Genomic DNA, 118970 nt, shown 5'->3' on the forward strand with positions numbered 1-118970 from the left:
CACCCAACTGACGCGGCTTGGTCACAAGACAATGAAAACACGACCGACGTTGTACATCTGGAATACATTCATATGATTTACCACTGTTAAAAAAAAATAAATGTTTTATATTAAGGGTCTGCAACCTGGGCCTGGAGAACTACCTTCCTGCAGACTTCAGTTCGAACCCTGCTCAAACAAACCTGCCTGCAATGATCAAAACCCTGAACACCTTGCTTAGCTGGTTCAGGTGTGTTTGACTGGGGTTGAAGCTGAACTCTGGAGCACAGGAGCAGTGATGGAGACCCATGACATAAAAAATACCTTTTAAGTAATAAAATAATTACTTATTCAAAAGACATATTTACTCAGACAGAATGTGATTATGAAAACAGCCAGCATGTTATTTTGTCAATGGTTGAACTAAAATAACAAAAAGCAGACATGGAAAAAAATACTTTATTCCTGTATTAGTAGGTCTGAAGAACTTCTAACAAAAGTCATCTGGATGCAATACAGAACCTTATAACCATTATTAAAAGCACACAACCACAATTTATTGAAAAAAGTCAATCCCTCTCCGTAATGGGCCTCATGGCAACAGAGGTAAAAATGGAAATTAAGAAGAAGAAAAAAAATCACCACTTTACATAAAAGCTTCAGGTAGGGGGAAAAACATAATCTACAAAGCTCCACAGATGATGCTTCTGAACAGTCCAACAAAAAGCTATGCTCAGATGTAAACATTATTGCTTCTGTTGCATAGCTTCTTTGCGTGCAGCATCCTGTAATAGCTGTGTGTCCACCTCATCCGCAGGAAGCTGAACGTATCGCACTACTGATCCACGGATAAAGCAGTTTTTCACCGACAACTAAAACAAAACAATTAAAAGTCATAAAGACACAGTTCTCCTAAAGGTGTTCGTCTGTTGAGCACCTACTCAATATGACCGTTCACACATGACAGACTCAAGTGGCTGAGGTTCTAGGCACAGGCAGACAACAAGTGTCCTTTACTGCTATTGAAGTATTACTTTTCTTTTTCAATCTATTGAGTGATCGAGGTTTAAACAGTCACTAATCTTTAACAAGGAACACTCTTGACTTGTTCTCACCATGTGCGGATATTTCTCTGGATCGGTCACACTGATATCAGTCATTTTGATGTTCAGATACTGTGAAGGGAGAAGTTATTTAATTTTTAAATGAAATTCACTCAATATTTGCTCACATTTGAATAAAGTGGAATGTGCAGCCCTACCTGATCGACTGAGTGTAATGTTCCACAAATACTGCAAAGTTGACATTCAATATGTAATGAGATATCACATAAATTATACTGTGCACACATTAACGTTACTGTTTTAAAAGTACATGACAGATTAAAAGCAAAGCGCTTACCTCAAGTCATTCTTGAGCTCCACCACAACATCTTTGCCGACCAAGGACTTGAAGAACGAGTAGAAGAGCTGAGGAATTTAATGTCTGCATGTTACATTCAAATTAAGGCCTGATGTAAGTACAAAAGTTCTTACGAATGAAGATGTGATTTAAGGTGTGAAATACACTACAACGTCATTCACAATGAGAGAAGCCATCTAACTGTATACACCAAAAGCAGTTTACACTGGCTATAAATTACTCTATTCGATAAGAAAAATACCAAAGCAATAAAAAATATCCGGTGCAAAAGGATTTGTTTCTATTTGGAATTAGATTAAAAGAATAACAATACAAATTAGTCTGAGATTGGACAGGTTAGCTAGCCGTTAGCCGGACGCGGCTATTATTAATGCCTCACCAAAAGTAGTGAGCAGTAATCAATAATACATTGTTAATATTGCAAACAGATTCATTAGGTCTCTGCAAAGTTATTAAAAAAACGCAAAGCACTGTTAGTTATTGCTAAATAACAACGCTTACCATTTTCACGCGGTTTTGTGCTTTAGATCACACACGTCATCAAAGAGCTGCCGGTTTCCTCACTTCGTGCTTCTATTGGCTAGACGAATGAAGACGCAACGCTCCCATTGGCGGAGGAATGTTTGCGTCATCTTTATGCATCTCGGAAAATGCGTCATAAATATTTACGAAACAAAATCGTATACATGTTATACATGTTAAAAATCATATATATATATATAAATGAAATTAATGCCAGAGAATGAACTTTCACTGTGTCCACACGGTAGCAAACTTACATCCCGTTGTCCCATAGGCCATCCTTGAATAGGAGAATCTCTGGTAATACACCTCTTTCACCAGCAGATGGGGGCAAATAATAAAAAAGCACGTGTAGTATCCAGTCTCATATGTGAAAGTGACGCGTAGCCAAGTATGGTGACGCAGACGCAGAAATTGCTCTTCGTTTAGTTTTTAGGGTTTTTTTGGGTAATGTGCAGTATTACAATCCCAGCTGCTCTAGGAGGCCTTTCTGTGAGAAGTTTGTATTGTACTCTGTGTTGACATTGGTTTCCTTGGGGTTTCTTCCACAATCCAAACACATTCAGGACAGGTGAACTGGAGACTGTAAGTGAGTGTGAATATGAATATGTGTGTGTGTGTCATTCCTGTGATGGACTTGCCAAATCTGTCCAGGGTTTTTTCCTGCCTATGATCCAGGAAAGGTCCCAGTCTCCCCATGACCCTACATAGGACAAGTGCTTGGAAAATGTGGTCTATGGAATAGATTGATGGATTTACATTACTGTGAGTGTTCATATGCTATAAAATTGATATATTTTTTTTAATGATGAAAAAGAGCTTGTTTTATCAAAAGCAACACTTAATAAATAACTTGTTTTTTTTAAACAACAAGGTTGTTTTTCAGTGACACATTCGTGTTTCATAAGGTTTCAAAGTTGTGTCCCCACTTTTTGTCAACATCGTCAGACATTTATTAAGATGTAATAAGATCAGGGAATACCAGGGGCAGCTGTCACTCTAAAGGACCACCTTTCCACAGTTCACCTCAGTCAGACAGGCTCTGGTCAGTTTTATAGTTTTAGAACATTTTAAATCCTAATGTTAATATTTCCAGTGTCACAACCATGATATATCAACAGCATGTTCTAATTTCTGAGGAAATAATTAGAAATATTTAGATAATTTTATTCTCCTGAATCAGGTTCTGTTAGCATCTAGCATCAACAGAAAAAAACTAAATGGTGACTACATGAACTCCATTTGTTTTATGAAGGAAATGCCATAGTTGTCAACACAGTCAGATGTCAAAACCATAAAATTTTGTGTTCCAATGATATATCGAAATACTTTGATGTGACTCTTGAATAAAAGCTTTATAAACAATATAACACACAGTTTGTTGTGTTTGTTTTAATGCAGTAATTGACTGATTCAATCAATTGAACTGAATTGAATAGTTAAAATGACTACCAATTCAGGTTTTCTTCAACACCGTCAGTTCTATCACCTCCGTCAGTTGAATATTTTAATAATATTTAATAATGATATTTTATATTTGTATTAAATTGTTAGTCACATGTGAAAGTGTAATCTGTCTGCTAACATGATAATGTGTTTTGAAATGTTAAAAACATCTTGATTGCTGTTAAAGATAAAGCTGAAGTTATATTGCACAGTCCAAGGTAAAAAAGCACATTTTGTGAGAAAAGGGAGGTTGAATAAGGCATAGCTATGTAGCTTAGCACATAAAAGATGCATAAATGTAAAAATGTAAAAAAAAAAAAAAAAAAAAAAAAAAAAATTATATATATATATATATATATATATTTTTTTTTTTTTTTTTTTTTTTTTTGACCATAGGTGTGTGTGTGTATATATATATATATATATATATATATATATATATATGTGTATGTATACCATAGGCCAAACACACACACACACACACACACACACACACACACACACACACACACACACACACACACATATATACCTATGGTCAAACTGACTGATAAAAAGCATTTTAAGAAGAAGAAGAGGAAGAAGAAGAAGAACAACAATTTAATGACTGTACAACACTTGGTTTTATTATAAGATTACAACTTTTTACTCTTCTACCTTTAATAAAAACATTTCAAGCAAAATAAATTGTTTAAACAGAGGCTAATAGAAATGATTGCTCTATGTGTGACTATATGCAGTGACATTCAAACTGTGAAACATTCATCATTTAAAAATCAATATCCATGTTCTTTTTACTGCTATTGTTTATACACTTATTCTTATGCCCAGTACTACAGAGTCTCAAGTATCAGATATGAAGCTCACACCAACGTTGATAGCTGATAGGAAATCATTTTAAAGGCCGACCCATCTTCAGTTGTGGCGTCTCATTTTGCCCTGAGGACAGACATTGCGATATTTCAATAAATGTTAAATATTAAGACAACTTTACATAGCGCTATTCATATTACACATTGAAAATCATGATCTTAAGTTAGAAGTATAATATCTTCATTCCTGATCTAGTGTTTTCCGCAAAGAAGGAATGTGGAGAATATACAATAGTTATCATACCATCTTTTGGTTGGCCTGGTCTGGTTTGTAACCGAAACTTGGCTGGGAGCTCAGAACTGTCCCTGTAGTCTCTGGGCTTTGGCTGAAGCTCTTGTGGCTGACCGGGACGGGACTTCATAGGCACTGGAGGTCTATTAGGCCCAGTCATGCCCCCTTCAGAGCGAGAAGGCACCACTGGCTTCTTGGTGATGTTCTGGGGTTGTAGACCACTGCTTATGGTGTTTGTGGCTGATGATGACTGGGGTTTGGTTTCTGAACAGGTGAAAGAGCGGATGCGAGGGGTCGGAACAGGGGGGTGACAGCCAGCATCAAGGTCTGTTTTGGAAAAGGCGAAGAGAGCATCTGGAGGAGGGAGATGGTCTTTACTTCCTCGTGATGCACTCATTGAGCCATAAAGTGGATTGTCAAACATCTCTGGAGTCTGCCCATCCTCACATCTAAAGCAAAAATAACCACGCAAAATTGAATCTAGTAGATTAGTATAGAATCGCTTTAAGAGATGCAAACTGTCAGTTGTTCTTATAACAAACAGTGTTGATTTGTAGGCCTACGCTTTTTTTGTCATAAGAAATAATATTTTAATTGTTATCAGTAACAAAGCAAAGTTCAAACCAACAGAAAATTGTATAAACATTCATTTAAATGCATCAAAAATATTAGGGATGCATTATTATTATTGTGGCTTATACCATTTGTTTTTTTCTGACAACTATTCAAAGGTAGATCTTAAAGTTCTATACTATTTTGTATAAAGAAATTACAAATTTAAACACTTAAAACTAAAATAAATTGTTTTAAATGTTCCAAGCGAATTTAGGCATCACAACATTATAATATACAATATGAAAAATAATTAATTTTGAGTTATGCCAAAGATTCAATTTTATAGTGTTATTATTGACCAAGTTTGTTACACAGAGGCAAAGATAATCTAAATGCAAAAAACAAAACAAAAACAAAAAAAGCAAATGAACATGAAATATCTAATATCAACTGATACTGATACATTTAAAAATCTCTAATATGGGCAGATAACCTTCGTTATATTTGACTTAATTAAAAAACGTTTATCAGATGACAAACGATATATTGATGAGGTAAAGGAGATAAAAATATGTCTATATATCCACCTTATTTTGTAAATTAAGCAATTTTCCATTAGCTGCAGTAGGTTAATAACAACGAGTATAACAGTGCAATAAACTCTAAAATTATTTCTGCTACAAACTAGTGTTTACAATTACGATGATACAGTCAAATAATATAATATGAAATACTAGTTCGCACTATTAAGCAGCATAACAAGCTGTTTTGTATCACTAAAAATAACTGGAAGTGAAGAACACCGGAGGCCCCTCGCACATTCAAGTTACAAAGGTCTGTACCTGCTCTTACATTAAACATAATGTGGATACTTACACAGGGTTTGATGTCTTTGTAGTTGGGCTGGATGTAGCATGGTCATAACTAGTCTTTTTTGGGGAGATATTGCCATGCGTCATGTCCTTTGTTGAATGCCCAGATGATGGCCCTGTTCTTGGGGATATAATGTTGCTGGGGACCCTGTCTGCCTGGTTATTGCTCTTGTAGCCTACTCCCATATAACTGGGGTTACTAATGTCAGTGGCGAGGACTGAAGATCTATTAAAGAATGTCCAAAAAGTTTTTTTTTTTTTTTTTACAAACATAAGAAAATCACATTTTTGTGAAGAATGTCAAAGTAAATAAGTAAATATAACATGTAACTGATTTAAAAAGTAATAAAATAACAACAGAACATTTTGGATAGAAGCATCTGATAAATGAAGAATGAAATATGAAAGATGAAATATTTTACATTTTGGTAATATCTCCTGATTTGCCTTTACCAGCTCCTGGGTCATCTCCAACTTTAATGAAATCTGGAATAAAGAAACAACTTTGAGAAAAGAACACAGCCTCGACACTGAAAGCTTTACAGCACATTTCTGAACTGGCACTGCTGTCCAGAAACAAACTGTGAACTCACCATACAGCTTCTCTGTCTGTTTTCCATCTGATTTGGGAAGCTGTATGCCACCTGTTAGCAGACCTGTGCGCTCACCATGATGTGTGAGTTTGATACAGAACTCAGTGTAAGAGCTTTCAGCAGAACGCAGAGCCACACAACCCTCACCTACAGGCAGAGCACAGCGTAGTTGTGTACATGCATAGGAATATTCCAGTACTAATCAGAACATTGTCTTATTGCAAATTATGTAAGCATCATGAACACACATGCTATAACCAGATTAAGTCAATATTCCAGTTACTTGAAATCCGAATATGATAAATGGCGTAATTAATGGCATTAATCTGAATTTTTAGTCAAGTTAACAGATTATTCTGAATACTCACCGTAACGGATCAATCTTTGCCTTGACTGAACATTCAACATTAATTCATTTTATTTGGAATATTAGGATACCATGTTTACTGGAATATTCCTGTAGTTGTGGTGCATATAAATATGGTTTTCCTAAAACATTTTTAAACTAAGGGTGTTCAATTCCAGGTTTTCAGAGTCGACTCCAATTCCTTATTCCCAACATAGGAGTCGATTCAATCGGCTTCTCAACTCCATTTATTTTGCATCAAAACAGGGTCAGAAATATAATACAAAATGGCAATCACTATTTTACACTAAATGCTACCTACCTGCAACTTCGCTAAATAGATGTTGCTAATACCTAATCATTTTACAGAGGTAAAAGTCACATGAAATAACCTAGGTTGAATAGTATTCATATTTCATTATTTCTCTTGCAAAAAACTATATATATATATAAATATAAATATAAATATATATATATATATATATATATATATATATATATATATATATATATATATATATAAAAAAAATATATATAGGTAGTTTAAATGATTATGAACACAAATTAGGTTAGGAAAACCATGGAGGTATGTGTAATTACAATGTTAAGTTACATATGACTTATGCTTTTTTTCTAAAGGAAGCTAATGTAGACTGAATCTATGGCAGAATGATGTTGTGACAGCTCTGGTGTAATACGTCAGTGTAAAATGCCATGCTTCATTTTGTTCATTCCTAGTGATACAGCCTAGTGCACCATTGGAGAATGAGTAACCAAGTAAGTGATTTTAGATGCAGTCAAAAACAATGGTTCTTTTCTGTGTTAACCTTGACTACCCATCACTATTTAACAGAATATGAACCATATTCAGAAAATGATGCACTTGCAAAGTGGTCAATGAGCAATAATGAGAGCTACCACGCCAACTCAAATGTGAGTTCACACGTTTTAGGTAAACATACCATATGACTCATCACAATCTGTAGATTTAATGCAGATGAGAATGTGCTGTTCAAGGAGGTATTCTGGGTCTGCAATGATGGGCGTGAGCTGCAAAGCGATTTCACAAAACACAATGTAAACATGGCGGCTGGGCTTTAACATGTATAATGTTTTAATAAATAAAATATTACCTCAACTTGTCCCCTAAATCGTACTTTTATCGTGCCCACCGTGTTCTCTTGGTTTTCTCCTTCGGGACTCTTCACAAATTCTAGAAAATGAATTGGAAGTATTTAACTTCACTGTTCTCTTTTTACAGTAGCTCATGTGATTTTACAAAGAACAAGGTGGAGGGTTTAAATGATTTGTGATCATTTATGATATAATGATTGAAAGAATAACGAATACAGCTCCTCACTCTCCAAGCAGCTTGAGTGATACTCAATGAAGAACTTGGTCTTTGATTTAGTCATAAGAACAGCCACGCAATTCATGATTTTTATAGCACCCTGTGCATCCTTTGAAAGATCTGTAAAAAGCAAAAAATGCATAAGCTGGGAGGATGTATCCGTTCTATGTATTAAGGGAGGATTCCTTTCATGTTTACAATATCATACCATTTTTGGAGACAAACTGAGAAGTCACACCAACGTCAAATGTGGCAAATACAGGGGAATGGTCACTGGTCATGATGTCATTGGTGCATCCTGAAATGTGAAAGAGTAATGTTGGTTAATGTAATGACGTTTTAACTGCATTGATCATTTACTGGAACTTGGATTTTATATTAAATGAACTAACCATATGAGTTGCAAACCACATGCGCTATAGGGTAGGACTTGCGAAGCACACGATCACACCATGAAGGCAAGTTGTACTTTGTCTGTTTGTGAGATCAAATATTTATGTAAAGAGAATTTTCATCATTAAATGAGACAAATACAAATTTCTATTTTATAATATATCTGCTCCATGAGGAAGGTTGTTGAAATGTATCATGGCTTTCACACTGTACCCCTGTGGCTTTGGCTTTAGTGTAGGCATATTTCTCCCGTGTGTCTCTCTCGAAACGATAAGTGGGGGCAAATGTTATCTCCTCCTCCACTGTAAAATAAAAAATGAAACAAGGATTAAAAATGATGGTAAGTGATCTCGAGTATAAAAACATGAGGAATAGAAAAATGGATGGAAGTCAGAAATGAAAACAAAGATGCTGAAAGATACTTAAAGAGGAGAAGGTGCTACAATTAAACAGAAAACCATTTAAAAAGCGGTGCAGTGGAACACAAAATGTGTTCTGTATGAAGTGGCACAAGATGATTGCTTTAGATTTAGGGCATTCAAGCAATCTTAAGCAAGCCTCTATATCAAATATGGCATAATATACCTTGGTGGCATATATATACACCCTTGTTTATACTCAATAGTTTACAATTTTAGGGTCAGTAGGATTTTTATTTATTTATTTTTTTGGCAAAGAAATTAATACTTTTATTCTGACATTTTTAATGTTACAAAAGATCTTTTGTACTTTTTTATTCAAAAAAATAATCCTGAAAAAATATATGGTTTCCACAAAAAATATAAAGCTGCACAACTGTTTTCTAAATTGATAAAAATAACAATGAATATTTCTTGCACCAAATCAGCATATTAGAATAATTCCTGAAGGATCATTTGAAACTGAAGATTGGAGTAATGGCTGCTGAAAATTCAGTTTTGCGATCATAGAAATAAATATAATTTTATAATACAAAAAATATATATTTTATATGGTAATAGTATTCCTCAATATTACTGTTTTTACTGTATTTTTGATTAAATAAATGCAGTCTTTATGTGCATAAGGGACTTCTTTCAAAAACATTACAGGGGGGGGGTACAATGGTGTTTCATGTATTCAGAGTTGTTCCCAGTGTTAGAGGTGCTTCCAGAAGTCATAGATCCTCTTCTGACTATTATCCTCATTGTCATTAGGATATGTCCCCAAAACCTTCAAACTGGCTGTTATTAAGGCTCTCATCAAAAAACCACAACTTGACCCCAAAGAACTAGTTAATTATAGGCCGATTTCAAATCTCCCTTTTCTGTCCAAGATACTAGAAAAGGTAGTATCCTCACAATTATATTCCTTCTTAGAGAAAAATGGTATCTGTGAGGATTTCCAGTCAGGATTTAGACCGTATCATAGTACTGAGACTGCTCTCCTTAGTTACAAATGACCTGCTCTTATCATCTGATCGTGGTTGTATCTCTCTATTAGTGTTACTGGATCTTAGTGCTGTGTTTGACACTATTGATCACAACATTCTTTTGCATAGACTTGAACACTTTGTTGGCATTAATGGAAATGCATTAGCATGGTTTAAATCATACTTATATGACCGCCATCAATTCGTAGCAGTGAATGAAGAAGTATCATATCGATCACAAGTGCAGTATGGAGTACCTCAAGGCTCAGTACTAGGGCTGCTACTCTTCACGCTTTATATGTTACCCTTGGGAGATATCATCAGGAAACAAGGTGTTAGCTTTCACTGTTATGCTGATGATACTCAGCTCAGTCTTCGCAGCCCGGCGAAACATACCAATTTGAAAAACTAATGGAATGCATAGTCGATATAAAAACTGGATGACAAGTAATTTCTTACTGCTAAATTCTGAAAAAACAGAGGTGTTAATTATAGGACCTAAAAACTCTGCATGTAATAACCTAGAACACTGTCTAAGACTTGATGGCTGCTCTGTCAATTCTTCGTCATCAGTTAGGAACCTAGGTGTGCTATTTGATAGCAATCTTTCCTTAGAAAGCCACGTTTCTAGCATTTCTAAAACTGCATTTTTCCATCTCAAAAATATATCTAAATTACGGCCTATGCTCTCAATGTCAAATGCAGAAATGTTAATCCATGCATTTATGACCTCAAGGTTAGATTATTGAAATGTTTTATTGGGTGGTTGTTCTGCACGCTTAGTAAACAAACTACAGCTAGTCCAAATGCAGCAGCAAGAGTTCTTACTAGAACCAGGAAGTATGACCATATTAGCCCGGTCCTGTCAACACTGCACTGGCTCCCTATCAAACATTGTATAGATTATAAAATATTGCTTATTACTTATAAAGCCCTGAATGGTTTAGCACCTCAGTATTTGAATGAGCTCCTTTTACATTATAATCCTCTACGTCCGCTACGTTCTCAAAACTCAGGCAATTTGATAATACCTAGAATATCAAAATCAACTGCAGGCGGCAGATCCTTTTCCTATTTGGCGCCTAAACTCTGGAATAACCTACCTTACATTGTTCGGGAGGCAGACACACTCTTGCAGTTTAAATCTAGATTAAAGACCCATCTCTTTAACCTGGCTTACACATAATGTACTAATATGCTTTTAATATCCAAATCCGTTAAAGGATTTTTAGGCTGCATTAATTAGGTATACCGGAACCTGGAACACTTCCCATAACCCCCGATGTATTTGCTACATTATTAGAAGAACGGCATCTACGCTAATATAAGTCTGTTTTTCTCTTATTCCGAGGTCACCGTAGCCACCAGATCCATTCTGTATACAGATCCGAGGGTCACTGCAGTCAACGCTGTCACCTCTGACTTGCTTAGTTGGGGTCACTTCATCTACAGCGATATCGTTGACTTGATTGCAAATGAATGCACAGACACTATTTAAAATGAACAGACATGACATCACTGAATTCAATGATGAACTGCCTTTAACTGTCATTTTGCATTATTGACACACTGTTTCCCTAATGAATGTTGTTCAGTTGCTTTGATGCAAAGTATTTTGTTTAATGCGCTATATAAATAAAGGTGACTTGACTTGATTTGTTAAAGAGATGGATTCTCATGCTAAACATGGCCAAAGTTTTGAAAAATAATTTAGAAGAACTACAGAGAATTTTTGTGCTGAAAATCTTACTTCCGGGTTGGTAAAAGTTTCAGCTGTTTTTTTTTTTCGATCGTGGATCTAATGACGTAGACGAGAGCGGAACTCCTTATATGAGCATTTCTCCCAGAAAAGCGCAACCGCACACACGTTCACCAGAGGATAGTGAGACCGCGTACATCAAGGCTCTTCCTCGGGAGATCATCGGCAGCGCTGCATAGGATTTGTTCAAGAATGTCTCAAAATAACTGCATTTTTCGAATGTGAGGGAACGTTTTCCGTGTTCAGCTTCCCCAAGAACCCAGCTTTACATGAACAATGGATGCAGTTTGTTTTTCCGGGGCAGCAACGGAGTGTATCAAGTGCCTTTGTGTGTTCTGGTCATTTCAGTGACGGATGTTTTATAAACAAGGCCCAGGTCGACGCTGGATTTGCACATCGTTTGCTATTAAAACATGGAGCGGTCCCTGTGATAAAATACCCCATTCATGTATGTACAACTGTATCATATTTCTGTCTTTTGTTGGAAATCAGCACATAAGTTAATATGTTAATGGAAACAACTAGTATTATAGCTCCGCCCACCGCACCCCTCCAGGAGCTCTGCTTTTTCCGGAGAGAATCTGAAAACTGTATTTTTCTTTTATAAATATGATAAAACTAAAGACTTTTTGGATATATGAAGGATGCAGTACTAATCTATAGGTACTCAAGATTAACATGAGATTAGGTGAAACTGTGTATGTTATGTACCCTTTAAAAAAAATAAAAATACCAACCTCAAACTAATGTATGTTCCTTCTGAATTTTGTTGATAATAACCTATATAGTAGTTTGATCTTAGGTAGTGTGGTTAATGATAATACAAACTAACATAAGAAATCCTCAAAGCCTGGTTTGGATTAAAGTTATTAAACTTCCAGCTAACAGCATAAGGTCCTAAAATTCAAAATATGGTTCTGAGTTAATGTTTGTGATATTTTTTGGGTACTGAAATACTTAAAATACACTCCTATTCCATCCCATCTTTGTAGAGAAACTATAAGTGAGCCATTTATAGGTGGAAGTGTAAACACTGTGGATCTCTGGCAATGAAAATGAACAGGTCCATTATGCACATGTGCTCTCACCGTAGTCTAAGAAGACCTTTTCCTCCTCCTTCTCTATGTTCAGCTGATCTCTGGCCAGGAGGTCCTGATACTGCTGCAGTTTGATCTTCATTACAATGTTCTCAGCTTCCTGCAAGAAGCAAACAACTATGCAAAAGTTCTGTCTCTTCCTGTCAGTTGACGTCAGGAGCTGCTGTGGGTGCCAGCTCTGGTCTTAATAGAGGAACTGCCTGCTCTGAATAGAACTATGCTCTCCAAACCACAAAGGCAGTTTAAGCCTCAAAGTATCAATGTGGGTAACTGATGCATAACGTTTAGAAACATTGTATTAAAATATGATTTGCAAGCTTATGGCAGAGATTCGTCTATTTTTGTTGGACTACTTTCTCTTCTTTATTCTAAAGAACTATGCTAAGGCACTTGTTCAGATGGTTTAGAATGAATTGCAGTGGAATTTTATTTATAAGTTGTAATATATAAAAGTATTTCCACTAGACCATTATAAATGGTCCTGCAGTGTGACAAAAGAATTAGTAAAAGCACAAGTATTCCACATAGTCTGTCAATTCATACATAAGGAAACATGATAACCATAAAAGAACTGGTAAACACTGCAGGACATGTCAGCTTTATATGTAGTCAGTTTATAATTTTTATGACCAGATTATTTGTCTTGTGTTTGCATTTGACATGCATTAAATAATTAGTTAAAAAGAGTTCTTTGCTATCTATTTGATTTATACAAAAATAAAAAAACATGCAACATTTTTAAAACATGCAATGTTTGAGTATATTTGGGGTGGAGGGGGGGGGGGGCATGTTTGAGTATATGCTTATGCACATTCATTTGAACCTACCTGTGATGGTAAGTCAACCCTATAATTCAGATCCCCCAGCCAGAAGAGGTGTGTGAAGCGATGTGTGATGTCAAAAGGATTAAGTTTCTTATCTCCCAAATTCAGAAAACGCAGAATACTAACATAGTTCTGGTTTCGTCTAGAAAGGGTACAGTAATAAGTTCTTATTTATTTATCATTCTTGTGTATTAACCTATATTGCCAATGTCTCATTTGTCAAAATAACAGGATTTTTGGTTTTGGCTTACCTCAGTTTCTTTTCGCTTCCTGAGGTCAGGTGACTGTTGACAAACCCAAAGGAGGTTCTATTAAACATAAAAGACACCCCCACTGCTCCTTTATTCCCTTTAAACACACACATACACACACAATCAGCTTTCAATGTACAAGGAAGAGCGGTAAATGTCTAGTTTTACAATTGCTAATGATTTTGCAATGGAAAAAGAGCTTTAAACAAACCCAAAGCATTAGCTATGCCAGTCTTAACACTGTCACAAAAGACATGAGAGAAGCGGTTCTCATGTTCCGGCTTGGCTAGAACCACAATCCTTATACTCCACAGTGTCTGAGTGGCTATCTGTCAAAAACCACACACAGCTTATATGCTAGGTCATTCGACACATTCAAACATTTTGTCAAGTGTCATAACATACATGTCATTTCTCCACAGAGGACAAAGAATGGTCTACGGTACAGTAGTACGCAAACAACATAAGGCCCCTGAAGCTTTCCTGTGGGGTTTTGTGCCACTTACTTGTTTGAAGCTAATGTTGGTTATATCTCTAAGGGCTCCCCTAACTGTTTCTATCCACTCCTTCTCTCCCAACGGGTCCTCCTGTGTCCCAATCACATAGATATCGTGTGGGATTTGACTGGCTGTGTCATCGTGGGTTTTTCCCTGACCCTTTGACTGGAACCAGGAAGTGATGTTTGGTGGTGGATTCGCATTTCCTGATTGGACAGTTAACTTCACTTCAGTTCACATTTCACTTCATCTCTAGTTACTGTAAACTTCAAAATTTTATACCATACAAATGTCGGTACTTGAAAATAAGAGGAAGAAGCAAGGCCTGTACTTTATTAGTAGTGTGTTTCAAATCTTAAAAGTATATATATATATATATATATATATATATATATATATATATATATATATAACTGTATTTGCAGATAATACAATATTAATGAAATAAAAGGCGAACTTAGTGTACTTAAGAGAGTTAGTTATGTAACACCCTTATTTACATTTTTAAAAAGTCTATTTTGTCATAGCATCAAATTAAAAGTCATAATCATCATCATAATGATGAAATTCTTTTGTCATGCTTTAAAGAAGTAGACTTATTTGAAGTGTTGACACACACTTAAGCATATGTAAAGTATTCTATTATAAATGTATTATTTATAGTTTTTTGATATTACCTTATAGGTAATAGATTGTAAATGTTCTAACTTGAAGCTGTATAACAAAAAATATTTAAATACATGATATAACATAGAAATGAACACAATTAAAGTGTATTTTCATTTACCATAAATGCTTTTTAGTACATTCAGTAGTAATTCTATATGCTTAAGTGGGTCAAAAATGTATTAAGCTCATTGCATTTAATACATTTCAACTTTAATACATTTTGTTTATTTGTAATTAAAATGCAATTAAGTGTCTAAAAATATAAAATTTAGTTGGCATTTAAATATATTATTTTAATGTATTATTTAAGTAACACTTTTTAAAAACATGCTGAAGTGTTCTTCTTTTTCACAAGGATAGGCTAGTGAGATAAAAAAAAAAAAGTGTAACAGCACTTTTGTCAAAAATAAATAAATAAATAAATTGTGCTTCAGCTCCAAAAACACTCTGAATTCAGGAGAATTTGAGAAGCTTTTTTGGAATGACTAAATTTAGAGGTAGGCTAAATGCATCTTACCCATGTTCCAGGTGCCAACAAAGATGGTGATCATATCCGGCTCAGGTTTTCCTGAGTGCTTGTTCTTCATCTGCTGTAGAAGCTGGCAGAAGCCTTCTCTTTTCTAAAAATGTATTTGGAGATACACAGTTACACACAAGGACACATTAAAAACATATGCAAAACATGGAACTGATATATCATGGCTCTCCAAAAAACTTCCATGTGAAAACTTTTCATCCCTATTGTAACAATTGTCATATTAGCAGTGGGATTTTTACCTTTGTGTCATCAAAGACAAAGTCTTTGCGCTGAGTTTTTTCCTTCTCTGTCTCTACCACCAATGCTAGTCTGTTATGCATCTTCTGTGACTTCACCAACTGCAAGACTGAAAATTAAGAATTCGGCATGTTCCCATTATTTATTGCTTAATGTGTGCTTTCACAAATTTTGGCTACACCGCTCCAAGGAACTACTGATTGATTGGTCCATCAAAGAATTCTGTGTTTAAAGGGGTCATATGATGTTATTTCAAGATTTCCTTTCTCTTTGGAGTGTTACAAGCTCTTGGTGCATAAAGAAGATCTGTAAAGTTGCAAAGACTAGAGTCTTAAATCCAAAGAGATATTCTTTATGAAAGTTAAGATTCAACCATGCCCTCCAAAAACAGCTCGTTCTTACACACCCCCACATGTCTACATCATGATGTGGGAAGATTTGCATAACACCGCCCAAATGTTCACGCATAGAAAGAAGGCATAACCTTTATTCTCACGGTTGCCGCTGATGCCATGTTGTGGAGACTCTGTGTGTTTCGTTGTGAAAGCAAAGCTTTGTTTGGGCTTCCGAAAGAGGACACAACTAGAAATCAGTGGGTAAGCTGTATTTACAGCACTGTTCCAGAAGTAAGTTTTCATATGTAAAGTATTTGCCACTGATGATTCAAACGCAAGTTTTGAGCAGTGTAGAGTAGCGCTTGTTGTTTGTTGTTTCTCTGATCACAAATGCAGAAATGGTTTTATGTTTACGCAGCGCGATATGCAATGCAATGCCTAAAAACAAAGTATAAGTCATTATGATCAGTAATAATATCCCCACTGGATGCAACAAATGCCTAGTTTGTAATGGGTTTTATTGGTTTTGTCTCGTCGTGCTGGGAAATGGCATTACAGTGTTAAGGGGCGTAACATTTCCATCACACACCTGAGGCTTTGGGCCAATCACAAGGCTGGCCAATTAGAGCACACCTCGCTTTTCAGAACGATGAGCTTTGTAAAAATGTACACATTTCAGAAAGGCGGGTGTACACATGTACAGTAATGTACAGTACGTGGAAAATAATGTGTTTTTTAACCTTAAACCTCCTAAACACATTGCATTACAACAAATACAAAAAAGTATGTTCTTTTTAGCAACGTCATATGACCCCTTTAAATAATATGTATAACGACCATTACTAAACTTTATATTTGACTTGAAGCCATAGTTTCCCTTCATTTTTCATTAAAGGCCTGCTGACTTATTAATATTAAAACACTGTCACTAATTTCATTTGTGTGTGGTTATATTAATGATGAAATGGTTCAGCATACTTTTATTGTGCACATAATATTTATCCTCAGGTCCATCTCTGGACTTCTTGAAGTAAACCTTCCCTCCTTCCACATCTACTTTGAGGTACATTTTGTTTGAAATACCAAGGGAGTCGCATTTTACCTGTTAGCACAGAAAAGGACAACAAAAACACATCAGTAAAACGGAGTGCAGCATTTTTGTTGTGCTGTACCCAAAAAAGTGTTACAAAGGTTCTCTAAGATGACTGTGTGCAGAGGCAACCAACCCAAACGTCATCGTTTATCTAGTACATAGGCAAACTAGACTCTTTCTAATTTGCATGTGGTTTTGGAGAGCAAAGCAGTAGCAGTGAAAACGTCAATGCTTTCGTTATGATGACATCATTACGAGGAGCAGGAAGGAGTAACAGTTTATGACTTTCACTTTGAATATGTACAGTGATCAAAGTGCTCTCTCTCTCTCTATATATATATATATATACATACTTGCATATGCTTATATTAATCTACTAAGCCAATAAATCCTTTATATATTTTATGTATTGTTGAATTGATTTTCCTACTTCGAATGTCACAGGAGGAATAAGTGACTTTCTGTGTCCTCCATCATATCCCACAGAATCAAAAACAGCATTCTTGGTCTGTAAATAAGGTGATGTTAGTCTACAATAAAGTTTCCAATAGGAATTTCATTTCTATATATTAGATTGTAATGTTGTGATCCATAAACAAAGAACAACGACACCTTGTCTTCTATTGAATATATAAGCTTAGTCAGTTGTTCCAGTTTGAAAGCCACAGACTGAGTTGCATCTCCAGAAAGCTGAAAAAGAAGTAAAACCAACATATATTTTAGGAGAGGAAATAATAATAATACTCAATATAACAAAATATATATTGTTTTTTTCTCATTGTATTATTTCTTTACTTATTGTTTACAGGAGAAATGGCAGTGTGTTAGGGGTTTATTACTCAAAACTAGATGTAATATTCAAATATTTATCAGCTACACACAGAACATATTTAGAAATTACCATTTACCCCTAAATTGTATAAATCTGTAAAAGGTCAATTACAAATTGTTGTTACAAGCTATTCCACTACCAAGGAGAGTTTTCTCTCTCTCTCTCTCACACACACACACACACACACACACACACACACACACGCACACGCACACGCACGCACACACAAAGTTGTTCATTAAATCACAGATGTACTTGTTTTATATCAAATAAATTGTATTTTCTTACATCCAGTTATTTTTTTTTTGTTCCGTAAAATTCTTTATATTTTTACACAGAGACTTTCAAGCATATACTGTCACCTCAGGAGGTTGGACATTTGAAATCCGGAATAAAATGTCCTGGTTTGATTCATTCTTACTGACCTGACTCCTTAACCTCCCCACTACAGGAGACAACGGTTGATCCAAAACTTTCTGCAGTATCTCAAGACTAGGAAGTGTGCGGGCAATTTCACTACAGAAAAGTAGGAAAATCAATTAATTGCACATTGGATAAAATTCCTGAAAGTATCCAAGACAGTCATTTTTCTGACTGTTTGTACCTGTTTAGGTTTTTGCAGATACTTTGTGTGAGCTTTTTAAAGTTGGGAAGAGTCGGGTTGCCATTCTGCACCTGCTCTGCATCTAGACAAAGAGATGAGCGGAAATATTCCTGGATGGACTTCTGATGGTCCTCTGGTAAACTGGATATCAGACATCAAAATCATTAGCACGCCACAACAAAACTACTGTACTCACTACAGTGACTCTAAATTGACAGTCATTCAATCATATTGTATTTAACAAGGGATTGTAATGAATAAAGATTAATCTCATTTTACTTTGATATGTCAATTTGCTGCAAACGCTGAACATAGGTGTCTGAGATGGAGGGGCGGGCAAGCTCTGTTCCCCTATCGGTTCCTCTGGATGAGTCACTATGGCCGTCTTTACATTCATTACATGTGATATTCCTGGGTGGCAACTGAGGCGGCAAACTAAATGGCTCTGTGGAAATGGAGATTTGACCAAATAGCATCCTTGAATGACCATTTCAATTCAAACCATTTCAATTATATATTTTAATCCAAATGTACAATGGGGTCAAAAACTAATTCTGATAAAAAAAAATAAAAAAAAATAAAAAATAAAACATGATTTAATTCTTTCATCAAACTTTTCACTCAAATTATCATGCTAATAATATTTTATCTGTAATAATAATTTTTAAGAAAAATAAAATGAAAGAATTTATAATTTAAAAAAAATGTAAAAATTCAAAACACGGACATGAACCTATGGTGAAAGCTTATTGTGATTCACTTACCTGGTTCCTCCTCTGGCTCCTCCTCTTTCTGCACAGCATACTGAAGGTGTGTGACCAGACCCATGTTCTCCTTATAATATGCCTCCACTAGGTCTGGCAGCAGAGAGAAGAACCGAATAGGCACTCCCTCTGATGCCTGCAACAAGATGAACAAGAAAGATCTGCTATTCTGAAGACTGTACAAGATGTACTAGATTCATGGCATTTTCTAGATTCATCTCTTAAACATGCACAACACCCCCAGTAATACTTCCAGTGACTTTCTTCCTCTCCTCCATTGTCAAATAGCAGTACATTGCATTTCTGCATTTTGCATGGTTTCTCTTACAAAAAGTGCTCGGTTGGAGCCGAGTAGGTTTAATAAGCCACTGTTTTCAAAGGACTTTGGAATATAAGCTCTTAATCACCTGATTTGACTTACAGTATGTCTTAATGCTCAGTGTAGCAGGGTAAGGTATTAGCCCAGATATGATTGGTTGACATCATGCCAGCCTGGGAACCTATCAGTGTTCCTACTCCTTTGTCATTGGTTAAAATGGTTTAAATCCAATGAACCTATCAGTGTTGGGATTGATCCTATTAAAAAGGGAATGGTTTGATTACTCAAGACGCATCATTCTGGGTACTAGATCATCGTGGAAAGTCATGGACAAATGATAGGGTTTGTTGCATCTCCCTGCTGGTATCGCAAGTAGGCCTTTTTCAGCATGCCAGTAGCCGTGGTCTCGTGTGGTAAGCAACCATGCGTTTTGCTACTTTGGAATTCTCTCTCGCAGGTGTAACTACATCTCCAGGAGTTTCCAGTAACTTGGTTGAAGACGAATGTACATCAGTATGACTGCACTGCTGCTGTTTTTAGTGTTTGTGTAACCGTTTAACTGTTTTGATATGAATGTCTTAGTTTATACCAGTTAATTATGTGATTTGAGTAGGAACTTTTAAAGCGGGGGTTTTATTTTCAGTGTGTCCACTTGGGGTAGTGTGGTATGGGAGGCCGTTTGAGGCGAAACCCATTGAAAACTTGTCATACACACTGGAACACTTGTCGTACAAGTGAATCACTTGCGATACACACTGAAACACTTGCGTGTACAAGTTAATAACTTGGGATACACACTGAAACACTTGTGCGTACAAGTGAATTACTTGCGCATACATGTGAAACACTATATATCTTTGCAAATATATGAAAGACATGCGGTTACATAGAAACTCTTTTCATATGCCCTGTAATCATCCACGTACTGTTGTGCCTGCACAAAGACTGCACTTTCAAACATTCTCGCGTGTGAGAGCGCTTAAACCTTTTCAGTGTGTCTCCGGAAGTCGTTTCATTGCAACAGGAAGTTATAGCTCAAATATTCTCCACGTATATGGCTCCTTCCAAACTTTTTTTAAAAAATGAGGTTTGTTCTTTACACTAGGCTTTTTTGTATGTGATCACTCATGTGTTATTGCCAATTCTGATTTTTTTTTATTTTTTTTTTTTTACATTTTTCTTTCCCGTGTCCTTCGGTTCATTTAGTCCGAATATACGAGGAGAATATTGGAGCTATAACTTCCGGTTAGTGGGTTTAATTTTATTTATGTATAAAAAAAAAATTATTTTTTTTTATTTTATATTACTTTTTTTTTCACGTTTTGAAAGGGTAAACTCTGGTTCACACTCCAATACAGTAGGTGGCAATAATGCACCTAACTTTGGTGCTACCCGCCATAAAACCGAAGTAGTAGTATAACTTCCGGTTGCAATGAAAATGTTAATGCTCTCTCACACGTGAGAATATTTCAAAGTTTTTACATATTTGCACAGATATATAGTGTTTCACTTATACACAAGTGTTTCAGTGTGTATCACAAGTTTTCAAAGGGTTTTGCCTCAAACGGCCTCCCATAGTGTGGTGTTTTGCCAATTGTATTGCTTTCACAATTTGAGTGGTTTGTGGTATGGTGTGAGGTGATAATCCAAAAGGCCCCTGCTGGTCATTTTTCTCCTCCTGGTCATTTTGTAACTGGTAGACTTGTGTATTAGGCATGTTTTATTGTATCCAAAAAACCCAATGTTTGAACCATTTAGTTGTGTATATAAATAAATTGCAAATGTTTTTTACTATCTGTCTCCATGCTCACCCTGGCTGTTGGCCACGAACCTGTGTGCCCTTTCGTAGGGCTAATATGTCCCGGTATATTCCGGGTGGCGTAGTGGATGTATATCCACTTTTGGTGGGTCCCCTCCCCTACCTGACCACTTCTTGCCACATCAGCAAACGTTTTGACCCAATTACAGTATATACAAACTAATGCAAAGTAACAACTACCAAAACCGTGATCTAATAATTGGTATTTGATGTGGAAAATCACACAGTATCAAAATTCAGGACATATTTATGACCCTGGACCTCACAACCAGACTTAAGTCTCTTATTTATATTTGTAGCAATATCCAACAATAAATTGTATGGGTCAAAATTATAGATTTTTATTTCATGACAAAAAAACATTAGGATATTAAGTAAAGATCATGCTCCTTGAAGATATTGTTTATTTTAAATATATACCTTCAATGTTTTTTATTTTTGCACCCTCAGATTCCCGATTTTCAAATATTAGCATCTTGGCCAAATATTTTAATATCCTAACAAACCATACATCAATGGAAACGTTATTAACAAACCAAAATGCCCCTGACATAATATAAAACTTCTAGTCCCTAATTGTAATATGAAAGTCTCTTCATACATTTGGCTGGGAAGAAATGTTAGGGAAAATGGCAGCGTTTTTAGCATTGCACACAAAATAATTTAAACATGTCATCCATTTTAGCATGGCCAATCACAAGATGTCTGACTGACAACAGGCGACAAGCACAAACTTAGCATAAAAACCTCCCACGTTCTCGTACTATGGTTTAAAGGTCAGCACAAATGGTGTTTTTTAAATTGAATTGATCAAATTTAATTCTATAATGACACCATACAAAGCTTTCCATTTCAAGGCAGTGTGCAAGAGGAACCCTGTGGCTTAACACCCACGCTGATGGATAATTTAAAACTGAGGCTTGCTGCAACGCAGGCTTGAAAGAGGAAGAACTGTGGTAGAAAGACATTGAAGGGCATTGTACAACTCTACAGATTTGGTTTAGCCCTGTCCCTTGAGTGCAGGTTACTTCGAAATGTAACGCTGAGAGAGAACAATGCAAATTATAGGCAAAGGTCACCCATTTTGCTTTCACTATTTCATTTGTCACATGTTTAACAGTTTGAATAAAACCACCATTGGTTTTGCAGCTGCACTGTCACCAATGCTTGCTTTAATGCAGTGGACATAATAGATACTAGCCTGACAGACAAGACGCCTACACAACGGTCTCAGGGAGTCTTCAACAGCTGAAGAGCTAACTGTCACAAGGTCACACATTCATTACCAAGCACAAGATGGTAAATGGCTTGTAGGATGCCAGATGTTCTATGCAACTAGGCACAAATATGGACAGTGTTTTGTCAGGTGACCAGCAGACTATGACAACAGCACATAATTAGCAGAGGGTTGATTATATTTGTCTCGTGGTTTTATTTTAATATTTTTTTCACTATTTTAGTGCAACCAGGAAATGAATGGTGTTGTAGATAAATTCAAATAATTAAAATACACTAATAATAAATAGGTTGACCAAAGAAAGAAAGAAATACTGAGTAATTGTAAATAAAGATAAATAGCGATTTCAAAAACAAAAAAAGCGGCATAACATTTCACAAAAGAAGCTTCCAAATAACTAATTAATATCCTTATAATTTAATAATATATTCACAGTCGTTAATTTTTGAGTTGTCAGAATTCAGTAGAATATAGACGTAATGAATCACACCTGTGGTTTACTTGTAAAATTGAGTGGAACAATGGATTAAAAGTGAAGTTAGATTTGATAAAATCTCTAGATGCTTGTGATATATTTTGTACCTAATAAATGAAATTACATAATTCAAACGGTTTATTATGCTTCCAAAAGTGTCCAAATACGTTTCAGGCAGACTATAAGAGCTTTATATTCACTAAAACAACTAAACACACCATTCGGGCAACTTTCGAATACTTGACGTCACAAGCAGAAGTGCCTCCGTGCATAACTCAGAATAATCCTCCAGCGCACACGAAACACCTGTCTGTGTGAGTATGAAAGCAGAGCAACTGAAGGAAATTCCAGAGGTCAATTATTCTACCAGGTACTAAATGGAGAATTTCTTACCTGGACTGATAGTTTTTTGTCCTCATTTGGTAATATTCTGTATGTATACACACAGTTTTGGTATCTGCAAAAGAATGATTAATGAACATTAATTTGTGTGTGTGTATATATATATATATATATATATATATATATATATATATATATATATATATATATACACATAAACACTTATACACATATCACAAATTGAACATAAACATTGAAAAGAGCCATCTTGCAAAGAAGCAACAATTATGGAAACCCCTTGACAGCTTCCTTCAGTCTCAGTCAACACTGTTCGTTAATTTGTTAACGTTTTGTTCACTATACAAGGAATCACATTGGACTTAAACGCAAACTTTTTTCACTGCATGATTTAAAGAAACATTTGCAAATCACACTCCACCCGAACCTGAACTACAAGGCTTGCACGTTTAAAGTTTTCTGGAAAGAGTTTATATGAAAGAACATTTTATATGGTAATTAACTTGACGATATGCACACAAAGTAGGAAGAAGGAAGCCTTTTGGTAAAATATGTAATTTCAAAAGCTGTTTATATATATATATATATATATATATATATATATATATATATATATATGATCCAAATAATGTTGCATGGCCAATGGTGCAAAACCGAGCATGTTTTATACGATGCATTTATAACTGACTCAATTGTCATCTCATGCAAATCGTCCAAAACACACTGCAAATTTAAACGGCATACCTATTGGAACACATGTAAAGATCTAAAACTTTAATCTATAATATAAGCGACAGCATATGTGCCCCTCCACCTGAGATGAACAGCAACAATACTCACAGAACACAGAGGGCATAAGCTCCCTGTATGGATTCGCTGTCCCGCAGGAGGAAGCTCCCATCCTTGCCTGCTTTGGAGAGGAGGTCCTCTGCTGTAGACCGAGTGATATTGCCATGGTACCATGGCTGGTGAGAAAACATCCTTTCCAAAGACTTCTCCCTTCCTCAGTCTGAAGACACCCAGGTTATTTTGGCCCCGGCAAATTTTCAAGAGCAGATCCACATGAGGCCACCTTTAGAGTCTCATGTTTTGTTTCATGGCGTTGTTAGAACTGATAGCCGCTCCTGCTCTGTCTGGCTCTAGGCTCGCTGCTTCTCGCTCTTCCTGTTAGAAGGGCGAAAGCTGCAAAAAGGAAGCTGCCACAAACACAAGAGAGTGAACTTCCTCATTCTGTGCACATTAAAAACTCAGAGAGAGTGAGCAAGAGAGGAGGCCGAACAGCAGGCTTTTTCACACGGCCCCAAAACCTCTTATTTTTTTTACCACAAAAGAGATGAAAAAGGTGTGTGTGGTATTGTAGGAGTGTTCAGTGCATTCTTTCATACAACATCGATGATTAACCCAGCTAACCAAAACTATGAAGAGGACAACCAATGCAAGTGTCAACTATATGAAGAGAAATGTAGATAAACTTTTACAGTGTGAAAGGCTCTGTTGAGAGGTAGATTATGAATTTATCTTTTTGTGCAAACCGCTGATCCTGAAAGGAAAGTGACTTGTGTAGCACACTTCTTCAGCTATGCATCAGCATTTGGGTGTATATTAGATGTACACTGATGGTACAAGAATATGAAAGTTCTTTAAACATGACGTGATGGAGCAAGTTCCCTTTTATTGCAGCTGTACACTGAAAACAGTAATACTCTCTCAGAAAACAGCTTGTTATTTAGTATACCCTGAATGGTAAAAGGCTCGTTTCACACCAAGAATGATAACTATAAAGATAACTATAACAGCGTCCAGACCAGCGGATGATATTATCTGTTTATTCCAAGCATACACTTGCCAACAACTTAAAATTCTCCAGGTCATGATAGCAGGATTGATTCTGATTGGGTGTCAATGTTCTTATCATTCATCAGCTGGAAAAATTTAAAATCGTTCTGAAAGTGATTCCAACAATATTGTTTCTCTGTGCCTTTATAGCTGTGGTGTGGGCTCTGCTATTCTTTAATATTAAGAATGCTTTTTAGAACTATATCATTATCTTTATAATTATCATGCTTGGTGTGAACAGGACTTAATAGTCGTTCATTAATGGTACATATTACTACTCAAAAGTACCAATTTGCACCTTTTAAAGGTAGATAAGGTATAAAGCTATCTTTTGTACCTTAGCTGTCCCCAGAATCAAGCTAACACACCCCCCCCCCCTTTCTGACCTTGTACAGATATTTAAAGGAACATTTGCCTCCAAAATGGAAATTCTATCATCATTTATAGTCAAACATTAAAAAAAAAAAAAAAAATTAAGCAAGATATTCACACAGCTCTTTTTCACAAAAATGTGAGACGCATAAAGAAAATATCCATGGCATAGTAGACTTAAACCTTTGATCGATGTGCCATGTTTGAATATACAGTAAACATGAATGAGGTTTGAGAACTGCATAAGGGAAAATATTATCAGTGAAAAGAATCTTAAATTTTGGGTTTTTCCTCTTGCAAAGCTATTGCATATCATAGATTATACTGCAAGGTATTAAACTTTGTTCCACTTGTTTTGAAAGAAAAAAAGAAGTTCAAATGAAATGTTTTGTAACCATACCGAACTCAAATCAGATGTTTCATCTGTTAATGTTTTGTTTACTTTTGTGATTGTAATGCCAAGTACTCTTGAGTAATCCAGAGTAATATGCACTATGCACACATATTACAGTCTCGCCCCCTCCCCCCGGTGAAGATGCCCCGTTACATTAATGGACAGGAAGCCTTGCACAAATATGAGGAAAGAGAAGCAAATACAGAGAGAGTCAGACAGAGAGAGAGAGAGAAAGAGAGAGAATAATCTGCTGACACCTCACAGTTTGAGTCACATGATGTGATAGAGAACCTGAATAGTGCCACAGTCGCTTCAGCCTGGTGGTTTCCATCTTACGTCTTTCTCTCATGCACACAGCCATAAGCCATACTGTCTATAAGAGCTCAGCGTTGATGGCCACAGTGTGGTGGGACAGAACGTGTGTGATGCATTACGAAGATAACATACTTTTTCACAAGATTTTCTTCACAGATGTCACACGAGATGATACTCAAAAGTCAAGTGTTATATGAAGATTAATGGAAGCTGTATGAGATGTGATAAAGTTCTTTGTCACTTTGTATGTAGTGAGAATAGGGGGTATATTGTAATTGCAACCACCAAAATGCATCTGATGATTAGCATTTCCAAACTTTATTTAAAAATAAATAAATAAAAACCTTTTAGGGTTAAAAACATTTATTCTCAGCTGAATCACTGATGGATTTTACTTGAGAAATACAGAAAAAATGTATATATATAGATATATAAAAAAACACCTAAGAAAATACATTTATACCAGTTGGTTACAGTAATTAAAATAATATTAATAATGATAGAGCTTGATTACAAGAAGCAAAAACTAAACCAGTATTATGTCACCAAAAAATCTGCACTTGTATAATAAAAGGAATAATTATTCATATTAAGTGACTATATAGTGTTAAGTGCACATGCATCTAAATAGTCTTAATAACAAATATTATCAAAAAGCAATCAAGGAATTAAAAAAATTTAAGTAGTATTCATATCAACTCCTTACTGGTTTGTTAACCTTCACACATTCTTACCACAGCTTGACCATTAAACATGATTATATACATAGTTTTTACACAGAGTATGAAAATCTTTAGTTTTAAACTGATTTCATTAGGAAAGGAAGTGCTTACAAAATGTACAGTCAAAGCACGTCATTAGCAAACAGGTAATATGCTAATAAAAACACAACATACATCTTAAAAGGCAGGACACAGTCTTAGGCACAATTTATGTCTTCTTGAGCCTTGATGGAGTCTTTAGTCCCTGTCTAATGTGTTCTGGCAACTGACTGATATTTAACAGTCACTTATAGCCTACAGTCTTTAGCTTTAAAGCAACTGTATGTAGTTTTGTGTATTTTGCTACTTTGGAGCCCTTTGCAATTAAATAAGCTATATGTACAATTCAGAAACCTTTGTTTTTATTAGTGATTAGAGAGAATCAGTGGCCATTAAGTGAACTGCAGCCAGCAACTTATTTGCTAATGCTCGCACTCGTGCACACGTAACGAACAAGAGCTGGTTGAAGTGACCCCAATAACAAGATATTATTGATAGTCTGATAACTATGGAATGATAGCCACTAAATATGGAATGTGAATTTTATTAGGGGAACCCCACCAAAAAACTTGGGTTTATTTCCCCCCCGGAGCGCGACTGGGCTAGTTTTGGGTAGCAATTGGTTGGATTTTGATATGAAAACCTGGCAACCCTTCCTTACATACTCACGGCCATAGACTGTTAAAGAAGATGGACGACGTGTTTCTACTTCCTTCCACTATAGAAAAGTGGAGCCAAAGCATCTCAGTACGGCCGCTGCCATCTTGAGAAAATGATGTCATTTGGAGCCAGAGTCTGCGCAGTAGTGTCGTGTAGCCTCAGTATCAAACTCCCGTCCAAACTCCTGCAGACCCAATCAACCATAACAACGCCCCATATTTATAGCATCAAATTACTAGCTAAAATCAAACTTATCACAAAAATAAAAATTTTTACATCAGCGTGATAACTACCTTAAATTACCAAAAACATCTTTTTGTATTGGAAGTGTAAATTTTCTTTTTTACTTTGATCCAAGTTCCATTCGTCTACATGGAGAGGGCGGGGTTTATAACCTGTACTGCAGCCAGCCACCAGGGGGCCATCAAAGAGCGATAATGAAAAGCGATTAATACATGAAAATTCTTATCATTTTTAAGTGTGTGAAAATCACTCATCACAAACATATCGCTGTAGTAATTACAGCAGATAGCTGTGTACATGCATTTGTTGTTGCCTTAAATCAACCCGACTTTATACCCACTCACCAACTTAAATACTCCTAGAACAGATGTTTGGGTGAAAGCAGAAGCCATTCACCTTATTAGAAGTCCGTGTAACAGAGTGATGTTGTAACTGATCTTTAAATTTACATACAATTGCTTTAACATCCCCAAATCATAGGCTTGGTTTTTTGACATAAGGCTGTTTAAAGTTCCCTATCTTTAATTGACCGTACACTGAGGAAGTGTATAGGCCAAATCACTAAATCCAATGAAAAATGTCCATGCCATTTTTAAGATTTTCATAAGAACTCAGACTTTGCGGTCAGAGAGCTCTCATGTGTACCTTTCAGGTCCCCGCTTGTAGCGCCGGACCCCCCTGACTGGTCTCTGCAAAAAATCCTGCGAACGCTTTCCCTGAACTTCTCAGCAGCAAACAGGTAGACCAGGGGATCCAAAGCCCCATTCAGGCAGGTTAGAGAGGAAGTAAGCCGGTTAGCCAGGGCTAGTCCTCTTTTAATTTGACAGGATAAGTCGGGGTGTCCGTAACCTAGGATGAAGGTTGCACGGCTTAAATGATAGGGTAGAAAGCACACTATGTAGATGAGCATGACCAGACCAATGGTGCGGAGAGCACGGAGTTTAAGTGCTGGCTCCAGCCTTGAACCTTTCCGCAGACTGTTCACTATCAACAGGTAGCAAGAAAGCGTGGCAATGAAAGGTGGCATGAAGGCTACAGCGAGAGAGACGAGAGCATGCCGTGAGGCCTTTTCTCTGTACAGTTGCAAGCATATTGTAGAGCCGTTGAAATCTGTAGTCTGCTTGGTGACCAGTAGGGGCGCCATAGACACTATCACCAAAGCCCATACTGCAAAACTGGCAATGTGAGCATAACGAGGGCGCCTGACCTTGAGGGAACGTACAGCATGTACCACAGCAAGGTATCTATCACCTGCAACACAGGCTAGGAAGTACAAACTGGCATACATGTTGACATAAAAGAAGAAGCCTGCAAGACGGCAGGGAATTTCACCAAACGGCCAATGTTCCCCAGTTAAATGATAAGTGGCTCTGAGGGGTAAAACGAAGATGTAAAACACGTCAGCCACAGCAAGATGAAGCAGGAAGACATTGGCTGGAGAAGAGTTGCCTCTCTGGCGGGCGAAGATCCACAGGGCAAGGCTATTGCCGTTTAGTGCCAGAAGGAAAATTATAATGTAGTACAATCCAAAAATCGTGTTCTCCACTGTACTATCCACAGGTGGGCAGCTCTCCGTGGATCGATTGGGCAGCAATGTGGGAAATTCTGTCAGGGGGGACTCCATTTTTATAACTGCAAACAAAGGAAAAGAAAAACATGTTTATTAATAGTTGAAATCGATTAAAATATAAATGGCAATATAATTTTATATATATATATATACACACACACACACACACATACATACAGTTCAGACCAAAAGTTTGGACACACCTCATTCAAAGAGTTTTCTTTATTTTCATGACTATGAAAATTGTAGATTCACACTGAAGGCATCAAAACTATGAATTAACACATGTGGAATTATATACATAACAAAAAAGTGTGAAAAAACTGAAAATATGTCATATTCTAGGTTCTTCAAAGTAGCCACCTTTTGCTTTGATTTCTTCTTTGCACACTCTTGGCATTCTCTTGATGAGCTTCAAGAGGTAGTCACCTGAAATGGCCTTCCAACAGTCTTGAAGGAGTTCCCCGAGAGATGCTTAGCATTTGTTGGCCCTTTTGTCTTCTGTCTGCGGTCCAGCTCACCCCTAAACCATCTCCATTGGGTTCAGGTCCGGTGACTGTGGAGGCCAGGTCATCTGGCGCAGCACCCCATCACTCTCCTTCTTGGTCAAATAGCCCTTGATGCCTTCAGTGTGACTCTACAATTTTCATAGTCATGAAGGTGTGTCCAAACTTTCGGTCTGTACTGTGTGTATATATATATATATATATATATATACATATATATACATATATATACATATATATACATATATATATATATATATATATATATATATATATATAAACATATGGGGTTCTCTTAAAATGAATATTGAAAAAATACTGGAAAAAAAAAAACAGTTTGACTGGCTCCACAGAAATATTAAGAATGTATGTAGTTATGAGATGGTGCCCCCTAGAGAGCTGATCCCCTAGACAGATAGCATCATTTCCATGTAAAAGGCAAGAACAAGCTATCGATAAATTAGCATTAAAATTTATAGATCAACAATAAAGCCCACATTTGGCACACAATCCCATCAAATATCTAAAGCAACCTATGCCTCATTCAAGTTAATTTCATGGATCGCTAAAAGTTGTGATGATAAATCAAAATGAAAACTGAAAGCAGAACAGAAGAGAACAAGATTACATCTGCTTTTGGGAATGCGTTTCCAAAGTTGCCTGATGTCAAAACATGTCAATAAATATGAAGCAAAGAACACAGCAGTAATATCTTTATTCCAGCAGCAGTAAAAATGAATCCTCCCTGCGCACTTTGAATAGTGAGGGAGGGAGTGTTACAGCTATCTGGGTGTTTGGCAGAAATTTAGAAGCTTAGATTTTTTGTGTTTTAGGAGTCTCGGCAGATGTCCCTGTGGAGTAGATGACTTCACCCTCATTGCATCTCCACACACGCTACGATGCATGAAAGTGCTGTTGCAACCTCTGACCGAACCAGAGCCACTCTCGGCTATCTGCTTACAGTCTGACACAGCTGTCCTCATGGCATTCTGTTTGTCAAACCTTTGGCGTGTGCAAAGGGCAGCCTGCCTTAGATTCAATGAGCAAACTCTGTTTGGAAGAGGCATTCATTCTAGCCCGCCATCCAGTAACAGTTGCTCTATTAATAATCATGCTTTAATGAAGCATCTGCAGGGTTGAGCTGAAGACCTTTTTTTTTAAAAAAAGGTTCAAAGTAGGGGAAAAGTTCACATGCTACTTCTGGAACTAGAGCTGACCGTTTGGATTTTTTATTTTTAATCTTTGTCTTTTTTTATACAGTATATTATGAATATTGCATCATATTAGGTTGTCTTTTTAAAATACATTTCTAATTGATTTCAGTGATTTCTTGCAAGTTGCAAGGGTCAGTGACGATGTTTGGACAGGATCTATTTTATATACATTAAAATGTAAATAAATAGCAACCTATGATGAGCATGCTTTTTTATTTCATAATTAAAATTCATTGGGGTCCTTCAATTCATATCTATGAATAATATATGAACATATGAAATATTGAAATTGAAATATGAAATAAAATAATTTAAAAAATAACACCCATGTCTGCCAAATAATTTTCATGAGATGCAGATAGCATGCAGTAATATTAAGAAACATGAAATTAATAAACAATATAAAAATTAAAAGAGAGAGAGAGAGAGAGAGCAGGCTAGTTCAGGTGCTTATGTCATGTGGTGCATGACACTATTTTTAAATTAATAATTCTAACCTAGGAATAAGTATGAGGAAGTATTGGCATTCTTATTGGTCAGATAGTCCAAATGCAAAATAAGTGGTTTGAATTTGACAGGGTTCACAGAAAGCAAAACAAACTGAATACTAAATTTCATTTCCACATGCTTTGGAATACTTCTCTAAAAGTATCCATTTCTTCATGACTAAAATATGCTACCAAAACATTTCACTGGAACTGGGATAATGGGGGGCACTTTATCAATATTTTCAGAACACTATAGAAAAACACAAAGTGTGTGTGTACAAAGGAGTGTCTCAAGATCCTGCCATTGGATAGGAAACTGCTGCGGAATTTGTAAACGCAGGGGGTGGGAATCCTCAACTCCCAGAACATGGCAAACCCTTCAGTTATATAAACAGATAAAAGTAGAGAATTACAAAACAATAAGCTTTCATTAACTGTGCTTAGAGGAGTGATCTGTGATTGAGAAATCCAGATGTTAACAAATGGCTCCAGTGGTTCTCTGGCGTGTGGCATGAAACTATGGAAAAACACATTACTCGGACCAAAAAAAAAAAACAGATTTTCAAAGTACAATCCAGCAGCAGCACAAGTGAAAACACACTCCAAACCGGAAAATCTTGAAGGACGAGGCATCTCCATAGGCTGGCAACAGTACAAAATCACTTTTGTGTTAAAGAAATAAGTGGGGGTCAAGCTGGGGTTGCAATTTGACACTAATGCTCCTATACCACATCAAACAAAAGCAGCAGAAGTAATCACAGGCATAAGGCTCACTGCAGATTAACAGAAGCTATACTGCAGCTCAGTGTGGACCGACACACTTCCAGAACTCAAGCTAAAACTTTTTTTTTTTTTTAGGTAATACACATATACATAAAATAGGACAAGAAAGCAAATGTAGCACAACTTTCTATATTGCATTTTTTAGAACCAATTTCCTTGATGTGATTGACTTACCTTAGATGCAACCAAAAGTACATACAAAATGAGATGCACATGAACTAGGAAAACACCATATGCTCAGCCAAAAAATGTTTTAATACAAATTTAAATAATAATAAAAAGTGTGTAGATTTAATTTGAAAGAATATATACAAACAAGTGTCAACTGAGTCAGACAGCAGACACTGAAAGAGTAAATTAAGTCCATGAAAGACTCACCAGAGTGTTGATCTTTCAACAGCCTGCGCAGCAGTGACGGTCTTGAGCTGAGCAGAGGAGAGAGAGAGAGAGAGAGAGAGAGAGAGAGAGAGAGAGAGAGAGAGAGCTGTGCCTGAAAAGCGAGAGCAAACCAGCAGCTTCTGTTGAGCAGCAGAGTTTAATGGAGCTGAGACTCTACTCTCTCAGGCTGAGCTGTGTTTAAGATACGATACTGTGGCTCTTTTTGTGTCGCCAACAAATTTGATCACAAAAACACGGTTTGCAATGGGAAGGCTCTAATGTGACCCTTGACCTCAGCCTTTCTTTGCAATGCTATTTTCTTCTGAGGGCCACTTGTGTGCTCCACAATTACTCGAGTCAGAAGAAGCGGCACAATTCGACAGGGGGAGAATAATGGCATGCCTTGCTAGCAATGTGGAGCCAGTGGGGTACCATGGCAACAGGGACTAGCGTGCCTTTAAGTTACAACCACCCCCCACTCTAAAACCCCCCTCCTTCAACCATATCAATAAACAGAAGATGAACTGAGCATTTAATGGGGGAGTTTATGAATAAAGACCAAAGATTATCCATTGTAGACTGTGGAGAGCCAGACAGACGAGGCCCCTTGGAACGCAGAGTATGAGTGAGAAGAAATCGGAGTCGAAATCACAAGGGCAAGTAGGAGAATAACAGACTGGGGTCCTTGTTTCTCGGCTCCCTGCTGTGGACTGTTGGGGCATCATATAAAATAATAAGGGCATGTGATCCTCAGACAGATGTGGAGCCCCAAGCGAACAGCAAGAGCAATAATCTGTCTTTCATTCTGGAAGATCACAGCTGTGTAGGACACACATCATCTCTTTTTCTTCTGTCTAGGCCCGTTTTCAATGATATGCTAATATAATTCACTTTACTGAATGAGTACACTATCTAGTTGACTCTTTTCTACCAGAATAGGCTAAATAATACAGTGCCAAGTCTTAATTGGGACATCTCCAAGCCTCAATATATGCTGCCCCCTCGAGACTTTGTTGCCCTGGGGCAAAACACAGTTTAACAGAGAAGAACTCATCTTCTATCAGATTCATGAGCTGAAACAGTTTGCTTTAAAACATGACAAAACAACATAAGGCTTATAAAAACACGCAGAAAACATTTGGATCTATGGCAAATAATCAAAATGTACAATTGCTCTGAGTTACACCTCATAGTCATTTATTTGACAATTTAATTAATAAAATAAATGCATCAATAACATAACATGATCCACTGACTGCAATGATTAATTTATATCATTGAATATTAGTCAACCAGTAATCTGATTGAAATTACAGTCTTCACATTCTGGCAGCATATTAAGAAAAACAACTGATCATAAACACAACAGTTGGCATTAAACATTTTGCAATATATAGCATATCACAACTGACAAAATAAACCCAGACAATTAATTAGCTTGACAAATCATGGTTTTTAAAAACATTTCATTGGTTGTTTTCATCATATATGTGAATGTATGTCTTTAAAAGAAAAGAACAGTAAACTGATTGCTCGTCTGTTATTATTCATCAAAGTGTTGATTTCGTCTTTGTCCTTTCTTTTCATTAAGATACATGTTGACATAGGAAGTCAGCAGGTCATCCATTTTATAGCCCTTATGAACACAGGATAAAATTCTATTATTTTAAGATCTGAAAAATTATACTTTAAAATTACAAAAACTATCTTTTTATATATAACACACACATAGAGAGAGAGAGAGAGAGACACACACACACACACACACACACACACACACACACACACACACAAGAACAGACTACTGGTATTTTATTATAATTAACAGAACTCTTTTCTATTTAATATTTTTTTTTAATATGAATGTAATTTATTCCTGTGATGGCAAAACTGAATTTTCAGTGTGACATGATCCTTCAGAAATCATTCTAACAGGCTGCTTCAATATTGGAAAGGTTTTGTCACTTAGTATTTTTGTGTTTTTCTTTTTTTGCAGGATTGTTTGATGAAAAGCAAGTTCAAAAGAACAGCATTTAGTTGAAATAGAAACATCATAAATGTATATTTCACTTTAATGTTTTTACATCAGTTTAATGCACCCTTTTTTTTCTCTCTCTCTCTCTTTCTCCATTGATAATAATATAAAATGTTTCTTGAGCACCAAATTTTCATATATTAGAATAATGGCTGCTAAATAGCAAATTCTGTGTCACCTACCAGGGAAGTTTCACACAGGATTTTGTTTCCTCTGACAAGGTTTCCTACAGTCATGTGGAAGTATGTGCTTCCACTGCACCAGTTTGCAATCTTATTATATGGATGCATTGCCAGTATATCCTTAAACAGAAGGTGAATTCATTTAGTTCAACAAAATTAGGAGTAGAGACAGAGTTATGATACAGGATTCCTATTTTAAGTAGATTCAAGCTTATACTCGCCTGTGGTGTTATACAAATGCTGTTTAGGGAAATGACATGCTAAGCAGTTAAAATGAAGCAGAAACTTTTATTGAATTAGGATACCTTTGTTTTGGGGTGAATGATAGTGATGCCCTGTCTGCTGATGGCAATCCTTACAATGTCAGGGAAATTGGGCTCTGATGTTTGCTGTAACATCAAGATTAATCTTATACACCATTTTTTAAGTGATGTTTGCAAAATTCTTATTGTGCTACAGACTCAAGTTGCTTACTTTCACATCAAAAAAGGCACAGCCAAATGTGGGCCATTTATAGATGATCTTTAAAAAGCCAATCACTGCCTGGTCCACAGTCGTGCCGGTTTGCTTGTTGTACTCAGCAATAATGTGCTGTTGAAAAATGGTTATGTACAAGAAACACTTTAGAAGCACAATATTTCTTATACACTGCACAATGCACAGAATTGCAGTGTACTGAAACTGACCTTTTTCCATTCATCAGCAGACATGGCTTTAAGCTGGTCATTAGGCACCAGGTCTTTCAGCATCCTAGGAATCATGGGAAACTGACTTTTATCATTGTCCACTTTCACTCTGAATAATAGAGCGCCGAGCATCACCATTTCTTCTTTGGTACAACGATGATAACCTCTCAAGTACTTGGGCAACTCCTAGATAAAGTGAGAAATATGGGAAAATACCTTATAATATGAAGTTCTTCAATGGTGACAGGGAAGCTATTTTTTAAGAACATGTAACAGAATGCCAGTACCTGTGGGTAATGGAAGATGAGATCCGCCTCCACATCTCTACCAGGGACAATGCTGAACCATAGTTTTCTCATAAAGTAAACGGTGTACGATACATTCACTGGATTGCCTGCTGTTTAAAACAGTATAAGCATTAGCAGTTGTTTTGAATTTGACTTTATGTAACGATGGTGACTGACTCTTAACTTGTTCATTTTAGGCTATGATTACATGACAATGATGTACTAAAAACAGAAAAGTTTTTCCTTTGCATTATTGAAAAATTTCCAGTACAGATGACAATGTTGTCTAAACGATCCTGTTCACAAAGAGCCGTGAAAATGAGTAAAAACGCATGCCAGACCAGTAGTAAAAGAAAGTAAACAATACGAACCTTTGCACATACTTAAAGACTGAACATGTAATATGCATGCACATGATGCCACCATTTTCACAAATTTACATTTTGGTAGTTTACGCGGTGATGATTATGGTGTAGTTTTCAAAAACAAAAGTTTTCACAAGTTTGAGTTTCAGGCCCTCAAAAAGCCATTTTTGTGTGAATGAAAGGTCAAAATGACGTTTTTAGCTGAAAACGGTGTCATGTAAACACCCCCTTAAACCTAATAAAGTTTTCACCAAACTTGAAACAGACTTACCCTGATTCACTCTCTTTGCTCTCCTGGACCAGTCAGTAATCTGTCTCAGGCTGTCAAAGATGTAGTCAGTTTCATTCAGACTCAGAACCTGACAGAAAGAAAATCCTAGATTAACATACAAACAAAGGCTTTGTAAAAAAAAAAATGCAGCTGTAAATTAGTGAAAGGACATGACAAGGGATCACTGGCAGAGCTGTAACAACTGTAGACACTGTGGAGGCAATAAAGATATTTAACAATATATGATTTTTAAACAGTCACTTCTTCAACTATTGGTTTAAGATTCTCAATACAGCATGGTAGCCTGGGTACAAACCTTATCAGGAGTTTTCACGAAGATGCTGAAACCATCAGCTGAGGCCAACATGAGTTTATTAGCAATGGTCTGGACCAGATCTTTTATCTTGGTGTTGGTTGTCACCTCAAAAATCTGTCCAGAAGTGTGTGAAAAAAAGAACACTGGATTGATATTCCACGACTAAAATGCATGATTTCCATTGGCAGCAAACTGACTGTTGATTTAATGTTCATTTAGTTGCATTTTGAACATAAAAAAAAAAAAAATATCATCCTCTTTAATACAGGTGCATCTCAATAAATTAGAATGTCCTGGAAAAGTTCATTTCAGTAATTCAACTCAAATTGTGAAACTTGTGTATTAAATAAATTCAATGCACACAGACTGAAGTAGTTTAAGTCTTTTTCTTTTAATTGTGATGATTTTGGCTCACATTTAATAAAAACCCAACCATCTAAACGAATTAGAATATGGTGACATGACAATCAGCTAATCAACTCAAAACACCTGCAAAGGTTACCTGTGGTAGGAAAAAGTGTGGAAGAAAAAGATGCACAACCAACCGAGAGAACCGCAGCCTTATGAGGATTGTCAAGTAAAATCTGTTCAAGAATTTAAGTGAACTTTTTTTTTTTTAAGGGAAATATTTAACAAGCTATTTTTCTTGTTCCGTAACTTGCGTTCATATCCTGTCTGTATATAGTTTGCATTATCAGTAAGATCTGAGTTTGGTCTTTTAATCGTTGTCATTGCGAGCCACGTCATGTGTTTTCTTTTCTTTAACAGATTTCTGAGGGAAACCGCGTGAAACCTTGAGCGTTCGTTCATATTTTACATCTGCTTAACTGTCTATGTAGTTCGCAAATCATCAATAAAGTGTTTTCTGAGATCTGAGGTCTTATATCACAGTATTAATTGATTGAGGAGCGTTACTCGTCATAGGGGAATACTGGAGTGTGACGTGAGGGGATCCCCAGTATTACAGCACAGCGTCACAAAAGCCATGACACAAAGTTACGGGAACTAAACAACCGAAGCAATATATGTCTTCCTTAGATGTAATGTTAGCTCTGTACTTCAGCGTTGGGTAAAACACCATTATAAATCTCCTTTGTGGTAACAGCGAAGATGTTGAATTAAACATACATACAATCAGCTTTTTCACATGCCCCGATAATCAAAACTTCTACTTAGCGCTTGATCCATTTCTGCAGATCAGTTGCTTTGGTCTTAATCATCAGCCGCTTGCACCACCTGCTGGTGAGCGACTGACAGCAGATGGAGATCATGCATCGGTGCTCTACTGCTATTCCTGCAGATCCCGGATGTGAAACGGCGAATTATCTGCCGAATTTGTGGAAGCGAATTTGGAAATTAAAATAAAATGGACCGTAATTTGCCTGTCGAATATTATACATCGTATTTTTAGTGAATTCTGGAATGTGAATATGAATTATTGATTTTTTTTAATAATGAAAAGCTGTGTGACATCTTTTGAACTGAAATATTCACAGCTTAAACAAACAACTATGTTAAATTTCAGGATCTAAAAATGCAAGCCCTGTAAATACAAGGCATTAAAAAGCAAGTACTGTTAATGCAATGCATAATTTTTTCAGCTTGTGCTATTCAGCAAGCATTTTTGTTTCAAAGACATATGTAATTATTTTGCTTCCATACCTATGCCACCGTTTTAAAAGTGTCATAATTTCAGGCTTGAAATATAATAATATAAAAATGCATTGCTGTTGGGGCCAAATTTCTGGTTTAAAAAAAAAAATAGTGACTGACTGGGTAGCAGGTGTGTTGCATTACCTCATGAGTGTCATTGGGGAAGAAAATTTTGTGGAAGATCTGGGTGCTGTTCTGCTGAATTGCATCAACCTCTACTTGGTGAGGTGGAAGCTTTCTGGGCTCCATTCTAACACAGAAACAATGAAATGTCATCTTATTATACAAAGTAAACATATGGCTGTAATACTATCACACCAAATCCCCAATGTAATTCTCATGATCTGTTACCCAGCATGTTGACTCAACTCAACTATTGGGCTACAGAAGTGTTTCCCAAATGTGGAAGCCTTTGAACAGTTTCAGTAGCAGATGAAGCCGCAATAAATTCTGTACTCTCCTATCACTCAGTGCTGACACTTTCCTGGCATTTGCTCCAGTCTGGCAAAGGTTAGTGTGCTAAAAGGAGAGGTGTTGCTTATAGTGTGCAACAGTGTGTAATTTCAAAAACCTGAATTACTAAATTATTTTTTTTAACTGATATTAAATAAGAAAGCACCTGTGTTAAGTGGCCACCATGTGCCAAGTTGTTTTAAAACATGTAAATAAGCCAAACTTGATTTCAACATGCTAAACTGTTAGCATCTGCTAATAGGGTGCTTATCTGGTCATGCTTTACAGCATATCAGTCCAGTAATGTGACATGCTGTTTGAGATAAGCTCCAATAGGTTATGGCTCTCAGGTTAGCCTGCCAAAGTTCAAAGAGTAAGAAACAATACAAGCTTTTTAATCAGAGTTTAACAGTGACTTAAACATTAGCTTTTAGTGCTTCTATATCTGAACTCACATGATAGGAAAGCTTAGGAATGTATGATCGATTCATTTAAACTTTAAAGTCTGTTCATTCATTGCATTTCTTCCTGTTCTTACATCCATAAAGCAATGGGATCTCGCTTGTAATGATACAAAATTTGGGTTGAACTAAAATGTAAATGTATACTAAAAACATATGTCTAGAAATGCTGGTCATACCTCCGAGCCGCTTGCAGTCTCTGGAGGCAGTCTGTGGCCAATGTCTCTCGTTTGCGCGTCTCAAAGAAACGCTGAGCATGTTTCACCAAAGAGTTACTAGGAGGGAAGAGTCCACAACACAGCCACAACAGCTGCCAGCCCTGTTCCACACTGTACCTGATTGAGAAAGAACATTTATAAATGTTAACTTAACAGTTATTTATTTATCATACATTAATGCAATTATAAACGTAGCATCTAAAATGGCATATGCACCATATCTAGTGTCTAAAAGTGGTTTAATTGTATTTAAACAAGAATGAGGAAAACAATGAATCAGTTCAATGAACCTGCTACTAGTTGATTCTCATGCACAGCAGGAATAGCTGAATTGAATCAATTATTTGCCTTATTATTTATATGCAGGACCAATCAGCAGTCTCCTAGTTTTTACACGGTATGATGGTGTCTAACATAAGAGTTCACAATGTAATTTTTTTTCTTTTTCTAAAATGCCCATTGCTTATTTAATTTCATAGTGATAAAACATATTGGCACCTGAAAATGTAAATTATGAATGTTTGGTCTTGTGCTGGAAAGAAAATTTAGAGACTTTAGAGACTAGATCTCTAGAAATTTTAACTATATACCAGTGTTCCAAAGCTTCTAGATCTGAAGCTATCGAAGCTGAAAATACTGGCAACAGTAAAGCATTACTAGGAAAGTAGTGGTGAGGTATGAAAAACAAAAGTAAAACGCATATTAGGTGATCAAACACCACTCTAATATATACTTCAAATTGAATACCTAAACACTAAATGATTGAGCTTAAAAAGAAGCCCGTTATAAAGGGCAGTTTGACTTTGGTGCAACTACAATCCCAAAAGGAAAACTGTACAGAACTCTTGTAAAACTAAGTCTCTGTCACATCTTTGTACCAAGTTCACAAGTGATTATGATTTCAACAGACCTCTTTTTCATTTATTGATTGCATGTATATTACTATTCGAAAGTTTGGGGTCAGTAAGATTTTTTTTATTAATACTTCTATTCAACAAGAATGCAATAAATTTACCAAATGTGACAGTAAAGACATTTATATTAATTAAAATCTTGTTTCTTGCGATTTCTGATGAATCATGTGACAGTTATGAGTGCAGATAATTCAGTTTTGCCTTCACAGGAATAGATTAGATTTTTACAACTATTAAATTACAAAACTATTATTTTAAATAGTAATATTGTACAATATTACTGTTTTTACTGGATTTTTTTTTTTTTTTTAATAAATGCAGTCTTGGTGAGCATGACTTTTTCAAAAACATTCAAACTTTTGTGGTAGTGTGCAGGCATTCAAAAGCTTTGAATTTGAGCAAGTAGTTCTGTTTACCGGTTGTTATTGCTGGTCATTTGTTTCATGATCTGGCAGTAGATCTCATCTCTGAGCTCTTCATTTTTAGCAGGTGGGCCAAAGATCTGGTCTGTGAGTTCCAGGGGGCTCTGGACCTGTCTAGTGGGGTAGTCACCCATATACTTCAGAATAGGTGCACAACATTTAGTCAAGGAATCAGTACTTTTTTTTGGTCGTATCCTACCTGGATAACCAGGTTAGCTGGTAAGTTTCACTTGTGGATCGGTGCTTATGCAACCCTAAATCAAACTACATCATCAGCCATTTGCTACAGCTTTATGCATTACTACTTTCAGATATGTATTAGGTAAATATAAAAGGGCAGCTGTGGCAAAAAACAATGCTCAAAGATATGATTGCAATAAATGATAATGACTTAAACGTGTGGGGATAAAGGATATCAGTGAAGGCCTGGCAAGCTAGTGGGCTTAAATCTGGATTGCCCACCAGTCTCTTCAACAGGGGCTGTCTGATTGGTTCTCTGGAGTTGGCCCACAGCTTCTCAGGCGCTGCATTTTTAGAGATCACCTGTCTGTTCACATCTTTGATGGGCTGCCTGTTACGATGACAAAAACAACAGGTTGTTTATGCTTGCTTCTGAAACACTTCAGAATGTAGTATGCTTTAAATAATAGGAATGATAATGTGGTCAAACAGTTGCTGCAAGTACCTGAAATATTCAACGGAGAAATCTTTTAGAGTTGAAGGAGCTATTCTTTCAGTGATGGTTCCTTTTACAGTGTTGTCTATGATGGTCTTTCTTTGATCTGGGGACAAGCTGATCAGGCTCTAAAAAAACAGAGCCAGAATGCATTAGCTTATCATCTTTTTCAAAGCCAACACAATTATGACAAATAATCCATAACAAGTATCCAGACCTTCACAGACGTAAAGAACGTTTAAACTCCACAGGAAAAAAACACATTCAAGTTCTCACCAGGACTTCATTTGTTGGCTTTGTAAGAGTTGGAAGAATCAAGACAGCATCTGCAGGGACTGCGCCGATTTCTCCCGTCCGCTCATTCTTACCCTTCAACCAGCCGTGGGAAACCGAAAACTCATCATCTTTAATGAGGAAGATGAGCTCTGCCCTCTTAAAGCTGAGAAATGTCCGATCATCTTGAAAAACATCCACAGCATTTTTCATTAGACAAAAACAAGTCAAATCATAGATCAACAAAAACATTATGAATGCAGCTTATTTCCTCGTCTGACCTTGTCTGTTAACCTCCTGCAGGGCCACAGCATACTGCGAACGTTGTATCAGGCCTGCCAGGAACATGGCTACCAGATCTGAGATTTCAGTGGCCATGACTGCGTTCAGTGTGAAGTCTCCTTTCAGGGACAGCAAACACACACACTTCCTATCTCTGGAGACGACGACATGGGGAGAATTCAGGGAATTTACTTATTTTTGGGAAGGTATCAATCATATTTAATTCAAAAATATAATATTTTAAGATTGTGAATGATAAGACAACATGATACAAGGCCGTCAAACACCCACCTGATAGTGTTGACCCCGGTGAGCTCTGGGTAAGACAGCACCAGGAGATTCTTTTCTCGTTCATCTAGGAATGTTATTCCTGTCGAATTTATGGCACAGATAAACTTGCTCTTTGGTAGAGGAGGACCTGAATATTGAAATGACATTTAATTTAATTTTTCAAATTATACAAATGTTTTTGCTCATTTTCTTGTGCAAAATTTGTGGAAATTATAGAATTTGCGATGTCCAGTACCATTCAAAAAATGGGGTTGTTAAGAAGTTTCTTATTCAAGGATGCATTTGATATTTAATCAAAAATACAGTAAAAACTGTGGTAGTGTGAAATATTATTACAATTTGCAATATCTGCTTTATATTTCTCCAGTCTTCAGCGTCACAGAATACTTCAGAAATCTAATATGCTGATTTGCTGCTCAAGAAACTTTATTATTAAAATGCTTAAAATGGCTTTTTTTCAGGATTCTTTGATAAATAGAAAGTAAAAAAAAAAAAAAAAAAAAAAAAAACACCAACGGAAGCATTTATTTGAAATGGGAAAAGTTTGTAACATTATAAATATATTTTCTGTCACTTTTGATAGTTAAAAGTATAAAAACGGTAGTGAACATAATACTTAGTACACAATGCATACCAGATATCTTGGCAACTTCAAAAAACTTAGAGAATAACATGGACCACTTTTGACGAGCATAGTCAACCACCTCAGCTTTCACTTTATCAGACTTGGTCCGAGAATTTATTAATGGGCCCTAACAAAAAGAGACAAATGCTTGTAAAATGTTGTGACTTTCAACCAGGTGGAAATTTATTACGTTTATTTTAAAATAAGCAATAACAGAAACATCTGTACCTGTGCATGTGCTGTGTTGACCATCTGGATCCACTTTTCTTCTGACTTAGCCTCCAGTAGTTTGGAGTTAATGCACTCCTTAATTACAGTCCTAGTATTCTCCATACTCATATCTGATCCAAACTGCACATAGAAGTGCTTTGCTACAAGTGCAACATAGTCTTCCTCCTGATACAAACACAAAGGTGAATGACATGATGTGGTCCCATACTGTGATGAGATCACATGATTAGCAAAAAATTACTTCTTTTATTTTAACCCATTTTATCGGAAACCCTCGTCCACTGGATAAAGCCATCATGGCTGATTATGAATAAAACAATTCTACAATGGCACTGGTAACAGGAAACTATTGAATTAGCTTGATTCTGAATCAACACTTCTAGAAAGTCCAAGTCTATGATAACTACCATTTTATTCAGCACAAAAAAATAAATAATTGTGAAATTATTTAAAGAATGCACCTTTAAAAAAGAAAAGAAAGGAATACTGCCAAAAAAGTAAAAATAAACAAATAAAAGCAAAACAAAAATGAAAATCATCAAAAATGATGTCATCATTTACTATCCCTCATGTCATTCCAAACACAAAAGATGATATTTTGAAGAATGTTGGTAACCAAATGGTTTCAGGTCTTCTTGACTTCCATAGTATTTTTCTCTTGTGTCAATCAATCTATAGAAGTCAATGGGATCTGAAACCAAGTTTGGTAACCAACATTGCTCAAAATATCTTCTTTTGTGTTCCGCAGAAGAAAGTAAGTTGACATAAGGGGGAGTAAATGATGACAGAATTTCCATTTTTGATCAACTTTTAGTTAAAAATAAGTCACTGCAACACCGATTTGTTAAAGAATTAAAATGCTCATTTATGAAACTAAATAACTGACAGACACAACTGATAGTAAAATGGTCTCAAGCGCACCTTCTCACACTGGTACTCCCCAGATTTCAGGCCTCTGATGACCTGTCTGTAGACGAGGTCTGTGCTGACATTATCCTGGCCGCTGTCATGCCAAGGTGCGAAGATCTCTTTACGGAAGTAGAGACGCCAAGGGGCATGTTGCTCCTGCCCACCCTTCTTCTTCACTTCCTGCTCACACTGAGAGATGGAATCCATCACATGTTCACGGCCACTACCTAGGGACCACACCTAAAAAGAGGGAGTACAACACCATGGCTTAAATTAGTAATAATACTAGAAATCTGACTTGGACTCTTCATCCAGTGCGAGGGCTTCATACCTTTTCATATAAAGCTATGTAAAGTGAGAAGCCGAATGTGTCCTGAAGTTTGACTTTCTGTGAGAGCATTTGGCAGACCTCTTTAGATGTGGAGGCAGAATCTACAGGCACACTTATATTCCTGCCATCCATCATAGTCACTGAAATGACCATGGGTTTTTTGGACTTGGTGGCCTGTAATTAAACAATGAGAGCATGAATTATAGTTGCAAATCTGTGGTAGACTTTTGTTACATTTTGTATATCTGTACTGGACCATATGAGAACAAAGACCTATGGGGTTTCATACATACAGCGATTTACAGCAACAATGCAACTTGAAATTACATTCATTGAATTCATTGAAATTACTTTCAATGAGTCATCCATCATCATGAGAATATTCGTAAGTGTTTAATTTTATCTAAATTAGCAGCAGCAATTCTGTCTCTGATTGTAATCATTCATCTTGTTCTTAACATAATCATATGACCATATACTGCTGCAATTTATTTACTAATGATTTCCCCTTTCATTTTAAACATTCCTTGTTCAAACTGACATCTCATTTTTACCAGCAATGCGTTTCATTTGCGAGCAAATTTTGAAAAGCTATGGAAGTTTGCTCAGTCAAAAACACTATATTTGTGAATGTGGGATAATTGTCTTCACCTGGAGCTCCAGCCAGCTGGGAGGCTCTCCACGCACTCCATTGGCAACAGTGCGTCTCAGTCGGTCGGCGCAGTAAGGCGCGTATCCCACAGGACCAAAACGAAGAAAACTTTGCAGGTACTGTGAGAAGAAGAACGGATGAGACAACACGTTCAGGACTACACAATACAAAGACCATTTCAAATGTATTACTCCATAAAAAAAGCGAAATCATGCATCAAAGAGTTTAATAAGGGAGACCATTATTTACCTTGATGAAGCGCTCAGTTGGAGGAAAGATGCCCAAACAGATGGACAGGAGGATCCAGCCACGGAAGAAGCTACCACGGTTTGAGTTCTCCTGGAGCTGCTTACAGATCTGGCAGTAGATTTCATCCCTAACAATAAAAGATATTAAGAACTTCTCAGCAGAAACATCTGACCAGTAAGTAATAGATTACTTAAGGGTTTAAATAACAACCTGAGGTCACGTCTGACAATGGCATATCCAACAATGATATGCAACTTTTCAAGAGATGTCATTGGCCGGTCTAGGGTGAGTCCGTCTGTGTTCATTTCATCTTCTTCACTAATGGTTTGCACAGTGGGTTGTTTGAGAACTTCAGACCTATCCTCTGCCTTTACATGAAGAGTTAATGAGTGAAGATTCAAAATCATTCATCTGTTTGTTGCATTTAAGAATTACTGTGTGCTGTAATAATACAGTAATGCATTACCTTTAAACAGTTGTTTTAAAGTTGCTTTTGTTTGAACATAAGAGTGTAAATAAGGAATAAAGACTCTTGAAAATCTTAATACATGTGAAAGTTTCTTAAGACATGTATGCTTTGTATTCATGTTGGTTACAAATGGTTCTGAAAAACTTTATACCATTTTCAAGGATAGCTTCAATATTCTCTCAAATGTGGTGACAAAATAAAGTAAAACTAATTTTTTTATTACACCTAAATACATGTGAGGGTACACATCTTAATCATAATTTTGCTAAAACTTTAATATTTTAATGACTATTTTCATTATATACAAGTATATTTTATTATATTAAAAACTGATATAAATTCCTGACTTTATGACATTTTACAACCTAAATTAGTTTAGTCTTAAACAGGTAAAATTATGTGATATTTTATAAGACTAAACCTTAACAAAAAGTCTAAATTATTCATTTATTTTAGACTAATATATATATATATATATATATATATTACTTGTCATATCTACTCATTTAATAAATCAGAATTTACAGAAAATAAATAGTGTGTCACATAAGTGACAAATTTGCAACATTTGTGTGTCTCACCTCTTCTGCTATGACAGATGGTTTTCTACTGGTTCTTCTGTTTGATGGAAGCCCCTCAGGAGCTGTGGATGTCCTTCTGTTTCGGGACATTATATCAGTGAAAGTTGAAGTCTTTCTGTTTCTGGGACCCTGCTCTGGTATGACAGATAGTTTGCGGCCTGGAACACCATCATCTTGGACCGATCTTCTGTTCCGGGCCAGTATGTCTGTAAAGGTTGAAGATTTTCTGTTGCGGGAAGCCTCTTCTGGAACTGAACTGAGTTTTCTGTTTGGAGAGTTTCTAATATTTCTCATCCTCTGAAAATAATAAGACATTAAAACTTTCAGAAGAGTATTCTAAGAAGAATCTTTTTCTTGAGTAATAACCTTATTAAAAGACCTTTATTGCTGGTCTTAACTGGTCTCACAGTGTGTCCAAGCTGGTTTTTAGCTTGCCAGCTAGCTAGTCTGACCCCCTGTTTTTTGTTCAGCATTAATACATATATTAAAAAGGAGTTTCCTCACCTGGTCCAGGCCCACCATATGGCTGAGGCGTCTATCCTGTCTGGAGGCCACATCCTTCTGAAGAGAGCGTTCAGCAAAGGCTGGTCCACTTCTCAAGACCCCCTGAGCCTTTGGTTCAGGAAGATCACCCATAAATCTTAAGATCATCCACCAAACTGTTAGTGAAGCCTATGGAGAAGAAGAGAGGAGGAGTAGTAAGCTCTTATACTCAATGTGACACATCAGCGTAACAGAAATTGTGCTGTGGAGAAAAGAAGATCATAAATCAACCAAAATAGGTCAAAGTCAATGGTGGATTTACCTGGACGTCATTCTCGTCCTCATGGTAGAGCAGAGGCTGATGTAGTCTCTGGCGAATGTGTGTGGGTGTGGCAGCACCCTGGAAGTACATGGAAGCAAACTTGGAGAACGAGTACTCATCCAAATCATCATAGTCTTCCTCCGGAATCGCCATCATTGGAGCATCATCCAGATCCACCTCTTCAAGCACTGCTCGCTTTCCCTCCAAGTCCTAAACACACAAAATGTGTTGTTTTTATTGCTATTGTTATCCAAACGTTAACATTATGCTTTTTTGAGAAGTTTGATGTCTCACCTCAAAGCCCATAGGTGCCTGGCCCTCCTGTCCGCCAACCATGCTAGGCAAAAAGCCAAAGATATCATCCACCATTTCCTGGTCTGTGATGGATTCCAACTGTTCAGTTGCCTCTCTTTGTTTTTTCTGCCGCAGAATTTCGTCAAGCCTCCTCTGTCTCTGTAGAGCAGCAAGTTCTTCTGCTCTACGATCCTGAAGTGAGAGGAAAGCCTGCAAACCATGGAGACAGCAACAGATGAAGACGACATCTAGCAAACTGTCATCTAAACATGGTGATTCTATTCATCAGAAAATGTCCTACATCTCTATTCATCTTTTTGACAGCTTTTCTGGCTAGAGTTCCTCTGGTGTAAGCCTGCAGGAGGATCACTGCCGCTCTCTTTTGTTTCCACTCCTTCCTCGCCAGGCAGCCACGAGTCTGAGCCTGAAGCAGAACGGTCGCTTGTCGCTTCTGTTTAAACTGCCAGGCCATCTGACGAGAGCGAACTTGAGCACGCAGACGGGCAAAACCCAACTGGACCTGCGGAAAGACAAGTGACATATGTACAAGCAATGACTTGCATCTTTTACAATGTGCCAGTCTGGAGTTAGAGGACAACTTACCACTCTGTAAAGTTTTCTGACTTTGTGTCCACGCCACGTTTTCTGTATGGTCACAGCTGCTCTTCTCTTTCTCAGGAACGCTTTCCTGCAAGTAAGCAAAATGGCTACTTGTAAACCAGTGTTTGAACACTTTCTCTACAATCCTAGGAGATTATCCTCAGTCTTTGACCTGTGTTTATATCCTCTCAGGACTCTCTGAATAAGAAGTGCCTTCTCGTTGAGAGCCTTGTCTCGTGCCAGTTCCAAAACAGTATCATGGAAATCCTGATGCAATAAGGATCACATTAGAACAGATCTAATTGAAAAAAGTTGTAATGGTAGCTGTAAAATTAACTCCAGTACCTTCAGGAACACTTTAGTCTTGCCGATCTTCCAGTCCTCTTCAGTCAGAAAGTCACAGATACTTAAGCAGCATTTCTTGGCACTCTCCTTTAAAATAACAGTTAATATTAATATTAAAGGTGCAATAATGCAAAGAAATTACTCCTTTTTAACTAATTATCCATCTCCAAAATCTGTGAAACAAGATCAGTTTACTTAAGCAATGCTTCAAGATATTTAAGATTATTTTTAAAGAACATACATTTAATATTCTTTAATAGAAATGTGTTTTGTCTCCTAATGTCAGCAAAACGGCTAAAATCGCTTAAAGGACTTTCAAAACCTGTTCCAATGTAAACTACAGAAACAATGGCAACACTTAATTCATGCCAAACAACACCAAATTTGCATATCTTCATAATTGAAAGCATGTCTCACAGTTTTGGGGTCACAAACACTGGACTTGAGCAACACACGGTAGCGCTCTAGAAACTCATCAAACGTGTGACGTATGGGATAGCCGGCCTTCCTGATGCGGATAGTCTCCATCATTCCAGAGTAACGAAGTTGACGGATACACAGTTCCCTGTCAAAGAGCTGAAACAAAGATGGAAAAGTGGGTCACTTAAAGAAAAGTGAGGTAGTGGATGGAGAAAATGACCTGAACCTACCATAGGCTTCTTGAAGTCATTGGGTTTAATACAGCGAATGAAGAAAGGCTGACAGGCAGTTAGAGTCTTCATTAAAGAGTCCAGGGACTGCCGAAACTGGCCAGATAATGTAGGCACACGCTTCTTTGACTCTGTTGTTTGCTAAAGGAGTTGCACATTAAAGGTAAGGCAAATGAAAAATTATTTTATTATGTTAAATCAACAGAAGAGTGGAAGCTGTTATGGTATTTATGACCTAAATGCCAGTGTACAACACGTTTGTACCCTATTTGCCTTTAGCTGGTGTTAACATACCCGCAGTGAGTTCCTTGGGGTGAAGACAGTGTGGTTGGAACTAATTTTCGTCTCTGCGGTGCCGAGCTCATTGTGGAATATCTGTTTCAGTAGCTTATTGGATGATGTTTGTATCAACTGGATGACATCACTGCTCAGAGCATCTCTGTTCTTCTCAAGGAAACCTTTATGCACAGTAAATTTCATGACACATTTGGATGTTCAGCCAAAAACGAATGTGAAAGTACATTGTGATGAGCCTGTATTACCTTTGGTGTCATAGTAGACAACTCCAGCAAAATGCTTGATTCCAAACTGTGCGTCATGATTATTTTTGGGGGGCATGTAGATGCCCCCCTTCCCATGAAGCTGATTCATTTTGTTAAGCATGGTAGCATCTGTGCCCTGGAAAAAATTACAGTTGTTCATAACTGTATGTAAATATTGAAATTGAGTATAACTACTTGACTTCTAGATTGTAATAATAGATATGCGGACGCGTGGAATGATTATCAATTATCAAAGGAAAGCCAATATTGTAAATAAAAGCAAATATAATTAAATAACCTTAGGGAAGAGACTCTCTTCATCAATAAGAGAGAGAATGTTGAGAGGCTTTCCAGCCAGCACATCAAGCGTACACTGGTTGTCGTTAAATTCAATGCTCTTCCAGATGATGTCTTCACGGGCATATTCCTGTTGTTCAAGCTTGAAGACGTGCTTCACAAAGAACTGCTGAAGCTGCTCATTGGCAAAGTTGATGCAGAGTTGTTCAAAGCTACAGGAATCACAGACAAGATTAAGATAGATCAGATAATTCTGGAATCATTTACATGTAGTTCCAAATCCTGTGAACTTTCGAAGAATATCCTTGTTGCCATTTCCATATAATGAAAGTGAATATACAAGTGGAGTCATGTGCTACTTTAATATATTTTATTCATTGAAACTCAAATTTGTTGATTTTACAGCCCTAAAATCAATTGGTTGGTCGTCAATAGCATCAAATGTCATTGATTCTTATGCGTCTTATGACCAACTCTCACTAACATTTCAAACTTCCTGTGACACATGTAATGGGGTAATATTTATCATGAGATCTACAGCAAGGGGGAGTCAGATTTTCAGAGAAGACCACTTCTTCACACCACTATCATATGACAACCAGAGACTTTTGCACATAAGGTCTGTAAACCACTTTTCTATTTTGATTCATTCAAATTCATTAAAAGGAAAAGAGCAGGTAGATATTCTTCAAAAATCCAATTTCTGTGTTAAACAGAAGACAGAAAGCCATATGGTTTTCTAATGACATGAAAGACGACATGCATATATTTATATTACAAACCTGTTGCTGTTGAAGTTTTCAAAGCCGAAAATGTCCAACAAACCAATCGAAAGTCGGACATGTTTGGGGTCATCAGGAGGAGGTTTGTAAACTGCACTGTTGATTTTCTCCACAATCCACACAAACAGCCTTCCATAGATGGCCTGCACACAGAAGGAAGATGAGAACTCTATATTGAAGTATATTAGATCTGACATAAAACATTGATTGAAACTACATTCAAATGCACAACCTTTACAAAGGCGTCTCTGCCATCCACTGCTTGTGCTGAGGTCAGAGGTTTAGACACACTCTCCCTGTTGGTCATCAAAGAGCGCTGTGTCAAGCTCACTTCCAGGGCATTTGGGGCCACCTAAAAATACATGAAATGAAATCAGATCTATGCTCACAGACAAAATTGGTTTCTAAAATAAGGGCTGTTTTTTTCCCAATTACCTCTAATAACTTTGCGGCCATTTTGAAATGCATAGAGGAGAGAACAGTGGAGCCTTCAAGGTTGTTCTTAATGGTTTCTTAAATATTAAAAATGGAAATAAAAGCTTATATAAGCATTTCCTCTAAAAAAATAAATAAATAAAACAGTTTTGTTCAAGTTGATGTCTCTTCTTCTACTCGCCTTCAAAGTCTACATTCCCCATGTGAAGGATGGCAGCCAGAAGCTTGTTAATTTCCCATGTGTCATTTTCTGTGAATGTCAGGATCTTCATTGCTGAACGGAAGCTGGCGTACTCTTTCATGTCATCCCGTCCTTCGCATGTAGTGCACTGACCCTAAAATACAACATAATTATATTTAATGCAATGATGATTAGTAGTTTAGTATTTAGTAGTTTACCCCCCAAAAATGTCACGTTTCATTTATTCAACCTCATGTTGTTTCAAATCTCTACATGTACAGTATGACTTTCTTTTAAGGAACACAAAAGAGCTTTATGTTCTATTGTGTTGATCAGAAGAAATTCTTATGACAATTAAAAAAAAAACATTCAATCACATTACTGTCACTTTAATCTACCTGTCCATTCTCGTTCCAAAATGACTGTGTGTTAACAAATGTAAATACACATTAAAAGTGGGAGAAGTAGTAAAGACATAGCATATGATGATCAGTACCATGGTGAGATAGTTGTATTCTGCAGCATTTCCTAAAGACAGGATCTTCTTTTGGTCAGAAGCCATTCCCATAAGCATGCAGTAAAAGATGTGGTAATTTCTCTCTTGTGGGGTCTGTGCCAAAAATAAACTATTATTTATTTGGTTTTACATTTAATTTGCTGTATCTTGACCTCAGATTTCAGTCTGATTGTAATCTCATATCAGGATGGTTTGTTTACCTGTCGGCAAACACGTGATTTCTCAAGCAGGTACTGTTCAATGCGAGCCCCCTCGATTGCTCCATTTTTATTGAAGTGGATGTCAATGTATTTTCCAAAGCGGCTGGAGTTGTCATTGCGGATGGTCTTTGCATTACCAAAAGCTACAAAATAAGACTTGTTGTAAATACTGAAATGCTTATCTGAGGAACTACAAAGACGAGTGATGCAGGAGCATCCTATATGTTTCCCATACCTTCTAAGATAGGGTTGGCTTCTAGAATCTGCTGCTCAATCCACGAACGCTGCCTACTCACTGCAGCGAAAAACTGAAGCATGAGTTTGGTACTCTCTGTTTTTCCTGCTCCAGACTCCCCACTGATGAACACAACACATACAGACACTCTCAGATCGCAACAAACAGATGACGCTAACAGAATGTATGACAGATGTTGGAGTCCATGTTTGTTCGGGGTGTTTGAATAGCTGCCTATAACAGATACAAATTTGCAAATTACAGTACAACATTGCTATAAACGGAAACCGTTCACTCTACAATGAATATTCTGTTAGTTTCAAACCTTTTAAAAGGTATTTTCAATATAATGAAAATGAAGACTGGAGTGTTAAAAAAAAAAAACAAAAGCAAAAGTGGTTAAAAAAAAACAAGAGAAAAACTGTGTGGTTATTCACCGATAATGTTCACATCTGCAGATGCTTTGAAATGGGCTACAAAAGTCATATGGACCACTTTTAATGATAATTTTTATAAGACCCTTTTATCATTTGAGAATATGGCATTTGAGACTTTATACGGAATATCCTTCATCAGATAAACACATTAACATTAATAAATAATGTCAGATCTAGATAAGGATGTAGTCAGAAGGGGTTTGCAATGACATGATTTTTGTACAAAAAAAAAGCTTTCAAATCAAACTACAAAATGTGAGTTTTAGCCGAGTATGAATGACTGAAGGACCTACAAATGGTCGATCAATATTTTAAGATGTGAATTAAATAGTGCTGGGCAACAATTAATTGCATACAAAATAAAAGTTTCTGTTTACATAATATAATGTGTGTGTACTTTGTATATGTATATATAAATACACATGGCCAGTATTTATTTTGAAAATATTCACATGTATTTACGTGTATATATTCACATAATTTATATAGATAATATATATAAATTTATATATATATATATAAATGCATTTGTATGTATTTGACTTTACATAATAAATATACACAGTACACCCACACACACATATACTATGTAAACAAAATCTAACAAAAAAAGTTGAAACCACAGAAAAAACCCTAACTACAAAATGTCAGTTTCACCCAAGTATGAAGGACTGAAAGACCTAATGATGCAGCACTGGTCTTTGTGGTTCCGTCGCATGTTGAAGAAACAGCTGTCTGCGATGGCGAAGACGTGCGGGGGGAGATCACCCAACCGTCGGTCTGTGTACTGCTCCACCTGCTCTGGAGTGTAGATTGGCAGCAGCTGGTAAGGGTTCACCGCAACCAGAATCGACCCTGTGTATGTCTGTCAAAACAAACCACCAAAAAGATGTTTCAAGGTCCCTGTGGAAAAAATCTACAAACTTTTGCAGTTGGAAGAATAATACATTTATAATGAGTATTGTTCAGTGTGTGAACTGTCCTTTAATACAGCCGGACTTCAAGTTAGAAGGTTGAATTTACTATATAATAGGCATGTCAATGTTGTATACCAACATGAAGCGTTCATCGAACTCAGAGCTGGCTGTTTCTATAGAAACAATCTTGTTGATAAACAGGAAGGGCAAAGAACAGCTGGTGAATGAACTGAATTTGGGGAATTAAGTGGACAATTCAATCCCTATTCTTATTAACTTCACAAATCTTGAAAGCTACTATTCATATATGTCTGTATAGGTTTAAATTCATACATGATTTATCTAATGCAGTGGCTAAAAACTCACATAGATTGCTCCTTCTTTGTAGCGCACTAGAAGGTTTCGTAACAGTCCAGCCTCATTTAGGTCACCCAGACGTATCATATCATCCACACCCTTCACTGAGGTGGGATGCATGGGCTTCAGAGAGTTGTCCTTTTTAATCTTGTGCTCCTGGAAATCATGCCATAGAAGATATCAGCTCCACTTCTACAGCCAAGAGCAGAAATGAACCGAGACTGGCTGCATATTACCTTTCCCTCATCGTCGATGAGCTGAAGTTGCCCCGTGTCTGAAAGTCTGACTTCAGCTCCGATTTGGACCCCATCACTGCAGTCCACCCACACATAGTCTCCCTAAAGGGGATAATTCATATTATAAGCTATGCATTAAACCATTACAACTAATTAATGTGTATGTTAGAAGACGACTGATAATATACTTGAAATCTTCAACCTGTTAACTGTCACTCACATTTTTGAAAATAGACTTGAAAGTGCATGATCCAAACCTACATTTTTATAATTCATGACTGAAAACATTTTTAACATGACTATGATGTACCATTTTTATGGTAATGCAATGCTTGATTTTAAAATGGGTTTCAAAGGATGAATTATGAGATTTTAAGTTTTCAAGTGATATATCATTTCTGATGATTTCTAAAGTGGGATCGAGAAAAAGGCAACAAAGAAGACTTTTTCTGCCAAAAGGTCAGTTATGATGTAGGTTTTTGAGGTGCACTTTTGCCATAAATTAATCTATTACTTTTCCTACATAATTTTTTGACAAAAAAGATTGGTAAAATATCTATTTAGGAGTCTAAGACCTTTCCAATGATATATAGTTTGTCATGATTACATTAGGATTTAATTGTAATAAAGTGAAGTAAACGTAGGCGTCCCATATACGGAACGGGGTGACAGGTAACAGGTTAAGACAATGTTTATAATATGCTGACTTTCTGGACATGACCATGGTATTAACATATTATCCTTTGAAGTATAACCATGGTATGATTACAGTATTTATGCTGTACCATACATGTTAAAAAAGCGTGGTACTGATACCATCATCATTGTGCATATGTACAATTATCTGTACTTTGATATATATATAGTTCAACAATAAACTAAAGGACAAATCATGATTAGGTTAAGTTATGACATTATAGTCCATATGGTCCAGTACACACAGGTTTATACATTAAAACCAAATAAATCTCTGATCTTATTTGATGAACTTAAAGTACAAGCATGGAAGCTACATGTACGTTTACATAATAAAATTGATTATTAATTTGTATTTAGCTATGAATTAACATCAAATTAATCTAGAACAAGAAGCACCAAAGCATCATGGTAATGCCATGTCAAATACTTTAAATGATTTACCTTGCTTAAAACCACCATGACTGAGTCCTCCCGTCCCCCAGCCTGGACATTACAACAAGAAGACAAATGTTATAAGCAAATATTGCAAAGGAAAATTCATTAGTGGAGCTTATGAACAAAGGCAGAATGGCGTGTAACATACACATTACCTGAAGTCTAACAAAACCACTGAAATTTTTTAAACCTCAACCATAACAAACCCAATGTGAGCAATCTATACCTGTGGATATTCTGTGAAGTCTCCTGATCTAGAAGTATTTTTTGTCGCTCTTTGAAGCCAGAACAAATCCCAACAGGTTGAGTGTTCAATCAAAAGAAATGACTGCTCGGAAACAACAAGTGTTTATGATACTTTGACTTTGAACCCTGATTAACACATCCATAATGATAAATACAAGGAAGCTATGTGCTCCAAATCAGATCAAAAAGCTGTTATTAGTAAATTATAAATACCACAGAATAGCAGAATAAAGAATATTAAAAAGATAAACCATCTTTTAAAATGAACGCTAGTAAAATTGCAACAGAAATGCAGTGTGGACCTGCACATTGATGTAAATAGTCATCTACAGAACAAAATTAAGACTGATAAAAAAAAAATTAAAAAATCATTTATCTGAACACTTTCAGTATTACATGTTTTGTTTCTTTTTAACAGTAAAGTGATGAACCTTTGGACCCGCGTGACAACATATCCTCTGAGCTCTGATCATAACGGGGCAATCAAGCTGTAAATAGCATAGTGTCATAGTAACTCAGGGTGGAGCCATTTCTGGAAAGCCGTATTTCCATCGGCCAATGCTAAACTTCAATGCAAGAACTCTCACAATAATTAAGAGTTTATGTGGTGTGGTGTTTTTAGGTCACATGCAGTTTATAGAACAGGTTCTCTCAACAGAGTCAAGAATGAACAGAAAAATATATATATATCCTTAGCAAACAAAAACATTTTTGACCTTAACCTACAGGAAGAAACAAGGTTAGATAAAATTGTGGGACACAATCAGTGCAGGAATGCTTACAGTCATTTTTTTTTCTTCACATCATGAAGGTCATTAATTTGTTACACATTGTTAAAAAACACTAAAATATAATACCTTTACCTAACATAAATTCAAATACAGCTAAGCTATTATTAAGCTAGTTTGAAACATTAAATCTGTCTGCAAACACCCTGTACTAGCTTGATTTAGAGTAAATCAAAGATTACTTTAATTATTTCTGAATGATGAAAATGGTAAACATCTTCACAATATTAGAAACATGGTTTTGAACAATGTGCAAACTGTTCCAACAATAATGAAAGGGGTTTACGTATTACTAGTGAAAGAGCAGGCCAGATTTCCTGCTGCATATCTGATTTTTCAATGGTTTTGTTAAAGGAAAGAAGAAAAAAAAAAAGATCCCCGACAACTTTCTGTAGCTCAAAAAGTAGAGCATGGCGCTAACAATGCCAAGGTGATGGGTTGATTCTCAGAGAGAGAAAGAACTGGTAAAATATACTTTGAAAGCAACACAGGTCACTCTGGATAAAAGCATATGCAAATGTAAACAATGTACTGACTACAGCGATCATTATATTCAAAATCTAAAATCTACTTTCCTAAGTTCTTTCACTAGCCAAGTCTTGAGAGGTGTGTATATAGTACCAAATGTACTTACTAAACAAGGCTCTTTGTAAATGTATCCAGTTTTACTGCAATAGCACATAATAGTTACACACAGAAAAATAAAAGAATCTAAGAATGAAAAAAAAACCTTACAAAAGTCAAATTATTTTTCAAGCCCAGAACATTATATCTGCAAAACAGCACAAAAAAAGACTCAGTGAAAACCACATCACTTCCATTAAGAACAATTTTCTTACAATGAAACATAAAACACAATCTTATAATATAAATTCACATAATTATACTGACTCTTTCAAGAACACACTTGACTGCTTTGTACGACCATCAGTCACTATAACGCTTAAATGTTTACAGTGATGAAAAAAAAAAAAAAAGAAGGGTTAGAGGGCATTATATCTGGTTAGTACAAGACTATTAACACATATTTTCTAAGTGGAATTTCTGACTAATCTGGGACAGATTAACTTCAATTTTTGTAGTAAAAGGAAAAAGAAAATCCCACAGTTTCACCCATGTTACAAGGCACCAAAACATGGAAAGCTAACACACTCTTGCGAGCATGTGCATGTGTGCATTGTGTACTTGGTGTGAATCAAACTAGATACAGGATTTACATGTAGCAAACATTTCTGATCTTTAAAGTCCATAACAGCAAAAGCATCGCCTCTACAACTAAAAAAAAAATAAAAATAAGACAACAGGTTTCTTTTAAATCGAAATACTTAAAGAATTTCTTTAGCGGGAAAACAAAAACCATTGGTTAACCAGTTTGCCTCATACCTAATGGACAGTTTGACAGTCCAAAGTAAGCAGCAGTTCCTGTAAAAACAGTTCAATGGTTTACAACAGTCCCTCTCTCTCTTTGAGACTGTAAAAGAAAGTGGATGATTGTGCACAGCAACCTGATAAACCATGACAGGTTCAGCTTTTGACGAGTATTTCTGTGTTCGACTCTGCTGAAAGACAAAGATAAACATGGTGGAGTGGCATCTATGCCCGATCCTTGCGCTTTAACTTGGAGCTCTTTTTGGGAGTTCCATTCTTGTTGAGCAGCTTCAAGACTCTGTCCTTATGGTCCAGTACTTTCATCATGGTGTCGCGAGCTTCAGTCACCTGATCCATCACAAGCTTGCAGCGCTGCATATTGCCCTGAACAGAGTAGGTCAAAAGGTCATGAATGTATTTCCAGTAAAGTTGTGCTATGGTTTTGGTGCCAGTTGTTACATGCATAGATCTAATTGGCATCAAATTCATGATTGTCATTAAAGGGAAAGAACATTTCTATCATTATTTCCTCACTCTGGTGTGGTTTCAATGCTTTTTTGTACCACAAAAGAAGAAATAAAGTGATTTTAGCCCTCCTCCATATATTGACAATGAATAGCAACCAGCACCAGAAAAAAATATACAGAAGTATGATCCCAGAATGGTCTTGTACAACACTTGCCATATATACCAAGCGTTCTGGACATATATGATAGGGGTTTGCAAATAACATTTTTTTTATTTTTTATTATTATTTAAAACTCCTGACCTTGGCTGTTGCTTTCTTGTACACAACTACATCATTCACGAAACGCTATTGGTGCCTCAGTTTACTTTCTCACCCTACCTTTACTTAAACCCCCAGAGCAATTGAAATATATACAACACATGTTGCATGGGACAATTCTTTGATACTTTTGCATCTTTAAAAAAAAAAGACTGATGCTGGTCACCATTCACTCTCGTTATATAAATGAACTAGAGCATTATATTTTTCGAAATTTCCCCTTTCCGTTCCAAAGGTTATAAAAAGTATATGTAGAGTTAAGAAAAATACCAGGTGATTAAATTAAATTATGACTTTTTATTTTTTGATGAGAAAAAAAAAAACCACCCCAAAAAAATGAACAGATTTAGAAAAAAATATATAGTAATATATAGGAGGGTACATTTTAGGTGCTGTATCTACTCAGTATTTCTCTTTCAAGGTGGTTTTGGGCATCAGCTCGTTCAGAGCCTGTTTATTGTGGTTTCCATGGTGGGTAGGTAATCTTGAGATACTAACTTGTATGAGCTCATTGATGCGGTGCAGATCATCATCAGCTCCAGCCCTCTTCTTTGGGATGAGGCCTTCCTGCAGGGTGGTCAGCCGGCTGTACACGTCATGCTCCAAGTTAGTCTGTCGATCAAACAAGAAAAGAATTATTTAAAATGTTACCTATATGCAGCATTAACCACCTCAACAACAGGCTGGTATCATAATATATATATATATATATATACACACACACAGTCGTGGCCAAAAGTTTTGAGAATTACATAAATATTGGAAATTGGAAAAGTTGCTGCTTAAGTTTTTATAATAGCAATTTGCATATACTCCAGAATGTTATGAAGAGTGATCAGATGAATTGCATAGTCCTTCTTTGCCACGAAAATTAACTTTAATCCCAAAAAAACATTTCCACTGCATTTCATTGCTGTCATTAAAGGACCTGCTGAGATCATTTCAGTAATCGTCTTGTTAACTCAGGTGAGAATGTTGACGAGCACAAGGCTGGAGATCATTATGTCAGGCTGATTGGGTTAGAATGGCAGACTTGACATGTTAAAAGGAGGGTAATGCTTGAAATCATTGTTCTTCCATTGTTAACCATGGTGACCTGCAAAGAAACGCGTGCAGCCATCATTGCGTTGCATAAAAATGGCTTCACAGGCAAGGATATTGTGGCTACTAAGATTGCACCTAAATCAACAATTTATAGGATCATCAAGAACTTCAAGGAAAGAGGTTCAATTCTTGTAAAGAAGGCTTCAGGGCGTCCAAGAAAGTCCAGCAAGTGCCAGGATCGTCTCCTAAAGATGATTCAGCTGAGTGATCGGAGTGCCACCAGTGCAGAGCTTGCTCAGGAATGGCAGCAGGCAGGTGTGAGCGCATCTGCAAGCACAATGAGGCCAAGACTTTTGGAAGATGGCCTGGTGTCAAGAAGGGCAGCAAAGAAGCCATTTCTCTCCAAAAAAAACATCAGGGACAGATTGATCTTCTGCAGAAAGTATAGTGAATGGACTGCTGAGGACTGGAGCAAAGTCATATTCTCCGATGAAGCCCCTTTCCAATTGTTTGGGGCATCTGGAAAAAGGCTTGTCCGGAGAAGAAAAGGTGAGCGCTACCATCAGTCCTGTGTTATGCCAACAGTAAAGCATCCTGACACCATTCATGTGTGGGGTTGCTTCTCATCCAAGGGAGTGGGCTCACTCACAATTCTGCCCAAAAACACAGCCATGAATAAAGAATGGTACCAAAACACCCCCCAACAGCAACTTTTTCCAACAATCCAACAACAGTTTGGTGAAGAACAATGCATTTTCCAGCACGATGGAGCACCGTGCCATAAGGCAAAAGTGATAACTAAGTGGCTCGAGGACCAGAATGTTGAAATTTTGGGTCCATGGCCTGGAAACTTCCCAGATCTTAATCTCATTGAGAACTTGTGGTCAATCCTCAAGAGGCGGGTGGACAAACAAAACCCACTAATTCTGACAAACTCCAAGAAGTGATTATGAAAGAATGGGTTGCTATCAGTCAGGATTTGGCCCAGAAGTTGATTGAGAGCATGCCCAGTCGAATTGCTGAGGTCCTGAAAAAGAAGGGCCAACACTGCAAATACTGACTCTTTGCATAAATGTCATGTAATTGTCGATAAAAGCCTTTGAAACGTATGAAATGCTTGTAATTATATTTTAGTACATCACAGAAACAACTGAAACAAAGATCTAAAAGCAGTTTAGCAGCAAACTTTTTGAAAACTAATATTTATGTAATTCTCAAAACTTTTGGCCACGACTGTATATAACATAGTGGAACTCTAATTAAACCACTGTAGAGTCTTCTGGTGGAAATAACACAATCAGCTGCAGAACCCACCAGCTGCAGCAGCTGTGCGGCACACAGGTGCACTTTCCAGCCCTGAGCTCGACATGCTACTCCTCTCTGATTGGCCATGTCCTGAAGGCTGCCTTTCTTCTCCTCTGAGGAGAAAGTAATTAGATGATTTTGACTCAAATGACCATATTCAATACCATAATCATAATAAGAACGAACAAGAAAACAACTGAGAAAGCAGAAAATGTTGAGAAAGTACTCACCTTTGACTCTGATGTCACTGTACCTCTGGAAGTGGTGATAGGCGGCCTTCCATGGGTTACGGTATTGGCGCAAAAGAGTGAGGGGCGGTCTGGGCCGGACTGGTACGTAACGAACACCATCCTCATCTACATTAATACAATCAATGTTACAATTGAACAACTGAACAGCCATTTTGGGGGGTATTACAAATTCACACTGCTAACTTATATCATCGGGAAATGATATGATGCATTGGAAAAAAGAATAAAAATAGCATACAATATACATCTAATATTTGGTGAAAGTAAACTCTTGGAAGGAAACTATTTATGATTCTATTTATGATTTTAGACAGTAGTCCAAATTGTGACATATTTACAAGTAATTTCTAATGCTAAAGTAGGTATATCAAAACTAAATATCACATGTTGACAGCTTTGTTTAAAAAATAAAATAAAAATAACTAAATATTTTCTGTCTTATCCATGATTCTAGGTAATAAAAATTAATTCTTACTGATTGATACTGCCAGCTCTTTTCTTTCTGTATCTTATGTTTCTCTGTGGTTGCTGCTTATTTTCTTGTATTAATATTTATTTAAATTTATTATGATGAATTTATATGAATAGTGTTTTCACGCTCACTTAAATAAAAATTTGCTATTATGTTTTTAATGTTTGGTTAATAAAAATCCTTTTAATGGAGGCATCAGTATCAGTGATAATGGCATTCATTCATAGTACTTCGAAAAAGCAATTAAACAATTATAATACTAGTCTATATATTTATTTCACATTCATTTGGAGACTCAATGTGAAAATACAATTATGATTACACATAGCTATTTTCAAAATCATTTTACTGTCAGGTGCAATTAATCATGATTACTTACACTGGTGTGATCAATATAGATATGTATATTTTTTTTAAATGATCAAAAGTTTTATCAGAAAGGATTAACTGTTTAGTGGAATTTTACATAATCAGCCATTTTAATATTTCTGACATCAATGACAATCAGCTTTGTGACTTTTGTTATGAGGGGCAGACTGCAACTATCAAATCTTTTTTTATGATTTCCAAAAGGTGTATATATCAACGGATAATCTCACCAACATATTCCCTAGGTGGAGACTCGTGTCTTTCAGGTCTGTTTCCTGGAGCTCGGCTGCTAGCTCTCTCTTCATCTGTGCTGTTGGTCTCCATCATCTCCGTCTCCTCAGTGGAGATCACATGCTGCTGTTTGCGGGGTTTCTTTCTTGGGGAGGCCCCAGGTAGGAGGTCTCCGGGTTGAGAAGATATGGCCAAGGTGGAGGCCTGAGAGGAGAGGGATGGAGCTGGACCTGTCGAAGAAGGAGCCAAGGGCACTGAAAAAAGAGAACTCCTAAACATATGGAGTACCCAAACTCCAGCCTAAAGATCTTAAAGGGTTAGTTCGCCCAATTTGCTAAATTCTGTAATTAATAACTCACCCTTATGTTGTTCCAAACCCGTAAGACCTCAGTTTATTTTTGGAACAGAGTTTAAGATATTTTAGATTTAGTCCGAGAGCTCTCAGTCCCTCCATTGAAGCTGTGTGTATGGTATACTGTCCATGTCCAGAAAGGTAAGAAAAACATCATCAAAGTAGTCCATGTGACATCAGAGGGTCAGTTAGAATTTTTTGAAGCATCGAAAATACATTTTGGTCCAAAAATAGCAAAAACTACGACTTTATTCAGCATTGTCTTCTCTTCCTTGTCTGTTGTAAGACAGTTCAAAACAAAGCAGTTTGTCATATCCGGTTCGCGAACGAATCATTCGATGTAACCGGATCTTTTTGAACCAGTTCACCAAATCGAACTGAATCTTTTTAAACGGTTCGCGTCTCCAATACGCATTAATCCACAAATGACTTAAGCTGTTAACTTTTTTAATGTGGCTGACACTCCCTCTGAGTTCAAACAAACCAATATCGGGGAGTAATTCATGTACTCAAACAGTACACTGACTGAACTGCTGTGAAGAGAGAACTGAAGATGAACACCGAGCCGAGCCAGATAATGACTCGTTCACAAGTCAAGAACCGTTTCTGTCAGACGTGTCCGATTCGAGAACCGAGGAGCTGATGATACTGCACATGTGTGATTCAGCGTGAAAGCAAACCGACACACAGAGCTTCTGAATCGAACTGATTCTTTTGGTGATTGATTCTGAACTGATTCTGTGCTAATGTTATGAGCCCAGGTAAACCGAAGGCTTGTAATCATCGCCAATTATGCCATTACATCGAGCGCAAAAGAACCGGTGAACCGTTTTCTTGAACGAACGAGTCATTATCTGGCTCGGCTCGGTGTTCATCTCTCTCTTCACAGCAGTTCAGTCAGTGTACTGTTTGAGTAAATGAATTACTCCGGGATATTGGTTTGTTTTAACTCAGAGGGAGTGTCAGCCACATTAAAAAAGTTAACAGCTTAAGTCATTTGTGGATTAATGCGTATTGGAGACGCGAACCGTTTAAAACGATTCAGTTCGATTTGGTGAACTGGTTCAAAAAGATCCGGTTACATTGAATGATTCGTTCGTGAACCGGATATGACAAACTGCTTTGTTTTGAACTGTCTTACAACAGACACGGAAGAGAAGACAATGCTGAATAAAGTCGTAGTTTTTGCTATTTTTGGACCAAAATGTATTTTCGATGCTTCAAAAAATTCTAACCTACCCTCTGATGTCACATGGACCACTTTGAAGATGTTTTTCTTACCTTTCTGGACATGGACAGTATACCGTTCACACAGCTTCAATGGAGGGACTGAGAGCTCTCGGACTAAATCTAAAATATCTTAAACTGTGTTCCGAAGATAAATGGAGGTCTTACTGGTTTGGAACGACATGAGGGTGAGTTATTAATGACATAATTTTTTTTGGGGGGGGAACTATCCCTTTAACTTATCAAAGCTGACACGATAATACATTGCTTGAAATTGAATTAGTATCTTTCTCAAAATAAGTCAGTGATATCAATGCAAACATTGGATAAGACTTGTTCCAAAAAGAACACTAGATCCAATTTAGGTGATTACATAGAATTTTATATGCAATTTGCTTTCAGGTTTATTTCCTCCAGTAAATACTTATCTGGAGTATACATCTGTTTGCTAAATGCAAATGGGCTCCATCCAAGATTCATTTACTTCTCTTATGTGTGGAATCTTGGGTTTTATTTGAAAAAAAAAAAAAAACTCCAGTGTGAATCTTTTTTTTAAATTTCTTTTATATAATTTCACTATTTTCTCATATTCTACTTTTACATTTAGTGTTTCAACATAACATGATACAAAAGCTTCTGTTTTCTGATTTTTGCATGATGATAAACTATGTAAAACTGCATTTAAAGTAATTTATTCCAAAATTATCCGGTACATCATTTTGTTTGATGGACATACAGTTAACAAAGTACCTACCATTGAAAAGCAGTTGGGATGGTTAAATAACCAGTATCATAATGTCAAGTGTTTATAGCGGTTATGATATGTATAATAATATGTGGACTCCCGTTTTCACAAGCACACCTACCTGCTTGTGAAGTATCCATTGGCTCAGTTTCCTGTTTCACTTTGACCTCTGGAAGGTTGGAGCTCAGGGCAGCAGTGCTGGTGGCTGCTGGCTGAGTGGGAGAAGCCACTGCATTGGCCATGGAGGCAGGCACAGGGGGAGTGACAGCCATGGCTGCCGGCAGGGCTGAAAGAACGGCAGTGGGCTGAGAGGGAGGTGTCGGAGCTGGTGGAGCCAGAAGGGTGGGAATGGCCTGTGAATGATGCTGAGTAGGAGTGGACAGCAGCTGCTGCTCACCTCCATGACTCGGAAGAGCCTCCACAGTTGCCATGACTGGGGACGCCATAGCAACATGAACATCAGATTTGGGCTTCACTCTAAATACAGAAAAAGCAGAACCACATTACACATCCAGATCTGCATGCATAAAAGCAGTTCAATACAATCAGATCACATGCATGCAAACACTGTTAACAGGGTTCCCACATTTGATTTTTCCAGCAGGAATTTTAAAAATCATTTTCCAGTGATCGCACTCAATTTCTTGTCATTTCCTGCACATTAAATAGTGCAGAACTTAACATAACCAAGAAGAAATATCCATGGCTTTTTCACATACTTGGACGCAATGAAGTAGAAATAGTGAAAGTTATTGTGACATACATCCAAGTATAACGTATTAACGAAAAAGTGGTGGGGGGGGGGGGTCTGTTTTGTGCCTGGAAATCAGACTTTAACCCCAATAGCTCCAAGTTATCCAGGACTGTGGGAACCCTGTTCTAGGAACATTTTCTTTTGTCCTATTTTGAATAGGAAAAGAAAGGACTTCAGGCAGGGCTTACCCCGCTGGGCGAGGGGATCCCGAGAGCCTCATCCCACTATCCATTCGGCCAGCGTTATGCTCACTTGGCTGTGCTGGGATCAGACTTTTACGCACTGCCCTAGAAATACACCCCAAAAGTGTTCTTTCACTATTTTAGCAAGATACGAGCACACTAGGCTGGGTTACTTCTCAGGGCATCAGTAATGAGAGACCAAATGAATGAAACTTAAAATGTTCATATAGCCGCGTTTCCACCACAGGAAATTTACCCAGGAACTAGGGACTTTGGGCTGGTACTTGGTGTGTTTCCACCGCAGGAACCAGGAACTTAAAGTTCTGGGTAAAAAAATGCCCCTCAGAAAGTCCCTGCTGGCGAGGTAGTACTTTTTCAGTTTCAGAACTTTTGGGGGCAGGGGCAGGACTTGGGCGCTAAACATAATGATTGGTTGAGTTCACACAGCATTGTGATTTCAACCACCATTTATTCTGATCATTTTCAAAATATTACTGTTATTGTGTCATGAAATTTAATTTTAAAAGTATTTAATGCGAGAATGTAGTTGCTTAAAACTCAAATCTGCGGTTTATTTATAAAGACAGCACCTATTTAAAAATGTTTAGAGCCGATTTCGGAGATGGTCAGCTCCACGCGATCAGCGGGAGCTCAGTGATCATGTATCCTCCGAGAGCAGCCTCACATCGACTAGACCTTTGATGCCTCTTTAGTTGTTAAACATAAAATATAATTCGTTTTGGGTTAATCTAACAGGTAGTCTTTGGTCTGTATTCAATTTATCTATATGTTAAAATGAAAATAAAAAAGGCAGATTTATATAATATTCCGTATCATTGTAATGACTGTATATACACACATTTCCCTGAACTAAGTACATTTCTGCGGCTATAATGTTTAAATGAAAACGAAAGGAGGCAGTGGTATTTGATATCCTATTTTGTTTTACTGTAAATATACAGAGAGGAAAATTGCAGTAGCCAAGGCGAGCTGACTGATGTTATCAAGTACGCTGTTGTTTGCAGAATAACCGGATTTGCATTGTCACGAAAAAAACACTCCCAAATCGAATGCGCAAAAACTGAACTAACGAGGATGCAAGTCCAAAATCAGCGTACTTTGTATTGAAAAACGCGCACAGACCTACGTCACCAGTCTATTTGCTTAATCTTCCCGGTACTTTAGACGGCAGAGGAAACGCAGAAATCAACAGGTCTGGGGGGGTGGAGTTCCTGGTACAAATGTTCCGGGTAATTTCGGTGGAAACGCAGCATATGATGGAGAGTTTGGCTCCTCAGTAGTTAACATACTATAAAATCATATGTTATGAAACTATAGAAAAAGCTGTAGAGTGAAGGCTGACTCACCCCTCATTCACAGGTTTTTTGCGAAGGATGCTAGGTCGAGGGGAGGAGACAAGTGTGGGTGGACCTGTAGCCGCCCCCTGGGGGTGTGTCTGCACCATCGTAGCGACAGGCTGCGTGCCACTAAAAGTGCTCCCGATTGGATTAGTGACAAATGCAGGACTCTCAGCCAAAACAACACCTGTATAACAAAACAGATTTCATTTTTATTTTTTCACAAATAAAATTTTGGACCCCAAACATTTGAACAGTAGTGTATATTAGTCATTAAATGGGTTCCTCTTATAAATAATACAAATATTAAATGTGTTAAATTATAAAGTAACAAATAAAGCTTTTAACTTATGATGTCTGTAATAATAAAAGGAAAACTTTGCTGAAAAATGATGACATACAGTGATCAGTTTAAGATTTTAAATGATGTTTCCAAAACTATCACAAATTTTTTTTTTTTTTTGACAAAACCAGCTACATAAGACTACCGTGGTAACATTAACAGAAAAGGCAAAAAATAAACAAAATGTAAAAGTAGTGGGTACAGTAAACAAGGAAGTAAAAATTCCTTCAGCTGGTCATCCATACTGACATAGCCTAAAAATTATTTAATTTGGATATTACTATTCCCCAACCCCCCCACCTTACAATTTCTGAAAGGGGTGCTAAACCTACCTGGTGGTTTTGCTTCAGATTGTGGCTGTTGCGTGGTGACCGGAGCCTGCTGTACGCTCTGGGTGTTGATTGGTGCAGTGGCATGCAGCCCCTGCACTCCTATTGGTGCAGGCTGAATGCCCTGAGCAGTCATAGAGGCTGGTTGGATGTTCTGAGTGCTGATCTGGGCAGATGGCAAGCCGATGCGATCCACTGCCATCAGCATGGGGTTCAAGTGCACAGTGGTGGCCACACCAACACCAGCCTGAGCAGGAAGAGTTGAGCTCTGAGCTGGAGCCGTTACTAGGGAATAAAGCACAGAGTCCGTGTTAAAGGTCTAAGAAACATCGAAATATTAGCACAGAGGTTCTGTTGTCTTGTGTTTACCTGGGTAGGGGCGGATGCTGGAGACCGAGCTGGTGATGGGGGTGTAGGTGTGGGTCAGAGGATACGGGGATGAAGGGTATGTGGGTAGAAAGTACTGAAACTGCACTGGCACTGGCGGCCTGCAGAAGAACACAAACGGTTAACACAACACAAGCTTCAATTCACTGATTGCTTTGGCTTACTTGGATTAATTCAGGGGTGTCCAAACCTACTCCTGGAAGTCCAACATCCCACAGAATTTTCCTGAAGACCTTGATTACTTGAGAAGTGGTTCTCCAGGTGCAGGTTTGGACACCACAGACTTCATTCACGATTAATTGCCAGAACTTAACCATCACAAGAAGAGTTGTTAGAGTAGTTTCACCTGTTATCGCTGCGAGCCTCCATGGTGACAGGGTTTGGAGAAGAGCGATGGCCTGAAATGGGAATCAGGTTGGTCCTTTCTCCCGAGTACTCTGGCTGGATGCGTGAGGAAGTGTGGGCAATCGGTTGAGGAACCACTTTAGCTGATGAGGCCAGAAACATACAACAAAAGCTTGTACAAATAAATTTGAACAGGTATAATTCAGTGTAAAAGTAACTGCAGGAAATATCTGTTTGCTAAATAAAGCCAGCTAACATGATTGTTTCTCTTTATTTTTTTTGGTTTCTGTACCCAATAGGTTTAAAAATTACAAGTGCTATGTAAATAAAGGTATTGGTACTCGGCCGATACAGAGTACCAATACCTTTATTTACATAGCACTTGTAAATGCTACATTTTTTTTGTAAATTAAAAGTACATAAATAAAAGTATTGGTTTCATTCAAGAGAAAGTTGTATTAGTGCATCCCTAGTTCTAACAAACTGTCAATCCATCCCTCAAACAAGATATTAATCCATTTGAAGGGGGCATCGGATTAAATTTTCACTTTTTTAGCTTTTTTTTTCTTTGCATGTAGTTAGGTTTCTGGCATGCCTGCCAACTGAGAAAAGCTGTAAAGAAAACACACAGCCAGTTTGTTATGCACTGTCAGCTATTTGAATTAGACCACCTCTGAGCCATAAATGGAGTCCAACAAGGCAGCAATTCACACTTCTTATGTCAATGCCTCATGGAAGAGAGGGGTGGAGTGGACAAGCAACTCATTATCATTAATTAGTATTTATTTTTATTGCCACATCAGCATCTAAGGCTTTAGCAAAAACTGAGTTTGGATAATACAAGAGCTACGTAAACACAAATTAAAACAAAACAAACACAAACATACAGCAGCTAAAATTATATGAGATTTTTTTAAATGAACATACAATAAAAAAAATCTAAAATCTTATCTGGTAATATCTTACCGAACAAGCCCCTGAGTAAACGTAGGTCATAAATGTTTTGTACTTGCATTACAAACGGGATATTCCAATAAAAAAATTTCAAATATATTCACATTTTTAAACAAGGGTTCTCACTACATTACAATTACACTACAATTCTCACTACAACAATCGACTAGGGCTGGCCGAACATTAGTCACTGAGAAGTGGCTCGTTTGACCGATTTCTTTTTATTGACCGGTTGGTCGCAGAAAAAAATTAATTCAAAAGGAAGTGTCAAAGTCACGCAGTCCAGGAAGCATAGATCATTAACACGGCTGCTCCATGTGGTAATTACGTTGAGCAGGAAATCCAAAGTGTGGATTTATATAAAGGAGGTAAAAGATGACCCCAAAAACATGACACCCAAACTCTGCAGGCAAAAATATGCCTTTAATTTATCACCCTCTATTATGGCTTATTATGTGAAACATGCACGTTAGCCAAGTACATTCGGCGCTTTCCGTGGCTGCTTGCTTTGATGTTAGCATTAACCAAAATAAACGACTATTAATTTTAATACACAAAATAAAAACACTATTATTATTATTCTAAGTTTTTTATAATTTATTTGTCCTACATTTAGTTTTAAAAAAAAGGCTGTTATTTCTGTTCAAAAAGTTAAGATGTTGAGGCTACTTGTCCTCACTAGGGTTGTGCCGATAGACGATAGTATCGACGATAGTCAGAGATATCGACATAAGCAGATTTCGATAATCAAGACGATATTAGGCTCATTTTCCTATTAATGTATTAGATTATAATAATAATAAGAACTATTATTTTTATTAGGCTACTTATTATAATTCGGCTATCATACTGCCCAGCTATTTCACTTCATCACTGCATTTCTCACAAACACACACACACACACACACACACACACACAGACTCACACACACACACACACACACACACACACACACACACACACACACACAGACACACAACTTCACTGAAGTTGTCCGCTTTGACTCGGATAACTCATTAAATCCATGAAATGAAAGATTTAGAAAACGAGGAGTTGGTGTGCCACACATTTAATGGCTGCTACACGGCAACGCGCTCTTCTTAAACATGAGAGTTTAAATCTTTCTTAGCATTACAAATAAAGTAAAGACAAAATAATAAGGCGGCAGAGCAAACTTATCATCCATAGTGGTTCTCACGTATTCCTTCTCTTAAAGACTGATCACTTAACTTAAAACACACTATGTGGTGATGACGTAGAAGGACTACGTGAGAACCACTATGGGTGATAAGTTTCTTTCTACTGCCTTATTATTTTCATGCACTCTATAATGTAATGCATGCAAAATACATAGTTTCAGTCTCCATCCACAAACAGACGTACATTGTCTGCAGATATAAGGTATTTCATTGCATTTTAACAAGTAATCTGAACGGTCTATATATGTGCAATATTTTAAACAAGCCCTCACTGAGTTTAATGCCACAGTTATGTTAGAATGCATCTCATTCAGCGCGTGGTCCGGAGAGCTATATGACTGATGCATCAGTTCAATTCAACTTACTCCAAATATATGAACTTACCTTTATATTTAATGTGTTCATTTATTCCCAATATTAGTGTTAAACTGCTGGACTTCTGTTAAACTGAAATCTACTATTGATTTTCACCGTTTACGGACTTTACAGAACATTTAGACTGATAACTTCCGTGCGCAGATGCGGCAGATTTGTCACAGCACGCACGATATGACAGTTGCATCTGACTATATATGAACTAGCTGTTTTAAATACAGTATTTTTATATTTAACGTTAGTTTATCAGTATGTTTTAAAGTATAATTTTTAGAATATTGGTGATTCCACAGGCTCTCTCTTGCGCACCTGCGCGGTTTAAAACACCAGAACAAAGAGTCTCCCTCTTGCTCCATGCACGATAAGATCATGTATCATCGATCTCACGGGCTGACGATATGACGATTTGAAAAATGACCATATCGCCCAACACTAGTCCTCACCTGCTTATTTTGCACTAATTTCTCCAATGTTTTATTTTTTTTGTTTATAATTCCTATAATGTCCAACAATTAAAAAATAAACTAAATATTTTCTAAGAAAAGGCTGTTTTTATTTATAGGTTATTTATATTGCTTGCATTCTGAACTCTGAAAAAAAATGCATGTTTCCATGCGACGTTGAAGCTACTTGTCTGTAGACCGGTTTAGTTTTCACACTAATATTTCTCCTTGCTATTTTTCCAATACATTAACAATCATTACTTTTGCCAGTGTCACTTTGGCTCACGGTGTGTGCACAGGGGTACTTAATTCATATTTTAAAGGCTTATTATTATGGTTTAGCATCTCTCTGTAATGCAGACAATGTCAAAAATATTACACCTTGTCTACACCGAATGAGGCTGTTGTCGTGTTGCATCACTATTTATAGCGTTGCATTCGCATTATAAAAGGACATAATAATGCTTTATTCTGCATGATCAAAGTCTAGATCCCTTAACCCTGCCCAATATCTAAACATAAATACTACAAACAACTACCTTACTATCAATAACTATCAATTAAACTATTAAGCAGCAAATTAGGAGTTCATTGAGGGAAAGCTCTTAGTTATGTGTTCCCTAATTAAAAGAGTTACCTAACATTTCTTCTCAGCCCTGAAAATCTAACTTTTCCCTAATTTGACTCAGAAAGCCTCGCTATGCATTTATAAAAAATACTGAACATCATAAACACGTGGGTTGTGCTTACCGACAGGGATGGCAGAGGTGGTCACAGCTGTAGCATGGGAGGAGTGAGAGGCCATTGTCATGGTGACAATAGTGCTACTGGTCATTTGGGTGTGTGGTGCAGAGCCTGTTTTGGGGTACACAGAGTTTACATGAAGTTATGAATCACATGGAAATGTGTCACTGTAAATGAAATGTTGGGGGACAAAGTAACCTGTAGAAGCAGCTGAAGTAGCAGTGTTGGTAGCTAAGATCGGAGCTACAGTGGCAGCGGCAACAGGGGTCACAGTGTTGAAGATCGGCTTCTGCAGACAAAAAAAAAAAATGAGTTAAAGAAAGTTTGTGGCATTATGTTCCAGCAAGAACACCCTATAACCTTCCGATGCATAAACGTAGAATATTCTGCTAAAATACAATCTAGATATGCAGAACTAACGGATTCTATATATATTTCAAACTATAAATACTTTAAACTTTCAAACTAAGGTCCAGGGACATCCAAGTGGGCACAAGAGAAAAGTTTTAGAGAAAAAAGTTAACATGTTAAGATATTAACTAAAAATGTTTAAAGTAATCAACTTTCTACTGAACGCCATAGTTTTTTCCATTATGAGATGCAGAATAAAATCTGCTATATTCTAAAGATTTATACAAACATTACTCTAACAGTGGGTTGAAACATGACACACTATCAACTTAAAAAGTTATTTTCAGATCATATTTGAATTAGATTGGGCTTTAGTACACTGAAAATAGAAAACCATTAATTCATTGATCTTATTTATTTTTCAAACAAAAGTCATATTAAAAACATCAATCTCATACTTTAGATTTTTTCTAATACAGTACAAAAGCATCTACATACATGACCCACACTATATAGCTTGCTTTATATTTTCGGGTGTACTGTGGGGTCCCTGCTTTATTTAAATAACTTTAGATCAGTAGGCTCATAGTAGGACTGACTTGTGTGACGGTGTGAGCAGGCTGGGCTTTCTGGGTTCCAATAGCTGGGTGCGAGGGAAGGGTGATGCGGGTGGCAGTGTCCCGTGGAGTGGGGGGACGCTGGATGTTGATGGTGGTTGGTGGAGGGTGAATAGTTACTGGTCGCCTAAAACCACAAATTCAAGATCATTGAAATAACACCAAACAATGTTAAAAGAACGAAGAGATAAATACAATAATTTACCCATGAACCATCTCTGCAGCATGTGTGACAGGGGTGTTAATGACTGGGGACTGGGTTCTAGCAGCTGGGATGGGAGCCACCATGGTAGGCAGAACAGCCGTAGAGGTGGTCACCAAAGGTCGAGACTGTGAATAAAGACACCCTGCATAAATATCAAGAACTCAAGAAATATGTTGAAGATCTATGAACTGCATGTCATCTTTTGAAAAACCTTTTCACAACTCTGCAAAATGGCAGCATCAGGAAACAAAATGTACCCACAACGCAACAGGACCTCCATGTACATGTGTTTTTATGACTTGCAAATACATACCGTATTTTTCAGACTATAAGTCACACCTGAGTATAAGTCGCATCAGTCCAAAAATACTCCATGATGAGGAAAAAAACATAAGTCGCACTGGACTATAAGTCGCATTTATTTAGAACCAAGAGAAAACATTACCGTCTACAGCTGCGAGATGGCGCTCTGTGCTTCTCAGTGTAGACTACAGGAGCACTGAGCAGCATAAAGCGCCCTCTCACGGCTGTAGACGGTAATGTTTTCTCTTGGTTCATGTCAAATTAATTTTGATAAATAAGTCGCCTCTGACCAGGGCTTAATTTGTGCCGGAACAAGCCGGATCCGGCACCTCCAAAATCGGATCCGGCACCTCATTTTGGCGGATCCCCCTCCTCCAGGGGTGGCATTTCTGTATGGCAGATAGATATGTGCCGTGAAAAATTAACCAAAATTCATATCTCTATTATAATTCGTTTTTATTGTTTTAAATCAGAGGGTTTTACAAATATTTAACCAATGATAAGTATTTAAAAGAGCTTGTCAGTAAAACTTCATTACGCCATTGGATCCTCAAGCTCTTGCGAAACCTCGTCACTTCACCCCGCCTCCACTCAGATTGACGCACGCACACAGCCTGGAGGAGACAGATCTCCGCTTATCCGCAAAGCAAGGGCAAACAAATAACTGTTTGAATAGTAGCTATAGCATTTTCTTTACTCAAACACGATGTCTGTAAAGGCTATTGTCTGTGTGTGTTTGAAGACTGGAGAAGTAAGTTTTTTGCCATCTAGTCAATATACTTTTGTACGTTTTTGAATATCCTGTGCATAAGTGCTTTATCATTTATATCATGAGACATTGGCCAAGTTTACTAAACAACAAGAAAAACTAAGCGCCCATATAGCAACAATAAACATTATATAGCCTGTAAAAGGTGATGATAGCATAAAATGCGCTGCACTTGCCTCAGATGCAGACAAAACACAGATCTCCTCATTCGCCGGCCAAAAACCTTGTTAACTCCATTGGAGCTTGTTTTTTATATAGCCTAATGTTAATTGCACGTTTCTGATACAACACAAACACTCACGACGCAGTGTTGTTTAATTATAGATTACCCCCCTCCCCCTTTCTTTTCTTCCCCCCTGTATTTTAGTAGAGTGTGCCATGAAACAACAACCAATTATTTTTCAACAACCATCAGACATCATATTGTGTGCATTTGATTGCTTAAACTCAACAAACTATGAAAATAACTCTTATATAATAATCGCGAGTCCGCTTTATATGTGCGAGCTTTGGATGTGACTGCAAGGGCACATAGCCTAATACAGCATGTGGAGCGCCCGAGTACCAAATGGATTAAAATACTTAATATTAATACTTGTGTGCAAATTATAAATTTTTGTGACAATGCAACAATTTACCCGATTAGTCAAGTCAAGTGACAGTCCTGTCAGCTGTCCCGATCGATATGCGAGTGAGTCTTGTATTGCAGTTTGCAGCAGGTCGCTGAAGTGCAGACAAGATGCGCTGATGTGAAGCGCGCTCCGAGAGTTTATGGTTTCGAATGACTGATTGAATCTTGTTTGTGTGGATTTATTTTATTATTCAAACCTACAAGCTATGTTGAATAAATGCAGGGATTTACCTCATTATAAACTTGAAAGCTGCGAGAATTATTAAAACTACAGAAATGTAGGACCTGATTAAATATAACTATTACACAGAGATTTGAAAAATAAAATTCCACAACTTTTTAAAAACATTTTTAGGCATGGAAATTGTTTTAAAAATCGCATGGCATTTTCATGATTTTACAGTCCCTAAATGCAACTGATGTGGCTTCTTACACAGAATAAGCCTCGTAACATATTTCATAGCATTCTAAGCAGTGATAAAGGCATCGCATTATAAATATACTTTATTTCAAGGAAAATTATAATAATAATAATAACTCTATAAACCATATACGGTCATAATCATGTATTTATTAGTCACGCTGAATCAATAAAAGCAGTTCAATCTTCTGTTTATCCAGCTACCACTATAGGCATTTCCTGGGTTGTTTCTTTGAGATGTATTTGGAGTTTCAGCTCGAGAGCGCCCTCTGGCCTTTGGATGGAGATTTACTGCTGATCAAATAACAGTGCTTCACTGAAAGATAAGCATTACAATCGCAGCTTCAATCGACTCGCGATTCCGATTCCATTTCGATTTATCGTGCAACCCTATTATTTAAAATTAAATGATCAACAAATCAGTAATGTTTTGCACTGTATGTAAAATTTTTAGTTATACCAAGCTTAAAGAGTAACTAAACCCTAAACCAACTTTTTTTAGTTAATGATCTATAAGAATGGGGCTTTATTAGTGCTGTTCATTGATTTGAGTAACTTTTTTGACATTTGAGTATAAAGTGTTTTAATTCTACAATATATGGTGTAAAAACGTGTGAGTGCTGCCCTCTTCAGGTTGAACGGTGGCTACTGCAGTTGATTTTTCCTATTGGATGTTGCACTGGCAAGTGACGTAAGTGGTGGCAGATGATGTAAGCGGTTTCCAGCTCACCACGCCCCTTGGTACAAGCTACCACGCCCTTGGCAGTATAAAACCATCTTGTTCCGTCAAAATCACTGTAGTGAGTCAGGAGCTGGAATTGCGACTATTGGTAACGACCAGGATAGACTAATATAGCATCTATTAAGCATAGCATATATAGTTATTTAGATCTTCAAGTTAGCGTAGATTTATCTGTATTTAGTACAGTGGTCAGGATGGTATGGAGGTGTGTTGCTGGTTGCTACAGCACTGCTGGACTGCATAGTTTACCAGCAGACTTTAAAATTAAGCGCCAGTGGTTGCATGCATTTGGCCTGGAAGACCGCAAGTTCACGCCTAGAGCTCGAGTGTGCAAACTGCATTTTACAAGGGATTGCTTCTCCAACGCAATGGAGGTGGAAATGGGCTTCTCCACACAGCTCGCGCTGAAAAGCGACACGGTGCGGGAGGTAAGACCGCAGTTTGAGCCAGCGGCTCGAATTGATATGAACAGACACCTCGACATCCTCCACTTCAGGTAAAAGTGGGGGAGAAAAGTCCTCTATTTCAAATGATCGCTCTGTTGCAAAGCTACTTGCGTCATTACAGTCACTCTCCATTTTAGCGTCTCTGACAGCAGCTGTCAATCAATCCGTCACTGCGGGTCTCAGGTTCACGCCGCACTCGCTCAGCCCCGCCCTAGGTTCGTCCCCTCTATCTCCGCTGTGATCTGCCCACTTTTCAAATATTGTCAGTGGGTGGAGTCAGGCTCTGAGCAGGGGTTTAGTTACACTTTAAAATATTTTATGGGGCAGAAACTGTGATTATGTGATGGTATATTTCTTTCTTTTAATTATCATTATCCAGTAAATAATGAACAACTAGAAAAGTCATAGTGGCCTATGAATATCACTGTGGACAATGGAGTAGCTTTGGAGTAAAAAAGGTCACTGCTCTAAACATGACATTTACATTAAGTGTTGTTTAGATCCGAGCGGACTGTTGTGTCTAACTGTATGTGATCAGTAAGTTGTGAAGCCTCTGCACCTGAATAGGCTGATGTATAATGTGCTGCACAGCTGCAGGTTGGCTGGGGCCTGCATTTCCTCCTCCGGCTGGTCTGAGAACAGTAGGGCCTTTAGTGCTAGACATGACAGCTGCAGCAGCTGCGCCTGAAACACCAAACAGGCACAGATATTACTATTACAGTAGGCTAAAATTTGTATCAAACAAACAAACACACCAGAAAAGTCACTTTCATCATGTAATGGTGACATAGGTCATTTCTCGCATCAAACAGACATACAAAACATCCAGAAAACATTTGAAAACTATATTTGCATTTAGCTTAAATTAACTAATTTCTAGGGGTGACCCCAAATAGTCGACGATTGGATCCTTCGATTCGAGGAGCCTGATTCAACTACCAATCCAACAGTCGAATATTCGCGGGCTGTAATGATTATGCCATTTTGACTATATGTGAGCGCTCAAATGTCTGATTTCACATAGAACTTGCAGTTTTTTCACAATAAGTTAATATGCAGCCATGAATATGAATCTGAAAAGAAAGAAGCTTCAAATTAATGTTTTAAAGTTCGTGAATAAATCCAACCACCCCTATAGATTTGTTTCACTTTCCATAATCCGTGACGACAGAGGAGCCTCTTGGCGGCAGGAATTTAAAACTTTACCAAGATTCAAACTGACACAGGCAGAGATTTTTTTGAACAGGTAGGGTTCAAGTGATATAAGATGCATTTGGTTTTGAGTCAAGCGCTTCATTTTAGTAGCCTACTATGGGTGATATCTCTTCAGCGCACAGCGTGAGCAGGTCAAACTACAATGCAGAATATTAATAACTATGACTGGGACTTGGTGTGTTACAGTTCCAAAATAGGCCATTCATTGAAGATGCGCCATATAATACAGTGTGCCTTATAGTGTGGAAAATACGGTACTTCACATGGCTACATTTACATATAAATCTTAAAGCAAATTTAATTTGTGAAAAATTTACTTAATTTTTTTTATTACATAAGCAGACTACTTTTTAAAACAATTACGTATTTAAAATGGGTTCTTTAAGTATCTGAAAGTTATGGGATTTTCTTTTTTCCCCTCAGCATTATTGCCATTTGATTATTATTGCTGAGATCACAGACAGTATTTGATTATAAAAAAATCCTCAACTTAATTTTTTCCTGTGTCAATTAACCGGCAAAATACTCCAATACACGGACGAGAATCCATGAAAAGCATTATTAGATCATTTTCTTAGTCTACATGAAAACCATGATCATAATAAAGCATAGTGCTATTGTGAATTCAAAAAAGGCTGTGATTCAATCAAATAAATATATACATTGCAGGTTTCATATGCACTGTATTTATATGCGTGTAGGTTATGTGCATCTCAGAGCAGCTCCGTTCACAGTAAATTATGCTCCACACAAGCAGTTATAATTTACATACGCAGACCATCTCAAACTCCATCTTTGCACATGCTGAGAGTCTGAGTTGCTTGTTCATCTAGGAACAATGTGCATCATATTATCAGATTTATAAGGTAAATCATGTATAAACATATGCCAAATACACATCATTATCTTTCTAAATATGCTAACTGTTCATCACAACTTTAAAATAAACATTTGCATGTTTTGATTTCCACATGTTCTTGTTCAAGAAAGGACAGTGGCTGTTGCATCTGTCATAAAGAATTGGCCAAATATTAAAGATTAAGTGGACATCTGAATTAAATTTTGTTTAGTCAATATTATTCATGGAATCGATTGCTCTAGAAAGCGTAAAAAAAAAATTACATAATCTACATAAATTAGGATTATATGAAAGTGAAAAAAGTGAAAGTGATGTGACATTCAGCCAAGTATGGTGACCCATACTCAGAATTCGTGCTCTGCATTTAAAGTGAAAGTGAAAAAAAAAGTGAAAGTTAAGTGACATTCAGCCAAGTATGGTGACCCATACTCAGAATTTGTGCTCTGTATTTAACCCATCCGAAGTGCACACACTGTGAGCACACACCCGGAGCAGTGGGCAGCCATTTATGCTGCGGCGCCCGGGGAGCAGTTGGGGGTTCGATGCCTTGCTCAAGGGCACCTAAGTCGTGGTATTGAAGGTGGAGAGAGAACTGTACATGCACTCCCCCCACCCACAATTCCTGCCGGCCCGGGACTCGAACTCACAACCTTTCGATTGGGAGTCCGACTCTCTAACCATTAGGCCACGACTTCCCCTAATTTAACCATCCAAAGTGCACACACACACACAACCGGAGCAGTGGGCAGCCATTTATGCTGCGGCGCTCGGGGAGCAGTTTGGGGTTCAGTGCCTTGCTCAAGGGCACCTAAGTCGTGGTATTGCCGGCCCGAGACTCAAACCCACAATCCTAGGGTTAGGAGTCAAACTCTCTAACCACTAGGCCACAACTTCCCTAAACTTATATTGTTTTATTACATGTCTTTTTAACTGTTTTGATAAATCTGTTTTGTTTCAATAAAACCATATGATTACTTGCTTTTGATATTTTATTTAAATCAATTATTACTCATATTCATCAGAATAAACAATCGATTACTCTATTACCAAAATAACTGTAAGTGACAGCCCTACTGTAGATTTAAATTTCTGTACAGTCTAATCTCTAATTGTCATACCTTTCAAATGTCACCAAAATAAATTGTTCTTTTAACCTCAAATAAAACAACAAGTTTAATTATTCCAGCTGCTGTAAAAAGAGGCTACAAATGACCCGCTACCTTCAGCATCAAATGGTGGCAAACTCGGAAACTGACCTGAACCACTCAAATCAGAAAACATCACAAGCTTACCGTTGTGAATCGGGGTATGGTAGAGATTGAACACTGAATGGTTATGTACTTTCTCAGTAATTGATTTTGGATAATTTTTTATCAAAAAAAGTTACAGAATGCAGCTTTAAGAGTCTTCTTTTATGTTCTACATAAAAAGAAGGTACAGGTTTGGAAAAACATGAGAGGGAAGTAAATGATGGAAGTTTTTATTTTGGGTGAACTAACCTTTCATTCAATAATGTTCAGTTTGAATGAAATCACTGACCTCTGGGCAGATGGGAGGTGAAAGTATGGGGAGGAGCAGCAGATCCGATCTGTAGCGCAGATGCATTGCCCCTGAAGATCTGCACGTTAGTGGCCATTAGTTGATGGAGATTACTCTGTCCCTGGAGAAACATTATTTGTCACAAAATGTTTGTCGCAATAAGCAGACTGTGTGCAATCTAAATTTCCCTGTCTAGGAGGAGTTCATAGTTAATTGTGCCAATACCTGCTGACCGCTGATGGTTGCCACTGGTATGGAAGCTGGAGCAATGCTGCTCTCAAGGGGAACGGTGATATGTCCAGACACTTTGGCTGGAACAGGAATATGACCTTGGCTAATGGCCGGAGCAGGTGCTATAAGACGACTAGGCATAGGTGACTTCAGGGTAGCCTGGAGAATGGAGAAAAAAAAAATATAACAGGGATAGGCAACTCCGGTCCTGGAGGGCCACGAGTTTAGCTTCAACCCTCATAAAAACTCACCTGCCTGTATCTATCTAGTAATCCCGAAAACACTGATTGCCTTGTTCAGGTGTGTTTAATTAGGGTTGGAGCTAAACTAATTTGTAGGTTCAGGTATCCTAAAAGTTCAGGTGACCCTAATGCAGTGGTTATCAACATTTTTTTCCACTGGGCCGCACTATGGTCCAAGTGCAAGTCTAATTTTTGATTAGTTTTTTTCATTAAATAATAATTTAAAGCTTTCTATAGATATATTTATTAGGGATGCACGATCATGATTTTTAATGGCCGATTCCGATACCGATTTACAAGCAAACTGGCCAATTATGATACCGATTTCCAATTTTTTTATTTATCTTTAAGCAACTAACAAGAAAGAAGGATAGTGTGCATAAACAAGATGTTTGTTTGGTATTTAATAGCCCAAACTGTCTTTTGGCTATTGAAAACAATAACCGTAACCATCTGAAATTAACGGCAGTAACTGCACAGTAAGTAGCCTACATTCAATACAAACATAGATGCTACAGACATCAGCATTTAGCTTTTGTTTTTGAATTGGGTTGAAACCACATAGAACTGGCCTTAAATGAAAAGATTAACTGTAACCATGTGAAATTAATGGCAACAACTGCATAGTTCTACAATCCAAACAACACAATCAACACACATACAATAAGATGTTTCTTAATCAGCATTTGTTTTAGTTTTAAATTTTTTATTTTTATTTTTATTTTTTTAAAGGTCTTTACCAGTGAGACTACAGTAAATAAAAGTATGCTATATAAATACATTATTCCAAAATGTTAAAAACAATTAATGCTGGTGCGAATAAAACAAAGATGCAAAGAAAAAAAAAAGGTTATGATTCACATCTATATTTTTGGAACTTGTGCCAATGAAAAATAAATAACTATTGTCTCAAGTTAAAAAAATATAGATGTGAATCATTACCCTCAATTTTTTTAATTGGATGAATGAAACACTTTTTCTCAGTGTGCTACAGCAGGTGATTTTTAAATCAAATTAAGTCGATGTAATTTTAAGGTAAAATAAAAATAATCATCCTATACAGAACTGACGTTTATTTCTGACTTTTCAAACGTGTATGAAAGTTCTACTTTACAAAAAAAAAAAGCATTTGAGTTGTCACAATTTAGTCCGTTCCGTTTCTCATCCAACACGCGGGAAGTTGAACATCCCTTCACTGTCTACACGTGTGCAGGGCGTGGACAGGTACAGTACGCTCACGCAGCTTCAGTGAGCAGGAAAGGGACTCCTATTTTGTGCAGTCGGCAGTTCGCTTCCTGCTATCTGTGCCTCAGATGTAGCTCTGCACTTCCAGTGCTGAACGGCTGCTCGTGTCCTGCTCACAGATTCGAAATACTTCCTCACAAATGACATGATAGCGAATGATTACAATGTAGTAATAGTAGTGCGGGCGCACTTCCGGGAAAATCGGCCGAAAAAAACACCAAAAACCGGCCAATTGCCGATCGCGTATTTTAAGCAAAAACCGTCCGGTTCCGATTTATGGCAGGTCAACCGGATAGCATCCTTAATATTTATCATGTCTGTGAGGCATGTATTCGCAGAGTTTCGGTTCATTTTTTGTAAGCGCTCCTGTTCAAGACGGGATGGCAGAAAGCACATCTTTTTTTTTCTTTTTTTTATAGAAGGACAACATTTTGTTTATATTGTGAGTGCACACTGCATAAAAGTAGACCCTTTACAGTTACAAATGATGTTTTACTCTTACCTTTATGAGAAAAAATTATGGCATATCCACTGAAAAAAATGCAATCGATCACGCTGATTCCTGATGCTGATGTCCTGCACAGTGCACTTTAGTGCACTCTCAACACAAAATATTGGATATAGCGCACGTTTATCTAGGTTTAACGTAAAAACATTGTTATATGCTTGAACTGTTTTATATGTTTAGATTTTATTTTAGACTTGTCGTGCTGATTTGAGAAGGCTAAATTGATCAAACATATGCTATGATCAGCTCACTGTCTGCCGCTGGCCGCTTTGTCGTTACTTTAAAAAACAAAAACTTATATTTAATGACCAAAAAATGCTCCAAACGTTTTTCTAAATTAACTTAAAAAAAACTAAACGAACCAGCTGCTGATGACTATTTGAACTCAATTCTGCCAAAGTGGGCGCTTGTAAGTGTTCGTTAAATGCGTAACGTTAATTACGTGAGTACAGGACTGCTCGTGTCTTAAAATAATATATAAAAAAACTAAATCATTTTCCATAAAAACATTCACTTATATTTGTTTAGTACATTTTTTTATTAATTTAAAAACTAAAATGAATTGTAAAGCTGAAAGTTACTTTTGTTGTTGTTTTTTTTTATGTTTAAATTGTGTTCAGCATGGTGGGTCGCATTTCAATTTGTGATGGGCCGCATGCCACTGCCCTAATGGGTGACCCTAAACTAGCATTTAAAGTATCCCAAATTAAAAATAATATAGATTTTTTCTGAAAACTGTATACATTTAAATTACATAAAATCACAGGAGCAAAGAAAGTGAAATGAAATTACTTTCACTGAGCCCTCGCTGACGCCGGACTGCTGGCCCTGAAGTAGCTGTACTGATGGGGTGGCCACAGTTACAGGAGGGCTGGGCTGAATAGGCACATGCTGGGGCAAAGCAGGTGGCTGGACGAGAGCTTGGACCTGTGGGTAGGGCCTGACTACCACCGTCTCCTGCTTATCATCACGGAACGATGCAATTCCACCTGCACTGCCACTGCTGCTGCCAGGTGGAGGATCCCGAGAGTGATCCACTTCACGGCTGCTGTCCTCACTGCCCACTGCAAAACAATATTTACCACATTTTATCAGCCTTCAATATGTGATGCCCATACCTACTTGTACTTCAGTACCTAGTTGATATTAAAATTAAATGCAGGCTTAACACTAATACAACACTGTGACATTGCATCAAATTTAAAATACCTCAAAAAAAATAAAATAAAAAATAAAAAACATATGTAAAGTGACATCAGAGAAAAAATGCTGTTACAGGAAGCACATTTTCAGATTTTGAAAAAAGATAAAGAAACCATGGATTAACTTGCCCAAAATTATTGTTAAAAAGTAAAGTAAAGAGGGTCCATTTTGATTTCATGTGAACATTAAATTATGTGCAATGCTCACAGTATACACAGTAGTTTTGTGAGTGCAAACAGACAGGATGAAAAAAATATTGCATCACTGGAAAAAAAAAGACAAAAGCAAAAATAAATTGAGAAATCTTTTTTTTTTTTTACTTGTTACTAAATAAAGTCAATAATTTTGTATTCTTTAATGTGATGCAATATGCACCAGCCATCTTCTCATGCTCAAACAATGATAAAGCACTTATCAACAAAAGAGATGCTTTAAGAGCTTAATTTTTATTAATATTATTATTTCTTTTATAGCCATATTGATATAAGCTAATCAAAGTTTCGGCTGAATTGTGCCTCCTTGCAAACAAATGCCGCAAACCAGAATTTTCTAAAGTAACTGCAATTCCATGCAGAAAAAAATAAACAAATAAATTTCATGGTAAATGATGATGCTATGAATTTCAGGGGTTACTCAACAGCATTAGTTAACTGTAGTTAATTTTGCCATGTTATCAACTACTGGAACTTTGGAACAAGCCCATCTGAAGCGAAATGGTCTAGACTGGTGAGATCACACTCCTGACGTTACCTGATTGTGTGCCTAGAACGCTGCTGTCAGTAGACGTCTGGCCGGGTCCAGCTCCAGGAGGAGGCAGTGCAGCCCTGGGAAACTGCTGAGAACTCATCTTGGGTCTATTATCTGCAAGAAAAGTCCAATTCTAGTTGAACGGTTTTAATATCTTTACTTTACAAAAGTGCAAGGACAAATATCACAATTCCAAAAGAACTGGAGACCAGACTGTGCTTTAGAGGTGTGAAATCCTGCTTTCTGCAGAGTTCACTAAAGTTAACTATTCTCTTATCTGTACTTTTCAAGCAACTCCAGAGATTTAAAACACATGATTATGTTGCGTATAACTAGGGCTTGATGTAAAATGCATAATGGTGGCCCCATTCACGAGCAGGGTTTGGGACCCCAGCTCTAGAGTTCAGTCAAGCACATGTATGATAGTTAGGAGACACGGAACAGGGGAATTATTTGCAGACAAAGCACATGATCGAATAAAACCAACAACAAACATACTACGATCGCCACATTACAACAAACACGATTCGCACGACTCGATTTGCTCTTTTACCAAGTAACAGCCACCAATACTTCAAATATTCTTATTAGGCGCGATAAGCACTAACGTTAGCTGATAGCAATACCTGTCACTTTTGGTTAATTAATGTTTACTTCATGAAACGAAACCAGTTGCACGAGTAAATCTTACAAACAGCCAACAAGCCATGACAACAGAGTAACGTTAAATGTTATAACGTTAACGTTAGATCAAAACAGAGGCGTTATTGCTGGTTGACAAAAGCTATTATGAATTTGTCTATAAAGTGCAGGTTAAATACAGGAAGTATGAGGGTTCTTGCATGACAAGAATATAGAAATGTAGTACAAACACAAATAAGACCTATGAGGAAAAAAAGAAAAGAAACATTAATAACTACCGCGTCTCACTCTCTGTCTTTCAGAAGCTATTCCTACTCCATAGTGTGAAAACGGCATCAACCAAAAAGCACGAAATGGCGGACCGGCGCAATAGATTTCAAAATAAAACCCCCATACTATTTATTTCTCTGTATTTTTATGTTCTTACAAACAATATATATATATATATATATATATATATATATATATATATATATATATATATATATATATAAAATTATAAGATTTATTGATCTATTGATTAAACAGTACAATGACATCATTAATATTATCAAAAACAATAAACATTATCAAACAGACATACCTTAAATATTTTCATAGTATAACAACATTGTTCAACAATTCTCATTACAAATTTGTCAAGTTGGTACATGGTGCGCGTATCATTTTTAATGCACGTAACCCACAATCACAGCAGTTGCAGGGAACTACGACATGAGACTCTCCGAGACACTGAAAATAACAGATCATCATGCACTACTGATGACAATAATACAATACATACATATGTCTGAGATAAGTTAGTGTAAATTAATGATAAATCAATGTGCTGTTCATGCCTTTTTTATGCATGCATGCACAGAGACACTAATCAGATGCAGCAGGAGAGCTGTAGTACATCATCTCAAATATCACATACATACATCATCTCAAATATCACAGATTTGAATGTGAACAATTTAGTGACTTTGTTTAAGTACAATGATGTTTTTATCAAGAGCAATGGTAGCAAAGTAGTGCTCTTGCACAAATTGACAAGCTGATGATCACAGCTTTCTGCTTACCATATATTGGCAGATTAGTCAATGCAGAATGCACCTTAAATTCTACCCACTAAATAAAATAAAATGCAATTCATTACATTTGTACAACAATAAATAAATAAATAATTCAACATTAGATTAAGTGAATGTGTTTGTGTATACTTGAGTGTGGTTTTGGGCTTTTAACAATGCTGAAAGAGAATGAGGCTGTTCAGTATAGAAGTAAAACCTATGAGGAAATCTGAGCACTGTGTGTATCTTTTTTAATCTTTTCATTTCTATGGTAACACCTGACACATTATTATATGGCAGGTAGAAACAGAAGTCTTAAAACACAATAAGAACAAAAACTGTAGCATGTATATTGTAAACTTCTATCAATCCCAAAAAAACAACTCTGATAACTGCCTGGGAAATGTCTATTATAGCTATTCATGTAAACATAGGGTGAAATATGGGTGATTGGGACATAAGGTCAAATGGGACCGTTTAACTAAACAGAATTTATTTTCTCACAATGAGTGAAAATAAATCTTTTTTGCTGAGCCCTAGCTGTAAGACCACATAATTAAAATGGGATGCCCTCATTGGTGTGACATCATATAGTGGGCGGGGCAAGCATCAAACAAGTTGACATGAAATTGCTAATAAAGAAAATTATTCACCTTGTAATAGAGAAGCATTTTTTATGCTCTAAATCAGTGGTTCCCAAGCTTTTTATTTCTGCAAGTCCTAATCAACCACAAACATTTTGACACACTTTTTGGGGGGGCTCATTTTACAGAATAATGTAACGTCACACATCCTTTCATTATAACATTGATTCCTCCTCAAATAAGTAGTTAACATCTTCAGTATTACAGAAATCTATCATGTGTTGGGCTGATGTTTTTTATTTATGGCAATAAACCTGAAATTCAAAAACTGTCCCAATCACTTTTTTAAATTGTTTTTTTTTCTTTTGAACTCTTTTTTGATTTTTTTTATGTCTGACATTTATTGTATAATGGTAAACTGTATTTGTAATAGAATTAAAGTGCCTGTCACCTTTTACAGCACATTCTTGTACATGTTAGATGGGGCTCACTTTAGGATCTCAAATTACATGAAAAAAGAAGGAGTGAAACAAAACTCCACTTCAGTGTAACTGCATGGTCAGCATATATGAAGATGTGTCCCCTATGAGATATATATGAGAGATGAATGCTGGAGCTCTATAGTAGTCATTGCCTTTAGCGTTTCTGAAATGCTTACACTTCACATAATAGACCTGTTGTTGGCACTTGAGCTTCATTTTACCAACAATGATAGTTTCATCAAACGTTAAACGGCATGCACTAGTATACAATTTCAGGGCTTGTTTAAAAATAAATAAATGAATAATTAAAAGAAAACATACACTGGCTACGTAGTTTTCTGTAGTTTTCAACCGATTTACTTTACATTGTCCAATAAGCTTATAAGACACACATAATCTATAGCAATGCAATGGCTTTGACATCTCAGACTGACATATATAAGTAAAAATAAACTGGTATATTCTGAGTTTTGAGCCATTCGTTATTGTTTTTGAACACAATATTATTGATAACTATTGAAAAAAGGGCACTTTTGGTTAATTTTGGAAAAAGGCAGGGGCTTGAACCCCCAAAACACCTCTCTCTGCATGTGCCTGCCAACTAACAGCCCAGAGATGGGTTGGATTGACTCTCAGAACGTTTTTGAACGGTCCTATCTGTTCACACAAAAACACCACACACTAATATATGAAGTAAAACAATAATTTTGAATGAATCAGTCTGTGATCTGTTAGCCTAGTGTTATTGTGAAGTTAAAACACAATTTTAAGAGTTTATAAAATGAGTAGGTCTATGTCTGACTTTGTTTGTCTTAAAGAAAAATTGGGAACTTTTTTAAAGGGGTCATATGATGTTGCTAAAAATAACATTATTTTGAGTATTTAATGTAATGAAATGTTTTCATGCAGCACATCGTGACGCAGACATGTGAGGGCGACTTAGAATGAGCTGTTTTGGGAGGGGGGGGGGTGTAGTTGGCTCTTAACTTTTATAAAGAATATCTCTTTGGATTTGAGACTTTAGTCCTTGCAACTTTACAGATATTCTTTATGCAGCAAGAGCTTGTAACATTTCAAAGAGAAAGGAAAAATTGAAATCACATCATATGAACCATTTAACTCTCAGACAAGGCGTTATCATGCCAACAAGGTTTACCATCAAACTTTATCTAAATACCTGATTGTTCTTTCACTTTAACTATAAAATAAGACAGCTACTCTTTTCATCTTCCCTCAGTGTACTGCCTTTTAAAGCAGTGTTTAGGATTGTTTACAGTGGTAACTGGGGAAAAAGTTAAATTTCTGCTTTTCCATATGCGCCACCGGCTGTCAGACAGTGGATTTACATTTTCATTCAGACTGTCTGCCATTTTTGTTCAAACCAATGCAAAAAAATCTGAGTGAATTTTTACACACAGTTGTAAATTTTGACTGGTTGATGGAAAATAAGCTATTGTGCATTCTAAAAAATCTAAATAATTTGGATATGATATCTAGAATTATAAAGAGCGTAAAATAGGTGCAATACTAATTTTGACTAATCTCTTTACTTAAAAATTGGTTTTAAATCTGAAACGTGAGGTATATCATTTAAATATTATTATTATTATTATTATTATTATTATTATTATTATTATTTTGTCGATAACATTTTATGTTGTAGTCACCCAAACAAAATGTAATTTTTAATTTTAATTTTATTTTATTTTTCTTATAATAGGGGTTGTTAGAAAATCAGAATGTTAAAACAGGGGGCCCCTGGAAAAAAAAAAACTGTGAACCACTGCTCTCCAGCAGGTAGAGAAAGTAGTCTTGCTGAATTACATTCAATAGGGCCTCACACATTTCAAAGTATCATAACATTCTAAAACAAATGGCATCACAAAGTATTATAAATCAAATGCAAGTGGCACATATAACTTTTACTGCAGAGGTATAATGCTATTTTATAGCAGAGTAACTAAATTTAGGCCCTATTTTAGGCCCATATTTTTACTCTCAAGTCTTAAGAGATAATGCTGTCCACCAGATGGCACATCTAAACTGAATAATGAAATATTACTCAGCACTTTACATAGATCTATATACTATATTTATATATTTCACAAATGCTAAACACTCACTGAAAGACTTTTCATACTTACTCCATATAATTAATTTTATTTTTTAGTTCTTTTTTGCGTGTCATCAGTACAGCAGCAATGCAATTCCAAAAATATTTCACTTTGATTTGTGATGGAATTTTGGAGCAGACAAACAAATGCTTCAGGTTTCCTGTCTGGCCCTAGTCCAGAAAAATTCCAACAATTATTTTGAATAAAGCCACGTTAGTCATTCTCAATTCATTTCATTCCTGAAAAGAAAGGTGCAACAAAGCTGTTTGTTAATACTGACAAACAGCATCACACACTCCACCTGCTACTCTTTTGTTTGCTTTGGTTCAAATTATTCAATGTGTCTCTCATAAGGATATCACAAAATAAATAGATTAAACAACATTGGACTGTTTTTCCAAGCATTTCTTTGCAGCCAGAGTCTTTCCAGTACAACTTACAAGACTTGCAGATATTTTGTTTCTAATGAAAACTGATTTTGGCTTAAAGTATTCCAACAAAAGGCGTTATGGTGTGTCCAAACTATCAAGAGGGTTCTGTTGAACTCTTTAAAAAATACTATTTTCTGAACGGCTTAAATATAATTGCTTAATATCATTAGTCTTCATTCAGTAGACTTCAGGATACGGTATTCAAACTGCAACAGAGCAGATATGGAAAAATTTAATTTTTCTGCCAGGATATATTATCTGTTAAGTTTATGGGCCTAAAACACAACAACAGAATTTTAAATCCATAAATTGTCTTTCTAATTTTTTTTTTTTCTTACAATGTACAAAGTACACTGTTGGAAAATATACTAGGAGGGGGAGCTAACAACATATATCTTTGCTAATGAAAATTCATAGGTAAAAATAAATCTGAAACATTTGAATCAGAATGCTTAGATGTGTCACTGTTAACAGTTACTTTCTTTTGTGCAGCAATGCTCGTCTCATGCTGTAATTTGCCGATATACAGACCTGATTCCAAGAAAGTTGGGACACTTTACAAATTGCGAGTAAAAAAGTAATTGAATAATTTACAAACCTCATAAACTTATATTTTATTCACAATAGAATATAGATAACATATCAAATGTTGAAAGTGAGACATTTTGAAATGTCATGCCAAATATTGGCTCATTTTGGATTTCATGAGAGCTACACATTCCAAAAAAGTTGGGACAGGTAGCAATAAGAGGCCGGAAAAGTTAAATGTACATATAAGGAACAGCTGGAGGACCAATTCGCAACTTATTAGGTCAATTGGCGACATGATTGGGTATAAAAAGAGCCTCTCAGAGTGGCAGTGTCTCTCAGAAGTCAAGATGGGCAGAGGATCACCAATTCCCCCAATGCTGCGGTGAAAAATAGTGAAGCAATATCAGAAACGAGTTTCTCAGAGAAACAAGAGAAAGAGTTTGAAGTTATCATCATCTACAGTGCATAATATCATCCAAATATTCAGAGAATCTGGAACCATCTCTGTGTGTAATGGTCAAGGCCGGAAAACCATACTGGATGCCCGTGATCTTCTGGCCCTTAGACGGCACTGCATCACATATAGGAATGCTACTGTAATGGATATCACAACATGGCCTCAGGAATACTCCAGAAAACATTGTCAGTGAACACAATCCACCGTGCCATTCGCCGTTGCCGACTTAAACTCTATAGGTCAAAAAACATGATCATGAACATGATCCAGAAGCACAGGCATTTTCTCTGGGCCAAGGCTTATTTAAAATGAACTGTGGCAAAGTGGAAAACTGTTCTGTGGTCAGATGATTCAAAATTTGAAGTTCCTTTTGGAAAACTGGGATGCCATGTCATCCGGACTAAAGAGGACAAAGACAACCCAAGTTGTTATCAGCGCTCAGTTCAGAAGCCTGCATCTCTGATGGTATGGGGTTGCATGAGTGCGTGTGGCATGGGCAGCTTACACATCTGGAAAGGCACCATCAATGCTGAAAGGTATATCCAAGTTCTAGAACAACAAGAAGAAGGATCCGGGTACTGAAATGACCAGCCTGCAGTCCAGATCTTTCACCCATAGAAAACATTTGGCGCATCATAAAGAGGAAAATGCTACAAAGAAGACCTAAGACAGTTGAACAACTAGAAGCCTGTATTAGACAAGAATGGGACAACATTCCTATTCCTAAACTTGAGCAACTTGCCTCCTCAGTCCCCAGACGTTTGCAGACTGTAATAAAAAGAAGAGGGGATGCCACACAGTGATAAACATGGCCTTGTCCCAACTTTTTTGAGATGTGTTGATGCCATGAAATTTAAAATCAACTTAAAACTTAAAACTCAAACTTAAAATGATACATTTTCTCAGTTTAAACATTTGATATGTCATCTATGTTGTATTCTGAATAAAACATTGACATTTGAAACTTTCACATCATTGCATTCTGTTTTTATTCACAATTTGTACAGTGTACCAACTTTTTTGGAATCGGGTTTGTATTTGTGTGGGGCTGAAGCAATGCCTCATGGTATTGGCATGTTATTTTATCCTCCTTAGAAAAAGGCAATACAGTCTGCATAAGCAATTGCCCAGGACAGGGTTTAGGAGGTATAACAGACTGCTTTAGACCTAAAAAGTCTCAGTGCATGGATAACAATCCCATGGCTTTAACTTCATGTTACTAGCTCACATATGGGGAATTACATCACAGGATACCTGGGATGTTTGGCAACACTGCTGTGTTCTCATGAGTCCAAACTATTTTCCTGCATGAGAACGATGCTATTTTTGTCAGTCAAGTGAGGTGCTTCTTGCAAAAGCTCAGGCGTGTGTTGGGACTATATTTGGATCAACAGAATCTCCTCTTAATCTAAAATAAATAAATAAAAAATTGTATCGTGTCATTTAGTTATCATACAACTAACTGTATTGCAGGGAAATTATATTTCCCCCATGAATAAAGTCACCTTTACACTAAAACTGCAGCAAAATAGCATGACAAGTAAAATACTTTAGCTGGGAAAAAAAAGAATTTTCTTGTCTTCTTGCATTATTGACAATCTATTTTCCTGTTTCCAACAACCAGTATTGTATAAAGCGCTATAGAAATAAAGGTGATTTTACTTGAAAAGGGAGGTGGTGGATGCCAGATGTTTTCTTTTGCCCTACTTTTACTACTGTTATTAAGAATGAATGAATTATTATCTAATCTCCTGCTGATACTCTTGCTTAATGCCTGTCTTTTGCGCAATACTTGACTGCGTATAAAAATCCATTTAGATCCTGAACAATTAAATGTCACAAATTCTTGTGTCACTACTGAAACATTCATGACTTAATTTGCTTTATTATCAAAGGTGAAGTTAGGTTATGCATTACACATGCTACAAGCAAGAGTCAAATTATTTATTTTGTGACAGGTTTAAAACATACATAACCCTGAGACAAAAACCCGAGTATGTATGATCTTAGTAAGCAGCTTTAGTTGGGCTCCTTAAATGCCCTGTCAAGGAAAATTATATTTGTTATATCTGTCTTCCTCATCTGTTCACTCTTAGAATGTATTCAAAATCAACGTCAGAAAATGGATATCACATCCCTCTCAGTCTTTGTTTCTTTGGTTCAGAGATCTAGATAACTTTGGCAGCTGCAAAAAAAAAAAAATCAAGATTGCACATTGCTCTCATTATTTCAGTAAGAAGCAAAGCATGCTTCGGAAGAATGTGTGACCAAGTATTTTTTTTACTAAAAAAAAAGAACTTGTATAAGTTAGTTATTTACTAAATTAAGTCTCTGGTTGTCTATGGGCATTTCAGGCAGCAATTATTTTTTAAAAAGTGTGCATTTTCAGACCCCCAAAATGTAGTTGTCTAAAAAAAAAAGAAAAGCCAAAACTCATAAACAACAGTGTAAACTCAACAGTGCTGTGTAAATGTGTTAAAAAGGCCTGCCGTAGAAAATTGAAACTGCAAAGCATTTTTTTTTTTATATAAAAACATTCGTGAGTTCAATTTAAAAATCATCCATGGTGAAGAAAAAAGCAGATAAGGAATTTATGCTTATTGTCTTCTGTCGGTTTTAACCACCAGAAGCAACGGTGTATCCCCAAAATTAAGAATACCAAAATGTCAAGTACAAACAGCAGTTTAAAGGGGGAAGATGATATTTATACTTACATACATTGCCTAAATTGATTGTTGTGGGTGGTAATTCACATTTGACAGGCCCTGAAAGAAACGTTTCCACCAGCAGAGCATTCTAGATTCTTCTGTCGGGGCTTATATGAGGTAAATTTTCAACAAGACATAAATATCTGTCAATCTCCTGCCAACATGTGCATGTGCCCTCTAATGTGCATGTATCAAATGTTAAGCTGAGAGGACACTTAGAAACAGCCATATCTTCACATTTTCTCTCTATGCTGTCCTCAAACATGAGGGCGAGAGCATGTGTGTTACTAAATAAGTGACACCCTATCCATCCTCACCTGTCAGTGTGTGACTTGGATTGAGCTCTTGTGAAACAGCATAGTGAACATTCCTGTCTATGGTATGCATTACATAGCAGTGCAAGGACCTTATCTGGGTTAACACGGTATGATGTTACTGGGAAAAATCATCACATGCTGGGCAAATCAGTGCATATCTGTGAATAATCATGTTTCAGTGAAAGCATGGAATTCCAAAGAAGTTTCTGAAAAACATGAAAACATTTGAAAACCGATGACTATTTCACCAGCCACTTCATAACACACAGACATGTACGTAAATACAGGTGATGGATGCTTTGCAATGACTAATTCATATTTGCAATGCTGCAACATAGAAGCCTTGAGATTTTTGCCAGGTAATTTGAACACTTCATCAGTCTGGCATCCATCAGGCATGTCTGACCTTCCTGTGGAGCTCTTGATGTAAGTCGTTGGATGTTCTCTAGACTGTAGGCACAATAACAGATCATAATTATGCTATCTTTAGAGTAGAGTCACAGTGACAGAGATTAGAATTAGCCTCATCTGGTCTTGATTCCATCTTACATAAGGTCAGGGATCAAGAAAATAAGCTTTTTTACAATAAAAATCACATTATATTATTTGTCATTTAAGAACATGCTTTAGATAAAAAAGAAAAATATAAAATGCGTGAAAAAAGACAAATAAACTTCACATGAGTAATAAGTATATTGTGAAGAACTTCCAATTAAACTGTAATTTTAATCAAATTATGCAATATGAAAATATTTTTAAGGCGTGTATTTATTGTACATAAAAGATTAACAGTGAAATTATTACAAAAATGTTGCCATCGACGTCATTTATCATCACATTGCTTTTAACAAACAATGCAGAATTTGAGGTGTGGTGGACATGACTGTCATCGGAATTGCATTTTAAATGAAAACAAAATTTGATTTATTTGACTGTGGATAGTGCATTTTGTATTTATGTATTTTTCAATTTCATTGTTTTTGATTTTGATTTCTTTTGGGTTTAAATTTTCTAATAATGAGATCATAATAATCATAATCATAATTTGACTAATGAGTAATTTCTCTTACATCTGTTAAACCTTATATATAAAGACCTAAGCACAACTAATTGCACAGAAACTTACCTCACCCTATTACATCTTATTGAGACTCATATGATTATGCCATATGAGCTGAACATTGCATAAAACACAGTAATACACCTCAAAACAGCTGGGCGTCAGATTAAGATCCCTACAACAGGATGTTGCTCCACCTTCAGCACTCAGTTTAGATGCATCTGTCTGAAAAGACTAACCCAACTCCATAACACCACACCTTCCATTTGTGCAGCCCTTTTGTGCTGTCAGGTTAGTCAAACGTGTCTAATTGGTTTCAAGGCAAATAAAAACTATTTTGTTTGTTTGCTTTCTAATCTCTATTTCTAGGGATGAGTTTTACACTCTCTTGGTTTCAATTGTTCAGTTTAAATTATTTTACATTTTGGTAAATGGTACATTTGTGTAATTCAATACAGGTGGGCTTCAAGAAGTTGCCAAAGGTTTTCAGTAAAAAAGGAGGGTATTTTCCATCATAAGGCTAATTTATTTTTACATTTTGAGCTTTCTTCAGTGGATAATGTTAACGTTTGTGTATGAAAAATATGTGCAAAGTTACAAAACACAAATCACACTCCAAAGTGAGTTATTCGGTATATCAGTAAATGCTGTTTTTGAATGCACTCAAATGCTTTGATTATAGTCCTGAGGTTTCTTCCAGGAATGTACGCGTCAAAATATTCTGAATTTAAATAATTCCTTCCCAAAGTAGTCCCAAAAAAAACAAGATGGGGCAGAGCCTGGTTGAGTTGCGTTAGTAGTGTGTTGTTGCTATGTCCAGGAGACAAAAGATGCTTCCCAAATTGTGTACTTATGCACTATTCTATAATTTTTTTTATCCTTTTATTATTTTTTTTTTTTGTATAGTTAGTGTGAGTAGTGCGTTCACACTGAAAATTCCAAAAAGAAAAAGTGCACTTAGCCGGATGATGCTATTCAATAACCAAACAAAATGAAGTATGCTTGACATGGACTTTGTTTATGTAGCAAAGGGGGAAAGGCCGTGAGACTCCGATTACAAAATGACAAAATAGCATTATATAATATACACTACATGGTTGAGTACATAGGGCATAAGTACATAGAGCATGAGTGCACAAATTATAGTGCATCATTTGGGACACAGCTACTGTTTCACTACTGATACAGATGCAACTATTTATGTTCATAACCAACTGTGTTTACAGTATGTAAAGAACTTTTTGTATTTGCTGCATGCAGTTCATGTGTGTTCTCAGAAAAACGTGTAAGAAGTTACTTTTTAAATGCATACAAAGAAGAAACTTCTCATGATGAAGAACTGTCTCGCAAGCATGATAGACATTTTTCAAAAACAAACAGATAATGTTTGTTTGTTGTTGCTGTACAGGTAGTAGCCGAGGCACAAGCTGTACAGTGCCGGAAGCTGGTTTCAGAAATAAAAACTCCATTCATTTTCTCCACTAACTGAAAAACCTTTTAAACACAGACATGTTGTGAGCTCTGAGGTTGTTCATTGATTCTATATGCTTTTGTTGAACTCTGTTCACATTAATTTAACTCATTTTTTTTAAATAATAGTCTTTAAGAGCAGAATGTGTTGTGAAAAACTCCATTACCAATGATGCTGTAGAGGAATTTCACCAATCAGAGAGACTCTCACCAAAAAACAAAATATTTAAAACTGCTCCAGCATGGCATAATAAATTATCTGTGGGGTATTATAAGCTGAAACTTACATTTACATTTATTCATTTAGCAGACGCTTTTATCCAAAGCGACTTACAGATGAGGACAGTGGAAGCAATCAAAAGCAACAAAAAGAGCAATGATATATAAGTGCTATAACAAGTCTCATTTAGGTTAACACAGTACACGTAGCATGGGATGTTAAATAAACAAAAAACAAAAAACAACAACAGATAGAATGAAAAAAGAACAGAGCAAGCTAGTGTTAGATCTTTACACACACACACACACACACACACAAACACACACACACACACACACACACACACAATTGCAGAATAAATGAAAAGAAAATAGAATACAAAAAGATTAGAAAGGTAGTTAGATTTTTTTTAAAGAATAGAATTAGAATAGTGAGTGTTAAAATTAGAGGGAAAAATTAGAGGGAATGAAGATGGAAGAGATGTGTTTTAAGCCGATTCTTGAAGATGGCTAAGGACTCAGTTGCTCGGATTGAGTTGGGGAGGTCATTCCACCAGGAGGGAACATTTAATTTAAAAGTCCGTAAAAGTGACTTTGTGCTTCTTTGGGATGGCACAATAAAGCGACGTTCACTTGCAGAACGCAAGCTTCTAGAGGCCACATAAGTCTGAAGTAATAAATTTAGGTAAATGGGTGCAGAGCCAGTGGTAGTTTTGTAGGCAAACATTAATGCCTTGAATTTTATGCGAGCAGCTATTGGAAGCCAGTGCAAATTGATAAACAGAGGTGTGATGTGTATTCTTTTTGGCTCATTACAAATTAATCTTGCTGCCGCGTTCTGAATTAATTGTAAAGGTTTGATAGAATTGGCTGGAAGACCTGCCAAGAGGGCATTGCAATTGTCCAGCCTGGACAGAACAAGAGCTTGAACAAGGAGTTGTGCAACATGTTCCGAAAGAAAGGGCCCGATCTTATTGATGTTGAATAAAGCAAATCTGCAGGATCGGACAGTTTTTGCAATGTGGTCTGAGAAAGTCAGCTGATCATCAATCATAACTCCAAGGCTTCTAGCTGTTTTTGAAGGAGTAATGGTTGATGTGCCTAACTGGATGGTGAAATTGTGATGAAACAATGGGTTTGCTGGAATCACAAGCAGTTCTGTCTTGGCAAGGTTGAGTTGAAGGTGATGGTCCATCATCCAAGAAGAAATGTCTGTTAGACAAGCTGAGATGCGAATAGCAACCGTCAGATCATCAGGATGGAATGAGAGGTAGAGTTGAGTGTCATCAGCATAGCAGTGGTATGAAAAGCCATGTTTCTGAATGACATAACCTAATGATGCTATGTAGACAGAGAAGAGAAGTGGTCCAAGAACTGAGCCCTGAGGCACCCCAGTAGTTAGATGTTGTGACTTGGACACCTCACCTCTCCAATAAACTTTGAAGGACCTATCTGATAGGTAAGACTCAAACCATTGAAGTGTGGTTCCTGAGATGCCTTTTGCCAGTAGGGTTGATAGGAGGATCTGGTGGTTAACCGTGTCAAAAGCAGCGGACAGATCTAGCAGGATAAGTACTGAAGATTTGGATACTGCTCTTGCCAGTCTTAGAGCTACAACAACTGAGAGCAAGGCCGTCTCAGGTGAATGTCCACTTCTGAAGCCAGATTGGTTGCTGTTAAGGAGGTTGTTGTTTGTGAGAAATGTAGAGACTTGGTTGAACACAGCTCGTTCAAGTGCTTTTGCAATGAAAGGAAGAAGGAAAAAAAAAAACTTCAAAAACTTCACTGAAACTTCACAGACATGTTCTGGGGTCACCAGAGACTTATATTACGTCTTGTAAAAAGACACATAATAGACATCTGTAACCTTCTTTGGAAAGGAAACGGGGGAAAGTCAGTGAGGGAAATTTATTCCATCCACACTTCTTTTTTGGAATCTCAGTGAGTCTCTATGGAAACTGGTGGAAAACACTACATTTGACTTATTGAATAGTTCTCCTAGGTATGTGTTGTAAGATCTTTGGAACATCTGTAAAGGCCAATATTAACAATGTACTTTTCATTTGCTGAATCAGTGAAGGCATCACTGGAAAAACTATTCTAAACATTGATGGGAACCATTTATTATAGATAATCATGTAATAAGAAAACCTTTATGCATTTCATTCTTCTGTGAGACACAAAATATATTTTGAAGAATGTTGGGACATCTCTTAAAATCTATGTTCCACTGAAGGAAGTCATACAGTTTTGGAATCACATGAAGGTAAGTAAATGACAGAATGTTCATTTTTGGGCAAACTATCTCTTTAGGTATCGACTGATGCCATAAACCACATAATTCGCTATGACAACCTCTGAAGACCATCTTCAGCAGTAGGATTGCATTACAGAAGAAACTGCAGATGTCTTCAACAAGGCTTTTCACATTTTCAAATAGCAGAGGTTTCTTTAATGGACCGTTCCTGATGGTTTACCTCAAATTTGGGGAGCCTGGGAAGCCTGCTAAAACAAGTCGAGTGCCAAGAATGACATTCCTCATGGAACAGCGTGGGATACTAACAGATGTTAAAACTCTTAGTCCACCAATCTGACCTCTCACCTAGATAGAATTCCAGAAATGAACAAGACTGTACAACTGAGACAAGAACTGCTTTAAGTTACATAATGGCACAGTGGTATCAAAACAGTTTATAAGCCCAGCAATAAACAGTGATGTTTCTGGTAGTGGAAGGAGGTGACTGCTAACACACCAGGCTATTGGTTGAGCCTGAAGAGTACTGGAGCCCCCTGAGGAGAGAAACATTCCAGCGGGAGCATTTTTTGTGTCTGTAGTCTTTCAGCTGAAAGAAAAAGTCACACTGATCCGTCACATGTAAACCCATCAGCCAGGTATTTCGCAAAGCATTTATGGAATGCCAACTCACACCTACTGAGGGAGGCATGTGAGGCAAAATATTTATCCTGAAAACAGGAACCAAGTGAAGAGCATACACAGTCCCTTTCTCGGTGGACTTATTTAACACTGTCCAACAGCTTTTAATGCATGAGTAATAATTTTGCTCAGGGTTTGTGTGTGAGGACCATCATACTAATGAATACTACAAGGAAGTTTATCCTGAAACATGAATGAGTTGGCAGGCTGGAACCAACACCAAAAAGGCTGCTACTATACAATGAATCAATTGTCAGCATTCTTCAGAAAACCATTTAAAAAATGCAGCTAAATGAATAGAGCTTGGAAGTCAAAGTTCTTAAGGGATTAATGTTGCTAACAAAGCAGGGAGGAAAAGTGAAACTCCACCAGGCACATTTTATACATAAACATTATACAAACAAACTCTGGTTGTTACTCCTAGACATCAATGAGATTAAATATAAAAAATGAGACTTCTGCATGAAGCTCCTGTCTCTAAAGAAGTTCCTAAAAAGACCCAAGTAATCTCCCTAGAGCAGGGTTCCTTAAATATGATACTGTAGTTTAAACCCTGATCAAAATCACCTACCTGTACATTTTAAATCAGCTGGCTGGTGAAATATCAACATCTGTATAGAATTTTCCTCTGGGTGCTAAAAAACAAAGCAGCATTTCAGATCTGCTTCTTATCTGACATGTCAGACATCTCTCTTCTTCCACCTTTGGAATGGAATGCATTAACATGTTTTACTCTACCAGGGGGCAAATTCCTTTTGATGTTGATCTATGTAGCTTTGAATCAATTTGGCTTGCAAAGGGTTGCAAACTGTTGAGACTATTGTCTGGTTAGCTCTAATTTGCCTAAGGTTGTTAAATGTCCTACCCTGCATTAGAATATGCCTTTTTACTCCTTCTATAGACCTAAAGTAGGTGAAAAACAGAATGTGAAAAGAGTACCGAATTTAAAGTATTCAAAACAGTAGGTAAAAGATGACCTACTACTTCCACCGAGATTCTGAAGTGCACATTTGATGCCATTGTAGTGGAGTTGTGAATGGCAGAGAATCAACGCAACTGCTGAAAATGACAATATGGCCGCTGGTTGCGAAGTTTGTTTCCCCTCACATATAGTACCTACTCAGAGTTCTGGATGCACCTCTCAAGACTAGAATAATGGGTAACACTTTAGAATAATGGTCCGTTGTTAACAAGTAACTATGCAGGAATAAATAGGTAGTACTACATTAACACTTAATTTAATATAATTAACTAATAGAAAAGCAAGATTAACTAAGCAGTAAGTAGTAGCAAATTTAGGACAAAGTTAGTTCCTTATTAGATATTTGATAATTACTAAAAAAAATATCCTCATTGAGAACTATTTGTGAACTATAACCAGTTAATAAAGAATAACCAATTAATTACTAATCACAACAGTAATGTCTTAAAGGTGAACAACTGGGTTCTTCATGGAAACTAATTTATGAATTTGATATCCCCCCAAATAATTCGGCTTCATTTTAAAATCGTGACTACTACTCTTACCAAAGGATGGATGTTCTCTGTTTATTTCAAACTTAAACATAAAATAATAAAAGAAAATTCACTTAAAAATATGAATAATTAAGAAGTGACGCTGACAAGCTCATGATTGAATTAGTTCACAAGTATGATCTCTGCTTCATGTCAGTTCAATATGTATCCCACTCCAAAAGACCTATAAAATATCACTAGTGCTTCACACAAATGTAGGACTGTACAGTATGTGTCAGATATAAAATATGTTAAATAACTTATTAAATTACTTAGTAATTACTAAGTGGTTAAGGTATTTTTCACTTTAAAATAATGGTCCAGATCACTAGTAGTTCTTTAGTAGCACTTTAGCTTTAAAGTGAAAAATAGATTAGCCCCTCACTAATTACTTAAGCGTTACCTTGTCAGTCTGCAGGAACTACTAGTGATCTGGACCATTATTTTAAAGTGAAAAACACCTTAACCACTCAGTAATTACTAAGTAATTTAATATGTTATTTTACATATTTTATATCTTACACATAGATTTGTGTGAGGCACTAGTGATATTTTACCAGACACCGTAATCTGGAATATGCGGTTTTGTGCTTAACACAGTATAAATGCAGTCGATGCCTTCATTAAGAATGCAAATTTTTTTTTTAAGAGAACATCATTATTTATTATCCTACGGTTTTGTTTGAAATAAACAGAGAACATCCATCCTTTGGTAAGACTAGTAGTCACAATTTCAACTTGTAGCCGACTTATTTGGTGGATATCATATTCATAAATTAGTTTCCACCAATAATACAATTGTTCACTTTAAAGAGGTTACCGTTGTAATTAGTAATTGGTTATTCTTTATTATAGTTAGGAAACATTTCTCAGTGAGGATATTTATTTTTAGTAATTATCAAATATCTAATAAAGAACTACCTTTGTACTTCACTACTACTTACTGCTTTGTTAGTCTTGCTTCTCTATTAGTTAATATTAAGTGTTAATTTATTACTATCTATTACTTCCTGCATAATTACTTGTTAACAACGGACCATTATTCTAAAGTGTTACCGAATAATGTCTTAATTTGCAAAGCCACAAAACGGTACTGGTTACTTTAATTATTGTATTCTCAGCTTTTGGCAAATCACTGTGCTTTTAAGTATTTATTGGTGTTTGGTCTGTACTATACATTTTTGCACACCTTCCATTTTAACATTTGCACAGTTGATGAGAGGAATGTTCTTTTTGTGGCTTTGAGAGCAGAGTTCTCTCTCTTCGTGAAGACTGCTTGCCAACACTGAAGCAGGTGGCAGAATTGTTTTGCTGTTGTGAATAAGGCTTCCTTGTGCTCTGAAAGAAAGATGTCATTCATGCCAAAGAAGGGACACAGAGAAAGAGCAGTTTGAACAGACTTGCAGTGTGAAACATCTCAGGGGGACACACCGCTCATACCTCCCTCTGAAAGCATCTGTATTTTCAGTTAAGGCACAAACCAGCCGACACATTGTCTTTATAAACTTATATATTAAAGTTTTATTCAAATTACTGAAATTTTTATGGCATACAAAACAACTGCCCATTCTTGAAGTTCACAGCAACATCCAAATATGGGTCAACTGCGTATCTACATTTCACGTTGCTAATACTCATACTTTTATTTTATAATTTAGTTGTAATGCAAATCTTTGGCATGTTCACATTACTAAATACCAAAAAGTAAAATAATATACAAAATATATTAAATTCTCTCATTTCTAAACAGCCCTTTCTGTAAACAGTCAAAGTAATGAACAAAACAAGCATGACTCCACTACAAAGCACTGACCAGCAAATGCTTTGTATCAGAGCCAATAGGAAAATCAAAGTAGCATTTAATGATAGTGAGAAAGGTTAAATTAACATGTATGATACTTATTACCCACATAGATAAGACTTTGTTTTCATGGTAACCATTTATACCATAATCCCATCATAACACAAGTGTAGTCTTGATTGAGAACAGGCAGAAAAGTCTCTGTCTCAGAAATCAAGGCTAGTCACATTGGAGAACCTCGGAGTCACATAATCAAACTAGCATAGCATGCTTACAGTAGAACCAGCTACTGCAGCACTATGGAAATAAATGGATCCAAAAAGGGATGGTAGTCTAAATGCTAGCTGTTCTGAATAAGGCCAAAGGTCAGACTGCAAATAGCCTTTTTCCTCTGAGCAGGGGCATTCCGCCATGGAGGAATGTGGGAAGATTAGCTCCGGCTTGTCTGCGTGGGAGTGGCAAGCATGATGGTTGCTGTTCTGGGTGCAAAATAATAATAATATGGCATCTGAAACATCAGCCCCGTCCCCACTAAGGGTAACATTTGCCCTAAGTGTCACTAAAAGAGGCTTCCCATTCCTCTGCTTAAATCAGGGAGCCAGAAGCGCCCGCTGTCAGTCAGTTATAGTAAGAACGCCAACTGTAATGATAATTTAGTCAAAGGGAGTGCAAGTGAAGGTATTTACCTAACTATTCTGGTAAATTGTCTAATCCCAGGCCTCCAGGTTCAAATGGTGTTGTTTCAAACTACAATCCAAACAATTTTTTCTTGATATTTAAGAATGAAACAGTTGCGATGGTACATGTACTATACATGGAGCACGTAAAGTTAGAGATATATTTGTCTGTGCATTTATCAATGGAATGTGGGATATAGTCTTACATGGGTTGGTATACTTAGTTGGTTTAAAAAAAAAAACACTGCACTAGGTTGTTCCTTAAAGGAAAGCAAATGCAAAAACAAAAGTTTCACAACAGTGGGTTATTTCTTCCTATTTCTCCATTCTGTCACACAGTCAGCAGCAATACTTATAAATACAAAAGAACATCAACATATACATTGTTTATATAAACACTTAAGAAGCTTTTTGGAGCTGTGTAGAGAACTGTCCATGTTCCTCACATTCAGACCATAGTTCTCACAGTCTAGGCTGAGAGTAGAGGAACTGTCAAGAGAGCTCAGCTCTCCTTCACCAACGATCAGTTTATGGTTACTCCCAAAATCAGTTCTTCTCTCTGTCTGATACAAAACTGACCGGCTGCAATAGTGAGCTCCTCCCCAAAGCAAACACATCTCTTGATATGGTTGGTCCTCAGATGGAGCCCCACGGAGAGAATCTTTTCTGCATAAGACCAGCAGGCAGCATCAAGCTGAACATTGTTCATCTCATATGAGAATCTCCACCATGTCATTTTCAACAGCGCTGCTGATCTGAGTTTTGTTGAGAGGATTGGAATCTGTAATGAAATACAAGATCTTCAGCTTTGTTGGCTAATGCCTGGAGAGCAAATAATGCAGAAAGTTTTGCAAAACTCAGACTATGTTTTATTCATGTTCACTTCCCAATCGCTGCTTTGACATGGTGCTCAGGTTACTCTTTAACCACTCTGGTTCAAAAGGGCAAGTATGCACCACTTTTACAGACGTTCTAACCATTAAGCATTGTCTTTGTCACCAGATACTACATATTAGATTTGCCATATCATATATCAATCAACAAAATTGGTCAAACTGCTCCAGAAATACCAAATAAACATAGTAAGTCACACAAGTGAAGATGGGTTTATGTACAAGTTTACACACCAGAACTGGGAGCAATGCAAGGTTCTGGAGCAGGTTCTTTTTTAGGATTGGACTCATCTGAAGGTTCTTCACACTGGGTGCTGCTGTCTTGACACTGGGTTTTGGTGAGAGGATGGGGCAACGACGCGGCTGCCGTCTGGTCATCTGAGAGGCTCTTCCCTAAAAAATGCAGACAGAAAAGGAAGTTTAATTACCGTTCTCACATTGGCAAACCACCATGCAAACATTTGCCATCCTGTGAACTCCTTTTACTTTTCTGGAGGATCTATTTTTATTCATTCTGTTTCACAAGATGTAGACTATTTTGGGAATGCTGGCTAGTCGCCGCACTCAGTTGGTACATTCTTTCTTGGCGACATTACATATACGCCAAGTAAAGAAGCTGCCAGTTGTTCAGTTGAAAGAATACGTCATTTTTGGTTCAGATATTTTACACACATGGAGGATCAATGTCCTGCAGATTTTAGCTACAACCCTTATTAATGACACTTGAACCATCTAAGCAAGGTTTTCAGGATTACTAGAAACTTCCAGGCAGGTATATTGGAGCTAAACCCTGCAGGAAGGTGTCTTTTCAGAGGTAGGATTGGAAAGCACTGGCTATGGCTACTATGCCTACCTTTGGTTTTGGTGGTGCTAGCTGTGGCAACTGTGTTGATGGAGGGAACAGATTGAGCGGGTCGTAGGCCTTTTGACTCAGGTCGGCCTTGCTCTCGCCGTGACCGCTGCTGCATGACCTTTATAATGGCATCTTTCTCCAAAAGTTGAGCATAAAGCACCCGAATCCTGATAAAACAAACTACTTTGAGATACAGCACATGGACACAATTGGAAACAAAATTTGAATTACTTTCAACTTGAACATACCGGTTTTCCATCTCCTGATGCCTGTGGTTGGGGGACGGCAGGTCCTCATTGAAGCTGCTATTGGGTGAATGGCGAGGTGAATGGTTGATGATTGTTGTATCCCTGAAAAGAGCATTACAGTTATACAAGGGTATACGAGTGCTATGTCAAATTCCCATTTCCTGTCCTTTTAGACAAGGCTTCTATCACTTCTGTTTCCACTCACCTCTGAGCTGCAGCAGTAGCAGCAGCATCCATGGCAAATTGACGCATCGTGCTCTCCTCAAGATACTTTTGCTCCCAGCGGGTTATGTCAGCCTCCAGGGCCAGAACCTGCTCCTCTCTCTCCCTCAGCTGCTGATGCAGAGATGACACGTTAAGGTCCGAGTAGGACCCAGGACTCGTTTGCTGGGCTTGAGACTGCCACTAAAAGAGAAAGAAAAGGTTTACTTGTCAAGCCCAAAACATTTTCTCACCGGTCGGGCGCACAGATGTCGTCTGTTTTTTACCTGCTGTCTTCTCAGGCTCTTGAGTTCCTGCTCCAGTCTGGTCCGTAGTCGTAACTCCAGTGCCTCCCTCTTCTCACATGCAGCCTGCAACTGTGCAAGGGCGCTCTGCATTCTCTCCACCTTCTCCACATAAGCTCTTTTCCTGCGTAACTCTTCTTCCAGCTGTCTATTTCGTGTCTGAGCGGACATCAGGGCTTTCTCCAAGGCTTCTCGCCACCTCTTCCATTCTTCTCCTGAGACCCGCAGATGCTGCAACTCTTTTTCCAGAAGTTCCCGCTCATGAAGTTGATCTTCATCTATGGAGAGAAAGAGAAAAAACATTGTGAGAACTATGTACCATGGCAACTTACTGCATAGGGTACAAGCAATGCTTTCTGTTCTGTCATCATGCTTAGTTGTTACACAAGCCACAAAATGAATGACCGTGCTGGGGTGTGTCCAGAGCATTCTCTGGGCTGTAGTCTCATTCTAACAAATTCTCAGGGGATAAGCTTCCCACAAGAGTCTGGAACAAAAGAGGCATGCTTGATTTACACATGTCTGTCTGGGTTTGCAGGGGAGTGGCCTAGTTTTGGAGTGTCCTTTGACCTACACCGCAGAATGCTTTAGAATTCCCAGATCACAAAAGCAATTCAATGTATTCCCATTTGGGATGCTGAATTCCTCAAAAGCTCGAAGATGACTTGGCACACTGAAAAGGGACACACTAAAGTCCAGTACACTAATTTCTGGGTCACTTTGAATGCCATAAGAGCTAGAAAACAAATTCTTCCATTCCACTCCTACTCTGATTATACAACCCAAAACAAATGCCTTTGGATGGAATGCAGACTTCCTCTTATCCACTTACGCACACAGGCACGCCTTTGAACGAACTGGATCTCTGGAATGCATCTGAGCCAGGCAGTAAACATGTAAAGCAAATAGCTCCACAAGGTCATAAAACGTTACAAGTCTTCAGAAGAAGTGCTGAATCGTGGCTTGGACATGCTTCTGTGGAACTGTGTGTTGGCTCACAAGGAGATTTTAAACATTTAAATATCCAGAATTTTATTTGCCCAAAACTCTTCTGTTTTGGACTTGGGGGTAAACTAATTTTATTACACAAATATGAAGGATCACTTCTATCCTTAGGGAACAGAAAAAAAAGAAAAAAAAAACCATTCCAAAAGGGTTAAATCAAATGCTGAACAACAACAACAATTCCTATTAGGATTAGAAAAACAAATCCAATTTATCCTACCACACCTCAAATTTTTTAGCATTCTTTAATATGACCAAAAATGGAGAGCCAGTGCATAGGGGCATCACAAGGGGTTGCTTAGGGCCTTAGAAGCTGAAATAATGGTAGGGGCTGTTGGAGAGCATTCCAAGAGGATGCAATTATTGTTTGGTGGTCGAATTCCAAAGGCAACTATCTGAGATGAAGAATACAGCGTGTACCCAACCAGCTATTCGCTGAAACCTAATGGCACAATTTGGTTGCATTATTGTTAGAGGAATGAACAGTTATGCCTACAACATAAACATAAAACTCAGTGGGAACAGCTGGGGCTGCTTGCATGGTTGACCGCACATTGGGAGAAAGATAATTTATAGAGATGCAAAGGGGAATTCTTACTTTGCTCAACCAGTTTAGCGAAAGCATGCCGACTCTTGTCTTCAACTTCCATGACTGCTCTCTGTTTGTTGGCTGTTTCCAGGCGGTCTGATGTGGGAGTCAACAATTAGTATTTATAGCCTCATACCTAAACATGTAGTTCATATTTAAGACAATTACTCCGCTATGTGAACCATCTTACCCCGGAGATCTCTGTTAAAGTCATGAAGTCGCTTGATCTCACTCTCAAGCTTGTTCCTCATGGTTTTCTCAAGGGCTTCTCTCTTTGCGGATCCCTTCATAAGAGTCTCATAAGCCTCCGATATCCTCTGAATCTCCTGTTCGAGCTGAAAGAGAGGAGAAACACATATTAATATCCACTGTTACTCTTTAACCCATAGGAACTCATCAGTTCCTTGTTCCCATTCACTTTAACTGTAGGGAAAAGTACAATTTGGGTGTTATGCTTAGTATCTCCTTTTGCGTTCTGTGGAAGGATGAATGTCACAAAGAGCTGAAACACAAGGGTAAGTATAATTTCCATTTTTGGGTCAACTACACTGCGTTTCTTACACCTAAACTTAATGAGACAAGGATCAGAGCACAAGAATAACAGATAGACAAAATCAATTCGGGAAAGAAAGGGAAAGAGGGAAGAATGCGCTTGGCTGAGCTCTTCATTGTGCTTGCCCACAAGTGAATCACCCTCACAGTGCTCTTCAGGGATTGGGAATCGAATCAATATTCCAGAAAGAACACTTATGAGTCCCAGGTGTCTGCACATTCATCTCCCCACAGGGCAGGATGCCAACAGCAAACGTGAGGAACACAGGAAAAATGTTTGTTGAAGGCAAGAACAGTACTATGCACCTATATGCCATTTGTGATGCAGAAAATGGCTCATGAAAGAAAACATTTTTCCAAAACTAACGAATCAAAGGTGTAAGCTCATTATAGAACACTAAGATGAGAAATATCACTGATTTCTTTAAATCACAGTTCAAATTTTTACTTAAAAGCTACCTATATGAGATTAATGTGTTGTTAAATTCTTAAACAGTACCCTGGGTGCAATGTGGGATTCTATTTAAGAGTGAAAGTAAAAGTTAAAGGGGCCATTCAGTCAGGTAATCCACAGCTGTGGGGTCTGGTTGTTGCTCTTTGGAGCCCAGTCTGTCAGCTGTGGGCAATGCAAAGCCCCTTCTTCATTTGCGGACACTGAGATGAGCGAAGACATCTGCTCCTATTGGCATGCCATTGGAATTTTAACAAAGAGGGCCACAGAACAACCCAGGGAGGCCTCCCTCTTTGGAGTTTTCAAATTTTCAATTTATCACTATGTATGAAGGAGACTTCATCTTCATGATCTGTTCTGGTATGGTATTCTTTTAATAATACAGTTGTTCTGATTGCAATAACTATGTGGAATCTAAACTGAAACGACTGAACAACATATGCAAAGCCCAAAAAATCTTTGCAAAGCAAAACAAAATAAACCTAACCCCCCCACCCCCTTTTCCTGTCATGACACTCTGGTATTTAAGTGATGACATTATCACGTTACAAAAAAAATGCTTGGCATTGCAGGTATGGGTAATTTCAATGTTGTTTCACATGCTAATTAAGTTACTGGGAAATTTAACACAGTCACTAGGAATGTGCTTTTCAAATTAGACAAATCCATGTGATCCTTTCCCTTGCATGCATTCCTACACGGCGAGAGGGCTAAACTCCTTAGAATGTGGTGGCTAGAAGACACCAGTACACAATGATTTCTTTTACCCACACCCTTTGTAGGTCATTTCTGAGATCAAAATCAAAAGGCCACGCCTGCTTCTTTGGCATCCATGGCAAAATGTGGGTTCATACCAAGAATATAACAGCTCTGGGAGGTTTCTAAGAAGGAACAAAGAGTCCTCTCTTACCTTCTGAAGCCTTGCTGCCTTCTCGCTGTAGCTCTCTACTTCTCCTTTCAGTCTCTCATTCTCTTTAATGAGCTGCTCCATTTGGCAGTTGTTCACCGGGATGCTGTATCCTCCAACAATGACATCCTGGCCAGCAGGGGTCAACGAGGGCAGGCCGCTACGGCAAGGCGTTTGTGGCTGGGTTGGAAATAACCTGATAGAGATAAATATAAACCATTAGTATGCCAAAGAACCCTCAATGTACCTATATGTAATATAAATTAGTAAAATACCAGTTGAATGTACCGGTGATGCTGTGAGTGGAAAGCAGGGGGAGGCTCTTTGTAATAGTGCCCATGTTCCTGTGAATGACTAAGCATATATCCAGGGGATCTGACCATGAATGGGTACTCCGGAGGTGGACCGCGTTGGTCTTGCTCATGAATTGACCTCTCGTTCACAACAGGACCAGAGTGGTTATTGGAGAGCTGGGGGTAGCTATGCGATGAGCTCATGGGAATATTGTCATGGGCACAGTTCCTCTCCAGTGAGAGCTGCATGAGGTGTTCGCTGAGCGAGCGAGCATGCTCCCGCTTCACATCCCACATTCTCTCTTCCTGCTCGGTTCCTCCAACCACTCCAGGGGTCTCCAGGCTGCCGTGCAGAAGCCCTACTTGACCTCTCTGGTAGGCCAGGTACTGTGAATGAGCCTTTGCTTCCTCATAAGTAGGCAGCTCCTCTGTTTGGAGCTGATACATTTGGCAGACATCAATCTCTGAATGCTGGTAGTCCCCCTGGTGCTCTTGGCCCTGGGGCTCCTGCCGGGTGGTCAACTGGGGAGAAAGTGATTCCTCTTGTGTTAGGCTTTCCAGGGATGAACGAGTGCTTCCTGCACCTCCACCACTGCTGCCTCCACGCAGAGCCTGCTGCTGGATAGCCAACAGAGTAGGATCAGTAGGGTTCCCATAACGAAGCTGCTCTTGGATCAGTCGGTGCAGCACCGTGCCTGATGAATCCTCTGCCGTTCTCATTTCAGTCTTTGTTTTGCAGGCAGCAATCAATAATAGCTTGTTAGGAGAGATTTTTGGACTAGACTGTGAACCTGATGTAAAAAAATTATTAATAATAATAATTATAATAAAAATTAACTCAATTTCAAATGCAAATCTTTGCTATCGCTCATCTGTTTTGCATATTGCAAAACTCTACAGCAGCAAACACCAGTGAGTGGTGCCTCACTTCACATGCTTCTAGGCTGACTGCCTTTACCCATAGCAACACCACGTTTACCCAAAATACCACTGGTACCATCCTACAACCCCCATCATGCACAGGGCTTCCTCTTAGGTTTATAAATCTTGATTAGAATTAAAAGGGAACGAAAATTGGGTAGAATCCAATAATTTCCCAAAATTGCGAAAATGATTTCCTGCTACAAAGACAAATTCCTATCTAGTGTCTCATCTTTGTTTTACTACCACGACTGTAATACATTTAAATATGCCAAAAGAAGCATTATAAACAAGGGTGTATTATATAAATTGGCTAGTTTCTATTCTTAAATTGTAGTGTAACCTGAATGTAGCACCACAGATGTTATAGATTTCACAAAAACATATACATTCATGTCTTCTACAAGTCAAACACGTTGGATTTACAGAAAATAGCCCACAAAGAAATTCATAAAATCTTAACTTACACGTACAGTCTATTAAATTAACGTTAAAGCATATTGTATACAAGCATCGTCCACTGGCAGAAACTTTGCAGTGTGCCATAAAAAGAGCAGTTTACAACAACCAGCTATTTTAAAACGCTTTAAAAACTCACCAAGTCACAATCGCATAACGAATTAAGGTAGTAGACGTCTTTCTTTACTCGTATTATCTCGTAAACAATATAATCCTTAAGGAAATTCGTTGAGTACGGCTTTTATTTCCATGCGTATGTTTGAGCTGCGTGCGCGTCTGGAGAGCTCCTCCAGCAGACTGAGCTAAGGAGGGGAGGGGCTCTGCTAATAAATGACCGAGCTCCGATTGTTCACGGCCTCTGGAATGCGCGGAATGTGAAGGCTGCGTCCCTCGGGGATCAAAAACAGTTCCGCTTGTCGCTCGCCCCGCCTCCTCTCGGGGAGCGAAGGAAGAACCGCTCGCCTCCTCCAAGCGGAGCGCGCTGCTGAAGGGGTAGACAAGCGGAACTGCATTCACTCTCAGCCCCGTGCGAATTTGTCCTGCTTCTTGAGGGCGTTTTTGTTTGTAACGGTAAAAGGAATGCAGTAAAAGTCGAAGAGATCTGTAACCTTTGTTGTTTTGTTTAACTACACTTTCTTTTGAAGTTCCAGTGCGCTCATTAAGCCTACTTATGATGCATGATTTACATAGGCTGCTAAAAATATCATGGATAATTTGTACTTTTATTAATGTGATACTTTCTATAATTATTTGCAAGTCTTAAAAGTATAGTTCTCTTAAAAAAAAAAGACTTGCAAATCAGGCATAAACAATATAGGAAGTATTTACTCAATTTATTCAGCCTCATGTTGATTTAAGCATGACTTTCTTCTTTGGAACACAACAGATGTTAGGCAGACTGCAGCCTCAGTCACCATTCCCTTGCAATGTATGAAAAAATATGTAAAGAAAGCGAATGGTAACTGAGGCTGTGATTCTCCTTTTGAAGAAGACAGTAATACAGGTCTGGAGAAACATGAGGGTGAGTGTTTCATTTTTGGGTGAACTATTCTTCTAAGACACACCAATGTTTTATTTGAAAATTGTTATGCTAAAGTATATGTGCTAAAAATATATGACAAGCAGGGGAAAGAATCAGAAAATGTATAAGAGAAATATAGATCATGAGCCATTAGAGACCTGATCTGAAGGTCTTTTGTTTGCTTTGGGCTGGTGAATATTTAAGCCGTGGCCCGTGCCAGTTAATTGCTGAGTGTGTGTGTGTGTGTGTGTGTGTGAGCGGGTGATGGGGAGGAGGTGTGTGTATGTGCATTTGAGGCATGCTGCCAACCAGCTGTCCATGGAGAGCAATCCTCTTTCACCCCTTAACCATGCTTCAGTAAAGAGAGATGTATTGTTCTGTCTGAAGCAGACATTACAGGGGAGAGGTCTACCATCTGCTCATAAACCATACACCTCCCTTACACACTTTTCACAAACACTCTATTCACAAACACACACGCCTGACCCCGTCTCCCACAACGCACACCCTCGTTTTATCACGTACCACACAACACATTTATTAATCATAGTTTATTAATCATTAATGCGAGTGGCAAAATACTAACAACTACTAAGTTAGTTTACAATTGTGAATTAGCAAATTTCATTCAAAGTTTTCCTGAATTATGAACATTGTATTTGGGTGCATTCAGTTAGAATACAGATATAGCTTATAGGTAATAAAGTAAGACAAGAGACATTAGTGGGTGTGTGTGTGTGTGTGTTCTTAAGAGATTTAGTTTTGACTATTGTTTTGACTAGAGACTATTATTACAAAATAGTTTATTTTGTACTGTTATTATAAAATGCATAATTTACTATCATCTACATTTTTTCTATTAATAAAATAGATTAAAACGGTGCCCATGAATCCTGCAGATGTTTAATTGTGAAAACAATAACATTTAATCAGTTAAAAAGTTTATTTTTTTCCGTGAAACAAGCAAGATTCAATTAATCAAAATGTATGAGATTGGTATACATTTTTAGTGATACATATTAAAATTTCAAACACATTTGGTTTATAAGTACTATTTAAATCCCATTCTAACTTGTTTAATTTATTTAAATTGTCATTCAATTATTTTGTTTCAAAATTAAGTTTGTATTAAAACTGTGTAACACAAATGAACATTGTATATTATTATTAAATATACAATACAATATATTTTTGAGATATATGTTGAATACACCAGCACCTGCTCTGGAGAAGACACACTGGAAAGTTAGAAAGTCCCTGCATTTTGTGAGCGGCAGCTGTGTGTAAAAATCAAGCCTGCACTTGTTGAGTAGACAGTTGGACTCCATTCATATCACATTCACCGATCTGTTTCTTTCTATGGCAGTATGCAAATACATAAACACACTTTTTATTTATAATGGTAAAAATTGTTCATTTGCATGGCAGTTACAAAAACAGCAGGTTATGCTATTCTTCACATATGCATATCCACCCATTTCATTTAGATATCAACATCCTATTATTATTTATTATTATTTAGTTCCTGTTGGTGCAGCAATAAAATGAAAATGCTTTGCCATTTTTACTTATATTTTTATACTTATATTCATATATTTTTAGTCAGAAACAAAACACCATTGAAAAGCTGCCATTGTGGGTTTTTAATATGAACTACCAATTTCTTCTCTAATTATGTAATTCGGCTTTAAACATTAGCATTTCTTTTCCACCATAAAGGTGAATGAGTAATATCTAGAGAGGCATTTTTCATTAGAAAGAACAAGAGTGAAGGTTAAGGAGAGGGGGGAAGATTGTCTCACAATTGATTCTCTTTGTCTTTCTAGAGAGGGAGGAAATGGCTGCATTCCACACATTAGCATGTGCACTGGGGCACTTTTCTTTAAAAACAACACGTCTACATGCATGAGCTCTTGCGTGTACGCAAGACAATGGTAGCTCAGTATGTCTGTTAATATGAGTGTGTGTTGGTTTTAGACTTTGAACAAGTAGAAGAGATTACATTCAAGATCAGTTTTCAAGATGGCGCCGCCGAGTCCGGTCGCCTTCCAGGTTGCTCTGCTTAGATTATGTTTTTATTTACTTTTTTACCTACTTTTGCTTTCTCTTTTTACACACATTACTTCTGCACTGATCATATACGACAAAGATACACTTTTGGACATTGGACACCGCTTCACTGACCTGTTTCAGGACACTTTATCCTCCAACCCATCGTGGCCATCTGAGATTCTCCGGAACGCCGAGATAAACAATGGCCACCTGAATAACCACCCGAGGCGACGGATCAAGAAACACCGCGGGAAACGTGCTGGAATTCGCAACAGACTAAGGAAAAGAGCACACAGTCCTCCTTTACCGAGCATTCTGCTCGCCAATGTCCAGTCTCTGGAGAATAAGATGGACAATCTTAGAGCCAGGATAAGTTTCCAATGGGATATTAGGGACTGTAACATCCTTTGTTTGTCTGAAACGTGGCTCATGCCCTTGGTCCCGGACGCTGCTGTAACGTCGTCTGAAAACTTCTCTGTTTTACGGATGGACAGGATTGCCGAGGCCGGCAAATCCAAAGGCAGGGGAGAGTGTTTCATGATTAACAAGAAATGGTGTGACCCCAGGAATATCTTCACTCTGTCGCGCTCCTGCTCGCCTCATCTGGAACATTTATCCATTATTTGCCGCCCATTCTATCTGCCTAGGGAGTTTTCATCGATCATCATAACTGCTGTTTACATCCCACCACAAGCAGACACCAGTTTGGCTTTGTCTGAGCTTCACGATGCGCTCAGCGGCAACATCAACAAACATCCTGACGCTGCTATTATCATCGCTGGGGACTTTAATAAAGCCAAACTCAGGCAAGTCATGCCTAATTTTTATCAACATGTATCCTGTCCAACCAGTGGACCGAATACACTGGATCATTGCTACACTCAGTTTAAGAATGCCTACAAAGCTCGCTCACTACCGGCTTTCGGCAAATCGGACCATGCCGCCATTTTCCTCACACCGGAATATAAACAACGGCTCATTCAAGATCCCCCAGTGCAGAGGGTGGTGATGCGATGGTCCACCCAATCAGAAGCAACACTACAAGCTGCTCTTGATGACGTAGACTGGGACATGTTTCGCGCAAGTTCATCTGACGTCAGCAAGTTCACGGATGTAGCATTAAGTGACGTGACATTCAGCCAAGTATGGTGACCCATACTCAGAATATGTGCCATGCATTTAACCCATCCGAAGTGCAGACACACAGAGCAGTGAACACACACACAGACACTGTGAACACACACCCGGAGCAGTGGGCAGCCATTTATGCTGCGGCGCCCGGGGAGCAGTTGGGGGTTCAGTGCCTTGCTCAAGGGCACCTCAGTCGTGGTATTGAAGGTGGAGAGAGAACTGTACATGAACTCCCCCCACCTACAATTCCTGCCGGCCCGAGACTCGAACTCACAATCTTTTGCTTGCAAGTCTGACTCTCTAACCATTAGGCCATAACTTCCCCATAAGCTTTGTAAACACGCTAGCCGAACAAGCTACGGATACAACAACTATAAGGACATTCTCAAATCAGAAACCGTGGGTGGACAGATCAATCCGTGCAGCAGTAAACAAACGCACTGCTGCTTACAACGCCGGTCTTCTGTCGGGAAACATGAGCGAGTACAAAGCATCGTGCTATGCTCTCTGACGCGCAGTAGGAGCCGCCAAACACAGATACAGGGAGCGCATAGAGTTACATTTCCAGCTTAATGACTCCCGACACATGTGGCAAGGGCTAAGGACCATCTGTGCCTTTGGACATAAATCCTCTGCAGAGGTGAGAGCAGATCCGTCGCTGGCTGACGAGCTAAACACTTTCAACGGCCGCTTTGAAAGCAATCTAAGCAGTGCGAGTCTGCCGATCAGCGCGTCAGGAAGCAGCAGTCAGAGCAGCGATCATCATGTGATTACCGTGTCTGAGGACGAGGTTCGGAGGGCACTAAAGCGAGTAAATGTAAGGAAAGCAGCCGGACCTGATGGGATTTCTGGCCGTGTTCTGCGGTCCTGCACTGATCAGCTCGCTGGTTTGTTCACATCCATGTTCAATGAGTCTCTTGCTACATCGTTGGTTCCCACCTCATTCAAAAAATCTGTCATCATCCCTGTGCCTAAGAACAATAAACCCTCTTGTCTGAATGACTATCGTCCAGTTGCCCTCACATCAATAGTCATGTAGGTCTTTGAGGGACTGGTTAAAAACGTCATCTGCTCCTCCATACCGGATACTTTAGACCCTCTTCAGTTTGCCTATCGCCCAAACAGATCCACAGATGATGCCATCTCTCACATCCAGCACTCTTCTCTCACTCACATTGACAGCAATAACAGGAACTACGTAAGGCTGCTATTTATTGACTATAGCTCAGCTTTTAATACTATAGTCCCCTTAAAGCTAGCTTCTAAACTCATAGACCTTGGCCTGAATTCTTCACTCTGCAACTGGATTCTTGATTTCCTCACCGGCAGACCTCAAGTGGTGAAACTAGGCCAGTACACCTCCAGCTCCATCACCCTGAATGTAGGAGCCCCGCAGGGCTGTGTCCTGAGTCCCCTGCTCTACTCTCTCTACACACATGACTGCGTGTCTTCGCACAGCTCCACATCTATAATCAAATTTGCTGATGATACTGTGGTTCTGGGAGTCATTCACAACAATAATGAGACCGCATACTTGGATGAGGTAGAGAAATTAACATCATGGTGCCAGGACAACTGTCTCTCTCTGAATGTGAGCAAAACTAAAGAACTGATTGTGGACTTCAGGAAGAGACAGCAGCAGCCCTATACTCCTCTTATGATCAGCGGGACCCCTGTGGAGAGGGTGAGCAGCTTCAAGTACCTTGGTGTAAACATCTCAGAGGACCTGACTTGGACTACTCACATTCAAACACAGGTTAATAAAGCCAGGCAAAGACTGTACCATCTGCGACAGCTGAGGAAATTCAGAGTCTCACCAGCAATCCTGAAAACTTTCTATTCTGGGGCTATAGAAAGTGTATTGACTCAGTGTATCTCAGTGTGGTATGGGAACAGCTCCAGTCAAGACTGCAAAGCCCTGCAGAGAGTTGTGCGCTTAGCTGAGCGCATTTCAGGGTCTGCTCTCCCCTCTCTGCAAGACATCTACCTCAAACGCTGCAGAAGTAGAGCTGCTAAAATCATTAAAGACTCCACCCACCCCAGTAACCATCTTTTCACTTTGCTGCCATCTGGTATGCACTTCCGTAGCCTGATGGAAAAAACCGAGAGACTTAGGAGGAGTTTCTTCCCCCAGGCCTTCAGGCTCCTAAACTCAAAACCAGCCTCTTAACATCCTCATGCCTCCAATTAATGTACACTCTATCAGTAAGATATTCATCATTCACTGCCTCACATTGACACACTGACAGTGTCACCCTGTTTGCACATTTGCTTCTTGTACATTCCTGTATATCTTAATATTTAAGACTACAGTATAATGCACATATGCACATTGTACATTCCTGTATATCTTAATATTTAAAACTACAGTTTACTTTCATGCACATTATTTTGCGTTCTATATTTAATTCTACAATATACATCTTTTTTATATTTTATTCTTATATTTTTATTGTTTACTTTTATTTCATTCTTATATAGCTATATTTATGTATATTTTCATCTTTGTTGTTTTCTTTAATAATTGCACTGTCCATGGAGCGGACCTAACTCACATTTCACTGCTGGTTATATATGCTCTATATAATTGTGTATGTGACGAATAAAAATCTTGAATCTTGATTTCTCCCAAGGGTTTTTCTCCATTAGTGTCACCAATAGTGTTTTGGTTCCTTGCCACTGCCGCCTTTAGCTTCATTAGTTGGGGACACTTGACTGATTGCACAGATACCATTGGACGAGAGCTGAACTGGTTGATGACATCACTAAATCATCAATGAACTGCTTTTAGCTGGAAAAATGACTCTTTGTTGTTGTGTTCTTACATCATTGGCAAACTATTTTCCTGTTTGACACTGTACAGCTGCTTTGACACAACCAGTATTGTATAAAGCGCTATACAAATAAAGGTGACTTGACTTGATTAGTTATTATTTGTTAACAGTGTATATTATTTGTACCAAGTTAACTTGGTATTAACAAGAACATTAAAATGAAAAACTGCTGATTATGACTAAAAAACAAAATATTTGTGAATCTTTTATATCATTAAGATATTTGTATCAATTAATTTTTATAATTCTATGTACGTTTAGATGTTGTAAATATGTCAGTAATGTACATTTCAGTGTCTCTGCAAATGTAAGTAAGTGTGTTTTGTAGAACCACTTACGTAAAAAACATACAAATTCTCATGAGATCACGTTGGTAAGCAACACT

At 37.4% G+C, this 118970-nt stretch overlaps 6 protein-coding genes across 7 annotated transcripts; all 6 read right to left on the reverse strand.

Annotated features, from left to right (window-relative positions):
- Positions 1 to 424: 424 nt before the first annotated feature.
- On the reverse strand, positions 425 to 2002 carry LOC132151891 (U6 snRNA-associated Sm-like protein LSm2). The gene is made up of 5 exons (XM_059560403.1): positions 1903 to 2002; positions 1381 to 1448; positions 1241 to 1271; positions 1095 to 1154; positions 425 to 851 (listed from the first exon to the last, which is right to left on the reverse strand). The coding sequence occupies exons 1-5, from the start codon at positions 1903 to 1905 to the stop codon at positions 726 to 728; spliced, it is 288 nt and encodes a 95-aa protein (XP_059416386.1). The 5' UTR covers positions 1906 to 2002; the 3' UTR covers positions 425 to 725.
- Positions 2003 to 3968: 1966 nt separating this feature from the next.
- LOC132151892 (phosphatidylinositol 3,4,5-trisphosphate 5-phosphatase 1-like) lies at positions 3969 to 24864 on the reverse strand. Its single transcript, XM_059560404.1, has 27 exons — positions 24524 to 24864; positions 23717 to 23780; positions 19474 to 19609; positions 18989 to 19154; positions 18710 to 18850; positions 18531 to 18621; positions 17886 to 17963; positions 17704 to 17781; positions 17159 to 17282; positions 15848 to 15954; positions 15588 to 15690; positions 14411 to 14607; positions 14116 to 14233; positions 13905 to 14001; positions 13657 to 13795; positions 12821 to 12929; positions 8797 to 8885; positions 8583 to 8664; positions 8399 to 8488; positions 8200 to 8310; positions 7973 to 8052; positions 7802 to 7889; positions 6494 to 6640; positions 6323 to 6386; positions 5905 to 6126; positions 4486 to 4922; positions 3969 to 4308 (listed from the first exon to the last, which is right to left on the reverse strand). The coding sequence occupies exons 1-27, from the start codon at positions 24661 to 24663 to the stop codon at positions 4262 to 4264; spliced, it is 3345 nt and encodes a 1114-aa protein (XP_059416387.1). The 5' UTR covers positions 24664 to 24864; the 3' UTR covers positions 3969 to 4261.
- Positions 24865 to 27931: 3067 nt separating this feature from the next.
- LOC132151893 (uracil nucleotide/cysteinyl leukotriene receptor-like) lies at positions 27932 to 33422 on the reverse strand. Its single transcript, XM_059560405.1, has 2 exons — positions 33204 to 33422; positions 27932 to 29896 (listed from the first exon to the last, which is right to left on the reverse strand). The coding sequence occupies exon 2, from the start codon at positions 29886 to 29888 to the stop codon at positions 28866 to 28868; it is 1023 nt and encodes a 340-aa protein (XP_059416388.1). The 5' UTR covers positions 29889 to 29896; positions 33204 to 33422; the 3' UTR covers positions 27932 to 28865.
- A 961-nt stretch (positions 33423 to 34383) lies between these two features.
- On the reverse strand, positions 34384 to 57620 carry LOC132151896 (unconventional myosin-VIIa). The gene is made up of 48 exons (XM_059560408.1): positions 56226 to 57620; positions 56006 to 56047; positions 54866 to 54967; positions 54639 to 54785; positions 54036 to 54220; positions 52919 to 53040; positions 52684 to 52826; positions 52463 to 52576; positions 51967 to 52120; positions 51786 to 51862; positions 51583 to 51702; positions 51351 to 51493; positions 50570 to 50780; positions 50272 to 50407; positions 50024 to 50187; positions 49730 to 49870; positions 49497 to 49655; positions 49080 to 49166; positions 48907 to 49001; positions 48738 to 48822; positions 48436 to 48654; positions 48135 to 48344; positions 47841 to 48050; positions 47540 to 47707; positions 47036 to 47332; positions 46196 to 46353; positions 45986 to 46112; positions 45736 to 45855; positions 45085 to 45258; positions 44766 to 44993; positions 43842 to 44009; positions 43623 to 43740; positions 42989 to 43115; positions 42697 to 42851; positions 42419 to 42600; positions 42152 to 42270; positions 41883 to 42037; positions 41461 to 41614; positions 40092 to 40247; positions 39143 to 39248; positions 37346 to 37459; positions 37030 to 37117; positions 36394 to 36503; positions 36107 to 36292; positions 35895 to 36011; positions 35726 to 35809; positions 35421 to 35540; positions 34384 to 34839 (listed from the first exon to the last, which is right to left on the reverse strand). Exons 2-48 carry the CDS (start codon positions 56021 to 56023, stop codon positions 34747 to 34749), a joined length of 6666 nt encoding a protein of 2221 aa, XP_059416391.1. The 5' UTR covers positions 56024 to 56047; positions 56226 to 57620; the 3' UTR covers positions 34384 to 34746.
- A 40-nt stretch (positions 57621 to 57660) lies between these two features.
- sap130a (Sin3A-associated protein a) lies at positions 57661 to 85758 on the reverse strand. Of its 2 annotated transcripts, XM_059560406.1 has the most exons (20): positions 84876 to 85758; positions 83715 to 83986; positions 80922 to 81086; positions 80697 to 80817; positions 77643 to 77767; positions 73772 to 73896; positions 73549 to 73693; positions 72797 to 72887; positions 72605 to 72709; positions 68884 to 69025; positions 68520 to 68638; positions 68154 to 68435; positions 67488 to 67665; positions 66127 to 66225; positions 65306 to 65661; positions 62860 to 63114; positions 61768 to 61893; positions 61547 to 61650; positions 59687 to 59800; positions 57661 to 58785 (listed from the first exon to the last, which is right to left on the reverse strand). In XM_059560406.1, exons 1-20 carry the CDS (start codon positions 84970 to 84972, stop codon positions 58627 to 58629), a joined length of 3180 nt encoding a protein of 1059 aa, XP_059416389.1. In that variant the 5' UTR covers positions 84973 to 85758; the 3' UTR covers positions 57661 to 58626. The 2 variants fall into 2 exon arrangements, with proteins under 2 accessions (XP_059416389.1, XP_059416390.1); XM_059560407.1 differs by lacking the exon at positions 66127 to 66225.
- A 17126-nt stretch (positions 85759 to 102884) lies between these two features.
- On the reverse strand, positions 102885 to 111937 carry LOC132151897 (angiomotin-like 2a). Its single transcript, XM_059560409.1, has 11 exons — positions 111687 to 111937; positions 110163 to 110958; positions 109878 to 110070; positions 108155 to 108299; positions 107974 to 108060; positions 106353 to 106648; positions 106070 to 106269; positions 105865 to 105966; positions 105617 to 105783; positions 104998 to 105156; positions 102885 to 104651 (listed from the first exon to the last, which is right to left on the reverse strand). Exons 2-11 carry the CDS (start codon positions 110885 to 110887, stop codon positions 104581 to 104583), a joined length of 2145 nt encoding a protein of 714 aa, XP_059416392.1. The 5' UTR covers positions 110888 to 110958; positions 111687 to 111937; the 3' UTR covers positions 102885 to 104580.
- Positions 111938 to 118970: the final 7033 nt, after the last annotated feature.

The sequence above is a fragment of the Carassius carassius genome, chromosome 10 (assembly GCF_963082965.1).
Source record: "Carassius carassius chromosome 10, fCarCar2.1, whole genome shotgun sequence".
NCBI lineage: Eukaryota > Metazoa > Chordata > Actinopteri > Cypriniformes > Cyprinidae > Carassius > Carassius carassius.

What these genes read in the sequence shown, in the direction of transcription:
- LOC132151892 (XM_059560404.1), bottom strand. Translation starts at nt 24,663, where the DNA reads ATGTTTTCTCACCAGCCATGGTACCATGGCAATATCACTCGGTCTACA. An exon ending in ACAAAAAACTATCAGTCCAG is followed by an intron (nt 19,610 to 23,716) that starts GTAAGAAATTCT and finishes ATCTTGTTGCAG; the next exon opens with GCATCAGAGGGAGTGCCTAT. An exon ending in TCAGGAGATATTACCAAAAT is followed by an intron (nt 6,127 to 6,322) that starts GTAAAATATTTC and finishes ATTCTTTAATAG; the next exon opens with ATCTTCAGTCCTCGCCACTG.
- sap130a (XM_059560406.1), bottom strand. Translation starts at nt 84,972, where the DNA reads ATGAGTTCTCAGCAGTTTCCCAGGGCTGCACTGCCTCCTCCTGGAGCT. An exon ending in GCTGCAGAGATGGTTCATGG is followed by an intron (nt 73,694 to 73,771) that starts GTAAATTATTGT and finishes TTGTGGTTTTAG; the next exon opens with GCGACCAGTAACTATTCACC. An exon ending in CAGCATCCGCCCCTACCCAG is followed by an intron (nt 68,436 to 68,519) that starts GTAAACACAAGA and finishes TTTATTCCCTAG; the next exon opens with TAACGGCTCCAGCTCAGAGC.
- LOC132151896 (XM_059560408.1), bottom strand. An exon ending in GACCAGTGCTGCATCATTAG is followed by an intron (nt 53,041 to 54,035) that starts GTCTTTCAGTCC and finishes TGTGTTCATCAG; the next exon opens with TGGGGAGTCTGGAGCAGGAA. An exon ending in TGTCTACTATGACACCAAAG is followed by an intron (nt 50,188 to 50,271) that starts GTAATACAGGCT and finishes CTGTGCATAAAG; the next exon opens with GTTTCCTTGAGAAGAACAGA.
- LOC132151891 (XM_059560403.1), bottom strand. An exon ending in CATTACACTCAGTCGATCAG is followed by an intron (nt 1,155 to 1,240) that starts GTAGGGCTGCAC and finishes CTCCCTTCACAG; the next exon opens with TATCTGAACATCAAAATGAC. An exon ending in CAGAGAAATATCCGCACATG is followed by an intron (nt 852 to 1,094) that starts GTGAGAACAAGT and finishes GTTTTGTTTTAG; the next exon opens with TTGTCGGTGAAAAACTGCTT.
- LOC132151897 (XM_059560409.1), bottom strand. Translation starts at nt 110,887, where the DNA reads ATGAGAACGGCAGAGGATTCATCAGGCACGGTGCTGCACCGACTGATC. An exon ending in AGGCAGCAAGGCTTCAGAAG is followed by an intron (nt 108,300 to 109,877) that starts GTAAGAGAGGAC and finishes CCTCTCTTTCAG; the next exon opens with CTCGAACAGGAGATTCAGAG. An exon ending in CATCAGGAGATGGAAAACCG is followed by an intron (nt 105,784 to 105,864) that starts GTATGTTCAAGT and finishes TTGTTTTATCAG; the next exon opens with GATTCGGGTGCTTTATGCTC.
- LOC132151893 (XM_059560405.1), bottom strand. Translation starts at nt 29,888, where the DNA reads ATGGAGTCCCCCCTGACAGAATTTCCCACATTGCTGCCCAATCGATCC.